Below are 144,179 nucleotides of genomic sequence, written 5' to 3' on the forward strand. Positions count from 1 at the left end.
CTGGCGAGCCTGGCCCAGCCAATCAGAATGAGTTTTTCCCCACAAAAGGGCTTCGTAAGAGTGGCCTTTTATTGTCCCCAGCGCAAGGTGCACCTGTGTAATGATCATGCAGTTTCAATCAGCTTCTTGATATGCCACACCTGTCAGGTGGGTGGATTATCTTGGTAAATGAGAAATGCTCACTAGCAGGGATGTAAACAAATGTCTGTACACGACCTTGCGCGGTTCTGATAAAAATCTGTTTCTATGTATCTTCAAGCGTGCTCCCGTTGAGCGGTTTTAGACGCTGCACCATTGACAGTTATTTTCGTATATTTTTTTCTCATTAAAATCATTGTTTACTGAAATAACTAATAACTATACACATACCAATTACCCAATGTTTGTAACTGGACCGATTTACACATACTTTTTGTTATCATCTTTGTACTGTTGGACCATCCAGGTCAATAACTTTAGATCCAGGCACACTGGTCCACTAAACTGTGACAATCGACCAACTGTCATCATCACCGGCCACTTTTTCAGTTTGACCTGACTGATGGTGGGTGATGGGCATGGTGCTCAGTGCAACATGTCTAACACATTGAATTTGTATTTAATTACCAATGTTAAGATCTTGAAATGCATACAAAAAGGAAAATTCACCAATATGTGAATTGTTGAAGTTGTGATGGCTTGAATGTCTTGAATTTAGCCATGGCCACCTTGTTTTTGCATTTACTAGGGATGCACGATATATCGGTGAACATATTGGAATCAGAAAAATGCCAATATTGATATTGGCCCGATGTCAAGTTTAACGGTGATGTGAAAAAACTATGTCAAAGCTTGACGTGCATACCAATATAACGCACACTGCCGTTCAAAAGTTTGGGGTCACTTAGAAAGGTCCTTGTTTTTGAAAGAAAAGCACATTTTATGTCCATTAAAATAATATAAAATTGATCAGAAATACCGTGTAGACATTGTTAATGTTGTAAAATACACATAGGGTGACAATAAATGTGGCTCAATTCACAGTTGTTTCAGAGTCCCGCAATAAGAGCTACGACACTAATGTTCTCTGACTGTCACTGAGTAGACTGATACCCCATGTCATTGATCCACAATCCATAGGTAAGGCTGTACAGTGAAATAAGTATGCTCCCAATGCAATTCTAAAGTATAATACATTCAGTGTGATTTCAACAGTTTTGTCAAATTAACAAATGATTGTCTTTTGTTGATTTTATTTAACAACATTCCAACCTCGTTTAGCATGATCTATTCAATTATGGTATAATTCTACTACTTGTATTCATTGCGTCACTGTCAATGACATACGTTTATTTTGAGGGCTAACCGCAAAGTCCACTATTGTGCCTAATCCTTATTGTGGCTAGCTTCACATAGATGGGTCCGACCACCATTAATTAAATAACAACTGTTTTATAAATTAGGGTCATTTTAGATGATGACACCTAGCTATATAGTTAGCTAGATAATGATTGCTACTGAAACAGATTATGTAGTTTTGCAGTGTTTTTGGAGAAGAACATTGTTTGCATCCATGAGCTAGCTAGCTTTTTTTATGACCAGCACTGTAGGTGCGCAAGACTTTACCAGCATCATAGCATACGTATCGATGAATCGTTGTGACACATGAAATACAAGTGATAGCGTAATCAATGTGTAATAACTACGCAAAAAAAAGTATGGACGCATTAAATTATTATTTGACGTGCAGTCACATTCAAGTCCTGATTGGTCAACAAGCTTTTTGACACGTCAAATAGTGTTATGTGACGTGCATCTTTTTTGACATGCAAAAATACCCAAACGGCGTTCCATAGAAATCCTGGTTGAGAATGAAACGACTGAACAAATGAACAATGAAAAAGCACAACAAGTAAGTGAAATAAATATGTTTTGTTTATGTTTTACTGGTAATGGGGACATACGTAAATACCAACAAAATAACTTTTGGGGCAGTGTGGTGTGTGTGTAACCTTTATTTAACTAGGCAAATCAGTTAAGAACAAATTCTTATTTACAATGAAGGCCTACCCTGGTCAAACCCGGACGACGCTGGGCCAATTGTGCGCAGCCCTATTGGACTCCCAAGCATGGCCGGCTGTGATACAGACTGGATTCGAACCAGGGACTGTAGTGATGCCTTTTGCACTGTGCTGCAGTGCCTTAGACTGATGCGTCCATACTGTATGTGTGTGTTGACTATGTAACTGTACTAGAATGCTTTAAAGGCTGCAAACATTTTAAATATTGGTTATCAGTAACAAGTTTTTTTGGCAAGGAAAATATTGGATATCGGTATCTGCCAAAAATGCTATATCGGTGCATCCCTAGCATTTACCCATACCCAGAGCTTGGTTCCTTGGATGTGGGTGTTGCCAATCCATACACACTTTCCTCCTGAAACAGACAACAAAAATAAGAATACATCAGAGATTATTAATTTGTGTATGCTTTCACTCAATATACAGTATAATACAATGAATTAGTGCAGCTGAATTGGTAGTGATCAGGACACTGAGTTTGCCCTCCTCGATACATTAGTATAGTACTACCGAAGTTCAAATTCAGGTATTTCGTTTTACTGCTCCGTACTGGTAGGTCTGTTACAGCCCTGTCTTCCCAAAGCACTGCCTCACCCCATTCTCGGATGTCTTACCTCCTCGTCACCTCTTTCTGGGAGGGGTGGGAGGGACAGGGTCAGTGAAGGGTAGTCAAGGCAGTCATTAGAGGTATTCTGGCAGGTAGACGGCCCATCTCTCATATTGGCTGGATCTTCCATCAATGTCAAAGGCTAACATTAGCATAGAAAGAAACACACGTAGACATATAGATAGACCAAAGAGCACAACTTCCACACCCTTCCACACAGACTGTATATCTAAGTCTCTAATAACGTTCTCCAAGTCGCTGACAGAAAATTTATCCATGAAATTAAGTTGGTAGCTAAATCGTGATTGAGGGGATGAGGGTTCATTGTTTGCTTGTATTCCAAGACCTCTGATTCCAAGAGTACATGAGTTGAAATTACTTGTAAGTCAAACTAATAGTGCCCTCATAATGGTGAAATTAAATAATGCAGACAGTAGTGCTTGTAGACAGCAAGTAGAGGGCATTAAAAACACTACTTCATTCACCTATAATGATTCTACTATGGTATACTGTAACAGTGGTGTAAAGTACTTATATTGGTTCTGTACTCTAGCACTTTGAGTTTGAAATGATACAATAAGGGTGAAGTGCAGACTGTCAGCTTTAATTTTAGGGTATTTTCATACATATCGGATGAACCGTTCAGAAATTATAGAAGCTTTTGTACATAGTCCCTCCCATTTTCGGGCATCAAAAACATTGGACAGTTTAACAATGCAGAAAAAAGTAATCATTGTTAATATTTGGTTGCATATCCTTTTCATGCAATGACTGCTTGAAGTCTGCGATGCATCGACATCACCAGACGCTGGGTATCTTCCCTGGTGATGCTATGCCAGGCATGTACTGCAACCATCTTCAGTTCCTGCTTGTTTCGGGGACTTATTGCCTTCAGTGTCCTCTTCAGCATGTAAAATGCATGTTCAATTGGATTCAGATGTGGTGAGTGACTCGGCCAGTCAAGGATTTTCCACTTTTTGGCCATCAAAAACCCCTTCGTTGCTCTAGCAGTATGTTTAGGGTAATTGTCTTTTTGTATGATGAAGTGCCATCCAATGAGTTTGGAGGCATTTGGTTTTATCTGAGCAGATAAAATATTTCTGTAGACTTCAAAATTCATTGTTCTACTTCTGTCTGCAGTCACATCATCGATGAAGACAAGTGAGCTTGTTCCCCTGGCAGCCATACAGTCCCAAGCCATAACACCCCCTCCACCATGTTTCACGGATGAGGTGGTATGCTTTGGATCACGGGCATGTATTTTTTCTCTCCACACTTTCCTCTTTCCATCACTCTGGTACATGTTCATCTTTGTCTCATCTGTCCACAATACTTTTTTCCAGAACTCTTGGGGCTCTTTTAGGTGCTTTTTAGCAAACTGTAATCTGGCCTTTCTGTTCTTCAGGCGTATCAGTGGTTTGCATCTTGTAGTGTATCCTCTGTAGTCCTGCTGGTGTAGTCTTCTACGTATGGTTGACTTTGACACATCTACACCTGCATCCAGGAGAGTATTTTTATCTGTTGGGCTGTTGTCAGGCGTGTTTTCTTCACCATAGAGAGTATTCTCCGGTCATCCACTACAGTGATCTTCCTCAGTCTACCGGGTCTTTTGACATAATTGAGTTCACCGGTTGTTTTTTTCTTGTTGAGGACCAACCAAACAGTTGACTTGGGCATGCCCAGGGTTTTTGCAATGTTCCTGATTGATTGATTTTCATTTCTGAGCCTTATGACGGCCAGCTTCATTTGCATCAACACTGCGGTCTTCCTCATGTTCTCACACCCCAACAACAACCTCCAAAGGCAATAGCAAAGTCTAGAATCAATACTATTCATCAACAGCTCTCCTGCATTCACTAACGACACAAATGAATACACCTGCCTAACGACACACATCTGTGAAGCCAATTCATTAAATACTTGCAGTAACTTAAAATGGGGGGGACCATGTACGGTGCTGTCATTTCTAAACGGTTCATCCTATATGTATGAAAATACCCTCAAATTAAAGCGGACAGTCTGCACTTCACGATCATTGTCATTGTACCCTTTCAAACTTAAATTGCTAGAGTACAGAACCAATATAACAAAAAAATGTCACTGTCCAGGTGAATGATGGTGCTCACTGTAAGTATAATACTTTAAAGTAATACTTATGTCGTTTTTGGGGGTATCTGTACTTTACTATTTATATTTTTGACAACTTTTACCTTACTACAGAAAACAATGTACTTTTTACTCCATACATTTTCCCTGACACCCAAAAGTACTAGTTATATTTTGAAAGCTTAGCAGGACAGGACAATGGTCAAATTCATACACTTAAGTATACTTTAGCAATTACATTTACTTCTGATACCTAAGTACAGTATATTTAAAACCAAATACTTTGTCTTTTACTCAAGTATTATTTTACTGGGTGACTTTCAACTTTGTCATTTTTTATTAAGGTATTTTTTACTTAAGTATGACAATTGTGTAATTTTTCCATCACTGTACAGAACAATGCTTTTAAGCTTAAGTATATGCATACCACAATAAAATTACTAAACTAAAGTATAAGGCCTACCACAAAAAACAATGGCTTAAACTGAAGTCATATGAATCTTATTTGCACTCACTGTATATAGACTTTAATTTCATTTTTTCTACTGTGTTTGTTTATTCCATGTGTAACTCTGTGTTGTTGTATGTGTCGAACTGCTATGCTTTATCTTGGCCAGGTCGCAGTTGCAAATGAGAACTTGTTCTCAACTAGCTTACCTGGTTAAATATATATATATTTTTTAAATGGAGCAATTTTGCATGAAAAACAGAGTATATCAGATGCTGCTACCAATAAATTGGTTTATAGCCTTTAGTGTGAATATCTATACTGTGCCTACAGGTACACACAATGTAATCATATGTGTTATGCTGAAAATAGTGATATGTTCTGTATGCTGTACGGTCACTGTGTAGATAATTCCATGGTCAGTGTGATTTACCTGGAAATTGAAATGTAGTTGACAAGATTACCTTTTTAAAGCACATTTATTTACATTAAAGTGTTATCATCAAAACATACACCAGATTCCACTCACCATGTCACTCAACACAAAAATGTGTTAAAATGAGCAAAACCAACCAGTTAGTTTTGATTAAATATCTTGTTACCATTTAAATCTGCATTTAACAAAACAAGTTTTGCAGAGCAGATTCATGTCCTATTCTCTTCTTCTTACAATAATTTTTTCCCCCAAAAAATATTTATTACCAAGTTAATAAAACATGCAAAGCAAAAATGTATTATATAAGATATGAAAAATATGATGAAAAATGAAAACGAAGATTTACAGAAGTAAAACACTTCCTAGAAGCAGAACCGAAAACAAACATACTTGGTATGGAAAACATACCAATACTGGTTGAAAAGCGACATATGACAAAGCTTCAAAATCATTTTTGCAAAGGAAATATGTAAAATGTCAGAAAATGTCTTGAAATGTATTCATCCTATAAAATATGTACATTCATTCAATGTATTGTCGTATCAGATCAGATATTGCAATGTCATCTCAGCAACTATTTACTTTGGTTCTGACTGATGTTACATTGATGTTGCTTACAGAAAATTAAGATTACATTGCATTTCATCTTCATGGCGCTGACAATGTGAAAGCCCATAAACATAGTCATGTGTAAGAGGTGTAATCCAAAATAGGGGGATTATGATCAATATTCAAGTACGAACGTTGGACAAAACAAAAAATTCATGGAGTTTGTTCCTAGTATGGTATCCCAGGGAGACTTCAGGGGTCACAAGCCTCAACTGTCTTCAAAAATGAGGGAGGTGCAATGGAAGCAAGGTACTCAATGGCAGATCTAAAAACAAAACAAAAATTATAATTTGAGACAACAAAACCAACAGTAAAAAAATATATTTAAAAAATCTGAAAAAATTGCAATGCAAACAAATAAATACATTCCAAATGTATTTGATGATGTAATGCTTTACATGGTGGATGATGAATTTACCTGAATTTCTGGATGGTGAAGCTGTTGAATTGGGATATCGTCCCTGTTAAGAGACTCATCAGCCATGCCCATCTGAGTATCTGCAAATCCCCATCGAATTCTGATGGAATGAGACATCTGCCAAAAAAAAGGGAATCAATCATCTTAAAATACTGAGGTGAAAAAGGCATGATCATAATCATCCAACTGATAAAAATGTTTGATAGCGCTTTCTTCCAAACTAGAATTGAAATGCTAGCGATAAAGGGGGAAGAGAAAAAACAGAATCAGAGGAGAGTAGAGAAGGTGTATGGCTGTGATGAAAGGGATAAAAGGAAAGTATATTACAAAACTACATTACTAAAATGACAAAATCAGTAAACTGATTTCAACTTACAAGAACCAAAGCAACATCCAGGATGCAGATCTTTGCCTCTAATGTCAGAGGAAGCATGGTGAAGCCTGACATCTTCTGAGGACAGTCTACCAGGAACACTTGACAAGAGGTACATGGTGGGTATAGTAGTCCGTAATGATGGGTATAATAGTTTATAACTTTGGAGTGGGCGATTAAAGAATAAGGTGATGACTTGGTACATGGGCCTGTCCACTGAGCAGAAAGGGCAATGTTGTCTGGGATGTAGGACACGGAAGCAGTTCATTAAACTTTGAATGTTGCAGTCGTCGTCCACTGTTTAAGTAGTGTTTTTTAAATTCTGCTCTGCGACTATTTGTTTTACTGTGCCAGATTACTAATTTCACTTAAAATGTTAAAAAAAAACTTGGGGTCAAACTCTACAGACATTCAGAACTATGAAGACATCTAAAAGTGTCACTATAATATCTATGTTGGCATATTTCATAGGATATTGGCAAACAGATAAAAGAAAGAGGAGTTCAAGTTCAAAAAGAAAAAGAAAACTGGAAAAATATATCTGTTCGAAGTACATATATTCGTTTCGGAAAGCTTAAGTATACAAGTTGTGTTAACGCGAACTATAAAATCAGTTGTGATCACTTTATATGAAGTAAAAACTAAATCCGATACTTTGCACTTAAAATATAAATTGACTTACTAATCAATAAAAATTGCAATAAAATGGAACAAAACATTAAATGTATCTGATAGTTATAAGAAATTAAGGCTGGAGAGATAAGGCATTGTTTTGGACATATATATGAGGACCTGCATTTAATTACTTCCAGCCATTTCCGAATGTGACCACATGAGCAGAATAAATTAATTATTTGTTTTTCAAATGTCAATTTCTTTTCCTATAAATTATGCGACTGTGGTATGCATTGGTATCATCATTGGGAAGGCTCGTTGTTCTTCTGAGCTGCATGGCCTGATCATTGTTAGAGCCATAAGGGCTTGGGCTAGCTCATCCATGTTGAGCCCATTATGAGGTCCTGCATCATATCTGCGGCCACCGTAATTGCTGGAGCTGGTGAAGGAGGAGGATGAGAAGTTCATACTGAAACCGGAACCTGTGGCATCAAAGCTGCCTCTTCTGGATCCTGTTCTGGATCCAGTCCTGGACCCGGACCGGGAGCCAGCGGCAGACCCGGAATTGCTGGCATTGTATGGGCTATACAGCCCTTTGCTTGACTGTGAGGAGGCCTCCAGCAGTCGCAGGCCAGATCCTTCCTCAACCATGCTTCTGTCCATGGCATCTTTGTAAGAGATTTTTAGTTTGGTTTTGGGACATGTCAGGTATTTGGAGTAAGCGCTCACATCTCTCAGCTTCTGAGCAGTGCGAGCATCAATTGTGCCCTTTCTGATGGATTCGTCCAGTGAGACTCTACCCTCAACATCCGGTTCAATCAGCCCCCCCGTAAGGTATTGGACTTCCAGAAAACGTTGCCCAGCTTCATAATACAGCCAGCCTTTCTTTAGAGCTTGGGAGGCAGACATCTTCACTTTGGTTCTTGGGTCCTCAAATCCATTGAAAGCTTTGTGAGCCAGGGTGATACGGTCCACCATCACCTTGTCCACAAGCCCTTTCTCGGTTGCCTCAGTAACAGCGAATCGTTCACCAGTAGTTGGGTCAATTATGCCCCCTGTGCAGGCTTGTGCCTCAAGTAGTCTTTGGCCTGTTATATTGTCCACAAGGTTCCTGTGCATGGCCTCTGTGACTGACACCTTCTCCAAAGTGTCTGTATCCAGGATTCCGGCTACAGGGCCAGTCTCCTCCGTGGGGTCATTCCACATGATTGCAGGGGGTCTAATGGAGGGTATGGGGCTCATGGGATTGTATGATGATGAGGTGGAACCAGAGGTGGAACCAAAAGAGGATGACCGGGAGCGGAAGCCGCCCATGTTTCCAGACAGCATGTCAGCAAACTCAGTGATGGACAGGTTTCCGGAGCGGTAGGTACTAAGTGAAGTCTGGTCGATGAGGCCTCGTGCGAGGGCGTCATCAATGTCATACTGTCTTCCTGACCGTCTGTCGATGATCATTGACTTGACAACGCCATCAGAGGATGTCTGTGTGATCTCTTCCCACTCACACTCCTGCTCAGAAAGCTCCAGGTAGGTCTGATGGTCAATGAGCTGCTTTCTAAATGCCTCATAGACAGTCATCTCTTTGCCTGACTCTGGGTCCACGATGACCACTCGGCGTTTGCGGACAGAGGATTTGGAGGAGGTTTTTCTCTCGCGCTTCTTCTCCTTCAGGAGCAGGAGGACAAGTCCAGTAGCTGGGTCAGTGATGCACCTCTCCATTAGCCCGAGGTAGGTCAGGTTCTCCTCAGTGTTGGGATCGAAGAAACCCTTGGTGTCATCTGATGGATCTGTGAGAATCTCATTCATCTCCTCGTCGAAGAGGCCACGGTTGTAGGCCACCTCCACTGGCAAGCGATGACTCTCCTCTGGGTCAATGATTCCGCCAGTGGCAATCTGAGCCTCAAGGAGACGTATTCCATGGTCTTTTAAGATGAGCCCCTTCTTCATGGCCTGGAACAGAGAGATTGTCTTTCCGGAATAGGGGTCTCTGTAACCTGTCACAGCACGCTCAGCAGAGAGAAGCTTGTCTTTGAATTCTGGCCCCACTATTCCCATCTTGATAGATTCATTGACAGTAAGTTTGAGATTTTTGATTGGGTCAATTACATAGCCTGTGGCAGCCTGAGCCTCCAGCAGTTCAAAGGCAGTTCCTGGCCTGATCATGTTCTTTTTCATGGCTTGGTAGACTGATAGACGGTCATTAGTTCCCTCTACATAAACACCAGCGATACAGCTTGTGCCCTCAAGGTATTTTTGGAGTCTACGGCTAACCTCTTCCACTGAAATCAGACCTTCATTCAGCTCATTGACCGTCTGTTGGTCGATGATCTGAGAGCGTAACATCTCCTCTATGGTGATCTGTTTTCTAAGACCTTTGAACGTCAGTCTCTTGTCTCCCAGTGACAGCAAGCGCATCCCATTGGTAGGGTCAATCTTGCATCTCCTGAGTAATTGGGCATAAGAAAGTTTCTCCTCAGTGACAGGGTCAACAAATCCCTTTACGTCATCAGCAAGCCTTTCATTTGTTTCCTTGTTGATGTATCCTCTCTGTGTGGCAATGTCTGCTGGGAGGTGGAAGTAGAATTCAGGATCCATAATGCCTCCTGTGGCAGTCTGAGCCTCCAACATTTTCAGAGCATAATCCTCCAGAACAAGGTCCTTTTTCATTGCTTGGAAGAGAGATATTATTTTGCCACTGTAAGGGTCCTTGTAGCCTGTGACTGCTCTCTCAGCTGACAGAAGTCTGTCATGGATCTCAGGGCCGACCACACCCTTGCGGACAGCCTCATCAACAGTGAGTGTCTCGTTTCTCACAGGATCAATTATGAATCCTGTTGCTGCTTGTGCTTCCAAGAGACTAAGGGCAATTTCAGGCTTCAAGAACCCTCTCTTCATCGCTGAATAAATGCTCATCCTGGAAGTGGAGTCAGATATGACACCAGCAACGCAGCCCGTGCCAAAGAGATACTGCTTCACACTCTGCATCTCCATAATGTCACGGATGTTTCTTTTGTCTTGCTTCAGCAGGTTGAATGTCTCCAGGTCAATGATACGGGAATTGTAGAGCTCCTCGATAGTGACCCTACGTCTGATTGTGTTACAGGACTTAACAGTTTCACCTCGGATGATCTCTCTCTGCTCCATAATCTCAATAATGATGATGATCATGCGCTCTTTCGTGATACTGCCAGAACGATACTCCTCCATCAGCTTCTTCCTCTCTTGCTCAGGAAGTAGATTTGAGTTCATGATGTCCCAGAGACTTTTTGACCCTCCAGCAAGGGACTCAAGTGAACTGGGGAGGTCAATTTGTGTTGTGGCCAGGTCATTCTGCGTCTGTTCCTCCGTGTAGAGGTATGTCTTCTCCACCACAATAGGGGCCTGTGGCTTGGAAAGTGGTAGAAGGTTCATGCCTGAATCAGGATCTCTAGTGCACTTCTCTTTCAGCTGTTTGTATGTTACTTTATCATCTGAATTGGGGTCTGAGAAAGCTTTGTTATCGTCAGATGGATTAGAGAAGCTGTGTGTCATTTCTTTGCTGAAAAAGCTCTTCTGATAGGCAACGTCAATAGGAACGCGGTGGCTGTTCACAGGATCAATGATTCCTCCTGAACTCAGTTGGGCCTCCAAGAGTGGCATGACATGCTCTTTAATGATTAGATCTTTTTCCATTGCTTGGAAGAGAGAGATTGTTTTGCCCGTGAAGGGATCTTTGTAACCAGTGACTGCTTTTTCAGCAGCAAGCAGTTTCTCATGTAGCTCAGGGCCGACAATGCCTGCTTTAACTGCATCATCCACTGACAGGTACTGGTTCTTCACTGGATCTATAATGAACCCTGTGGCAGCTTGGGCCTCTAGAAGTGACAGGCCTGTGTTGTGTCTCAGAAGATTTTTCTTCATAGCTTGATAGATGCTGATCTTCTCCTTTGTCGGTTCAAGGTAGACACCAGCAATACTGTCAGAGCCCTGCAGGTACTTGCTTACATTGACATTTTCGCTGACCTGTGTAGGTGTCTTTTTGCCTTGTTGGAGCATGTCAAACGTAGCTTTGTCAATGATTTTGGAATCAAACAGTGACTTGGCAGAGACAGGTGCTCTAAGCCCTTTGAAGCTGTCTTGCTCTTGTTTCTTAGCCTCTTTCTCGTTTACAATGGTGATCACAATCGTGACGATCTTTTCTATTGTAATCTTTCCAGACCTATACTGCCTCATCAGGTCAATTCTCTGTTCCTCTGTAATATATTCAGAGTGGATCATTTCCCAGATAGTGAGTTTCTTCCCTTTGAATGGACCAGACTGCAGCTCCATTGTTGCTTGGCTCATGGCCTCTTTGGTTTGGATGTCTGTGTATGTATGCTCTTCCTTTGCATTGATTGCTTTCTCAGACAGAGGAAGAAGCTGAAGGCCAGATTTATTGTCAGTGACACATCTCTTGTATAGCTGTGAGTATGTGACATTTTCCTGTGTGTTGGGGTCAAAGTAGCCTTTAACATCATCAGTTGGATTATTCAGAATACGCTTCATTTCATCATCAAAGAAGCCTCGTTTACAGGCAACATCATGTGGGATGCGGTGGCTTTTCACTGGATCAATGATGCCTCCTGTTGCAAGCTGCGCATCTAGGAGTCTGATGCCCTGATCTTTTGGAATGAGTTCTTTCTTCATTGCTTCGAACAAAGACACAGTCTTTCCTGTGTAAGGATCTTTGTAGCCTGTAACACCTCTTTCAGCTGACAGTAGTTTTTCATGCAGCTCGGGACCAATGACAGTTGCTTTCACAGCTTCATCGACAGTGAACTTCTGATTCTTTATAGGATCAACCACAAATCCTGTTCCAGCTTGTGCTTCCAGCAGAGTTAAAGCAGGCCCTACCCTCATCATATCCTTCTTCATGGCTTGATAGAAAGACATAGTCTCCTTAGTTGAGTCAATAACTACACCTGCAATGCAGTTTGTACCCTTCAAGGATTTGTGAACAGGCTCCATTTCAGACACCTCTTTGATTGTTTTATTGCCTGTGTGCAGCTTGTTGTAGAGGTCTTTGTCGATTATCTTGGACTCCAGTAGTTCAGTAGCAAGGACAGGTCCCCTCAGACCCTCAAAAGCGATTTCATTCTTTTTTTCCTTTTCCTCTGCCATGGTGATAACAATCTTGATGATTTTTTCCACTGTGATCTTTCCTGTCTTGTACTGACGAATAAGATCCTTTCTCTGGTCCTCGGTAAAGTACTCCGAATTGATGATTTCCCAGATAGTTACAGTCTTTCCTTTGAATTTTCCGAATGGCACAGAGACGGTCGTCTTGCTGAACACATCCTTGGTCTCCTCCTCTGTGTAGGTTGACGTGCTCAGAGCAGCCTTGTCAGTGATGGGCAGGAGCAGCAGTCCTGTCTCCGGATCTGTGCTGCATCTCTGCATTAGCTGATGGTATGTTAAGTTCTCCTGGGTGTTAGGATCAAAGAATCCCTTGGTGTCATCCGAAGGGTCCTCCAGTATCTTGTTCATCTCAGCATCAAACTGCCCCTGTTTGTATGCAGTCTCGATGGGCACACGGTGGCTGTTTATGGGATCAATGAGTCCACCAGTAGCTATCTGAGCCTCAAGCTGCCTAATGGCATGGTCTCTGTCAATCAAGCCCTTCTTCATAGCTTCAAAGAGTGAGATCTTGTTACTGGTGTAAGGGTCTTTGTAACCAATGACAGCTCTCTCAGCAGACAGCATTTTGTTGTGCAGCTCAGGTCCGATCAGGCCTTCCTTCACAGCCTCACTGACAGAGAGTTTCTTGTTTCTAACTGGGTCGACTACATAGCCAGAGGCTGCCTGTGCCTCCAGGAGGATCAAAGCACAACCAGGAGTCAGTTTCTTTTCTTTCATAGCTTGATATATTGCCATTTTCTGATTAGACTGTGTCAAGACACCCCCTATACAGTTCTTGCCCTGCAGAATTGTTCTTAACTTATCAGTCTGGCTGAGGTCTTGCACGGTAGCTTTGCCATTCTTCAGCTTATCAAACTCCTTTTTCGTCAAAAGGCCAACTTCATAAAGTCTGCTTGCAGGTACTTTCTCGCGGATGCCATCAAAAGACAATGTATCCTTCTTACTGTCAACCTCATCCCCAACACTTTGGCCATTGATAACCTGCTTTGATGTCTCCACCATGGTCATATGGATCAGTTCATCCTCAGGCACATTGTCAGTCTGGATATCGATTTCTCTGGTGTGGGAGATTGGCTCTTTATGGGCGACCTCGAGCTGCTGCAGTTTCTCGCGAAGTTTCTTGTTCTCCTCGCCAAGCAGCTTTTCCTGTTCAAGTCGTTTCCTTTCAAGCTCCTGCATCTCTTTTTGCTTGTTGAGCATTTCTTTCTCAGCCTCTTTTTGTTTGTTGAGGGCAGCATCCATGGTAGCCTGAAGTTGATTCTTCTCCTCCTCCATTTGCTTCCTTTGCCGTTCCTGTTCTTCTTTGAGGGCCTTGGCCTTCTTGACCTCTTCCTCAAACTGGTTCTCCAGCTTCTTCTTCTCCTCTTCAATTTGTTTTTCTTTCTTCAACAGCGCCGCCTTCTCTGTGGTGAATGTCTGCTGGAGTACTGTCTTCTCGTGTTGGATTTGTTTCTGCTGAGCATTGACCATCTAATTGAGAAAAAGGGAAAACAAGAACATAATTAGAACAATGAGTTTCATTTATTTAAAAAAATACTCCGTAAAAAACTCCATCAATCCACATACTGTGCAATATAGCAAAGGAATTACTACATTTTAGTACAATACACTCCACTTATAAGAATCAGTCCCAAATAGTTAAAAAATATAGATATTAGATTGAATTATTCCTATGTTACATAATAGTATATACACTCTTCTCAGTAAGGGGAGAACATTATGGGGAACACCACCAATAATGAATCTACATTTTTGTCCTGGACAAACTGAAAATATCTGGAAGCGATATGATCTTTTTAAGCTTAGTGTACCGTAATATAAATATAACTCAAAACAATACAACTGTGTAAGTGGTTATTTTTAGGAAAGGAATAGATAAAGAAATGTAATTAAATCATTTAAGATTGCTCATTTTCAGAGAGAGGGTTAACAATGACATAAGCTGCACTACTATGCCATCTCTAACAATACCTCTTTAGAGTTATTCTGTAGGTCTTCGGCCTCCTTTTTCAGTTTGTCCTTCTCCTTTTCTAGATCAGCGATGGCTTTGCGTAACTCATCAGCCTCTTTGTTGCTGCTCAGTCGCTGCACTTCAAGTTTCTCTACAACAGTCAATTTCTCTTTAGTTGCTAGTTCTGTCTGATGAAGACGGGCACTGATCTCATCTGCTTGCTTCTTGAATTTCTTGGCCTCATTCTCTGCTTTGGACTGAGCATCACTTAGTTGGGACACTTTGACTTTGAGGTTTTCAGCTTCGGCGGTGATCTCCAGCTGTCTCCTGCGCTCAGCTTCCAAGGATTTCTGGAAGCCCTCAGTCTCTTCATCAAGACGCTGCTGCATCAGTTGTTTATCCTCAAGCAGCTTCTGGGCCTGCTCTTGAGCCAGGTCCTTCTGTCTTTGAAGCATCTCAGCCTCTGCTTTCAGTTTACATGCTTCCTGAATGGCAAGCATCTTCTCCTTTAGCATCTTCTCTGCAAGTGCCCTCTGTTGGGAGAGGTCAGATTCAGCGATCTGTCTCATGTGTGCAGCCTCCTGGGCTTCCACACTGAGTCTGGCAGCTTCTTCTGCGAGCTTCTTCATGTTCTCAGCTTCCTCGGCCAGGAATTTCTGAGTGTTATCCTTGTCCTTTTTGATAAGACGCTGGTTCTCCTGCTCAATTCTGAGTTTCAGTTTGACCAGCTCCTCCATCTGAATCTTGACTTTGAATAACTCCTCTTCCACCTGGGCCTTCTGCTTGACCGCATCACCGACTTCGTCCTTTAAACGCTGCAGCTCCTCATCTAAGACAGATTTTTGCTTGTCAGTTTCATCCAGCTGAAGCCTGACCTTTGTTAGCTCTTTCTCTACCTGAGACTTTTGACTCACTGTTTTCTCTGCAAGCTTTTTGTGCTTTTCCATCTCAGCATCTGCTTGTTGTTTCTGTTTGATTGCATCAGCCTCAGCCTGCGCTCGCTTGGCAGCTTCGAACTCTGCCTCCTTTCTCAATTTCACGGCTTCCTCTTGAGCTTTGGCTTGGTTGGAAGCTTCGAGTTCAGCGACCTGTTTTTGGCGTTCTGCATCCTCAGCTTGTTGCCGGAGAAGAGCAGCCTCCTTCTCTGCCTTTTCCTTGGCAAGCTCCGCCTGTTTCGCAAGCATCTTGGCTTTCTCATACTCTTCCTTGAGCTGTTTCTGCGTGAGGTTGTCCTCCTTCTGTTGGACAAGGACACTCTGAACTTGCTGTTCTGCTGCATTGCATTTTTGTGCTGCTTGTTTGGCTACGAGGATCTGTCTTTCTGCTTCCTTGTCAGCATCCTCTTTCTGCTTTTTGGCTTCATCTGCTTTCTTTTTGAGGCGCTCCACTTCCTCCTGCGCATTTCTGCACTGTCTGCCTGCTTCTTCCTCTGCAGCAGTGATCTTTTTGACCTTTTCCTCTGCTTCGCGCCTGCGTTTCTCCTCCTCCAGGGCAAGTTTCCTGTGTTTCTCAGCCTCTTTTTCAGCTTGGAGTTTACTCTGTTGTGTTTCCTCTGCAATGTTTTTCAGTTTATTCAACTCCAGCTCCAAATCAAGCTTGCCAGATGAGGCTTTCTCAAAGTTTAGCTTGAGAATGCGAATTTCCTCCTCAACCACTCGTCTCTGCTTGAGAGTTTCATCTACAAGTGTCTTTTGTCTTCCCAACTCATTCTCAGATGACTTCTTGAGTTGATTGATCTTTTCCTCAATATCTTGCTTGTGCTGGCTGGCTTGGTCCTCCAGAGCTTTCCTCTGGTAAGCTTCATCCTCAGCTTGTCGTCTGAGTCGCTCATTCTCAGCCTCTTTTTCTTTGAGGGCAATCTCTGCTTCAGTCTTCATGCGAGTTGCCTCGTTAATGGCAGCAAGCTTCTCTTTGAGGATCCTTTCAGCTTCAACTCTTTGACGAGCTGCTTCTTGCTCAGCAACTTGCCTTTGTCGCTTGGCTTCCTCAGCGATGGATCTAAGTTTGCCGGCCTCCTCAGCAAGGTCCCTCATTTTTGCAGCTTCAGATTCAAGGAGCTGTTTGCTCTTCTCAGTGTTGGACATGCTCTCCTTTTCTGCCTTGGACTTTAGCTGCAGGAGTATATTCATTTCACTCCTCACTTTGGCCAGTTCATCTTCGAGCTGTTTCCTTTGCTGCTCAGCTGCACTGACTTCATTCTTCAGGCGGTACAGTTCGTCATCAAGCAGGGATCTCTGTTGCTCAGCATGGTCAAAGTCTGCCCTTAGCCGGATTAACTCCTGTTCTGCTGAGAGTTTCTGTTGAGCAGTTCCCTCAGCTATCCTCCTCTGCCTCTCCAGCTCTTGCTCTGCCATATCTTTCTGTTTGAGTGCCGACTCCTCAGCTTTAGCCCTCTTCCTGGCCTCACGCTCAGCATCCTCCTTCTGTTTCTCGGCATCCTCCTGGGCACGACTCTTTTTGTGAGCTTCTTCCTCAGCCTGGAGTCTTAAGCGAAGTGCCTCATTGGCCTTCTGCCTCCATTTCTCTAACTCCTTCTCCGCCTCCTCCCTGGCCATATCAGCCTCTTCCTGTTGCTTCTTGAGACGAGCTGCCTCCTCCTGCAGCTGGATGACGGTGACATGCTCTAGTTTGAGTGATTCCTCCAGCTTTGATGTCTTTTCAACATAGGACATGCGTTTGCTCTGGAGTTCGGTGGCAGCACTCTTCTGTGCCACCTCCTGGGCCACCTTGATCTGCCTCTCCTTCTCCACTTCAGCTTGCTTCATGCGTCTCTCCGCCTCCTCCGCCTGCATCTTCAGCTTCTCAAGGTCTTCCAGAGCCTTCTGCTTCTGCTTGGCTGCCTCCTTCTCAGCCTCAGACTTTAACTTGAGCTCTTCCTCTGCCTTGCGTTTTTTCTGGGTCTCCTCGTTGACCTGTTTGCGGAGCTTCTCAGCCTCCTCCTGTGCAAGCTTCCTCAGCCTCTCGGCTTCAGACGCTTTTTCCCGGAGCTGCTTGAGCTCATCCTCAGCTGTAAACTTCTGTTTGACAGTGGTCTCCAGCTGGATCCTGATGATACGGATTTCCTCCTCAATCTTGACTCTGCTCTGATTGGCTTCTTCTACCTGTTGACTCTTGGACTTGATCTGCTGCTCGGAGAGATTTTTGAGCTCATGCAGTTCCAGCTGGATATTGTGCTTTTGCTTTTCTGCATCTACAGACACAACTTGTCTCCTGCTGACTTCCTCCTGCATCATGAGCTTCAGCTCTTGAGCTTCCTGCTCGGCCTTGGCAATGGCCTTTGCATGAGATTCAGCTAGCTGCTTCTGTTTGTTTAACTCAGCCTGCATCTCTGCCATTTTTTTCCTGTCTTCCGCTTTCATTTTCTCAGCAGCTTTCTGTATTAGTGGAAGCAAATGGTAAAGAAAATATTAAAAATTAAGCATGACAGGTTAAATGTTAATAGGTAGCTTAAAGAGAGATATATGTTCAGATGTAAATTCATTCAGGAGGATGCTGTTAAAGCAAGATATCTTTGACAAAGACAATTCAAGGTAGAAACAAGTAAGATGGAAAATGGTTATGTAACAATTAATGTATGGAGACAAGACATCACAACACAACAAAGTGAGGAACTCATGTGGCATGCAACTGTATCTTTTTCAATATCGGCGTCCTTAAGGCAATTATTTTGTGATAAACCATTTTGCATAAGTGAAATATTAAAGTGAATCTTTTTTTAAAAAATAATCTATTTTCAGCTTGAAATTACTCAAAGTTGTTATTCAAAAATGACATCACAATCAACCAGCAACTAGTTAGTTGACATGAATCTATTCACACGGTTAAACAACCTGTTATGATTTCTTGCACAACAATGCAATGTATTCCTTAGATCCCTATTATCAAGGAACTGGGCAGAATATGTGCAAAGGGGAAAGCAGGGATAGTACAAGGATTGTCTGAAAATGTAATAAAGAACATAGCACCTAAAGCCCATGCGAACACAGAATAAACGAGACACGGACGTAAGTGAATGTAAGGTAAATATGAAAATGTTTGACAGTTTAGGTGATGCATTGAAGCCTGAGGGCATGGAAGGTAAGGCACATAATGAGAGAATAGTGACTGGAGCGTAGTGGATTATTTACCTCTTTTAGCGCCCAAACAAGATAAGCATTCATCATGACAAAGCACTGGCAAGCAGTTAAGAGAAGCAAAGAAACAAACAAAACATTAGGGTTAGAAAAGAACGGGAGACGGGAAAGTGTGTGTTCATCTGAAAAAAGGAAAGTTGAAGGACATGGCAGTCGGCCTGAAGCATACAGTGGGAGAGCTTAGATTGACATCTAAGAAAGAGTGGCCAATGAGAAAAATAGACATAGTGAAAGAAAGAACGCCCTTTAAAAGAAATATATTACGGCACAACTCATTAAATGACATGAAAATGAATAGGCCAGAATACAAAATGTGTAAACCCCTATGAGTTGCTTCTCCTAACCCACTGGAATTTCCTCTCGTGGTCTCGTAATCGTTTGAGGATGCTCTTTTTCTTTTGCTTCAGACTGAACATAAACGTTTCATCAATTCATTGAATTTTGTGACAAGGCCACTACTGCTTATCAAAACAGTATGCAATTGTCATTGGTGTTCATATAATAGATCAGTATCTACTTGGCCCTGGATATTTTAAGGCACCATAAGAAATGAATATGACACTCTAGCCATATTCTAATTGATAGTCCCTGTTTCCCATCTGAGAACCATGACACTTAGCACTAGGCTGATTTTTGGTAGAGCGTTCGCATATTTGCCGAATAGCACCGCATGGCCATCATTCTAAGAGATAGGACTTCCTGTCTGCTAGGTGCCCTAACATCCTGCGGCTACAGCACAGCATGCCAATGCCAACGTTCCAAACCATACATTACCTCAAAATGAAAGAATATCATCCATACATTAATGTGTGTGTATGCATTTGTGCTTGCAAAAGAGTGGTCATGCATTTGTTTTTCATTGGTTGTCAATGGGTTAGGGTTCGGATTTCCCAGTGTGTTGTCACGCACCTCCTCGTCCTCCAGGCGGCGCTGTGTGTCGGTGATAAACTTGATGTACTGACTGGTCAGAGTCATCAGCTCGCTGTAGCGGGTTCTTAGCGTCACGTACTGATGGAGAAGAAATGAAACAGGAAACCTTTGATTAGGTGCGGGGTTTTGTCTTAAACTACTGATCTAAACTTATCTCCTAGCATTGCAAATGGATGTCAGAGAATGACAATCTGCGCTCAGATTACACAAGTGGCACAGACCTCTTGAATGATGTTATCTGAGGCCGAATCCATTTTGGTTTTCTTCAGGGGTGAGAGAGGGTCCACCTGTGCTTTGTAGGCCACCAACTGGAGTTCATAATCCTAATAAAAAGAAACAGGATCTTTCAACACTAAACCTTTTATGAAATGAAGACATTTAAATAAAGCTGGATATGAATGTATTAATATGCTTTCCTCACTAATGTTGTGCATGCTTACCTTGATAGTGTCGATATATGCCTTAGCATATTTCTGACACTCGTCAACTTTCTCTTTGTTTTGCTCAATCTCTTCCAGAAGTTTCTATGTTGGGGGAAATAATCAGAATTAGTCTGGATGGGATTTCACGGTGTGCCTTTATAACATTCATCGTCTCAGAAGTAGCATACAAAATAAGTCGAAAAAAAGGTGTCAATGATTTATTTTCACAAAGTTCCAGAATGTTCAGTTGATCAGCTAAGCACCCGGAGCAATGCAGTGATGTAACGGACCCCTAATATTCCCCCATCAGTACCTTCTCCTGGGCCAGTTGCTCCTTCAGAGTCTTGCTGTCGCTGATGGACACGGCCTGGATCTTCTCCTGCCTCTGCTTGGCCTCACCGATCCACTGGATGAGCCAGTCGTAGCTCTCTCTGTAGTAACCCAGCTGGCGACCCAGCTGCTCCAGCTCCCGCTGGCGCAGGTCCATCTGGGAGAACACAGCCTGCCAGCGGTCCTGGAGACCGGACAGGAGATGACGGTAGTGGTCCAACTCAGCGTCACGCTCACTGTGCACACGAGACATCTTCTCGCTCACGGCTGCTGCCTTTCCGAGCTCGCCCTCCAGGGAATCGAATGCAGGCTTTTCACCCTCCGCTTCAGCGCGCATTTTCTACAGGGAAGGAGATGGCAGGGAAGAGCAACAGTTAGATTGTTAAATAAGCTGTCAATAAGTGCAGCTTACAACAAAAAATCTTTGAAAAAGTTCAATTTTTTCACAGAACAAGTTATGCATGTCTTGTTTCATCGAGTAAACAGTTTCTCTCTCTTTGTAAACCTGCCTTGTTTCCATGTTCATAATCCAATGATACATATATAAAACGCAAAAATACACGAGCGTTGGCTGTCAACAAACCCGTAATGAATCCCACACAGTTCATTAATGTCCCAAAGCGCATGTGTTTTTAATGTAATAAACATCACAACCTATCTACTGAGTAGCGTTTATGCAAAAGCCTCTCCAGCTCCCTGGCTTGGAAAAAGCGGACCAACTGTGTCATACAAAGAGGAGGTAAGTGTTCAGAGAACAGAGAACAAAAGCCTGGTTGTTCAGTGGAAACATAACACAAGAATAAAGGCTGAGGCTGTGCCCAGAGCTTCCCAGTCAGTTCACCTTGAGCTGGGTGCGGTACATTTCCACCTCCTTGACGTCATTGGGCACCGTTTGGACCTCGCGCAGTCGCTGCTCGTACTTCTTCAGAACGCCCTCGGCCCCCTGCGTGTTGCGGATGACCACGTCCACCGTCTTCAGCCTGAGGCAAGGAAGAGGAAATGTCAGTGGAGGAGGGATGGGGAGCGAAGTGGCGTGAGAGATTTAATGCTGCTTAAATAGAATGTTGTATTTTTCACTTGCTTGTTTGTTGCTTTTGTCAGGGCAATAAGAACCCCAAAAATGGAAACTGGCTACAGAAAGAAAACCGACAAGTCAACTCACTTCTCTAGATAGACAGAGGAGAGGATGTAGGCGTGGTCCATCTTCTTCAGGGTGAAGTCCAGTTCAGAGCGCAGGACAGGGGCAGTGCTGGACTGCTGAGGAGTGGTACTCAGGACCTCCTCGGTCTTCACGGCCACCTGGTCCAGGTTCTTCTTGATCCCCTCAAGCTCCACTTGGACTTTCTGAAACAGGAGAGAAACAAGTGCATGACGATTAAGATAAAGAACAGGACAAATAGCAAAACAAAGAGAGAAAATCTCCAATTACAAACTTCCACCGAGTGTCATAATGCTGAACGAGTCCCTCCTATCAGGACCAAGGAAGCAGTGTGTTCCTGAGCCTGACCTGTGTGTGGACTCTCCGGGGGATGAGCTGCCAGGGGTCTTGGTGGAGTAGCATAGAAAGGATCCCCACTAGGCCCAGAGCCAGCAGGGTCCAGAGGAGCTGGATCAGCAGGCTGGGCAGTGGGCCTTCCAGCCAGTCACCCTCAGTCTCCATAGAGAAACACAGTCCAGGGACTGAACACACTGAGCATATACACTACTCTATTTTCCCTTTCCTTCTCTCTCTCTTGCGCTCTCCGTCTTACTCTCATGACTCGCCTTCTCCTCTCTCCCTCTTCCCCCCTGAGAGGCAGCGCAGAAGGCGGCAACCATGCCATTCCGCTCCCTCCCTCTCTATCTACCTCTGCCCCGCCTATCCTCCCGTCTCCCATCGTTCCTCTCTTTCCCGCTGCACTTGGCTCCCGTACAGTATGTATATCTCCTTTCTCAAGCCCCCTTCTTTCTCACATTTCTCTCCCCCACCGCAGAAAGCCCTATCCATAGCTGCAATCTGCTGAAATTAGGGCTCGCCGTCTCCTCTCTCGGTATTTCATTCCCTCTCTTTCTACCCCTCCCTCATTCTCTCTCTCTCTCCTTTTCTGTGTAGTGCTTTGTCCTGATTCTGGTGCCAGTCTGTAGCTTGGTATCAGGGTTGGGGAGTGACGGATTCCCCCCCAAAAAATAGCTGTACGTTACGTTACCAGCTAAAATATTGTGATCCGATTACAGACACTTTCGGAAAAATAGATTATTCTCAATGACATTCAAATCAGCATTGAAAAAAGGAACAAGTTCATGTTTGTTCCGCCTGAGCGAATCTGACCACAAGGCAGAGACAACTACGATGACACACCAAATGCATGTGAAGGATCGCAGGGAAACAGCAGGAATAGGCTTCTGTAGTAGGCTACAGTTCAAGCTACAGTACGTCTTCCAATGGTGCGAGTGCTGTCGGCATCCAAAGATGATCCAACTTGGGAGAAAAAAAACGCTTGGACGTTAAGGACAGCAGATACCACTTCCTATTGGTGTCTACATGGCGCACTGATTTGAATCACACCGGTGCTCTCTCATTTAGCTATGTGCACCTTACGGATTGTGGTGGTTGTGGATGGCTGTTCACAAATGGACATGTGTATTTGAACACAATAATGGTTGAATGAAATAAGTTTAAGCTGCCAATCAAATCATTGTTTTTTGTGACCAGTAGACAGCCAGTGGAAACGTTGATCTTGCAAACAGCTGCAGAGTGCAGATCCCAGCCTTTTGGGGGAAAAAAAGTTGGAGGGAGTTCCTTCCTTCCCAACTCCTCTGTGATATCGTGTTGTCAAAAACAAGAAGACCACAAGCGGGGCTTTTATTGCTGGATCTAATGTGTGCTGATTCAGGAAAATGCCCATAGGCCTAATGGACACATGGCTCAAACTCGCACACTTTTGATCGGCTTAAACCTCTGCAAATTATAGAGGTATCAGGGTGTCACCAAAGAAAAATTGAAAACAATAAGCCTATAGCAAATACAGAATATGGTATACATTTTTCATATGCAAGGTTGCACTTTTCAGTAGTGCTCATAGAATGCCATTCAACGAGAGCAGGATTTATTTTTAACTCAAAGCAATGAGCCTGCATGACAACAAAACCATAAACAACAGAGTAGGCTAGTAAGTCCTTTGTTTTTGGGTCATGCTCAGGTAAAACAATTTGGCTAATCTATATTTCCATATTTACAAGTCCTATTCTTGAAGATCAAGGGGTATTCAATTAATTGGAGTGACTGGAAATCTGACAGACTTGTGTTTTTAATGTAAAGACATAGCCTAATCAGATTATTATCTGTAGTAGAAAGCAATGGGTTAGATGAAGCCTACATAACCAACCCATAAAGTAAAATGCAACATCCATTTATGGCCAGCTATGTAAACGCTAATATTGATTTATCCTGTAATAGATGTTGGTAAATTGGTAATATAAAGGTTTGCCGACTTCTAACGCAATCTTAAGGGGAAAGTAATCTATTACAATTGTGGCCATGTAACTAACGGATTACATTTAGAAAGTAACCTACCAAACCCTGCTTGGCATCACATTTTAGGTGCTTCCCCCTCCGTAACAGTTTTATAGTAGCTCCTAAAAACACAGTCAGAGTTCTTTATGACGTTATTCCCAGTGTCCAAATAAAACGTCATTGTTTTTTGGTGATTCACTTCGGTATCTGTTGTCCCATGGACACGACCACTGAGGTGCCCCTCCCCCACCGCTACCTTCACCTGTACAGAGGTTATACTTTATTATCCTTTATTTATACAGGTTGATCCCACTGAGCGTCTTTTACAGAGGAGACCTGTTCAATAAATAGGTTAGACGCATTCTTTAGTTAGTACAGTCTAGGTACAGCACCTTTTGGTCGGTGGTCTTCTGGGCACAGTCCTGGATGGGGTCCTTGTCCACGGGCTTGCGGATGCGGGCCACGGTACGAGCCTCGCAGTCCTCTATCCGTAGACGCAGGTCCTTGATCTGGGTGATGTAGGTCACACACATCGACTCGTCCTGCTCACCTGTGTGCAGCGTGGACATTGTGGAGATCGGTTAGGGTGGTAAGAGTGTGGCACTAGTAGCTCCAAGGCTGTGGGTTCAATACCCACAGGGATCACATACTCAAAATGTATGCGCTCACTGTACTGTAAATCATTTCAGATAGAAGCGCCTGCAGAGTGGCAATAATAATACAATTATTCTATTATCATGGTGAGGAGCTTAGGGCAGGATGGGTGTGTGGTAAGATAGAGGGTTAACTGTAAGTGTGGTGAAACCTTTCCCATGTTTTCTTCCATGTACGCTCTTTACCTTGCAATACCTCAGTAATTTGAATGGAATTACAATTGCTGATTATATAAATAAATAAATACATACACACACACACACACACACACACACACACACACACACACACACACACACACACACACTTGAAGTCGGAAGTTTACCTACACTTAGGTCCACAAATTTCTTGTAAAAAACTATGGTTTTGGCAAGTCGGTTAAGACATCTACTTTCTGCATGACAAGTAATTTATTTATTTCACTTACAGATTATTTCACTTATAATTCACTGTATCACAATTCCAGTCGGTCAGAAGTTTACATGCACTAAGTTGACTGTGCCTTTAAACAGCTTGGAAAATTCCAGAAAATTATGTCAAGGCTTTAGAAGCTTCTGATAGGCTAATTGACATAATTTGAGTCAATTGGAGGTGTACCTGTGGATGTATTTCAAGGCCAACCTTCAAAAAAAGTAGAATCTCAATTCAACGGCTCAGACACAAGAGGTATGTGGCAGGGTCTACAGTCAATCACGGACTACAGGAAGAAACCCAGCCCAGTCACGGACCAGGATGTCTTGCTCCCAGGCAGACTAAATAACTTTTTTGCCCGCTTTGAGGACAATACAGTGCCACTGACACGGCCTGCAACGGAAACATGCGGTCTCTCCTTCACTGCAGCCGAAGTGAGTAAGACATTTAAACGTGTTAACCGCAAGGCTGCAGGCCCAGACGGCATCCCCAGCCGCGCCCTCAGAGCATGCGCAGACCAGCTGGCCGGTGTGTTTACGGACATATTCAATCAATCCCTATACCAGTCTGCTGTTCCCACATGCTTCAAGAGGGCCACCATTGTTCCTGTTCCCAAGAAAGCTAAGGTAACTGAGCTAAACGACTACCGCCCGTAGCACTCACATCCGTCATCATGAAGTGCTTTGAGAGACTAGTCAAGGACCATATCACCTCCACCCTACCTGACACCCTTGACCCACTCCAATTTGCTTACCGCCCAAATAGGTCCACAGACGATGCAATCTCAACCACACTGCACACTGCCCTAACCCATCTGGACAAGAGGAATACCTATGTGAGAATGCTGTTCATCGACTACAGCTCGGGATTCAACACCATAGTACCCTCCAAGCTCGTCATCAAGCTCGAGACCCTGGGTCTCGACCCCGCCCTGTGCAACTGGGTACTGGACTTCCTGACGGGCCGCCCCCAGGTGGTGAGGGTAGGCAACAACATCTCCTCCCCGCTGATCCTCAACACTGGGGCCCCACAAGGGTGCGTTCTGAGCCCTCTCCTGTACTCCCTGTTCACCCACGACTGCGTGGCCATGCACGCCTCCAACTCAATCATCAAGTTTGCGGACGACACAACAGTGGTAGGCTTGATTACCAACAACGACGAGACGGCCTACAGGGAGGAGGTGAGGGCCCTCGGAGTGTGGTGTCAGGAAAATAACCTCACACTCAACGTCAACAAAACTAAGGAGATGATTGTGGACTTCAGGAAACAGCAGAGGGAACACCCCCATCCACATCGATGGAACAGTAGTGGAGAGGGTAGCAAGTTTTAAGTTCCTCGGCATACACATCACAGACAAACTGAATTGGTCCACTCACACAGACAGCATCGTGAGGAAGGCGCAGCAGCGCCTCTTCAACCTCAGGAGGCTGAAGAAATTCGGCTTGTCACCAAAAGCACTCACAAACTTCTACAGATGCACAATCGAGAGCATCCTGGCGGGCTGTATCACCGCCTGGTATGGCAACTGCACCGCCCTCAACCGTAAGGCTCTCCAGAGGGTAGTGAGGTCTGCACAACGCATCACCGGGGGCAAACTACCTGCCCTCCAGGACACCTACACCACCCGATGCTACAGGAAGGCCATAAAGATCATCAAGGACATCAACCACCCGAGCCACTGCCTGTTCACCCCGCTGCCATCCAGAAGGCGAGGTCAGTACAGGTGCATCAAAGCTGGGACCGAGAGACTGAAAAACAGCTTCTATCTCAAGGCCATCAGACTGTTAAACAGCCACCACTAACATTGAGTGGCTACTGCCAACACACTGTCAATGACACTGACTCTACTCCAGCCACTTTAATCATGGGAATCGATGGGAAATGATGTAAATATATCACTAGCCACTTTAAACAATGCTACCTTATATAATGTTACTTACCCTACATTGTTCATCTCATATGCATACGTTGATACTGTACTCTATATCATCGACTGCATCCTTATGTAATACATGTATCACTAGCCACTTTAACTATGCCACTTGGTTTACATACTTATCTCATATGTATATACTGTACTCGATATCATCTACTGTATCTTGCCTATGCTGCTCTGTACCATCACTCATTCATATATCCTTATGTACATATTCTTTATCCCCTTACACTGTGTATGACAGTAGTTTTTTTTGGAATTGTTAGTTAGATTACTTGCTCGTTATTACTGCATTGTCGGAACTAGAAGCACAAGCATTTCGCTACACTCGCATTAACATCTGCTAACCATGTGTATGTGACAAATAAAATTTGATTTGATTTGATTTGAACTCAGTGCCTCTTTGTTTGACATCATGGGAAAATCAAAAGACCTCAGAAAAAAAATTGTCCTCCACAAGTCTGGTTCAATCCTTGGGAGCAATTTCCAAACGCCTGAAGGCACCACCTTCATCTGTACAAATAATAATACGCAGGTATAAACACCATGGGACCACAAAGCCGTCATACCACTCCGGAAGGAGACGCGCTCTGTCTCCTAGAGATGAACGTACTTTGGTGCAAAAGGTGCAAATCAATCCCAGATCAACAGCAAAGGACCTTGTGAAGATGCTGGAGGAACCAGGTACAAAAGTATCTATATCCACAGTAAAACAAGTCCTATATTGACATAACCTGAAAGGCCGCTCAGCAAAGAAGAAGCCACTACTACAAAACTGCCATAAAAAAGCCAGACTATGATTTGCAACTGCACATGGGGACAAAGATCATACTTTTTGGAGAAATGTCCTCTGGTCTGATCAAACAAAAATATAACTGTTTGGCCATAATGACCATTGTTATGTTTGGAGGATAAAGGGGGAGGCTTGCAAGCCGAAGAACACTATCCCAACCGTGAAGCACAGGGGTGGCAGCATCATGTTGTGGGGGTGCTTTGCTGCAGGAGGGACTCGTGCACTTCACAAAATAAATGGCATCATGAGGAAGGAAAATTATGTGGATATATTGAAGCAACATCTCAAGACATCAGTCAGGAAGTTAACGTTTGGTCGCAAATGGGTCTTCCAAATGGACAATGACCCCAAGCATACTTCCAAAGTTGTGGCAAAATGGCTTAAGGACAACAAAGTCAAGGTATTGGAGTGGCCATCACAAAGCCCTGACCTCAATCCCATAGAAAACTTGTGGGCAGAACTGAAAAAGTGTGTGCGAGCAAGGAGGCCTACAAACCTGACTCAGTTACACCAGCTCTGTCAGGAGAAATGGGCCAAAATTCACCCAACTTATTGTGGGAAGCTTGTGGAAGGCTACCCGAAACGTTTGACCAAAGTTAAACAATTTAAAGGCAATGCTACCAAATACTAATTGATTGTATGTAAACTTCTGACTCACTGGGTATGTGATGAAAGAAATAAAAGCTGAAATAAATCATTCTCTCTACTATTATTCTGACATTTCACATTCTTAAAATAAAGTGGTGATCTAACTGACCTAAGGCAGGATCCTAACTGACCTTACTAGGATTAAATGTCAGGAATTGTGAAAACTGAGTTTAAATGTATTTGGATAAGGTGTATGTAAACTTCCGACTTCAACTGTACACACACACACACACACACACTAGTGCAGTGTATTCATATGGTTCATGATCAGACATGCATGTGTTCACATGTAGTGTGTCACAAACACACACACACACACACACACACACACACACACACACACACACACACACACACACACACACACACACACGTTGATATGCATTCAAACAAAGCATATTACCCACTGTGCAGTGGTATCTCTACACACAGCAAAACACAGCTTGACCACTACCTGAATGTGTTTTTCGAAAGCACTATATTGCATAACAAAACAACAAACCAAGCCACATTGGAAATTGACAAAAAAAAGACAAAATATCATGCACTCAATCAAAAGCTGTAAGAGCTAGCGAAAGCATTGCTATCAATGTGAACACTAAGTTGATGGGGTTGGAGTGACGGAAACAACAAATTGTTAATTTTTGAACGTGCCAACCATCCATAGTTCAAAAGCAAGTTCACTGTTCACACTCACCTTTGGTTTTAACCACTGGTCCTGAAAGTTGAATTTGACAGTTACCCAATGTTTCTGAACTGGTGTACAGTAACACGCCTTTCACCCCTGACTACACACATCCACTGTATAAAAAAACTGTTTGCTAGTGGTACTCAGAGAAGGAGAGTAGATGCCACCCTTACCGAGATCAAAAACTTTATTTTACAGCCCGCTGTTTATTAGGTCATTACTTGTACATTATTTGTCAAACCAGGTAGTCGCCAAAACAGAAAAGTACCCACTAATACCCCATTCGTTTCTTAGTTAACACCAGGTAAACACCAGGTAAGTCCCAGGCTGTAAACATAAAGGCTTACAGAGGTTTGTTGTGTTTGTTCATGAGCATGTAGGTGGAACTGACCTTTTTCCACAGAGCGTAGAAGGTTGTCGTAGTACTGTGTGGTCTTCGAGTAGTCGCCCTCGATCTGCATGCGGTCGTGCGGCCCAAACAGCTGGGAATCCTGACTGTCACGCATGAAGTCCTGATAGTGAAGCTCCAGGTTCCTCATAATCAGCCTGTACTCCTCCACCTTCATGGTCTTAAACTATAGAGGGAAGAGAGGGGAGGGGGAGAAAGGAGAGAGAGAGAGAGGAGAGAGGGAAGAAAATAGGGTGAAAAGGAGAGAAGGAAGACAAAGGGAGAAGAAGAGGCAGGAGAGAGGGGGCCAAAAAAGAGGGAGAGGTAGAATAAGGAGAGAGGTAAGTAAATAGTCAATCTAAAACATGTTCATCTTAAATCGTTACAATCTTTCAAAACCTCCTCCGTATGAGAGGAACTGATCCGAATTGCCTGTCAATTTGTCCCCGTCATTCTGTCCATGTGCCCTGCCTGCATCACAACCTGTTATAGGCGGTTAAAATTTTTTTTTTTTTTTAAATCTACTATACAATCAAGGCTTTTAGTTTGTTTGTCACGTAATACAAACAGGCTTTGGTAGACACTGCTCCTTACTGTGGTAACAGTATGAGAACTTCCCCCGCCGATAATTCAATTTGGAAACCCATGAGCTTTTCTAACTCAATAAAACACTCGCCCATGTTTACATGATCTGCTCTATAAATAACAGAGCTGGAGACTCAACCTCACCGTTAAAGCAACAAAGGCATGGGAAATCTCCCCGCTCCATTCAGTACACTTGCAGTGACCCAAACGGGGTGACCACTTGACTCCCTCTCACAGGGTCACTGATTGGCTGTCTGTGAGGATCACGTTTTATTTCAAATAGTCTAAGCGCCAAACAGTTAACTAATGCCAAACTATTTAAATTACTATAAATCTTTCTCCGTTGTTTTTGAAGATAATAAATTTAAAAAATCACAGATGACCAGCATTTACCATGGTGATGTTCCAGGTACGTATCTGTGTGATGTCTCTCGTCAGGTACTGCCAGGACAGCATGCTCTTCATGTCCACATGCATTCTCTGCCACAGGAGCAGCATCGACTGGTGACCAGAGTCCAGACTGGGGTAGGAGACAGAAGAAAGTGTTACTGTACTGTACAACAAATATAACTAGGGGCCAGAGTTTTTTTCTTCTGGCTAGGTCACGAAAAACCAGCCTGGTCCCAGATCTGTTTGTGTCATCTTGCCAACTCCTGGTCAGTGTCAGGGAAGACAGCGCAAACAGATGTGGGACGTGGCAACAAAAGAAAAACGGACTCCGCGTGATCCATTGATTTCTGAGCGCTGTGTAATGATGTAAGAGTCTCACCTGGACACACTGTCCATAGCCTCCTTGTTGACAGGTGGAACCAGGAGGCAGACTGAAGGCACCACCGCCTCAATGCCTGAGCGGTTCAGGATCTTCCACTTGTTGGGCTGTGGGGAGTTGTTGATGAGGGCACACTCCTCTCCCTTATGGACGGTGATCTGCACAGAGAGACGGAGTATATGAGACGTTACAGTCCATGGATGGATGGTGGATGGCTAGACCAGCATGAATGAACGAACCAGGAAGAATGAATGAATGAACGGGGGGGGGGAGTGATGAACGAACCAACAAATTAACCAACAATTAACAAACAAACAAAAAGTAAGTATCTATTTACTCTACATATGTAGAGCCGTTATTCCTACACCAGATACCTTCAAAAGGTGATAAGGATGATATGCTCACCTCCATCTGTTTGAAGTCGCACACGGCCTGGATGGGCAGTTTGCCCTTGATGGACTTCGTGGGGTTACGGGGCTTCAGCTGGATTATGGTCTTGGCCCTCTTGTTCAGGCCGGCCACGTGAGTCTTAAACTCGTTCAGCTGTTCCTTCTCCTCCTGGTGAAGAAGGGAAATAATTCAACATCAGGAACACAAAGATTGAAAAGATGGAACACAAAGATAAAGAGAGTTTCCTGGTTTGCTTTCTCTGCATTTGAGCAACTAAAGTCCTGCCTATGAGACGAGGGCCCATACTCATAAAGTATCTCAGAGTAAGAGTACTGATCTAGGATCGTGTACCCCCTTTCCATTCATCATATATTAAAAGCAGACCTGATACTAGATGCGCAGTCCTACTCTCACGATTTATGAATACGGGTCCAGAGCTAGGTGACCTCAGGTTTTATGTGAGCACAAGCACCCGTACACAGTCCAACTGTGTATTAGGCTACGTACCATAGCATCCTGCAGCAGGTCCTCCAGTCGCGTGGCCGTAGTGGTGCGATCGCAGCTGTACTTCTTCTTCATCGTCTCCTGCATCTTCTTCATCGTCTCCTCAGCTTCTTTCACGTCCGAAAAGAACTGCGAAGAATTACAAGACGATAAGGGCATGTGTATTGAACAATAACACGAGAACGTCAACAATTGGGTTTGGAACTATCACTTATGGAACCGTGCAGGTTTATGAGCCATTCTCTATTTAGAAAATGATTTGGAGCATACAAACCTGGTAGTACGCTGTGTTCTCTTTGAGGTGAGCCTCGATGCAACAACACAGCTGCAGGATCCAGCTCCACTGAGTCTGCAGGGCTGCTGTGAAGGCCTGGAAATTAAAGGGGAACATGAAGAGTTGGGCAAAACAGGGTGGTGTTCATTAGGCACCAAGCGGAGGAATACTGCCTGAAACAGAGAGGGACTACCTGAACTTGTCCAATAAGACATGCTTGTTTGCAAAATAATCTACTACGGTATGCAGTTCTGTGTACTAACGCATACATCTAGGTTTACCCTGCTATTGCTCATGGAGACCACTAGGAGGTAGTGTAGTGCTCACCTCCACTGTTTTCTTGCCAGGGTGGCCCTCCTTCAGCATCTTGTCTCCTGTGCCCTGGATGTCGTTGACCTTTTTCTCTCTCAGCTCCAGCTCACGCATCAGACCCTTCAGAATGAAGATGAGCTATCATTGAGCTATCAACAGGCTTACATTCAGCTGAGCACTACTCCAGAGTTTGGAAATACTGTATGATCTATTCAATCTTTTTCTAGGCTTCAGAAAATGTGCACTTGAACAACCAAGCTGTCTTAACAGCATTTCTGATATATTTTTCAAGTGATGTATATGGTTTTCTGGGTGGGCGGTTGGACCTACCGAGTAGTTGTCTTTCTTGGCGGTCATGTTGGTGTTGCGGTCGCTCCAGTCGTAGTTGACCTCCTCCTCCTCTTTGTCGTTGAGCCACATCAGCTCCTTGGTTGCCGCGCTGACAAACACATAGAGCGAGTCCAGGTTACGCAGACGAGACTTGGAGGAGTTCTGGGAGAGAGTGGTGAAAGAGGGAAGATATAGATTAGATGACACACTGCATGTGTGCATTTATGAGAATACAATTATTACTAATCCTGGTGGTTGTTGACTAGAACAGCATCTTTACCCAAAAATATTACATTTAACACTAAATAACGCTTCTTAATAAAAGATCTTACCAGCAGCTTGGCATACTGAAGGTCCAGTTTGCCCAGGTATTGACTGTACATCCCCTTACTGACTGGGGATAGCTGGCTCTGAGGGACACAAGAGACACACGGGCAACATCAATGTAATGTCACAGTCAGAGAGGATCTAGCACTTGACGATGGTAATGAACGTGTATCATGTCTCCATTCCCTTGGATCGAATACAAAGTACATGATATAAACTTGTTCAAAGTGTAATGGAAATACTGTATATGGAGATATATAGAGTCTATGAAACAAAGTTATTATAACACCCCACTAAAACATATTTCACCTTTGCCCCTTTAAGGTCTAGTACCTCGTCAGCCTTGGCCCGTTCGATCTTGGCGCGGAAGTCCTCCACGGTCTGGTGCAGGCCCCGGTGGCTGCCCAGCTGAGACTCCACGGTGGGCAGGTCCGAGCCCCACTCGGCCTCGTCAATCCGCCTCTGACTCTCCTCCACCCAGGTCAGCAGGTCCTGGGCGTAACGCAGGGTCACCTCGTCCAGCTCAGGACGCATCCTGGAGGACGACTGCTGGATGGTCTGGGTCTGGATCATCTGGGTGGTCGTCACCTGCGACTTGAGACGCAGGTTGTAATCGGTGCGCAGGTTCACAAGACGCTCGTGAAGGCGGTACACCCTGTGGGAACGACACGCATTTGACAGGTAAGTGTTCTGTCCTGCAACACATTTCTTCAATTAAATGACTATGGTTATGCAACAAGCTTAGGTCTCAATCAGCGTTCATGACTACAGGGGGAGGGGATATCATTTATAATTTAGAGAAAATTGTTACCCTAACAAAGCAAATCGCTGTAATCGATCAATGTATATAATATAATCGAATAGAAAATAGAAACTTTATCATCCATTTTGTGAGAAACTGAAACGGCCAACTCACCTGCGGTACATCTGCTCGGCCTGCAGGTGGCGCCCATCTTTGAGCAGCTGCACGTCGTTGAAGAGCAGACGTATCATGCCGTCTGCCTTGTCCAGGTCCCGCGCCACCTCGGCAGTGTGCTGAGCCGGCTTCCCTGCACTCAGGAGACGGATGTCCTAGAGGGAGGAGGCCATACCAATATTAAATGTCATTAACCTATGAGCGTTCGAAAGAGAGAAGGTAAAGGGTTTCTATGGTTGACAGACAAGTAATGCATCCTCCACTTTAAGGATTCCATGGCTTTGCAAACTGTTGGGAGATCAGTTCAGATCTTCATTTTGTTATGTGAGACTGTATCCAGCCCACCTCACGCTGTTGTATGACAGAAGAGGGAATACCATTCTGATTGGAGCATTTTCACTGGTGATGACTGGACACATTGTTTACTACCTCATTCAAAACCAGACAGCTAATGATTTTCTAACTGGAGCATATGACTTACCCGGTATGAGTCATTTGACCCAATCACTGGCCTATAGCAACTTCACATAATTGAGGACAATGACTGTCCTTAGTTTCCCCCAGCTCTAGCCACAGCCTGTCCCGGCTCCAGCCTCATTCCCAGCCCTAATCCCAGCTCAAACCTCAGCCCCAGTCCCAGCCTCAGCCTCAGTCTCATTCTCAGGCTCATTCCCAGGTCCAGTCCCAGCCTCGGGCCTCACTGTACAGTCAGAGTGTTAGTGGTCCAAGACTCACCGTCTGCAGCAGGGTCTCCAGCTGATTGAGCTGCTCCTCACACACACCGGACTCCATCTGGACTTTACTGACGATCCTCTGGAGTCTCTCTAGCCTGAGGGAAGAGAAGAGGAGCGTTAACACTGATCTGGTCAAAACATTTTTGTTTTCAAATGGTTTTTAGCAAACATACCCGGTCAGGGTCAACACGGGCCTGGGTATAGGATTTCACTTCTGTACCATGCTAAAAGTGAATGAATCAATAGAAAAACAAACAAACCAAAAATGTTTTATGTCACGATTAAGAATATCAAGTATCAAATATAACATATTCCTTGCTTGGCCACAGCTAAAAAAAGTCATAACATCGTAACACAATAACCACGACAGCACAATCGCTGAAAGTCCGGAACAAGACACTTACGGCCTCTTCGAATGCAGAAGGTACTCTACTCTATAAGGGTCGGTCACAAATGCCATACTCCTTGTCCCTATGCCCCCCTTTTAAATTCCCAGGTAGAGCGGTGGCTCTTCTTAACATAGTCCCGTCGTGTCATGGGAATTCTCTCCCAACCTTGGCAGAGACCACAAGTGTCTGCTGCGTTGTGTAAGGCAAAATTCTGCTGAGCTTGTCCAGCCATTCCTCCTCCCAGTTCATGAATAAGGCTGCCCAGACAGAGCGCTGTCCAGTCTGATGAACTTCGTCGAAACTAGCAAACGATGACTGCCCATTACACTGAACACGGACCAGGCAAACAAGGCTGTCTCATGACAGTGGACCAGCCCATTTGAAGACCACTTGCAGCGCAACACCCCTCCAGCTACCTAGGCCTTATGATATTGATAACATTGGCATTTGATGTCTTCTGACAGATAATCACATCTGATTAAGTTGACAAGAAGACATTTTGTAAAAAAAATAAAATCAAAAAAATCGCTCCACGTGTACAGAGGATGTCTTTCTTCGCAATCCCTTCATAGCAAAGGGAAAACCTGATTCAATCGTAACTTCTGGATATGGAGTCTCCAAATGAGGGGAGATGGGTAATAGAATTACTGTGCATCACTAGGCTTCAGAGGTTATTCTTGCAGCTGTTGAAAACGGCACATGTAACCACAAGGAAATGGTTCGGTGAATAGAATCGGCTTGATAAGAATCCATCTGTCACTCTCTGTGGTTTTAATATGAACCATGATTCATTCGCTGTAAGTAAATTGTAAGTAAATTGTAAGTAAATTGCACTCGTCAACGGTCTGATATTCTAACCTACGCTTTGTGGCGCTACTCAATACAAAAAAAAACTAGTGGAAACGTCCATCTAAAGTCAAGAAGTCATCCCTGAAGACCTTAGAGAAACCAGTCAGGACAGTGTCCAAGCTCCTTACGGCATCCTAGATAGCGAACCTCGGGCGTGCCAATGGTATTACTGTTCAAGAGGAGCTGGCTCGAGACAAACCACAGCCTAAACACGGTCCCAGAGCAGTGCAACTAAGGTAAAACTGGGTTTAATAGACTAATGGAGTTAGTTATCCAGGATGCTCTCACACAGACCAACGAATCAATGACCGGTCTTGTGTCAAAACAACAACATATTCTTCCCATTTTGTAAAATGAAGGATTTCTTTCTAACAAAACAGGCAGAAACTAACAAGGTCACTTGAAGAGAGTAGATATATAGTAAACAAAAATATAAACACAAACAAGGAACAATTTAATTCATTTTGCTGAGTTCCCATGAGGAAATCAGTCAATTGAAATAATAAATTCATTCGGTCCTAATATATAGATTTCACATGACTGGGAGTAGAGATACGTATCTGTTGGTCATAGATACCTTTATAAAATGGACCTTACAATGGGCCTTAGTATCTCTTCATGATATTTTTGTGCATTCAAACTGCCATCGATAAAATGCAATTGTGTTCGTTGTCCGTAGCTTATGCCTGCCCATACCATAACCCCACTTTGGGACACTCTGTTCACAACGTTGACATCAGCAAATCGCTATCCCACACGGCGGCATACACGTGGTCTGTGGTTGTGAGGCCGGTTGGGCGCACTGCCAAATTCTCTAAAACGACGTTGGAGGCGGCTTATAAAGAAATTAACATTCAATTCTCTGGCAACAGCTCTGGTGGACATTCCTGAAGTCAGCATGCCAATTGCACGCTCCCTCAAAACTTTAGACATCTGTGGTATTGAGATTTGTGACAAAACTGCACATTTTAGAGTGGCCTTTTATTGTCCACAGCACAAGGTGCACCTGTGTAATGATCATGGTGTTTAACCAGATTATTAATATGCCACACCTGTCAAGTGGATGGATTATCTTGGCAACTCATTTGTGCACAGAATTTGAGAGAAATACGCTTTTTTGTGCATATGGAACATTTCTGGGATCTTTTATTTCAGCTCACGAAACATGGGACCAAGACTTTACATGTTGCGTTGGTATTTTTGATCAGTGTAGATCCAGATGAGGATTGATGGAATCATGGAATAATACGGCCAGACATTGATATCCACCACACAGCTTCACTCACACACCTCTCAAACTCTGTCCTGAGCAGTCGTTCTCTCTCAAGGATGGACACGTGCAGACGGCCCCATTCCTTCTCCACATCAATGGGATGGTAGCCTGGAGGAACCTTGACCTGACCAGCATGCACTGCACTCTGTAGAGGGAGTGATGTAAAATAATAGGTGTCAGACCTCTAGCCACAAATCAGACAACCACTTTTATCTATCTATATCAATCTATCAAAAAATAGAGTATAGTAGAGTATATTGGAATGGGATACAATAGAGTAGAGTAGAACATAATAAAATAGAATCGAATAGACTAGAATGCAAATAGAATAGAAAATAACAGAATAGAAGCTCTGTGCGCATGGCTAACCTCAAAGGACTGGTAGATGAGTTTGGAACGGTGCTTGTCGGCCTCCTTTGCAGGCAGTTCTGTCTCTTTGAACTTCAAGAACTGACGCCACAGGATCTGAAAGAGAGAGAGAGACAGGATGAAGGAGACATTTTTTTACCGTTCTTGAACGGTCACAAAGGGGAAATTGACGTAGGAAAAAAAATCTATGTGTGGTGAAGTGTTGTATCCTTGCTCAGAGATACATCGGCAGATTTTTCACATTGTCGGCTCAGGTATGCGAACCAGCGACATTTCGGTTCCTGGCCCAAAACTCTAACCGCTAGGCTACCTACCTTATTATCTTGTGACTCAATCCATCCTACTCTTGCTTCCTTTTTAAAATGCTACATGACACTGAACAGGGTTGATGACAATTCTATTTCAAGACAGTCAATTCAGAAAGTAAACTGAAATTCCATTTGAAATGGAATTGACCCCAACCACAACAGCAGTACTTATTCCAACTGCTTCCATTGACTCTAGTCTAGGAGATGATTCTGCTTCCATTGACTCTAGTCTAGGAGATGATTCTGCTTCCATGTTTACATTGACATGTTTACATTCTCACAGTGGGCGTTACTTGAGAAAGGATTGCAACCTTGTAGGTTTATAACATGTTCCCATGTCCTTAATTCACATACATACACACAGAGCTTGACCTTTTCAAATGGCCATTAAACATGGGATTACCTAAATCCAACATGGTAACCAGATCAATAATGTGGCTAACCCGATTATTCAGACACCGCCCCAAATAAAAACTCAAGCTAACAAAGATTAAGGGGCGTTGAAAAGTATTACATAGAAAAGTCAGATGCCTTATTAGAAGACGCAGACGGTGTATCGACACAAATAGAAACAAATAGAGACTATCGACACGGCTTTTGTCTGTATTTGGGAAACATTTTCTAGGAAAAGAGTTCTTGGAACGAGACTACCTTGAAGCACAATATCCCCAGCATTGTACTGCTCATTCTGATAATGCCATTTTAAGCCACATAATAGGTGTTCCAGTTGATAAAGGAAATTTGACACAGAGGTGCGCCCTCCTCTATTTTACTGTACAATTCCTTTGACTCTACTGTACAAGATTTGGAAACTGATTACAGCAACTGATAGGGTTAATGAATGTTTTATACATTATCCAATAGGAGGAGAACTTAGCTGACCTAGCCTTTTGTCTGACAGTCCCCTTTGTTTCCACAGAGAAAGTTGCAGGCACGCTAGCCAGGGAATGGGGAGGGGCAGTACGGAAGATTCCACCGAGGATTAGGTAGAATAATGTGTGGCTTCAGGTCTGCTTTTCTCAGCTCCAGTGCCACCCAGCCAGATGCCACACAATGCAACCACACGAGACAATGCAATCTCAAGACTGTAATTGCTCTGTTTGATGTGGGATCGAATGGCAGAGCTAGCTGCTTGTTCATATTTGTTTGTTTTTTTACCTTGATTTAACTAGGCAAGTCAGTTAAGAACAAATTCTTATTTTCAATGACAGCCTACCAGGGAACAGTGGTTTAACTGCCTTGTTCAGGGGCAGAACGACAGATTTTTTTTACCTCGTCAGCTCGGGGATTCAATCTTGCAACCTTTCAACTAGCCCAACACTCTAACCACTAGGCTACTCTGCCGCCCGATAACGACTTCACTATTTAACGACCATGCGACTCACGAGCGCTGACGATGTACGTACGCATCCATATCAGTAAGAGCTCAGAGAAATGCATTTCCAGAACAATTTGATCATGTCCGGCATCTCTGAATAGGCTTAGTGATGGCAACAGAAAATGTGAGTGGAGAAATGTTAGAATCATAATTCACAGCCCCCCAAAAATGCCTTAGCTACAGACACGATATATAGACACAGAAACACATATAGTATTTTCATTATCCAAGTTACAGTATACACGCTCCCATTTCAAACAATAATGCATTACGTGACCAGCCACAGATAGCATTCCAATCCCACTCACAACAGCCCTACTAGTAACTGTCCAGGTAGGAGACTCACCTCTATCTCCTCATAGCTGCCTGGGAACCTCCTCTCCCCGAAGATAACGACATGGTGGCTTATCCACTGCCGAATGATAGTGACCAGCTCATAGTACTCTGTCCAGCGCAGCTCCAACTCCTGTGGCGCAGAGAACACAGCAGACAACGACGGGGTTTAACGACAGACAGCCAAGAGCCTTCTCCTGGAGAGCCACGATGACTCGCCTGCTCACACACCACCCTCACTCAATTAAAGTGTCAACAGGCCCAGCCTTGTGTGGCTGGACAGGGAGCAGAGTGTGAGTGAGTGAATGTTGTTACTGATTGTCCCGTTGACAATATTGATTATTATTACGCTTTGGCAATATGTACAGTACATTGTTACATCAAGCCAATAAAAGCAGGTAAAATTGAAAGAGAGAGAGAGCGAGAATGATAATGTAGTGTGTGTGTACGTGCATTAGTACACACGTGTGCAATGAACAAAAGTTCCCTCCTTTACAAAAGTCCCCTACTTTACCTTTACCCAGTACATCTTTAGTTAGCATTGGAGTACAAATGGCACTCTAAAATCTGTTTTGGAAATACAATACAGTACACCATTCTGCTTTTCCAGCAGCTCTCTTCTGTGTGCTGTGATCATGCTGTGGTGTGAGAGGGGTGTTTATTGGGTAGAAAGTCCTTCGAGGTAAACACAGACGCTTGCTAATTTCCTGATTTTCCTTCTACTGTAGTTCCAAACTGAAGCGGCTCTTGCTGTCAGTGTCATAAATTAAGCAATTACATGTTCTGACTGTCACAAGCCATAATCCAGGAGTTTCCCTGAATGAACTCTCCTTGAAAGTAGGTGTTTGAATGCAATAACAGTGGCTTTATATGTCCTTTTTTAAATGGATCAATTTGAGTCTCGGGACATGAGGTGTCCAGTTTGTGAGTATATCAGGTGTAGGGACAATCTTGTAAAAAAAAACAATATGAAGTGATCAGAGATCAGTGGTGGTCAGAAGTGCACTCACGTTAGCCTGGATTCCATCCTGGACATCCCGGGGCATGGCGTCATACAGGGATGACACGTAGGTGATGATGGACTTCTCATCGGGGTGTGGCACGTCAACATCTGGGGAAATCATTTGTTTGTTTATAGATGGGGGTTTTTTCACAGCGAAAGAGGAATGGAGATGCCGCAAATACCAAAAAACGGGATTAAGTACTTTGAGGTGTTATTAGTTTACTTTGTACATTTTTTTAGGATGAGGACCTTTCATTGTATAACAAAAAGTGAAGTGCACCCAATCATTGGTTGGTATGTGAAGACGTGTGTAAACATTAGTTATACACCTAGATCATGTTCTTGGTGGATTTGGAGAAGGGAGTAAGCTATCAAAATATTTGATTGGACACGGCTCATACAGTACATCAGCACTGAAGGGTATGGGTGGGGTAGTGGGGCGGAGTCTCTCACCCCTGACTCTCCTTCCATTAAATAGCAAGAGTACAAAGTTAGGTGGGACGTGGTTGGAGAACCTGGGGTGCATTCACTAAGAACAAAACAGAAGCAAACAACAAAATGGGGAGGGAATTTGCCAAATAGAAGCTATTGTTTTCGTTGGAAAAAAATGTTTTCCGTTTGCAAAACATTTTGCAACTCTTTGCTACAGTGTGCACTTATGATTCCACCCCTGGTGTTGAGGTCAGCCATCATCACATGTGCATGCACTGGAGGATCTCCGTGCAGTCTTACCCTCTGGATCCAACAGGCGTGTCACGCCCAGGTCCGTCTCGGCCACGTTGAAGGCGTACTCAAGGTTCTGCACGTTGGTCTGGCGGTACACCTTACTCATGTCAATGAGTCTAGGCCTGAGGAGACAGAACCATGGGACATCAGTCACGATTGGTGTAAAGGCAGTGTAGACAGATGAGGGTATAAGGACTGGCCGGGCAGACACGGATAATTCCTACCTACATATCGCTTGTCCTAAATAAAAATGCCACGTCTGTATGTCAGAAATCTGTAAGTGAACACCTGCCTTCCCTGGGGTGCTTGGCATCTATATATGAACGGAATGTTACATGGGGCTGCAGCAGACAACAAGGGCAGCCATGTTTCAAATTGGATAAGCACCTAGACTCGCTCCCCGTTACCATCCTCTCCGTGGTGCAGATGAGTGGAAGTGAACAGAAAATAACCATAGGGAAACATTCAAAGCATGCTGTTACTAAAATTCAATTCTTGACCAATGTAAACATTACAACAACAAAAAATCTGTTCCCTCTCGATTTCATTTTTCATTGCATCCATTGAGAACCAAAAGACACTGTTTAGAACTGATTCTATTTTTTTAATGGCACAGTGTACTCATTCTCTCTTTACAATACATTCACATTATTCTGATATACTCCCAAAGTAAAGCCCAAGACAAATAAGAGAGAAGCTTAGAGCAGACCCGTACAGCGATTTGACGTGAAGGGTGGAGCGAACAGTGTAGTAGTCCCCAGGGCTTGGGTCCGATTCCAGGCACTGCACCTCCCTAAAAGAGAGCTGCTTCCGTGGCCTGGGGGGCCTCCCTTCTACCCTACTGGGGCTGACTAGCCTCCCCTCCCCTCCCTGGAGGCTGTGGGGGCTGCAGTCATGTCCCAGCCCTGTCCCCTGGCCCAGTTCCTGGTCCCCTGAGTGGGAGTCGCAGCTGGAGTGGGCTACTGAGCCGTGGGATCCCTGGCCCAAGTCCCAGGAGGAGCCTTCTGAGGGGATATTGTCACACTGCATGACCACGCGGTCTTCCAATGAGCTGACCAAGCCTGTGCCCCTGCTGGACGAGCGGCCAGTCCTCTTCTTGGACTTTGTGGACAGCTTCCTCTTCAGACTCGATATCATGGTGCCTTCTGGGAGTTGTAGTCTCCCCAAAACAGAGAGCTAGCTGGCTCGATGTTTCATACTCATCCCGTGGCAAGTGAAAACGTTGCACTTAACGGTGAAATTCCAATTCCAAAAGGCGTGCTGCTCCAACCATTTTAACAAGGTGATGGTTTGGTGTTTGTTCGAGAAACAATCGGGTCCATGTCTGCAGAATGTGCAGGTAAATCCCACCCGAGCATTTACGTCTTCAATAGGACGTCTTCACAATCTTCACGTCGAGGTTACAAAGAGTGCTCAACCCTCTCCGTGAGAGAAGAAACATCTCTGTACCACTAGGAGGCTAACTGCTGTCATCCCCTCTGACCTGACCTCCCAACCTCAGCCCGGTCTATCCAAAACAGCTCCCCCGATATCAACTGTAACTTTCACCAGTTAGGTCCTTAGTTCCCAGGGTGACAACAACATTCAAACCTCCAAATAAGCTGTTAAAAAAAAGGGCCGCAAATTGGCGGATAGTGCAGACTGCAGGCTGTGCAAAAAGTAACTGCAGTGTTCGTCGTTTTAGTAGGAGTGTTACAGTGACACACCTCTCGCTTTATGAAAATAAGCTACTAAATAGACTGCCTTAGGTGACACTCAAAACCGTAAAAAAAAAAAAAAGTGTTCTCTCTCTCGCTCTGTTAGAGGGAGCAGGGTGTAGCTGAACTTTGCAGGTACACGCACAGCTTTGATTGAACCTGCCCCGTGGGCCTCTCTTTCTTTCTTCCTTTTGTGCCACGCCTGGCTGGGTATTCACCCAAGTTTCCCCTCACCACATGGCCCTCTTTTTCAGTCGCTCTCATGTTTCATTCAGACTCCCTGGGGATGTGCAGGGTGCTGCTTTCATTACATGTTAGGTGCTGGAAGACCCCTATTATTTACAGATAATGAGCCCTGTCTCTGTGGCTTTTTAGGACTCCGCCTCCCACTTTGAGAGACCACAGACATGTCTCCACTCGCAGGGCAGCTCTCATATTCATGTCTATATACGTAACTGTATATGCTTCAGCAGAGACTAAAGCAGCTCTAAGGCCATTGTAGTATTTAACAGAAGGAGTGATTCACTGAGAACTCAACTGGTCACTCCTCTAGTCCAAGGCTCCCAAGGAAAAATAGATTCTTATGAAAGGACAAGTAATCAAACCCCATCTTTCCCAATTCTACACCACCCATGTGCCTCAGACAGCACCATCTCCATCTGAATGGGCATTAGTGAGTCTAATAACGTAATAATAACAGCATATACAGTAAGTGTTCAAACCAGTGCCAGTACCTGTATCCATCTGAGACAACACCCACCTGTGGTATTCCAAGCCCAGGGCAATGACAGGTTCAAATAAATGTCTTATTAGAGCTGCCTGAAACCTGTACGATCAAGTACGGCCAGGAGAGGAGATTGAACAACTACAGAGTTAGATGTAAAAACGTAATTTACCTCAGGACAAGTCAGAATTGAGAAATAAAACACGAAGTGGATACACAACCTTATTTTATAAGACATGGAAAACGTCTCTCACGCTTGTCAAAACTGAAAGCCGTGTCTGATTGATTATGTGCCTGATAGTCTGCATTTGTATTCATATACATGACTAAAATGATGTGGACACCTGCTTGTTGGACAGCTCATTCCAAAATCATGGACATTAATATGGAGTTGGTCCCCCCTTTGCTGCTATAACAGCCTCCACTCTTCTGGGAAGGCTTTCCACTAGATTTTGGAACGTTGGTGCAGGGACTTGCTTCCATCCAGCCACAAGAGCATTAGTGAGGTCGGGCACTGATGTTGGGCGATTAGGCCTGGCTCACAGTCGGCGCTCCAATTCATTCCAAAGGTGTTCAATTGGGTTGAGGTCATGGCTCTGTGTAGGCCAGTCAAGTTCTTCCATACCGATCTCAACGAACCAATTCTGTATGGACCTCGCTTTGTGCACCGGGGAATTGTCATGCTGAAACAAGAAAGGGCCCCAAACTGTTGCCACAAAGTTGGAAGCTGTAGCCTTAAGATTTCCCTTCACTGGAACTAAGGGGACTAGCCGATGAAAAACAGCCCCAGAATATTATTCCTCCTCCACCAAACTTTACAGTTGGCACTATGCATTGGGGCAGGTAGCATTCTCCTGGCATCCGCCAAACTCAGATTCGTCCCCCGGACTGCCAGATGGTGAAGCGTGATTCATCACTCCAAAGAACGTGTTTCCACTGCTCCAGAGTTCAATGGCGGTGAGCTTTACACCACTTTAGCTGTGTAAAGCTTTACACCACTCCAGCCGATGCTTGGCATCGTACATGGTGATCTTAGGCTTGTGTGCGGCTGCTTGGCCATGGAAACCCATTTCATGATGGTCCCGACAAACAGTTCTTGTGCTGACGCTGCTTCCAGAGGCAGTTTAGAACTTCGTAGATAGTGCTGAAACTGAGGACAGGCAATTTTTACATGCTACACGTTTTAGCACCCCCCGCGGTCCTGTTCTGTGAGCTTATGTGACCTACCACTTTACGGCTGAGCCGTTGTTGCTCCTAGAAGTTTCTACTTCACAATTAAAGCACTTACAATTGACCGCGGCAACTCTAGCAGGGCAGAAATTTGATGAACTGACCTGTTGGAGTACCAGGTTAAAAGTCACTGAACTCTTCAGTAAGGCCATTCTACTGCCAATGTTTGTCTATGGAGTTTGCATGGGTGTGCGAGTGATTTTACACACCTGTCAGCAACGGGTATGGTTGAAATAGCCGAATCCACTAATTTGACGAGGTGTCCACATACTTTTGTATATATGGTGTATATTATATATGATGTGAGCATCAACACGAGGATGCAAAGGAAATAAATAAATAAAATAAATATTGCCTGGGGTGGATGGGGAGGGATTTGGACACATGGTGTAAAAGAGAAAAATACTACAATGAATTACTTGGTAATTTAGATACGAATGGTCAAACAGCTAGCTATATATATTGTACATTTAAAGCAGCTCTTCTACCAAGCATACCTACCAATGATTGTACCTATATATGACCTAATGTATGACCTTGTGATAAAATAATAATAATAATAATAATCATTTGAAGGACTAGTCAGAACCAGCATGGCACACACTACAATTTGACATTTGACAATATGTTCCATTCCTGCTCCATCTGCTTCACATCGAATAAAACGAATGTGCGGTGATGTGTCACGACAACCCCATTGCATACAGCTTAGCACTCCCGGAGACGCTAGGACAAGACATATTAACACCTATCAGTGTCACTTACTGTGGGTAAGAGCATGAGTGGGTACAGTCTACTGAGGGGTACATTTGGGGTACTATTTTTGGAGTTAATCTCACCTTTAAAGAATGGCTGGAGGTGAGTTTACATTTTGGGGGCGACAGCGGGGCTTGCGTGTAACATTCTGAGGCTAAAATCCAAAGATGTTGGCCAGTATCTGAACATTAGTTGCAGTATATAGTCTCTTGTTTGGTTCTGGGTACAGAGATGAAATACTGTAAATGTTACACTACGTATTGTGGCTTGAGGTGTCGACCGCCAAAGTAATATACTAAAAATAATAAAAAATATATGCCATTTAGCAGACCCTTTTTCCAATCATACATTTTCCGTACAGGTGGTCCCGGGAATCGAACCCAGTATCCTGGCATTACAAGCAGCATGTTTCTACCAACTGAGCTACAGAGGACCACGTACTGGTGTTTGTGGATGACGGCGCTGAAGAGCTTGCCGTCCCTCCAGCTGGTGGTGAAGTTGTCACAGCGGATGCCCTGGTAGCCATCCACCATGCGCTGGGACCACATCAGCAGCTTCTCCTTGGCCGACATGTCGTCTGATTGGCCATTCACCTGGATGTCCGAGATCTAACAGGGGAGGACAGATACCGGGGGTTAGACAGGGGAGGAGGCCACACGCCACCAGGGTTGGGGTCAATTCCATTTACATTTTGTTCAATGCAGAAAGTTAACTAAAATTGGATGAAAATGCCTTCTCAAGTGACGAGATTTGGAATAGAAAACGGAAGTTCAGTTCACTTCCTGGATAGACTGAATTGATATGGAATTGACCCCAAACCCTGCTTGTCATGGTGGCAGAGGGAGATAGTTGGAAACAATAAAGATATAATCTATTTGAGAAAAATCGATGATGCATTGTAAGGATGGGGTTTGATTCAATCATATGATATTCTGGCTCAATCTGAATCAGGTTTGTACCCCTCAATTATCTGTGGTGGAAAACAAGAAAAAAACAGTGTTTTTCAGCCAGGGGAGGCAACTCCTGTCATCAATAGTACATATGTGACATCAAAGGGAACCGCCAACTAGATCTCAATTCCTAGATCATTGGGTAGGTGGGAGGGATGTCCAGTGGAGACTGCTCCTGCTTTGGGTCTCCAGACACAACTTAAGCACTATCTGGTCCATTGGCTAATGTGGCAGGACTATTTTAATTTTTTTTAAATTTTATTTGGGCCGGAAGGGAAATGAAATGAGTCACAGTCACCAGAGGCTCAGAGGGTACTCTCTGTACTTGCCAAAAAGACAGCTCAATTACCAAAATCTCTGCCTACTGGTCTCTTTCTGTAGTCTGTGTGTGTGGGTATACTGTAAGTGTGTGTGTCTGTGTGTTCTCCTCGGGATCCAATCCACCCCTCGATGGCCCCACCCTAAACCTCTCCCCTCTAAAGAAGAGTAGAATGCCTATGATGACTCACCAGGCTTCGGCCCTGCTGTTTTCCCCCTCCTTCTGGGAAATGAGAGATACGCCTCTCTAGCCAACGCAGTACACGGAGTGCAGTAAACCAATGAAAATGTAAATTAAACTAGAAGTTGAACTGATGTCTGTGCCCAGTGGGTACCAGTCTTACTGCAGAACCAACATCTCTTCCTGTGCCCTGCTCAACCATGGCTGCCACTTGGGCTTACTGCTCCATCTTAACTGGCAGTGCCACGCATTCTTTAATCAAATAATGTAGTGTTATAGAAAGCCCATGTGTTATTTCACAAAGGTTTTACAGCATAACATAGCAAGTAAGGGAGGTATCAGACCTGGTTTCAAATTCTATTTGACATCTTTCAAATACTTTTCATGTTTACTTAAGCCCACCTGGGGTGCCGGATGGGCAGGGTTTGACTATTGTATTGGTTCCTTTAAGCCAGGCAAATTCGATCAAGTCTAGCTAAAGTATTTGAAATTATTATTGAAATTGTTGAGTAAGACTGGGCACAGAGGTCAGTTCAATGTCTAGTGTTGATTTACAATTGTTGTCAACTAACGTGAAATCAACAAAAAATGTCACCACGTCATTCGATTTTGGTTCAAAGTTGTGTGAAAAAAAGCAGTGGTGTAAAGTACTTAAGTAAAAATACTTAAGTCGTTTTTTGGGGTATCTGTACTTTACTATTTATATTTTTGACAACTTTTACTTCACTACATTCCTATCAAAAAATATTGTACTTTTTACTTTATACATTTTCCCTGACAACAAAAAGTACTAGTTACATTATGAATGCTTAGTTAGCAGGACAGGAAAATGGTCCAATTCAAGCACCTGGTCATCCCTTCTGCCTCTGATCTGGCAGACTCACTAAACACAAATGCATCTTTTGTAAATAATGTCTGAGTGTGGGAGTGAGCCCCTGGCTATCCATACATTTTAAAAACAAGAAAATGGTGCCGTCTGCTTTGCTTAATATAAGGAATTTTATATGACTTCTACTTTTGATACTTAAGTATATTTTAGCAATTACATTTACTATTGATACTTAAGTATATTTAAAACTAAATACTTTTGGACTTTTACTAAAGTTGTATTTTACCGGATGACTTCCACTTTTACTTGAGTAACTTTCTATTAAGGTGTCTATACTTTTACTCAAGTATGACAATTGGGTACTTTTTCCACCTCGGAAAAAAAGACTAAATTCCCTTACGTTGATGACTTTCTGCAAATCCAATTCAGTTTTCCACGTTGATTCAACGTCATAACAGATTTTTGGGGGTTGAAAATATGTGGAAAAAACGTTGATTCAACCAGTTTTTGTCCAGTGGGTCAAAGTTATCCTTTCCCTTGGGAAGCATGGGGAGAGTGATTCACACACACACACTGATGCTATTGTATTGTAACACTTCATCAGTATGTTAAGGCTATTTAAGTGGCATGGAAAGCTACATCATAAGATCACTTCCTTATTCTTTCCATGTTTCAAAATAACTAAATTAAAGCATAATCATTAATTATCAGGAAGGGTTAGCATGGCCTACAGTACATTAGCCTACTATGAAGAGGCTGGAGTTTAATCTGCTATAATAATTATAATTATTCAACTGTAATAATACTACGATTGAAATATATTTGAGAATAATTTGATAACAGATTTGATAGCAATGTGATTTTATGAAAGCGATGTGGTAACATCTCGAATGATTGAGATAATGGATTACAGGTGATTGGATTGAGTTCAATTTGTGATTGTTACTGATTGGCTTGGATCAGAGCCAAGGAGATAGGAGGATGAGGAGCTATATGGTAATGGAACACAACACTGACAGAGTAGGACACCTGGAAGTGAAGGATGATGGTCCATATCAGCCCAAGGGTCAGCTTGGGGTTGCCATCCGCGATGTCATCGTTTCTGATGTTCACCAGCTTGACCTGTGATTGGACGACAGAGAAGAGCGAGACTTAACAATTATAGTAGTTCACATCATAGTAGATACATTATTACCCTGTTCCAATGCATTGAGATAGTCCTCAGTCATGTCACTTACAGTAAGTCATCTTAATACAGTACAAGAGGGTAAATCATTTGTTACATCATCTCCATTATTACATTTCCATTGCTGTTTCTCTTACCTGTCGGTGTTTGAGGAAGTCCAGTGCAATCTGTACATTCTGCAGCTTGTGGAATCTCATGCGGCCTTTCTCTCTGGGCTAGAGAGAGAGAGCGAGAGCGAGAGCGAGAGCGAGAGCGAGAGCGAGAGCGAGAGCGAGAGCGAGAGCGAGAGAGAGAGAGAGAGAGAGAGAGAGAGAGAGAGGTTAGAAACAGACTGGACAGGAGTTAATGCTACCTTCGAAGAGGCTTTCGAGAAATGCGAATGAGACTATGTCGGAAGAGAAAAATGTGATGCAGCTACGACAATATCCAACAAAACGGGAAAAGGGAAATTGGGAACTAAAATTGTAGACTCAATGACAAGAGTACACATGGTTTTCCTCCAAAAGAAAAAGATGAATGACAAAGAATACGACGAATAACTGATGCATCTCACAGATCTCCAAGTGCAACTTCCCTCATTGTAAAACCACATTAATGACATCATTCATTAGTGTACCTACCTGTTCTTCACCTTCGAAAGACAAACACAGAGGTAAATAAGAAATATATTTGGAGTGAAAGAGGCTGAGCCAATACCATGATTAGCTATTAGGTACAGGAATCTTTGGTTGGTTTTGAATTGTGTCACCACTTCGGTCATGTGTTCTGACGGGAGAACAATGAATCGGAGACTTCCACTTCCAAAGAATACTGTATTTGTGCTATGCAATAAGCATTAGTAATTGAGATAAACAGAAACAATAAAGCTATTTTCAAATGGATCATTTCCAATGCTTAAGTAGTGTTATAGGGTCAATGACTAGAGTCAATGAAGTAGTTAGACAATCATGTCCTTCCTTCCTTCAGCCATGACACCTATCAATATAGGAGGGTTTTTTGTTTATAGCCAGCAGCGAAATGGTTAATGCACCTCAGTCTTTGCAAGCTTGTCAATGATAAATAAGTGACGGCCAAAGGAAAAATAATTAATGGAATCATAAGCACAGGAAGTGACATCATGCACAGCTGAGCCACTGGGTAATGGATGACTCAAGCCACATGAAGTAGAAGAAGAAAATGGCGGCCGAGTTATAGAAAACCCCACTCACCAACCGCAAGTTCCTGACCACATCTCTCTCCCTTGCCTAGCCCCAGCAATGAGCAGTGCAAAGAGAGGAGGCATCGGCCAGAGGGCAAAGGTCAGCATACAGGAAAGGGGGAAAGTGTAGGGGGGTAAAGAGGGGGACATGAGGAGAGGGGGGGGGGGCAGAAGAAGAGAACCAGAGAAAGGTCAGACAGGAGCACACAGTACAAAAAGAGAAGCCAAAGTGGGGTTATTGTGTTAGGACCATGGAGGCGTCTGGTAGATGAGCAGAGACCAGCAGAGCGATGGGCTACTGTAGCAGGGACAGAGTGCAAGGCTTCCCGAGAGATCTGCAGTAACTTAGAACGCATCATCATAATGTGCAAGCGTCCAGTGTTGACTTACTGACTTGTTTTAAAAAATCTAAACAACTACAAATAGTTCATATTTCCAGCGACTGGAATGAGAGGGAGGTATAAATAAGGGCTAGACTTTTGTTACTTAGGGTCAGGCCTTGGTTCAGCATGGGGGGGGTTTGGATCGAAGTCCGTTACAGATGCAGAGGTCAGTCCATTTGCCAATCAGAAGTCAGGATCAGAGGTACAGGCCAGTCCATTCGCCAATCAGAAGTCAGCAGTACTTACCAGTGTCTCCCCAGAGAGGACCTCCAGGAGGGAGATCAGGTTGTGTCCATCTCTCAGGTCTTCATACAGATCAGTCACCTGACTCTGTGACTGTGGAACAGAAAGAGAAGGTTGTCATCGCAATGCCTTTTCTTTGTGCAACACCTAAGACAAAATACCTACAAACTATTGTATTGTATTGCATTGTATTTGTGTAATAACATTTTAATATTCCGGATCTGGTTATGAGTCTGAGTTGACAGGGCACCTAGACATGGGGGATCATCCTCTTACAGTAAACCTTGGAAAGAATAACCAATCTTTCCTGTATAAAATTATACAAAATGTTCAAGCTCCTCTCAATCAGTCTACACAGCTCAGGCTAGGAGCCTGCAGCTCTCGCTCTCCGCCAGTACATCTGTACAAAGGACAGGAATGCACGGCTGCAGGCAACCAATCGGCCTGCGTTGGACACCCAAGACACCTGTGGCAGCTGCCAGATCTACTGAGCGATGATGGATGGAAGTCAGGGGGTCTTCATAAAATAAAATAAAATGACAGTCAAAAACAACTAAGTAAACATTACGAACGTAGGCAAACGGATACGTGCAAATGGAGACAGATAGTCCAGTGAGTCTTGGGACTGGGCGCATGCTATAATCAATTCCAGTAAGAAAGATAAACGGTCATCGTGAGCAGAAGAGGGTGAAAGCTTACGGAGCGTAGGGAACGACTGAAACTGAAGGATTTAAAAGTCATTTTCATCCAAAATGCGACGGGACTGCATGCCTCAAAAGTATGTACTTCATTGTGCAACACATAGTCCTAACACTTGAGGTCTGTGCACGTAACCTGGACAAATCTCCCATTGGCATAAGCGCGTGATTTACGTGACCACGCCCTATATCTCAAGTTAGGGTTTGGCCCACGGTCCACAAGGCATAGGCCTATTTCTGTGTGACAGCGTCAGCGTAAATACTTTCACAGTGATGGCAAAGGTGTGGGGAGGGGATAGTGTTCAGGTGCGCTACATGCTCATCAGAATCAGTCCCACATACAGTGCCCTCCTGTTGGGGCTTGCCGGCACCTACCTCTGCTGCCCCATGCTGGACGGAGGAGAAAGCGCGGACGAGGGATGAGATGGAGAGAACAAGGAAATAGAGAGGGAGAATGACAGAAAGAGGAAGAGAATATGATCATGAGTCACGTTCCGTTAAAGGTCCCCAAAGCACACACATCCCCGGGTCGCTCGTCTTTTCAGTTCGCTGCAGCTGGCGACGAACGAGGGGCAACAAAACACTGAAACTGGACAGTTTTCTCTCAATCTCTTCATTCAAAGACTCAATCGTGGACACTCTTACTGGCAGTTGTGGCTGCTTTGCGTGGTGTATTGTTGTCTCTAACTTCTTGCCCTTTGTGCTGTTGTCGGTGCCCAATAATGTTTGTACCCTCCTTTGTGCTGCTACCATGTTGTGTTGCTACCATGCTATGTCGTCATCTTAGGGCTCTATGTAGTGTTGTGTAGTCTTTCTTGCCGTGATGTGTGTTTTGTCCTATATTTTTATAAAATGTTTATGAAATCTTTAATCCCAGCCCCCGTCCTCGCAGGAGTCCTTTTGCCTTTTGGTAGGCCGTCATTGTAAACAAGAATTTGCCTAGTTAAATAAAGGTTAAATCAATAAAATAAAAAAATGAGCCTGAGATGACATAAAATGATTAAAAAGGATGAAAGAAAATGAAAAAAGTTAGATGAATAGAATAAAAGAGTGTGGTCAAAATAGTTCCTAATATCAGTGCTTAAACACATGGTTAATATTGGGAGATTGCATGTAATGCTGTTCTACTGTGTCAGTGTGTTTGATCTTGTGAAAAACATGTACTGGCCTCGCACAGGTATGTATGCAAGTCTCGTCCCTGCAAGTTGTAACACTCACTACCTTGGTTTATTACTGGCATCTGGTAAATGGTGAGTACTTATGTAATACTGTGTGTTATAAGTAGTTATATAACCCTGTGTGTGAACACAGTAACTCACTCCTGCCCACCTGTGGCGTACACACTCCATCCATGGAGGTTTGAAATGCAGTGAGGGTTGATGGCCACTAGGGACCACTGTTAACACATTAATCACGTAAGATTGTCCAACTTCAACAAAGAGTCTCCAACTTCAACAACATTATACAAGTTGTATGTCTGGAACTGATGGGACAAGATCGCATAACATTCAAGTGTTTCTATTCAGTTCAACTACTTGGGGCTACAATATGACAGTTTGTGACTAAAGGCCAAATTACCTCAAAATCAGTCAATATCCAACTTAAATTCTAAGGCATTCTACAGTCCCAGAATTATCGTTGGAAAAATTATTGTTGTCTATCAACATTGACAAGCCACCGGGGTCTGACAATCTGGATGGAAAATTAGTGAGGATAATAGGGGATGATATTGCCACATCTTTAATTTAAGCCTACTAGAAAGTGTGTGCACTCATGGCCTGGAGGGAAGCTAAAGTCATTCCGCTACCAAAAAATAGTAAAGCCCCCTTTACTGGCTCAAATAGTCGACCAATCAGTCTGTTACCAACCCGTAGTAAACTTCTAGAAAAAAATTGTGCTTGACCAGATACAATGCTATTTGACAGTAAACAAATTGACAACAGACTTTCAGCACGCATGTAGGGAAGGACACTCAACAAGCACGGCACTTACACAAACGACTGATGAGTGGCTGAAAGAAATGGATGATAAAATGATTGTATGGGCGGTCTTGTTAGACTTCAGTGCAGCTTTCGACATTATCGATCATAGTCTGCTGCTGGAAAAACTTGTGTGTTATGGCTTTATACCCCCTGCTATAATGTGGATAAATCGTTACTTGTCTAACAGAACACACAGGGTGTTCTTTAATGGAAGCCTCTCAAACATAATCCAGGTAGAAGCAGGAATTCCCCAGGGTAGCTGTTTAGGCCCCTTACTTTTTTCAATATTTACTAACGACATGCCACTGAGTTTGAGTAAGGCCAGTGTGTCTCTGTATGCGGATGACTCAACACTATACATGAGTGAGCTAATACAGCGACTGAAATGACTGAAACGCTTAACAAAGAGCTGCAGTTAGTTTCGGAATGGGTAGCAAGGAATAAGTTGGTACTAAATGTTTCCAAAACTAAAAGCATTGTATTTGGGACAAGTCATTCACTAAAACCTAAACCTCAACTACATCTCGTAATGAACAATGTGGAAATTGAGCTAGTTGAGGAGACGAAACTGCTTGGAGTAACCCTGGAATATAAACTGTCATGGTCAAAACATATTGATACAACAGTAGCTAAGATGGGGAGAAGTCTGTCCATAATAAAGTGATGCTCTGCCTTCTTAACATCACTATCAACAAGGCAGGTCCTACAGGCCCTGGTTTTGTCGCACCTGGACTACTGTTCATTCGTGTGGTCAGGTGCTACAAAGAGGGACTTGAGAAAATTGTGGTTGGCTCAGAACATGGCAGCACGGCTGGCCCTTAAAAGTACACAGAAAGCTAACATTAATGACATGCATGTCAATCTCTCACGGCTCAAAGTAGAGGAGAGATTGACTTCCTCATTACTTGTTTTTGTAAGAGGTGTTGATAAGCTGAAGGTACCGAGCTGTCTGTTTAAAATACTAGCACACAGCTCAGACACCCATGCATACCCCACAAGACATGCCACCAGAGGTCTCTTCACAGTCCCCAAGTCCAGAACATACTATGGGAGGCGGACAGTACTACATAGAGCCAAGAATACATGGAACTCTATTCCACATCAGGTAACTGATGCAAGCAGTAGAATAGGATTTAAAGATCAGGTAAAAATACACCATAAGGAACACCGGGGACTGTGAAGCAACACAAACATTAGGCACAGACACATGCATACACACACATGATAACATACGCACTATACACACACGTACACATGGATTTTGCATTGTAGATATGTGGCAGGGGAGTATGGGCCTGAGGGCACACAATGTTGTGAATTATGTAATTATTATACTGTAATGTTTTTAAAATTGTATAACTGCCTTAATTTTGCAGGACCCCAGGAAGAGTAGCTGCTGCCTTGGCAATGGGGCTCCATAATAAATACAGTATAATTGCAGTTGGTGTGAAATGCTTCACTCTCATTGGTTCCTCTATGGTAGCTACAACAGTCTCTCTCTGCAATCCTGCAGCATATGTTTAAACCCTGTCTGTCATCAAAACACAATAGCCCATGTTGAAGAAGCTCAGATTGAGTCAACGCGATATGCTGGTGTCATGGTACAAATTGTGCACTGCAGATTGTGAGGACATCAAGGTTAAAACCATTAGGCCAGTCAACACAGAACCTGACAACACCTCATCCGCCACGTCACTTTCCCATTACAAAACACCCTTTAGGTGATGTGTCCTTCAGTTAACTCAGGGTCACATGTGTTATTATAAAATGTTGAACGCCTAATAAAAAAAAATATCACACGTCATTGAATAAGCAAATAGTGATAGTGTCTGGTCTGTACACTTCATTAAAAGTGCCTGGGGCATTACATCGACAGAACGATGTCAGCTTACAGTGGATTCTCCTTTTACATAACACCGCAGAGGAATGGTTGAGAAACCCTCCATTCGGTCTTCCCACCCTTGTCGACACACAACAAGATTTATGCTCGAGTGGAAGTTATTCCTTCTCCCTTTTTACAAGCCCTCATGGCCCACCCCGGGACGTGCCCATTGGAAACGCATTAAAAACATTTAGTTCAACGTCGGCTTGCCATCACACGGGCGGACGAACCCTTTCGTTCTACCGCAAAATGCTATATTTAAAAATCTCCTGCATGATGTTTCCCAGTAGGTTTTTCAAGCCTGGCTCGGGTTGCTATTTCATTTGAATGACTCGGCTAGTTCTGTAACAATGCATTGCATAGCACATACTGTGTATGGTATGAAACGGTTTCTAAGAAGACAGTTCTCTCTAAGAAAGCGCTTAATTAAACATTTGTCTACTTCATGTCAATATATAGCCTACTTCATTTCAACTTTTTGTTTTTAAGGAAAAAATGTACAGTCATCCCAGTCCGTCGAACATTAAACGAGGTGCAAATCTTGTCATACCAATTTGTCGTAATGGCAGTGGGACGACAAGGGACACAGATTGATTCCTCTGATAGTACCTGTAAGGAGCACTTAAGGACCTTGCCTAGCAAAGAGCTAAGGGTGGGCAGTCAGCCACCCAGAACCAGCAGTCAGTCTGTGTAGCACATGTGCTACTGTTGGCCCAGCTAGCAGCCACCGGGCCTTGGGCCCAGAACAGAATGCGGTGCTTCAGAGGCAAAGAGCAAAACGTATCCAGATGTCTGGGACTCACATAAAACACTTAACGAAAAAGACTGCTCGCTTGTGTGTTATATCAGGAACAGAGTATGTTAGCACCGCATGGTTTTCAGCCCTAAGGGAAGGGGCAGTGGTGAGGTAGGTGAAACGAGAAGGGTGACAACAGCACAATTGACAAACTCACTCAGTCGAAGAGAGACTGGTCTTCGGGTAAACCTTCCCTCAAAACACCAAGCTAGAAACCAAACACTCATGATTTCCAGTAACCTTTCTCTCTCTCTCTGTGTGTGTGTGTGTGTGTGTGTGTGTGTGTGTGTGTGTGTGTGTATGACCAATGCATGTCACTTTCAATGAAGCCCTTCCAAAGGGGTTGGTCTGTCTGACTGTATTGATGTAGTAGGTTGAGATGGTGCTAAAAAAAACAACCACTTGATGGTTTGATATCTGTGGATATCTGTCTGGTGGGGGAATCAAAACTCGTTGTCATAATATTGTGTTGTCATGGATACTACCCAGCATGGGATCATGACTTCAATAGCACCTGCATGTTCAGCATGGCTGGACCAGAATGGACCCCAGCTCCACTCATAGTGATGCAGTAACGGTTAAATCAGACGTTCACATCTCATCTACTAACATACCAACACAGATATCCCCTACACCAAAATAATTATTGTAAACATAAAAGGTGAGAACATAGTTTCTGTATCAGAGGAAGACTATCTGGGCCTGTGTTCATAAAGTGTCCCAGAGTAGAAGTGCTGATCTGGGATCAGGTCACCCCATGGCCATTCATTACAATGTAAAAGGTCAAACAGATCCTAGACCAGCACTCCTACTCTGAGACACTTTATGAATGCGGGCCCTGGTGTTTGTTAAGATTCGTCCCCGTTTTAAAATTTGAGAAACGGAACTACACATCTAAAACACAGCAATAAGGTATCTGGCCGGTGTTGCTACGATTCAAACCAAAGATTCTAGCCTACTCCTGTCATTAGTGGCAAAATGACTTCTGAAGCAATAGATCCATTTTTTGCCGAGAGGCTAAATTGCAACCGTCAGAAAACACACAGCTCAGCCTCCATGTGGTTGGTTGGCCAATTATGAGGCATGATTCAATAAGGAAATATCTGCCATTTGCCTCATCACTTGTGGACCAGTTGTGATCCAACTCACCATAAATCCTACTTTGACAACTGCTGCGGTTGTTCTGCAAGTGTCCACTTCAGCCATTTTCATTCGTTTTATGACATTTGACTGATATTTGATGAAGGGGTGGCAGGTAGCCTAGTGGTTAGAGCATTGGGCCAGTAACCGAAAGGTTGCTAGATCGAATCCCCGAGCTGACAAGGTAAAAATCTGTTGTTCTGCCCCAGAACAAGGCAGTTAACCAACTGTTCCATCTTTGTAAATAAGAATTTGATCTTAACTGACTTGCCTAGTTATTAAGAAATACATGTTTTTTTAAATGGGTAATAACACAGGAATACTGATTTTGAAAATGTTGTACGAGTCATTGTGAGAACTCAAATAAAGCTCAGAAACAAAATTGAAACAAATCTATTGAAATCAAAAAAATAAGTCGGTGTGTGTGTGTGTGTGTGCATGTGATTGTCTTTGTGTATAAACTATTGATACCAGTGATGAGTGTATTAACTAACGTAAGTTAGACAGGGAGAGTGAGTTAGGTATTGAGTTATTGAGCACATTCAAAAACACTCTGGCAGTGTGTTACCATACCTTTATCAAGTGTTTGTTCACCCATTTTGTGAAGGTCTTTTTCTGTACCCGATCCCGTTCATCTGCAAGACACAACAAAGAGCAAACATCAGACATGGTTAAAAAGTAATAAAGTAATAAAGATTTGATACACCCTCTGAGTACATACAGTCATATTGAGGTGCTGAGGTATTTATCGGGGGTTGAGAAGACTCGGTCAAATTTAAAACATGTCGCAGGATATTCGGGATACGGAGAAGATCAAAGGATTTAAAATACATTTAACATGAACAACAAGAGCTGAAAAACGTACAAATATCCCAGGTGCCGCTGTCGTTTTGAACATCCCCGAGACAAAGAGTCATTGGATGGGGTTAGTCTTGCCTAGTGAGACATGATACCAGAGCGTCTGGACTAAACATGTCGGACTTACGAGAAATCATCAAAGCACAGTCGGTGCCTAAATATACACCGTCATCGTCTAGTTGTGTCTGCGAATGCGTTTCACTATGGTATGACTACAGGCAGGGCCTGAGGCTTAGTGGAAGGATTACACTGTGTACAGGTGTGCAGTGTCTCTATAGGCTACATACTGTAACGGGCCCGGTCGCGCATGTTGAACCTGCCAAGATACGGTAGCTCTCAGAGAGTAGAGACAACGGTGCCTTAACGGGCAGACAACCACATCTAGCAGATAGATACGGTTTCAGCCTCACCATACTGAGTGGAATGGACACACCCTCAGTCAAATACCTGGACACACCCCATTACCCTGGGGTGCTGGAAAACATACTGCAGAGCACAGATACAGACGTACCAACTGTAGACACTGACCCTCCCCGACCAAGAGGCATATCGCAAACTGTTATTCATCATGCCAGACCACTTCACTGAAAGATTGGTTAAATAACGGATACAAAAAAAATAAACAAAGAAGTCCCATTGAGATATAGTATTTGGGCTCACTTTTTCAAGTGGGCCCATCAGTTATATCACGTGAGATAGTACTGATGGCCAATCCAATAGCAATTCCAATTGGTCTGCTTTGAAAGTCATACGTCGCATTGTCGCATTGAAGATAGGCAATGCCTACTACTCATACTAGGTTAAAATCACACGATGCACACCAATGATGTCATTGGAAACACTTATCTTCCTCACATTTTTTTTTTTTTTTTTAATTGACCATTTTCACATATGTTGATGTTGGGTTGGTGCTGGAGATTATTAATTTGAAGTTGCATTTTGGGCGGAATTTTCCCTGAAAGTGGCAATACGTAACTTTTTGGCCGACCTGACCAAGTCACATAGAATTGTGAGTTATAGATCTATCATTCTACTTGAGAGCAAGTCTAAGAAACTGTATTTCTATGCTTCCCATTCTTAACTTTTGCTTTTGAGTCTTTTATTTTTGGTTTCCTACACCAGCTTCAAACAGCTGAAACGACAATATTCATGGTTATGGAAAATATATTTAACAGAAAGTTTAGATGGTACAATGATTCTCTACACTAAAAACTAGCTTATTTTGTCACATCAAGTGAAATTAGGTGAACTATTAGAGTTTTAGCAACCAGGAAATGGCAGAGTGTTTACTGCATAGTGCAACGCCCTGCCGAACCAAAGTACAACGTTGAAGGCAGTGCTGATTCCCTGCGACCGCAAACTGAACCCGCAGGCTACGTTTTAGTATTTTAAGGTGTGCCATGTTGCTATTGTGTTATGAAAACACGTTGCCGTGGCAACCGCAGGGTATTTGTGTGTGCCTGGAGACTGACGCAACTTTGACCTCTGTCATTCTCTGTCGTTCATCAATAAAGCGACAATACAAGGGCATTCATGATTGGTCGATTGCTGGCATAAATACTCATCAAATTTAGGACATTTTCCAAAGGTCCCATAATCCTGGACAAACCCCGCACCTTGACCTATGGTCAGTCAACTAATGTAAATTCCAAATACTGGTGTTAGCGCAGCAGTAGTGTCCAGCTTGCAATCAGCATACACACTGCCGCAGTCATGACTCAGGCTAAAAAAACTATTTAAACTCCATTGTACAATGCCAAAGATAAACACAGTGATCGCAAAGGTAAAGGGGGCGAAGGTCCTACCTCCTTTACCCTGAGCCATCTCCTTGATTCACCGCAGGACAAAGGAGTGTTTCAACCCATCGTAAAAAAGTGTTAAACTAATAGGTCCTCCCGAGTGAGTTACTCTCAGCACTTGATATATAAGTGACCATTAACCAATTTGCATATGACTATTACTCTACTGTTCTATAACATAACCAGAAGTGAATGAGCAAATAAGAAAATGTCATTCAATAAGAAAAAAGGTATATACCCAAACGTGTTTCAGCCCAGCTTAAACGAAAAAAGGGAGTCAGGTGCTCGACTGAGGGGCTTGAAATTCCCCCCAAAAAACTATCTTTACTCCAGGACATTTCAATGGGTGACTATCTAGGACAATAAAGAAAACAAAAAATATATACATTTAGGGGACACAAACAAGCTCCCGTTTCGGCGTAAAACACCTCCACTAGAGTCTTGAAGGCGGTTTACGCCGAAACGGAAGCGGTGTCCCGTAAATAAATATTTCAGATCTATGCAGAAACAGAGTGCTCCTTTTTCTTTGTTCAACCGTTGAAGTGTCCTGGGTTAAGGAATGTTTTTTGGTCCATTCTATAGGACTTGTATCCACAATGTATAGACATGCTGAGAGGTCATCCCCTCCATTTCTCCCCCACATTTTGTGAATGGGGTTCGCTGACCAATAGGGTGGGAGGGAGCGGCTGATGCGGTGGATTAGTGGGAGTGTCCACTCCTGGTCACAATGTGGACCACTGGAGAAACAGAAAACATTACAGCAACAACAACTTCCTTTTAAATCTAAATGTATCCTGACACTTAAGAGAAGGGGAATCTCCATAGACGAGGATTAGAGAAAGCTCAAACTGTAATTGAGAGTGCACTAAAGGGGCCTGAGGGCGCACGGTGTGTTGTGAAATCTGTGAATGTATTGTAATGTTTCTAAAAAAATTGTATGAACTGCCTTAATTTTGCTGGACCCCAGGAAGAGTCATCTTTCAATTTAAATTGACACTGACAGTTGGTATGCATCTTAGCATCATGAAGGGGCTCATTATTTCACAGACTAGCCAATCAGGCACCGACTTGAACCTCTGAATAGACTTGTCTGTGCAGGGATATGAAAATGGTCCAAACCTGTAACTACAGCAGTGAAACTCTTCCTTTCACAGGAAAAAAAACCACCCAGGATTTTAACTCTCCCCCTTACGCAAACATGAACCACAGTATCAGAGGCAAACTGTTCATATGAACCTATTTGACACAGAAAGTCTAGGTGTCTATGACACACTGTCTAAGTGACCACTGTCATCCTCGTACATATAGAACCAAACGTTTCATGTACTGTTATTAACGTCTATGACACACAGCTTCCTATGTGAACGCTGTCGTACTGGTACCTTTCCTGTCGTCCGTAGACTTCAGCATCCCCTGGTAGTAGCTTTCGTCTGAGGGCACCCTGTCCCTTCCATCCCTGCCACCACTGTTATCTGTCGAGAAGTTCCTGTATCTCTGTTGCTGACCGCTCATGATGCCACTCAACTCCGAATGAATGAAGAAAACGTGCCCTCTAACGCGCTCTGTGGCTGCTTTTTGTCGTCAAACGGTTTCCGTCGGTAGCTTATAACGCTTCTCTCTCCTGCTCTTGTTCCTCTTAAAAATTCCTCAGTGCTCCTTTCACTCGTGCAGTCGGGTGGCTAAGATCCAGTCCTACGATTTGTTCCTCTCGCTCTATCACCGTATGAGCTCTTATTTTCTTTCCTTCCTGTTGTGTTTTTTTCTTCCTCTCCTCCTTTCGCAATAAGTTATGCCTTTGGGGTACGGTGTCTGGGCCTGTCCTTGTGCTGATCTGCACACTATGATACCTGCCTGTGTGTTTGGAGGACATTGTGGTGGGTAAGGCTCGGCCACACCTCTTCCTCTGCCCCGTCATATTGGTGTGGCCTGGTGTGAGCAGGAAGGGTGGGCAGGGACAGAGTGAGTGATCGGACGAGGTGTGGTGGCCAGCAGGCCCGTTGTGCCATAAAACACACCACCTGCATACACTTTTACTCGTCATCAGACCTTGGTTTACACAAGAGTGCACAGTACACAGCCTGAATCGTTCCACTTCGTTGCGATGGCTGTATAAGCAATAACGAAGAATGGCACCGGAATAAATAACGCAACATTGTTTTACGGTTTGATATATTATTTTAGAACCCTGTTCAATGTCTCCATCGATTTCTAATTACTTTTTAACACACACACACCAATATGAATCATTGCCTACTCATGGCATTCCTGAGAGAGCTGTGGGTGTTACTCAGTGTGATGAGGAAGAGGGGGAGGCTGAAGGAAGGGCTACTTTGGCACCCACACACACAGAGAGATCAGCCATGACCCAACCCTCAACAAGACTATACAGTACCAGCTATGCCCTCGTCTAAGGACATGTACATTCTCGAACTAGACAATTAGTGAAGGAGTACTTATTCCTTCTGCTCTGCTGAAGACCTAACGGTGTGTGTGTGTGTGTGTGTGTGTGTGTGTGTGTGTGTGTGTGTGTGTGTGTGCGCGCATGTGTGTGTGTGTGTGCGCGCATGTGTGTGTGTGTGTGTGTGTGTGTGCGCGCATGTGTGTGTGTGTGCGCGCGTTTTTTGTTTTCCCTTTAACTACACCAGCATGACCACTCATGTACGCTCACAGACCTGATTTCCTCAAACTCTACACTCACATGTAAAGACGTTACAGAAACATTCCAGCACAACTCCACGACAACCAGCTAGCATCCTTAAGCCAGCGGTTGATGATGATGATGATGAGTCCTTTATCAGCCTCTAACCCAGAGATGACCATTCAGAGAACTGGTAAGACACCATATCAGTGAAGACATCAGTGCGGACTTGTTTTGGTGTCTATTTCCCTCGTAATAACATGGGAAGACACCAAATACACTGAAGACAGACCCAGATAAGAACACGGGGGTTATACTACGAAGTAGGATCAAGGAGTTAGACAGCTGACTTTGATGAACAAAGTAAGCTGGCTTCATTAAAAACGCTCAACTAAAATATGCATTTTTGATTATTGAATCAGTTAGAGTAGACCATTCCAAGATCTTTCAATTTTTTTTATTTTGACTTCTATGACAATATAGAACTAGCTCCTTGAGTCTGCTTCGTAGAATACCCATCAGAGTTCCTAGTCCTGTTTATTTTGGGGCTTCACTAAGGTCCCCTTCACTGAAGTCTAACCCCCTATAAGAACTGTAGGGTGCTGACACCCAAACCAATGCCACAGGGTGTGAGCAACAGGCCCTGGTAAATCCTAGCCCTCTAACAAATGAAGAGGGTAGAAGGTAATGCATCTCATTTCCACACCCTGTCTGACATAACGTTAAGAAGGATATACAAAAAATTATAATAACTTTTCTTTCCAATGTGAGGTTATTAAGGTTATTAAGGCATCTTGTTTGAACATGAAGCAGTTGATTTGTCAGGATGTGTGTGTTTGTTTTATTTAAACACTAAGTTCACAAAATTAGCAAATTGTGGAGAGGCACACCTTAAATAGTAGCTTTGTGTACTTCCACACGTCTAGGCAAGAACAGGAATTAAGGAGGGCAAGCAAATACCATGATACTGTACAGTCCACGACACAGAAGGGAAGAGAACAGTAATAACAACACACACATAATCACACACTCGACAGTGCTGGAGGCTAAACATTAAAAACATTGAGGATTCATATGATCACCTCTCACAGGGGAGTTTGGATAGTGTAGCATGTGAAATAAAGGATTAATATATGACGTCATTGATTTATATGTGCTTAGCACAGAAAAAAAAGAAGAAGGAACCCGCACACTGCTCTTGATAGTATCACTGATCTTTAATAAGCTTTACGTATTGGCCTCACGGCATTTGTAAAAGGTTTTCTGAGTAAAAAAAAAAAAAATAGCACCCAAAGCTAGACCCAGCCCCACCCACAACCGTTAGATGCATCGAATGGGGTTGGAGGCGAAGGAAAAACAAATAAGTGCTCCAAATATAACAATATGCATTTCTTAAATATTTGAATAAAGTGTGTACATGAAACGTATTAAACACGTCTGTAAAACCACAATGAGGACATCGACCTACCAAGCAAGTTTTCATGAATCATTGGATACAGCGTAAGAAAACCATCTGAGTAATCTGAAATAGGGGCATAATTCATGTTCACATTTACAACATAACATACATAGGCATTTCATCATTAAGACCTTTAGGAAATAATGTCTGGAGGGTGAAAATCCCAAAACATTCCATTTTACTTTGAGTATTATTTATATCTTTACCTTCCCTATGCCACAAAATCAAAAAAAAAAAAAAGGTAGACATGTCATGTTTTAGGTCATTAAAATGTTCTGTGACTGGATAATCCCTGTCATTTCTCCTGATTGAACTTTTATGTTCACTGGTTCTCTGTTTGAGAGAACGAGAGGTTTTACCGGAGGTTAAAGCGTGGTCGCAAATGGGTCTCCAAATGGACAATGACCCCAAGGATACTTCCAAAGTTGTGGCAAAATGGCTTAAGGACAACAAAGTCAAGGTACTGGAGTGGCCATCAAAAGCCCTGACCTCAATCCCGGAGCAAATTTGTGGGCAGAACTGAAAAAGTGTGTGCGAGCAAGGAGGCCTACAAACCTGACTTAGTTACACCAGCTCAGTCAGGAGAAATGGGTCAAAATGTGGGAAGCTTGAGGAAGGCTACCTAAAACGTTTTACCCAAGTTAAACAATTTAAAGGCAATGCTACCAAATACTAATTGAGTGTATGTAAACTTCTGACCCACTGGGAATGTGATGAAAGAAATAAAAGGTGAAATAAATAATTCTCTCTACTATTATTCTGACATTTCAGATTCTTAAAATAAAGTGGTGATCCTAACTGACCTAAAACAGGGAATTTGTACTCGGATTAAATGTCAGGAATTGTGAAAAACTGAGTATACATGTATTTGGCTAAGGTGTATGTAAACTTCCGACTTCAACTGTAGCTACCATTTGGAAGAGGGCGTAAAAGAGACTGGCTGATTTTCTTTTGTGGCTGGCCGTTGGCATGGACAAATTTATCGCGGCAATTGCGACCTCTCATATATACAATAAGTGGTGGATTCTTAAATTCAGCAGGCGAAGCTGGCTCCGACGATAAAACATGCCAGTGTTTCTTGACCTCATCTCCCACTTTTCGCAAGTTCAAAGTATATGTAGTTGTGAACATTACAGAGTGTTCTTTAGCTCTAGAGGGTCTTTTTTGTGGCAGTTCGTCTCGTGTTTTCCCCAATGCCAAATTAGAGCTTCATCCACACATTGTGGAGAATACATCCTCTTCTCAGAAACCTATTGCGCATCTCTGCTGCTTTTTCTAGCTAGTCCTCTTCTAACTAGTCCTCTTCTAACTAGTCCTCTTCTAACTAGTCCTCTTCTAACTAGTCCTCTTCTAACTAGTCCTCTTCTAACTAGTCCTCGGCGCAGTCTGAAAAACAGGCTTCTTGGAAGTCCTCTTTTTAGCGGCTCAAGGTGGAAGCTGTCCCCCTGTAATAGAGTATTTCTGTCCATTCCTTTTCTATACAGAGTTGTAAACAGTGTTCCATTTGATTTCTCAATCCACATATCGAGGTCATGAACATATTTAGTGTCACATTCAATAGAAAAAGTCAGCTCCAGAATAAAGTTAGTTGGTGGATATTCGTCAGTATCTCTGTCTCTCAAATAGTGAACTATGACCGCAAGCTCCCACATATGGGGAAGACCGGTATATAGACTCTCAACATCTAATGTAACCCAAAACACAGTCTTCTGTTAAACCCGTTATAGATGAGACCACAACACGTTAACTGCTATGGATATCTTAAAACAGGTTGGGAGTTTTCTGGAACAGAGTGAGTTTATGGAATCAAATGTCAATGTGCGTGGGGTGGGGTGGGGTGGAAAGAAAGCTAGAAAAGAGGTGAAGTGAAAGGTATTTGATCATGGACTACTGCTTACACAGCTGATAGGTTGCCGACTGAGAGCAGGGCATGTGATGAGCTGTTGGAATGTGTCTGCGATCTCCTCTCTGCTGGCTGGTGCACTGTGCCAAAGTCCTAACCTAAATATCCTAACCCACCACACCAAACAAACACACCCCTCATCACTCTACATACAATACCCCATAATGACAAAGCAAAAAAAGGTTTTTAGAAATGTTTGCTAATTTTTATTTAAAAAAAAATGAAATATCACATTTACAAAAGTATTCAGACCCTTTACTCAATACTTTGTTGAAGCACCTTTCAGCAGCGATTACAGCCTCAAGTCTTGTTGGGTATGACGCTACAAGCTTGGCACACCTGTATTTGGGGAGTTTCTCCCATTCTTCTCTGCAGATCCTCTCAAGTTCTGTCAGGTTGGATGGGGAGCGTTGCTGCACAGCTATTTTCAGGTCTCCCCAGAAATGTTAGATCGGGCTCTGGTTGGGCCATTCAAGGACATTCAGACACTTGTCCTGAAGCCACTCCTGCATTGTCTTGGCTGTGTGCTTAGGGTCGTTGTCCTGTTTTAAGGTGAACCTTCACCACAGTCTGGAGGTCCTGAGCACTCTGGAGCAGATTTTCATCAAGGATCTCTCTGTACTTTGCTCCATTCATCTTTGCCTCGATCCTGACTAGTCTCCCTTTCCCTGAAAAACATCCCCACAACATGATGCTGCCACCACCATGCTTCACCGTAGGGATGGTGTCAGGTTTCCTCCAGACATGATGCTTGGAATTCAGGCCAAAGAGTTCAATCTTGGTTTCATCAGTCCAGAGAATCTTGTTTCTCATGGTCTAAGAGTCCTTTAGGTGCCTTTTGGCAAACTCCAAACGGGCTGTCATGTGCCTTTTATTGAAGAGTGGCTTCCGTCTGGCCACACTACCATAAAGAGCTGATTGGTGGAGTGATGGAGAGATGGTTGTCCTTCTGGAAGGTTCTCCCATCCCAACAGGAACCCTAGAGCTCTGTCAGAGTGACCATAGGGTTATTGGTCACCTCCCTGACCAAAGCCCTTCTCCCCCGATTGTTCAGTTTGGCCGGGCGGCCAGCTCTGGGAAGAGTCTTGGTGTTTCCAAACTTCTTCCATTTAAGAAGGATGGAAACCACTGTGTTCTTGGGGACCTTCAATGCTGTAGAAATGTTTACCCTTCCACAGATCTGTGCCCCGACACAATCTTATCTCAGAGCTTTACAGACAATTCCTTCGACCTCATGGCTTGGTTTTTGCTCTGACATGCACTGCCAACTGTGGGACCTTATATAGACAGGTGTGCACCTTTTCAAATCATGCCCAATCAATTGAATGTACCACAGGTGGACTCCAATCAAGTTGTAGAAACAGCTCAAGGATGACCAATGGAAACAGGATTCACCTGAGCTCAATTTCGAGTCTCATAGCAAAAGGTCTGAATACTTACAATATGTAAATAAGATATGTTTTGTATCTTTAATAAATCGCAAAGATTTCTTAAAACCTGGTTTCGCTTTAACATGATGGGTTATTGTGTATAGATTGCCGAGGATTTTTTTCTATTTAATCCATTTTAGAATAAGGTTAACGTAACAAAAAGTGGAAAAGGTCAAGGGGTCTGAATATTTCCCGAAGGCACTGTACCAACACCAGGGTGTTTGGTACTTCACACATAACAATACAAAGCCCAGGGGGGCATAACAACGGGAAATGTGGAATGTCACAGGAAGGCCCAAACTGAAAAGAGCAGCCAACGTCAGAGATACCGTGGAAAATCTTACTCATGAAACTGTATTCGCCAACGACGCTCCAAAGAAAGGATGTATCATTAAGGTCTATACATGCTTATAACCCTGCTCCCTCATTTGCCATCATCTAAACCAGATGGAACGCTTGGCCTTTTAAAAACAAGACTGTTGAAAACATGAAGAGATTTTGTTTCTCTCTCTCGAAATGACATGGTTGAGGTTCTCTCATTGCTAGAACGGGACATATTAAAGCAGAGTGTCTTGGGGGTTCTCCTCAATGTTTCTCACACAGACTGGGCTTCATATGTGGACACCCTTAGCAGAGTTCCCAACAACCAGATGCATCCAGTCTTCAGGGATAAAGCTACTTCAACCAAGCCAGAGGTGGAAACTCCGCTCAGGTGTTTCTTTTACACCTACTACGTTAGGTTATATGTGGATGATGTGGATGGATCATTCTGGTGGAGGGAAGAGGGGGAAACCCCCGGGATCCACCCCTCTAATTTGTATGCCCAATGTTTAGTTTCAAGGCTCATGTATATTCAAAGAACTTAGAGACTCTATAAAGCCAAACTTTGTCAGATGTTTGTCCGATGTTGAAACGAGTCAGCATCCCACACGATCAGTAGTGTATTCATCTCCATACTAGATAGAAAATAATATGCCCGCAAGCCTACACATCAGTAGAAAGTCCCAGATGAAAACACCAAACACGTCTATATCACTGTGAATCCTCTGAACAGTTCCATTAATACTACATCCTTGTTTCTGAAAGATCTACCAAATTGGGTTGACGGATATTGTGATTTTTATCCAAAATCAACAGTGGTACAGTAGTTGTTTTCCATTTCAAATAGAAAACAACTAGGTTCCATTTCAAATAGAAAACAACTAGGTTCCATTTCAAATAGAAAACAACTAGGTTCCATTTCAAATAGAAAACAACTAGGTTCCATTTCAAATAGAAAACAACTAGGTTATATTTCAAATAGAAAACAACTAGGTTCCATTTCAAATAGAAAACAACTAGGTTATATTTCAAATAGAAAACAACTAGGTTCCATTTCAAATAGAAAACAACTAGGTTCCATTTCAAATAGAAAACAACTAGGTTCCATTTCAAATAGAAAACAACTAGGTTCCATTTCAAATAGAAAACAACTAGGTTCCATTTCAAATAGAAAACAACTAGGTTCCATTTCAAATAGAAAACAACTAGGTTCCATTTCAAATAGAAAACAACTAGGTTCCATTTCAAATAGAAAACAACTAGGTTATATTTCAAATAGAAAACAACTAGGTTCCATTTCAAATAGAAAACAACTAGGTTCCATTTCAAATAGCTTCTCATGGTACTCAACCCTACTCACTCAACTCACTCCGCTATCTCAACTCAGCAGAGAGAAGCATCACAGTCATAACCAACCAGGGTCGTGTTCATCAGGAACAAAAGGACTGAAATATGGAGTGACCTTCTGAACTTATCCATTTAAGAAAGGTTTGTTTCCGTTTTCCATTGCAAAAAGCTCCGGAGAGTTAGGCCTACTCCTGCAGTGATAGAAAAGAGTCCCCTGCAGACACTCTAACCCAGAGTTCAAGAGGAGAGGAATGGAGAACCATCCGAAGATAACAGAAGACAACGTAAGATAATCACAGCACTATTCCGGCCACACCCTTTCTGTTTGTACTCGTTCACAACTGTAAACGGTCACATAAATGCAATGCTATTGCCTGACCCTTCAAAGTTGGAATGTCAAAGCCATTATGCTCTCCATATGAACAATTGTACAGTATATGGCTCATGTCAAGTACATCTGTAAAAATCATCAGGTCAGGCATCGTTGACTGAGACAATTGGACTTGTAGTCACAGGGAACGTTAGGAAAACAGAGATTAAACAAAACAGCAATCCGCCATCATTACTTAAAAAGTCTTGAGCTCACAGAGAGAGAAAAGTTGAAAAGAGGGGAGGAAGAGGAGGGTAGGGTTTAACGCCCCTCATTCCAGAGAAGGGAACAGCCTCACCCCTCCCTTAGAGGGACATCCACCTCCCTCAGGATGCCTAGCGCTCACCGACTCTCCCTCCCACTGTCCTGTCATTCCAGCCCAATGCAAGTGGGAGCGTGTACTCGGAATGTTAATAAAATAAAACCAAGAGGAACAAGTGGGATACACCTTGTTCCTGACTGTGTGTGTGTGCGCATGTGTGTGTGTGTGTGAGCACACCCGGTTTGGGTCAGCTGTGTCTCACAAAGAAATAGAAATCAAAGGCACTACAGCACAGTGTACCTTTGAAATATTCATAAAGATCAACAGACATATTGTCCAGTCTTTGTTGCACTTTTATTGTCTGTATAACAGGGCAAGAGGGGATTGCTGCCGCTGCTATGGAATGACTCACTCGCTGTCCGACATTATCTTCACAGATCTAAATCCCTGTAGCAGGATGAGATGTCACAGTCAGAACTAGATCGAAAGATGAAGCTGTAAGGCCAATTTAACTCCGACTCAGCACCGAATGGATTAGCCTTGACAGCTGAGGTTAAAAATGGCTAATTAGTCTACCGCTCCTGGAGCCATGGTGGAAAGCCCCACATCTGTGAATTAACGCTCACTCTTTATGGACTTTCCTTGAGTAAACTTACACAAAGAGAAAAGTGAGTCTGTTTAATCAAGGTGTAGGTACGGTACCTGTACAATACAACACCCAGTCTCCCTCTATTGGAGATGGTATCATACTACACCAGCCGATGCACTCATTACAAACAATACTTTTCGACTGAGGGCAACAGAGCTTTATTTAAAGTATGCAAAAATGGAAATTACATATTGCTACTGAGAAATACCTGTCAAAACATCACTCTCACTTCATTCCCTAATTCCTTCAAAAATCATTATTACTGGTTTCCATATTTGATTAACATTAGTGGAGGGCTGAATCGAGAATCTGACCAACGGTACATTTGAATGTGGAAAAAGGGGAACCTGAGAGGGGTTGCTGTGGCAACATCTCCAAACATACGGTAGCTTTTTCCGCCTGTGGCTGGGTTATTTTTTACTTATATTACTCATGGCTATATTTTTAGACGGGGAGCTGTGTCTTCCATGATTGACTAACTTCAGAGAGAAAGGAAAACAGTGGTACTCTGGAGGGAGAAAAGAATAGAAAGTTCACAGAGTGAACACTAGATGGCAACAAAGCACAATGAGAACAGACAGACTTTTCCTGGCCTTGTTATTACGTTGCTATACTTTTTTTTCTGTGGCCATGACCTAACCAGGAGAATTATAGTCAAGTTACATGGTGAGAAGAAAAACTCCTGGATCTAGTTATTATGAAAAATGAACAACAACAAAAAAAGTATTGAAAACCTGCCAATCCTGCATACAGTAGACATTTCAAATCACACAAAAGGAAATGTATGAAAAAGCAAATATAATGATGGTGCTATTCAGACCCTCTTAGAGTTCATTTATGGACTAGACTCCATACACACTGAATACTCTAAAACTGGGTTATAGATAGTTACATGGAACTGGAAGTGTTTCTTAAGACACGACTCGTCATCAGTGTCTCTAAAACAGTCATATTTATAATAGCTGAATGACACCCTTGATCCTAACTGTCGGGACATTGCTTAATTCAGTCAGGGTGAGTAATCCACAGCGCACTATCCCTACCCAATGAAACCCCTCCCTCAGTCACTCAATCTGCATATTACCCAGCTGCCATGTCACACCCGGAGCGCAATAACAACCTGTGAACTTTGTTACAGAGGAATAAAAAGTGTGTTGTTATTTGTACACTTATATGGAGTAGTTATTAATTACTATAGACTAATACTAAACTGTTAACAGTTTGACCTGTAGGCAGTTCCCATGCATAGAGAACAAATAGTTGGTCGCCTAATTCATGTGTATATTCGTGTGGGATTCTGAGTCAAGAAGACCCACCCCATTGGAAAGGCTTGCCAAAGCCCATGATGGTAGTCATTTGTGATTTGAGTGAGAGCTGGGGAGTAAGAGCTCCTTCAGTGTTCTACTTTAAACACATATGGAAGTGAGTTGGACATGAGACAGCTGGAGGCAATCAGCAAAACATCCACCATTATATAACTGGAATCCAGGACTAGTTTAACTATAACACTAAAAAGAGACAGCTAATCAAGTCTTGTGCACTTTCTCCCCCATTCACAAATCTCACATGCTAATATGTATCTAATATGTATTTACGAATATGTATTTATTTGAGAATTATACCATACATTCTGAATCCATTCAGTTGCCCAAGATTGAAATGGCCATTCATTGAAAGAAAGAGTAGCCTAATCAACAACACACTTGAGGTATCAACATTCTCACTTGGAAATGGAAACTATATCAAGTGAAAATAATACTATATTAACTATCATGTTCTAGGGCCCTGTGTTTTGCTCTATCATGTTACATGCCTGGTTTTTAACACTTTTTTATATGATGGTCCAGCACCATCCTTAGACAATTGTTTGCATTTTTTGGTGTATTTCTCATTTCTGGATTAGGTTTAAAATACAGGAACAAATCTTGCTATGTCAAATGATTGCGCAAAACACAGGGCCCTATACCATAGATTTAATATCAACTATAAACTTCAATTATTACCAGAAACTACATTTGTATTACATGTGATCATATTTACTACTGTAGGACTAGAACCAGCGTGGGGAACGCCTACTTTGCCCCTTCCCCGCGTCATAATTTCTATTTCTGCCACTCACCTACACAACACATTTTGCTGTACAAATATCTGCTTCTTTCTGCATACCTCATCTCGGGCAGGTGATCTTCCCGTTCATAAACTATTCCCAGATGAAATAACGACATTGCTCCAGTTAGAACTTTGGGGCTCCCCTGCGTCGCTATAACTTCAAAAGAGTTCTCAAGAAGCGCTCACCGACGTTCCGGAGCGCAAGAATGCAAACACACTCGCTTTTCATGGTGCGACAGTCGAAGGAGAGAAAAAATGCTTTCTAATGGATGGGTGAAAGTTTCAGTTTCACAACAGCCCTGCCCATCTCATGTGGGTCCTTTTATTTCCTAAAGGTATATGGATTTCTACTCTGTTCTATATCAATTGATATATACAGTATATAGGTCTATCCATCCAAAATAGAAGTGAAATGTAAAAAAAATAAAAAATAAAATAAAAATTATGAAATGTTACACTTTGTTTGAAATTATTTTAATATTCTTGGGATAAAGTTAAATTACAATTGCAATATTTATATGTGAGAATTAAAGCAAATATTTAGTTAATTTGATATTGGATAAATGTTTAATTTGATAAAACTGTCATCAGGTCACCTATGAGGCTCCCTTGGTATTGCATTCCACCTTGGAACTCACAGTACTTCAAGTCTACAACCCTTCTACCACTGTTTGGGCTGAATTCTCATTATGAAAGTAAAAGGGGGAAAAGCAGACGACTTTCTTTCTAACAGGACTGTACATTTACGACAGGTCACAACTGACCTGATCCTAGGTCAGATTAAAGAGTGGGCAGATGGCCTGAATATGAAACTTCTCTTACAGACGACTGACCTCTGCTCCACAAAACTGCACTTGTCTTCAGGCACTAAGGACTGGTTTCCCGCACCCGCACTAAACAATCCTACTTCTGGACTAAAACGCATAAGGTCAACGGAGAATCTTCATTGAAAGTGATTTTTAGCCCATGGATAAGCGTAATCTTTGTCTGGGAAACTGGACCTAGGTGTTACGGTTTTCTTCTATCTCCTCCTCTGACGAAGAGGTGTAGCAAGGATCGGACCAAAATGCAGCGTGGTATTCTTGATACATGTTTAATGACGATGAAAAAACGAACAATACAAAACCAACAACCGTGAAAACCTATACAGCCTATCTGGTGCAAACAAACACAGAGACGGGAACAATCACCCACGACACACTCAAAGAATATGGCTGCCTAAATATGGTTCCCAATCAGAGACAACGATAATCACCTGCCTCTGATTGAGAACCACTTCAGGCAACCATAGACTTTTCTAGATAACCCTACTAAGCCACAATCCCGATACCTACTAAAACCCCAAGACAAAACACACCACATAATAAACCCATGTCACACCCTGGCCTGACCAAAATAATAAAGAAAACACAAAATACTAAGACCAGGGCGTGACACTAGGATTCTAACTTCTAACCTTTAAGCAATATTATGTGAGCCGTTTCAGGAAGTTAGGCGTATGTTGCTACTTCACAGGAGAGGCATGTGTGTCTTTTGGCAGAAATGCCTTCTAAACAAACTTGTATGCCGTCTGTAAATAGGAATACAGTGGTTAAAACTTTGAGCCGAGTTGGTTCGGCCATGGAAAAAGCTGAGATGATGGATGAGCTGGACATGCCGAGAGATGAGTTCGGATTGGTCTGCCATGTAGCACACATCTGTCTATAACATGAGCTGCTCAGTATGTGTAGATAATCCTTGCTACTGCAGCTTTTTTGAAAGATGTAACGTTGGCCATGGAGAACTGCAAAAGTGTTCCACATTGCTGCCAAAATTTATCAGGCGCTATTGACAAAGATCAGTGGGGAAAAGTTGTGATGGACTACTTTCTGAACATGGTCAGTGTGAACCGGAGTGACTTGACAAACAAGCTGTACAAACAAAACAGAGTTAAAAGGGGTTCCAGTCTGCCGTGAAGCCTTCATCTATGTATACGGGTAAGAGTCTAGCTACATTTTCAGATATTATACGTTTCTAATTTCAGAAAGTCATTTTCATTGTAAGTTGGATCGCTAGCTAACGTCACGTGTATGATCTGTGTAGTAATATTATTAGCATCTCAGAAAGCTATTTGCATTGCTAGTTACCAGTACATAGCCTCGCTACTGTTATTTTATTGTTGCTCTTTAATTATTAGTTATTTTTCTATTTTCTTCTTTATGTAAAATGTATTCTTTACTTCAGTTTATTTTAGTAAATACTTTAACACTTATTTATCTTAAAACTGCATTGTTGGTTAAGGGCTTGTAAGTAAGCATTTCACTGTAAGGTCTACACCTGTTGTATTCGGCGCATGTGACAAATACAATTTTATTTGATTTAGTTGTAGCTTAGTTTTAGCGAGCTAGCTAACATTGAACCTAGTTGGCTAGTTTTAGCTACCTGGCTAGCTATGACAATCTGTTTGCATTGCTAGTAGTATGGGGGTTAGGATTATGGTTCATTGTTTAGCTCGCTAGCTACATGTCTAAACAAAATGCTTCACTTCACCAGATAATTACATGACTCATCAAGTTAGCTAGGTGTGTCTGGGGGTGATTAAGGCAATCTATTGTATTTCATGAACATGTGTACATGTCTAGACAATAGTGACCCATCCACTTCGCTAGATGTGGCTAGGGGGGTGGTGGTTATAGCATTTCCTTTCACAGGACCCATACATTTAGAGAAGTGTGTCTGGGTAAGCATCATCTAATAATTAGAAATATTTATCAAATGTTTTTTTATCCGGACACAATTTTTTTATATTGCTGCTATGCAAATACGCAAGTAACCATTTCACTGTACAGTTTCCACCTTCTATATCCTGTGCATGTGTCAAATAAACATACATTTTATTTGAGAGAGTGTGTGTTTACAAGAGACGAACAACATGACCTGAACCAAAGTCAGATTAGGATATAGGCCAAGGATCAGATAGTGTATTTTTACCTGGAGTTTTTCCTTATTGTAGTCTATTATACTTTCACCACTTTTAGTCTGTTTATCCTTACTCCCTCTGTTTAGCACATGGCCTCACATGTGAATCCTTAAAGATATGGGTGGGGCTAAGGCTTAAGAGGGTTTGCACTATGCTGAATAGGTGGAGACAAAGAAGAGCTCTCCAGTAGTTGTACCGAAACATTCAAGGGCCACGTTTATCAACTTTTCAAAGTTGAATTACTTACCCATTGTTCCCCAACTGCAGTACATTATATACCGTTTTGTAGCTCCCTACTTTAGACCGAATCGATGGGGTCGGTCACATATCCTAATCGAATTCTAATTCCTAACTCTATGATCCTACTAACCAATTAATTTCCCGCAGTACAAGCGAAAAACTAAAAAGAGATCTTCTGGGTGGCAGGTAAGCTAGCGGTTAAGAGTGTTGGGCCAGTAATCAAAAGGTTGCTGGTTTGAATCCCAGAGCCGACTAGGTGAAAATAAGAGTGTCTGCTTAATGACTAAAATGTAAATGGTAATACCAAAGCATCACTGTTGTGTCATGAATAACCAGCCTCAACAGACAACAACTGACAACATTGTTACATCCATTTAGCAAGTAAACCGATATTCGTTAAAAAGGGCTATGGCTTTATTATTCACACAGGTGAAGAGGTGTGTGTGTGTGTGTGTGCATGTCTAGGGTTAAGCGGGTGTCTCAGTGTGAATGTACTGTACAATCGGGATTCATCAGGTCTTTCTTCTCAACCAGACGCGGATATCACATTGTCAAGAGAGAAGACTAATTTGTATTTGATTGGCTTTGAACGTCATAGGTAGTTCTGATGATGGTAACCTAAGAGGTGAAGTGAAGGGCTGTTAGAATAGGTCAATTTAAATACAAATCCCATTTAATCCCACACTCACTGAACTACATACAATAAAAAGCCAACATTAATTTCCCCATGAAAAAATAAACTGAATGGAGAGAAAACCATATGAGGAATTTTCTGGAATAAGGGTCAGAGCTCAGACTACCCACAGGGGGATCTCCAACCCTCGCATGTCTATCAATGAGCGTAGCAACACAGTGGTGAGCTACACTCACTGGCCAGTTCATTAGGTACACCCATCTAGTACTGGCTAGTACCCCCTTTCCTTCCAAAACAGCTTGAATTCGTTGGGGCACTCTATGAGGTATCGGAAACGTTCCACAGGGATGTTGATCCATGCTGACGTGATGGCATCACGCAGTTGCTTGAGATTGGACAGCGCGTTCCATTGCACCCCAAAGATGCTCTATCGGGTTGAGGTCAGGTGACTGACCAGGCCACTCAGGTAAACTGAACTCACTGTCATGTTCCAAGTGATGTTTCTCCACTCCTCAATTGTCCAGAGTTGGTGATCACGTGCCAACTGGAACCGCTTGTTCTTGGTTTTAGCTGATAGGAGTGGAACCGGTGTTGTCGTCTGCTGCAATAGCCCACTCGTGACAAGGCACGATGAGTTGTGCGTTCCGAGATGCCATTCTGCACACCACTGTTGTACTGGGCTGTTACTTGTCTGTTTGTGGCCTGCCATTCTCCTTCGAATCGCTCTAATCAACGAGCTGTTTTCGACCACAGGACTACCACTGACTGTATGTCGCATCCTTCTCGCGTGAAAAGCACAGGAGGGCGGCCGTTTCTGAGACACTGGATCTGGCGTGCCTGGCACCGACAATCACACCACACTCAAAGTCACTTAAGTCACTGGTTTTTCCCATTCTAATGTGTATACACAGAAAAATCACTACCGTTTACTGCTGATGTGTATTGAGGGAAACGGAGAGGTTTGGGAAGGTTTAGGAATGTGCCCTGAGGAGAGATAAAAGTATGGTTTTCCAATGCCTTGCAAAGAAGGGCACCTATTGGTAGATGTGTAAAAAATAAATAATATGCAGACATTGAATATCCCTTTGAGCATGGTGAAGTTATTAATAACACTTTGGATGGTGTATCAATACACCCAGTCACTACAAAGGTACAGACGTCCTTCTTAACTCAGTATCCTGGAGAGGAATTAAACCGCTCAGGGATTTCACCATGAGGCCAATGGTGACATTAAAACAGTTACAGAGTTTAATGGCTGTGATAGCAGAAAACTGAGGATGGATCAACATTGACAGAGTGAAAATAAGGAATTCTGTACAGAAACATAAATCCTGTTTGCAACAAGGCACTAAAGTAATAATGCAAAAAGTGCGGCAAAGCAATTTACTTTTTTTCTTGAATACAAAATGTTATCTTTGGGGCAAATTCAATACAACACATTACTGAGTCCACTCTGTATTTTCAAGCATAGTGGTGGCTGCATCATGTTATGGATATGCTTGTCATCATTAAGGACTAGGAAGTTTTTTAGGATAAAAAAGAAAAGGAATTGCCCTAAGCACAGGCAAAAACCTAGAGGACAACCTGGTTCAGTCTGCTTTCTAACAGACACTGGGAGATGAATTCACATTTCAGCAGGACAATAACCTAAAACACAAGGCCAAATCTACACTGGAGCTGCTTAACAAGAAGACAGTGAATGTTCCTGTATTGCCGAGTTACAGTTTTGGCTTAAATCGGCTTGAAAATCTATAGCAAGACTTGAAAATGGTTGTCGAGCAATGATCAACAACCAATTTGACAGAGATTGAAGAATTTTGAAAATAATAGACGGGCAAATGTGAAACAATCCTGGTGTGCAAATCTCTTAGAGACTTACCCAGAAATACTCACAGCTGTAATCACTGCCAAGATGATTATAACATGGTATTGACTCAGGGGTGTGAATACTTATGTAAATGAGATATTCATTTTCAATACATCTGTAAAAATGTCTAAAACATTTTTTTAACTGCATCATTATTGGCTGTTGTGTGTAGATAGGTTAGAGAAAAAAGAAAATATTAATCCATTTTGAATTCAGGCTGTAACACAACAAATGTGGAATAAGTCCATGGGTTTGAATACTTTGTGTAGATGTAGTGTGTAAAATACCCCTAAAAGAGTATAGAGGCCTATACAACAAGATATTCGTTTTATACAAGAAAGAGACCAGGGTCCAGGTGTCCAATAAATTCATAGAATTGTTATATTGACACATCTTCAGGTATCTGGGAAGATTAGGGGGAAGGGATAGTAAAAAGGGGTCCCATATTGTATAGAAATCACCTTCCTTGTTCCTAAATATAGCACTCATTTTCACACTTTAAAGATCTCACAGTACCCCTAAATTATTGTTGGTGGCTCGTCTTTCATCCGGTTAAGGAAAATGCAGTTGCAGGCCACAAAGAGTCATTTCTGAAAAAGATTGAGCTGTGCTAATGTAAGTGAGGGCCTATTCCCGACGGAACCTAGTCCAAATAGCCACGGGTCCATTCTTATAGGACATATGAACATGCTCCACAGCTTCGTTTTGAAATTTTCCCCGAAAATTCTAAATCATGGGCAAGTCCAAAAAAAGATGGCCATGAGTGCCTTTTTCCTTCTTATACTTACAACAGGTGTCAGAGAATTCTGCTTTAATTTATAACATAAAATAGGAGTCCTATGAACCGCTTGCATAAACTTGTATGGGATCTTGCACCTTGTTGCAGGTGAACAGTTGTCTTGTGTGTTTAGGTCTTTCAGCTTTCAACAGGAGATTGTCCACTGGGGGTAACCAGTATTCTTTAGTGGGAAGTCCCATAGCTTTGATAAGGGTTTAAGGGCTTCACAGATAATGGGAGATACTTCCCCTAGATTAAATATCACATAGAAAGAAATTCTCTGGATATACAGTATGATGCTTATGTATACTAACTAGTGTGTGCTGTTGAGAAATCCCCTGATGAGGGCAGTGAGGTATAAATAAACTCTTAGCCTAGGACCGGATGTGTTTCCATGGTCCCAGAGCAACTCATAAATACAGCCTCAATGACTGGGACTCATGAGGTCCACATGAGGTCTGTACGTTGTTCCTCTGTGTTTTGGCAGGGTCAATTGCTCTGCCCTCTCCCCTCCTCTCAGAGGACAATGAACAGCATCCAAAGGCAACAATCTGAACCAAACTACATGTCTGACTTATAACTCTGCTCCCCATGTGTCCCCTGTTGCACATGTTGCATATGTCCACTGTTTATCTTGAAATTCTGGAACCTTCTGTTATGAATACCGTACCACACCAACACAGCTTTACAGGCAGAGTGTTGGTGTTGGGGGGGATATGTGTTATTTCGGACACACTCATGGTTCCTGGAATGATAAAAAGCACACAAGTGAATCAAATTGAATCACTCCCTCCCTCCCGGCCGGAATGTCGGTAGCAGCCTCCAGAGTAGGGGTGGGAGTTGTGATTGTTTCCAGGAAACACTGTGGAGCTTTCCTCCACACCAGAGACTCGGTGCCAAGCCAATCACCCCAGTCCTTTTATAGCATCAGCCTACTACAGAATTATGAGTGTTTGTGTCATCTCTTGGACAACAGAGAATGATTTGTGTGTGTACAAATGTAAGAAAAGATCCATTCAAATAAAAATGTAGCAACTCTTGAGTTACTGTAAAAGTATGGTGACAGATAGGGCAGATGGCGCCGACATGTAGGGCAGCCGTGCTTCTAGTTCCTAGGCAACTTTTCAGTATTTTGTTTTTTTATGTGTTATTTCTTAAATTATTACTATATACAGCTGGGAAGAACTAGAGAGGACTTCTAGTCCGACTCAGGAGGCGTGCACACCACCCACCACCTCCGAGTATATTACTCGCTAATGTTCAGTCTCTGCATAATAAAGTTGACGAGCTCAGGGCGAGGATTTCCTTCCAGAGAGACATCGGGGATTGGTACGTACTCTGTTTCACGGAGACATGGCTCTCTCGGGATATACTGTCTGAGTCCGTACAGCCAGTTGGCTTCTCAGTTCATCGCTCAGACCGGAATAAATATCTCTCTGGTGGGGGTGTATGTTTCAAGATTAACTACTCAAGGTGTGATTGTGATAGCATACAGGAACTCAAGTCCTTTTGTTCAACCGACTGAGAATACCTCACAATCAAATTGCCGATCGTATTACCTCCCAAGAGAATTCTCTTCGGTTATAGGCACAGCCGTGTATATTCCCCCTCAAGCCGATACCACGACGGCCCTCAAATAACTTGACTGGACTTTATGCAAACTGGAAACCATATATCCTGAGGCCACATTTATTGTAGCTGGGGATTTTAACAAAGCAAATTTGAGGAAAACGCTGCCGAAGTTCCATCAACATACTGACAGCCGTACTCACGCTGCTAAAACACTTGACCACTGCTCCAACTTCCGGGATGACTAAAAGGCCCTCCCCTGCCCTCCCTTTGGCAAATCTGATCACGACTCCATTTTGCTCCTCCCTTCCTATATGCAGAAACTCAAACAGAACTGTTCAACGCTGGTCTTACCAATCGGAATCCACATTTCAAGATTTTTTTGATTACACGGACTGGGATATGCCTCCGAGAAAAACATTGACGAATACACTGATACGATGACTGAGTTTATCAGGAAGTGTATAGCAGATGTTGTACCCACTGTGGCTATTAAAACCTACCTTAACCAGAAATCGTGGCAGCATTCGCGAAAACTGAAAGCGCAAAGAATCGCATTTAACCATGGCATTCCCTCCATAAGTCAATCAAACAGTAAAAACGTTAGTAGAGAGACAAAGTGGAGTTGCAATTCAACGGCTCAGAAACGAGACGTATGTGGCAAGGTCGACAGACAATCATGGACTACAAAGGGAAAACCAGCCACGTCGGAGACACTGACATCTTGCATCCGAACAAGCTTAATACCTTCATCGCCCGCTTTGAGGATAACACAGTGCAACCGACATGGCCCACTGTTTAAGCGTGTTAACCCTCGCAAGGCTGCTGGCTCAGAGCATGTGCAGACCAGCTGGCTGGAGTGTTTACGGACATATTCAATCTCTCCCTATCCCAGTCTGCTGTCCCCAATTGCTTCAAGATGTCCACCATTGTTCCTGTACCCAAGAAAGCAAAGGTAACTGAACAAAATGACTCTCACCCCGTAGCACTCAACTTCTGTCATCATGAAGTGCTTTGAGAAACTAGTCAAGGACCTCCACCTTACCTGACACCCTAGACCCACATCAATTTGCCTACCGCCCCAATAGATCCACAGACTATGCAATCGCCATCGCACTGCACTAGCCCATCTGGACAAAAGGAATACATATGTAAGAATTATGTTAATTGACTATAGCTCAGCATTCAACACCATAGTACCCTTCAAGCTCATCATTAAGCTTGAGGCACTGGGTCTGAACCCCGTCCTGTGCAACTGGGTCCTGGACATCCTGACGGGCCGCCCCCAGGTGGTGAAGGTAGGAAACAACACCTCCACTTCGCTGATCCTCAACACTGGGGCCCCACAAGGGTGCGCGCTCAGCCCCCTCCTGTACTCCCTGTTCACCCATGACTGCGTGACCATGCACGCCTCCAACTCAATCATCAAGTTTGCAGTGACAACAGTAGTAGGCCTGATTACCAACAATGACAATACAGCCTACAGAGAGGAGGTGAGAGCCCTGGGTGTGTGGTGACAGGAAAATAACCTCTCACTCAATGTCAACAAAACAAAAGGAGCTGATCGTGGAAAAAGCGGAGGGAGCACCCCGTATCCACATCGACGGGACCGCAGTGGAGTTGGTGGAAAGCTTCAAGTTCCTCGGCATACACATCACTGACAAACTGAAATGGTCCACCCACACAGACAGTGTGGTGAAGAACAGCACCTCTTCAAACTCAGGAGGATGAAGAAAGGTGGCTTGGCACATAAAACCCTCAAACTTTTACAGACGCACAATTGATGGCAACCTGTCATGCTGTATCATTGCCTGGTACGGCAACTGCACCACCCACTACCGCAGGGCTCTCCAGAGGGTTCCCAACGCATAAACAGCAAACTACCTGCTCTCCAGGACACCTACAGAACTTGATGTCACAGGAAGGCCAAAAAAATCATCACGGACAACAACCAATCGGGCCACTGCCTGTTCACCCTGCTATCATCCAGAAGGCAAGGTCAGTACAGGTGCATCAAAGCTGGGACCGAGAGACTGAAAAACAGCTTCTATCTCAAGGTCATCAGACTGTTAAAAAGCCATCACTAGCACATTAGAGGCTGCTGCTCTATATACATAGACTTGAAATCACTGGTCACTTTAATAATGGAACACTAGTCACTTTAATAATGTTTACATATTTTGCATTACTCATCTCATATGTATATACTGTATTATACTCTATTCTACTGCATCTTAGTCTATGCCGCTCTGATGTTACTCGTCCCAAAATGTATATATTCTTAATTCCATTCCTTTACTTTAGATTTCTGTGTATTGTGTCTATTGTTGTGAAATTGTTAGATATTGCTTGTTAGATATTACTGCACTGTTGGAGCTAGAGACAAGCATTTCGCTACAGACCACAATAACATCTGCTAAACACATGTTTATGACCAATAACATTTGATTTGATTGGATTATCTTTGTTGTATTTGCAACCTCTATATCTATCTACATGAGAAAGGATTGCCATAAGCCTGGATTAAACTGTAAACCACCTGTAAAACATGTTCTGCCTGAGAACTAGACTGATGAAGTCAGTATGTACCAATTATGCAAAACACTTCCAACACTTTCAACCGTCTGGGAAACACCCTCTCAAAACTAACCAGCCTCTGAATATCACACACCTACTAGATACACACGATGCATAATAGGTGTAGAAAGAAAGAAAAATCCTTCAAAAAAAGGTAGAACTTACATGAACAACAGTTTAAATATTTGCATGACCCCCGAAGGAAGGATTTGCTAGGTATGGTTGCCTGGGGCGATGGTAAACAAACACAAATGGAAAGGTTAAAGTTCAGAGAGAACGAAAGGTGATGCACCTTGTACGTGAAAGAGAGAGTTTTAATGGTTTTACTTAGCCACGCCCACTTACAATGACACTGACCCTGTGTATAGCTTCCACTCTTATTTTTTATTTCTCATGTTTTCTTTACTATACACTATACAGTATATATATATATGCCCAACCTGCAAGCTCCACCTAACAGTGCAGCAATCAACATAAAAATATTACAACCAATATTTGTTCAGATTTTTTATTATTGGTTGTGATATTTTTATGTTGATTGCTGCACTGTTGGGTTGAGCTTGCAGGTTGGGCATTTCACTGTACTTTAAACTTTAACTTTAAAATTAAACTTGAACTAGGTCAGGTCAGCAAATGATAGCCTCTTCCCGTTCCAGTGGAATCGTATTCATTACCTGTTTCAGTCCGTTTGGTGCCAAATTAATGTGACCCAGTACAACAGAGCCAAACTACCTATCCAATACAGAAGCAGGGGATTTGGCCACTGTATAATATACCTGCTATTATAAACTGGGTGGTTTGAGCCATGAATTCTGATTGGCTGAAAGCCATGGTATATCAGACAGTATACCACAGGTATGACAAAATGTTCAGTTTTACGTTGGTAACCAGTTAAATAGCAATAAGCCTCCTCTTGGGTTTGTGATATATAGCCAATATACCGTGGGTAAAGGTATGTGATCCTCACTACTCTCATCATCACTCTGTATATTAAGGATGGGATCCACCTAAGGAGCCATTGAGTGGGGTTGGGGGACAGACCTGTCATCATGCAGGCCGCTTACAGTGACAGAGGACAGTTGGAGACCAGATACCCTTGATACCACCTGGTCACTGTCACTGCACAGGAAGAGAATCAATCACCAAGAGTACCCACATGTACTTAACCCTTTTACTGACTCTGATGAGACTTCCTCCCGCTGCATTCCCCCAGCTACTTAAACCTTTTACTTCCTCCTGCTGCATTCCCCCAGCTACTTAACCCTTTTACTTCCTCCTGCTGCATTCCCCCAGCTACTTAACCTTTTTACTTCCTCCCGCTGCATTCCCCCAGCTACTTAACCTTTTTACTTCCTCCTGCTGCATTACCCCAGCTACTTAACACTTTTACTTCCTCCCGCTGCATTCCCCACCTACTTAACCCTTTTACTTCCTCCTGCTGCATTCCCCCAGCTACTTAACCCTTTTACTTCCTCCCGCTGCATTCCCCGCAGCTACTTAACCCTCTTACTTCCTCCTGCTGCATTCCCCCAGCTACTTAACCCTTTTACTTCCTCCCGCTGCATTCCCCAGCTACTTAAACCTTTTACTTCCTCCTGCTGCATTCCCCCAGCTACTTAAACATTTTACTTCCTCCCGCTGCATTCCCCCAGCTACTTAACCCTTTTACTTCCTCTCGCTTTTACTTCCTCCCGCTGCATTCCCCCAGCTACTTAACCCTTTTACTTCCTCCCGCTGCATTCCCCCAGCTACTTAACCCTTTTACTTCCTCCCGCTGCATTCCCCCAGCTACTTAACCCTTTTACTTCCTCCTGCTGCATTCCCCCAGCTACTTAACTATTTTACTTCCTCCCGCTGCATTCCCCCAGCTACTTAACCCTTTTACTTCCTCCCGCTGCATTCCCCCAGCTACTTAACCCTTTTACTTCCTCCCGCTGCATTCCCCCAGCTACTTAACCCTTTTACTTCCTCCTGCTTCATTCCCCCAGCTACTTAACTCTTGATGATGCTTCTCTGCTGTGTTCCACTTGCTGCATGTGTGTGTGTGTGTGTGTGTGCGTGCGTGCGTGCGTGTGTGTGTGTGTGTGTGTGTGTGTTCACAACATACATGACATAGTGGATGTTATTCTACCTAGATGCCAGGTCATGATATTATTGTGGAATGGTTTTTCTCTGTAGGAGCCAAACATTGATGCTCTTCCTGTTCAGTGACACTCACTTAGTGGAGCCCCCAGCTACGTAGACCTTTACCAACTCTGAAAGGTTAACAGAACATTATCATTTTGGGTGTAGTGGATGTTATTCTAGCTAATTACTGGGTCATATTCTAGCAGCCTGACATGTAGACAACAGTTAGCCTCCCCATGTGTGGGGTTACACAGAACCCTTCATGCGTTTAACCTATCGTCTGTGTCATTCCATATGACATTACCCATCACAGATCTGATGTTGATTCAGGCTAGCACCTTGAAGACATCAAAGTGTTCCTGTTGAATGGCTGGCCCTATGGATTTCTACATCTCTCTGTAACTCTATCTGTCTGTCCGCAGGGTGGGGACATCACTGCCCTGTCTCCAACCTGACAGGTGCATTTAACCATGACCCTAGTAACAGTGATTAATTCCACCTAAAAGGATACAAGGCAACTTTCAACTCTCACAGGTGGGCACACACACACACACCAGCCCGACACCGACGCAGACAGGCATAGCCTTATACATGACTGAAACAGGTTTGGGAGCTTACACATTGTTCACATCTGACAGGCCCTCATCAACTACCTTACAACAATAAGCATAGCTAAGTCTCACTGGGGTAGAGGTGGTGTGGTCAGGAGGAGCGCCTCAAACTTTCTCAGTGCTGTGACTTGTCAAGATGGCTCTGGTGGGTCTAACGGATCACAGGAAAACCTGCACCACGAGACAAGGTGATGGGCTTCCCATGTTACCATGCACTTACTGTGTAATGAGAGCTAAGCCCTTTGCTGCTGCAGTAAGGTCACTTCAATCACGTACCGGGTGCTGACGTGCTATCAGCACGGAAAGACCCCGCAACCTTCACGGCTTGCCACGGGTTATGCCCTCCGACCACAGAGGTCAAGCATGAAAGTGACCGCCTTAACACACAACCTTTTCATAAAGGTGAAGCTGGTGTAAGCATGCAGGCCGAAATTAGCATGTTGTAAGCCGATTCAATCACATCAAATCAATGTTGGAAGTACTGGAAGGCACTTATGACCCTCATATTAATTTCAATCATAATCTAACGGATAAACGGTCTGTTCTGTGCTAACGCCAAGATGAAAATGTGATAATACAAGCATTTCGCTACACTCGCATTAACATCTGCTAACCATGTGTATGTGACAAATAAATTTGATTTAATAATATAATATTGTAAATACTGTAGCTGCTATTTATTCAGAGAGGCTTGATAGATTTGCAATTCCTATATTTGTGATATAAGTAATGACCTTTCAAACCTTGGACACTGATTCAGATCCAAAGAATAACAACCCCCCCCCATGCCTCTCTTACCACATGCCACGACTGCTAACATGGCTAGGATAGTAGCCAGCATTTAGAGGGTTAACTTCCAACACAAGAGGGCTGAAGAGAGTAAAGCAAAAACGAGAGAGAGACAGAGAGTTACTGTAGGAAGAGAGAGGGCTGGTGAGAGAGAGAAGTAGAGGAAAAAGGAGACCTACTGAATGGTACAGCCGGCTACTCTATGACTTTGACTCTCCTTTACTTAAGGTTAGTGTGTCTTCTTAGTGGGAGACTACCACTGAAAAGCCCTTTCCACTTTTCTCCCTATCTCCTGAAGTTCTCTTACCTTGCCTCTTCAGTCTCGTCAATCGCCAGACTGCGATCAGGGTCACTATGTGCCCCAAAACCACCAGGGCAGGGAACATGGGTCCTGGGGGGCTCGCCACAGCCAGCAATAGGACAGAGATAAGCCCAGGACAACTTTGGCAGCACTGACAGACAGGTGGTAGGGCATGGAGTGGGAGGGGAGTCGGGCCGTGTGGGTGTGCCAGAGGAGAAGAGAAGGTGGGAGTGTGGTTTAAAAAATAATGACAGGCAGTTTCAACCTTTCCTGGCCAACACAGTGAACCCCTAGCTTTCTCTCACTCGCTGCTACGCCCTCAACACTTCTTCTGTCCCTCATCTAGGCTTCTCTCTGTTTACAACACACTCTCTCTCTCTTTCTCTTTTCTTCCTCTCTACATTCTGAACGTATGTTCCTATAATGTATGTGTCTGTTCTGTAATAACCAGTGCACTCTGTGTGTTTACAGTGTCTGCTTTCACTGCAAAGGGCTGTCTAAGCTAAAGTGGATCTAGTCACACTGGGCATTTAACTAGACTCTGTTCATTAAACGTACAGACACACACACACAGTCAAAAAAGGCAAGATAGACTACAAATGATTGAACAGTTTAAAAAAAACTACCACTGTAAAATGATGTCAAAATCCTATTGTCCCTCTTGAAACAATCTGATAATATAGTAATAATTTAAGTAAACGTTAACAGTAGGTGGACGTTTACATTGAGAGTATTGTGTTCTTACCACGTTGAATTGAACCCCCTCTCTGACTGATTCCATCCTAGAGTATCAATGTTAATTTTGTTCCCCTTTTCTCTCTCTCACTGCAGCCTAATCGCTCCCATATGTTCCCCAATGAATGCCCCCCCCCTATTTTCCAACCTCTACACATACAGTACATCGTAGTTCAACTGAACAAGGATTTAGTTCTACAATATTTCGCAAGGAAGTAGGTGATGCAAATCCCTTTGTTAGGTTAATTACAGCGGGACTGGCTGGTCTGGAAGCGTTATCTAAGTAGGTCCTGTCACGGAGCGATTCCAAAAGGAGAAAGCCCAGCCCGATTGGAAGAATGGTAATCACAAGTAAGGCCAGTCATCCCAGGGTAAAGGTCTCGCTGTGATTTCAACATCTAACAACGGCATGTTTACCATACTAGCCCATCAATCACGCCTTCACACACGCCCCATGTACAGTATCACCTCCATCTTGCAAAAAAAATGTCCTTCGAGAATAAGCGTGAACTAAGCGCAGACAATTTAAAGATTCATCAAATAATCCTGCCTTCTAAATCTTTACGAAAGAAACAGATAGACCACCAGTTAACTTGCTTACATACAACAACAACAATCCCAAATGGCCTGGCGACACAGGTGGCTTGAGCAAGGCTTGTGCAAGACACGAAAATAGATAGCCCAAACAGACACAGCGGAGTTTCAAATGGAGCAACACTATCCTTCTAGCCAGTCACAACACTCTTTTTCTGGACTCACGTCTGTCCAACTCAGAGGACCAGACAGTCCCCTTCGGGTGGCTTCTGTTGTCCTTTTTTTTAAACAGTTAGCAGACATGATTCACAATTGAAGTCTGCCATAGTGCCAACAGGTTTAAATATGGAATAAAATCCGTACTTTGGTAGCTGAAGGTTGCGGTTAAGCGGCCGTGAGTGTGTGCGTGTGTGTGTGGTGCATGTGCATCTGTGTGTAGTACGGATGTGCGTTCCCCCCCTCTCAGCAACACAACAACATTTCACACACCGCGTTTGCCAAAAACACACAGTAGGACAGCCGACAGAGAGACAGATGGACATCGACCCCAACAACAGTCACCCCAGTCGGTTGACCTACCAGGTATGATCTTCATCTATGTTGTCAGGAAAAGAGAGAGGAAGAGGAAGTAGGAGGAACAGAGAGAGCCGAATCAGGGAAATGAGGGGAAAGAGGAGGACTCCTGTTTGTTTGCTCTCCGCTGTCCGTTTCTCCACCTTCTTAATTTTGACAGCCCCGTGCCTGCTGCTAGGATTTGTCAGCCTGTTCTCTAGTGGCCTCACAATTAGAAGGGGGCAGGGGGAACCGACAGGGCCGGGGGGGGAGGAGTGGACGGTATTGAAGCTTACTGTTGGGCTATAAATACCAGACAGGGACAGATGATCACACCATCACAGTTTAGAAGCTGATGGAACCACCCTGGCGGCCATTTTTTTTTGCTGCAGTAGCCACTACGCCAGGCTACTTCCCTTCTCAGATGAGATCTTTATTCAGTGAGATTATGTCACAGGTTTCAGCCAGGCCAGGAAAGAGACCTAAACCCATTTAAGAGGAATCTGATGACGTATACAGTTTGCCTGAGCACATACTGTACCTACATACACGAAGTAAGTCCTTCAGCTAATACTGTCATCAAATAGCCTACTATATAGCCATCATCTAATACCACTACGGTCAGTTGAGCTTTCTGTCAAAAGCCTATCATCTATGTGGCATGAAGACACAAGTGAAGAATCAACAGGTGAAGCAGGACAAGTGGTTCTCAATTAAGCACCGTGTCAATTACAATGTACTCTAACATAAACCTGATTTCTCATATCCAGAACTGGAACTAATCTGGCTCAGGCTGGCTTGGTGGTCTTCTTTGGAATGTCAAACTTAACTGTCTAAATGCCAGTGAGTGAACACACTCCTATTTCGTGAGAGATAGATTGGCATGACCTAATCTCCAAGCCTCTCGAACGAATGATCCACAGTTGCTTTGGGGACCCCTGCAATGTATAACGTTAGCTAAATATAGCATTTATTTTCAATTGGTGGCTATGTATTGAAGTGTGCTTGTGGCATGGTGAATTACAGTACTGACAATGTATGTTCCATTCGCAACAATACCATACCTACTTTCTGAGACCGTTTGTCTTTGGTCCCCTATGTTTGAGGATGAAATAGGCCTTTCTAAACTCAGTATTATGTGTTCAACGTTAACTAGGCTTAGTCATTTGGAGCTCTGTGAAACTGAGAATCAGTTACAGAGATTGAAGATTTCAATATTTTGTCAGCTAGGAACTGATGTTCTTATAGGATTATCTATGGCCCAAACCCAGTTCCTAGTAAGATTGACATGGAATATTTCCACCAAATGAACCAATAAAGAGGTGCAGTCATTTCTGTAACAGAGCTATACTACGACACCCCTTGGAGGCTCAGAGTAGTCCATAGACATGACTTTGTAAGGATCTGGGTGTAGCTGGTGCAGAGGAGTCAGGCGCAGGACAGCAGAGATGAGTAACACAAGGAACTTTACTCAGAATGACAAAATACATGAAGTAGCACCAAGCCCACAAGCATCAGACCGAACGTACAATAAACAAACACGAACAAAACCATGGGGAAAACAGAGGGTTAAATAATGAACACGCAACCGAGGAATTGAAACCAGGCGTGTAAAACAAAGACAAAACAAATGGAAAATGAAAATTGGATCGGCGATGGCTAGAAGGCCGGTGACGTCGACCGCCGAACGCCGCCCGAACAAGGAGAGGGACTGACTTCGGCGGAAGTCGTGACGGACTTCCTGTTGGCATTTCTATATGTCAACAGATAGATAGTTCACCCCTATAGTTCACCCTTGTGGTATCCATACACACATCACTCACATTTCTGGAGTGATGAAAAGTGCTGGAAAAGTGCCTAAAAAGGCTTTGAACATTGAAGAACTGAGAAATAGTGCCATATTTATCTCCCTTAAACCTTTTTTAATTACATTTGTTCTACAGGATGTTTTTATTTATATTTGTTATGGCCATTCTTTCTGTTGAAAAAAATGTTTTTTTTCAACAGAAAGACTGGCCATAACAAATACAAGAACAAAGTCCAAGAAAGGCACAACATTGAAAAACACATAATTGTTCCATTTACAGTGCCTTGCGAAAGTATTCGGCCCCCCTGAACTTTGCGACCTTTTGCCACATTTCAGGCTTCAAACATAAAGATATAAAACTGTATTTTTTTGTGAAGAATCAACAACAAGTGGGACACAATCATGAAGTGGAACTACATTTATTGGATATTTCAAACTTTTTTAACAAATCAAAAACTGAAAAGTTGGGCGTGCAAAATTATTCAGCCCCCTTAAGTTAATACTTTGTAGCACCACCTTTTGCTGCGATTACAGCTGTAAGTCGCTTGGGGTATGTCTCTATCAGTTTTGCACATCGAGAGACTGAAATTTTTTCCCATTCCTCCTTGCAAAACAGCTCGAGCTCAGTGAGGTTGGATGGAGAGCATTTGTGAACAGCAGTTTTCAGTTCTTTCCACAGATTCTCGATTGGATTCAGGTCTGGACTTTGACTTGGCCATTCTAACACCTGGATATGTTTATTTTTGAACCATTCCATTGTAGATTTTGCTTTATGTTTTGGATCATTGTCTTGTTGGAAGACAAATCTCCGTCCCAGTCTCAGGTCTTTTGTCTCAGGTCTTTTTTCTTCCAGAATGGTCCTGTATTTGGCTCCATCCATCTTCCCATCAATTTTAACCATCTTCCCTGTCCCTGCTGAAGAAAAGCAGGCCCAAACCATGATGCTGCCACCACCATGTTTGACAGTGGGGATGGTGTGTTCAGGGTGTTGCTTTTACGCCAAACATAACGTTTTGTATTGTTGCCAAAAAGTTCAATTTTGGTTTCATCTGACCAGAGCACCTTCTTCCACATGTTTGGTGTGTCTCCCAGGTGGCTTGTGGCAAACTTTAAACAACACTTTTTATGGATATCTTTAAGAAATGGCTTTCTTCTTGCCACTCTTCCATAAAGGCCAGATTTGTGCAATATACGACTGATTGTTGTCCTATGGACAGAGTCTCCCACCTCAGCTGTAGATCTCTGCAGTTCATCCAGAGTGATCATGGGCCTCTTGGCTGCATCTCTGATCAGTCTTCTCCTTGTATGAGCTGAATGTTTAGAGGGACGGCCAGGTCTTGGTAGATTTGCAGTGGTCTGATACTCCTTCCATTTCAATATTATCGCTTGCACAGTGCTCCTTGGGATGTTTAAAGCTTGGGAAATCTTTTTGTATCCAAATCCGGCTTTAAACTTCTTCACAACAGTATCTCGGACCTGCCTGGTGTGTTCCTTGTTCTTCATGATACTCTCTGCGCTTTTAACGGACCTCTGAGACTATCACAGTGCAGGTGCATTTATACGGAGACTTGATTACACACAGGTGGATTGTATTTATCATCATTAGTCATTTAGGTCAACATTGGATCATTCAGAGATCCTCACTGAACTTCTGGAGAGAGTTTGCTGCACTGAAAGTAAAGGGGCTGAATAATTTTGCACACCCAATTTTTCAGTTTTTGATTTGTTAAAAAAGTTTGAAATATCCAATAAATGTCGTTCCACTTCATGATTGTGTCCCACTTGTTGTTGATTCTTGACAAAAAAATACAGTTTTATATCTTTATGTTTGAAGCCTGAAATGTGGCAAAAGGTCGCAAAGTTCAAGGGGGCCGAATACTTTCGCAAGGCACTGTAACTGACCATAAGTCCACGTCCATTTTCGACCAAGCCATAAAGGGGCCCCATATATATATATGTTCTATACATATGTATATGTACAGGTACATGTTCTATATATCTAGTGGAGAAAGCTCAGCTAATTATCTCTAAACCATAGAGTCCCTCTCTGCTCTAGTTAATGTTCCATCTCGACTCAGAGAACGTCAGGCGGGTAGCTGCTGAAAAACATACTGTTACAATTCGGGAGGTTCGTGTTGAAAGTCAGATGTTTCTGAGACCGTTGAAAGAGTAGAGAAGCCCTATAGTATTTTGTATATGGGTGGGTGTTGTGGGAGGTGGCTTTGTATGTGTGAGCGTGCATGTGTGCATGTGTGTGTACACGTCACAAAATCAACATTGACTTTTTAGAATCCATTCCCTTCCCTCCTCTCAACACCCAGGGGAGGATCGTCATACCTGAGCCACATACAGTGCCTTCGGAGATTATTCATACCCCTTCACTTACAGTATTCAACATGTGTGTTGTGTTACAGCCTGAATTCAACGTTGATTTCTCACCCATCTACACACAACACCCCATAATGACAAAGTGAAAAGATGTTTGTATATATTTTTGAAAATATATTGAAAATGAAATACAGATATATCGTATTTACATACGTATTCACACCCCTGAGTTAATACATGTTAGACTCACCTTTGGCAGTGATTACAACTGTGAGTCTTTCTGGGTTAGTCTCTAAGAGCTTTGCACACCTGGATTGTACAATACTTGCACATTATTTATTTTTTTAAATCTTCAAGCTCTGTCAAGTTGGTTGTTGATCATTGCTAGACAGCCATTTTCATGTCTTGCCATACATTTTCAAGCCGATTTAAGTCCAAACTGAGACTACGCCACTCAAAAACATTCAATGTTGTCTTGGTAAGCAACTCCGGTGTAGATTTGGCCTTGTGTTTTAGGTTAATGTCCTGATGAAAGGTGAATGTGTCTCCCAGTGTCTATTGGAAAGCAGACTGTACCAGGTTTTCTTCTAGGATTTTGCCTGTGGTTAGCTCTATTCCATTTGTCATTATCCTAAAAACTCCATATTCCTTGCCGATGACAAGCATAACCATAACATGATGCAGCCACCACCCATGCTTGAAAATATGAAGAGTAGTACTCAGTGATAGGTTGTGTTGGATTTGCCCCAAACATAACGCTTGATATTCAGGGAAAAAAGTGAAATTCTTTGCCACATATTTTGCAGTTTTACTTTAGTGCCTTATTGCAAACAGTATGCATGTTTTGGAATATTTTTTTTTCTGTACATGTTTTCTTCTGTAATTTAGGTTAGTATTAATGGAGTAACTACAATGTTGTTGATCCAATCTCAGTTTCCTATCACAGCCATTAAACTCTAACTGTTTTAAAGTCACCATTGTCCTCAAGGTAAAATCCCTGAGTGGTTTCCTTCCTCTCCGACAACTGAGATAGGAAGACGTCTGTATCTTTGTAGTGACTGGGTGTATTGATCCACCATCCAAAGTGTTATTAATAACTTCACAATGATCAAAGGGATTATTCAATGTCTGCATTTTCTTTTTACCCATCAACCAATAGGTGCCCTTCTTCGCGAGACATTAGAAAAACTCTTTGGTCTTTGTGGTTGAAAATGTGTTTGAAATCCACTGCTCATGTTTTGATGATAATTGTATGTGTGGGGTACAAAGACGAGGTAGTCCTTCAAAAATCATGTTAAACATGCAACTTACAACGTGATTTGCGAAGCACATTTTTACTCCTAAACTTATTCAGGCTTGCCATAGCAAAGTGATTGAATACTCATTGACTCAAGACATTCCAGGTTTTCATTTTGGATTAATTTGTAAACATTTCTAAAAAGAGAATTCCACTTTGACATCATGGGGTATTACGTGTAGGCCAGTGACACAACATCTTATTTTAAATTCAGGCTGTAACACAACACAATTTAGAAAAAGTCAAGGGGTGTGAATACTCCCTGAAGGCACTGTAGCTTGTAATGTATGTTGTTGACCAAGGACCAAAATCCAGTATGTACCATGGGAAATACATAACATCAGCTCATCTTGGCCTACTACTCATTATAGGAACATATGCTATTGATTTGTGTGTTTGTTCCATAGTTTAGACTACAGTGAGTTAACTGTTATGTGGAGGCAGTAGATCTCCCAGTCACTCTGACATGAGCCAGCCAGGCTGCACTCATTACATTGTATTACAAACTATAATTAACGCTGGTTGTTCCAGCAGCCTTTTTCCTCCATGTGAGCCAGCTCTGCTCCAACTGGCAACCCCTCTGCCTGCCTACGCTGGGAGACAGTACCCTGCAGGCTCCTGTGAGAGGACTATGGTACACAACCTCGATATACTGCAGCGATACACTATACTATTATCTACATTGTTTCGTTGTTTGATACACGTTCCTACAATTGGATCAGACCCGTGTGACGTCAAGCATGTGACGGCAAATCAGAGAGATAAGATAAGAACATATCTCTCATTTCATCTCGTTATTTCAGAAATATGGAGCGACGCGTGTTTGCCTCATCAGCCGGGCTGTAAACACACAGGTGCCGTCCCAGCCCAGGAGACATGCCTGGCGGTGTCAGTGGAAAGACATAGGAGCAGCTGAGCTACCCAACCTTGTTTTGAGCACAACAGCAAAGCCCAGATTCACAGGCTTACACTGTACTCAATATGCGCATAGCTGCGATGTCACACCGCGGGCTACTGATAGCGTGACGGCTAACAGTGCTCGACCCCCATGTTTTTTCACTCACGGAAGGTTAGGCTCACACACTCACATACACCACAATCGTGAGCCATTTAGTATGAGAAGGGACAGAGGAAAATCCTGAGAGTTGCTGGTAATGTCATATATTACACAAATATGTGGGAATGCCGTGAACCAAAGTAGAGAGAAGCCTAGCAGAACAACATGGCCTGTCAAAAATATGAGTTGGGGTTGGGGTAATGGTCTGTTGTGTCCCACGTGTGGGCAGATTTTTGAATGGCGCCAGCAGGCAGCCCCACTTATCGAAAACTGCAGCTTTTGTTTGAACATGCAGTGCTATTCATTCATCACACACGATTGCAAATGTCACAGACACAGAGTAAGTGTTTTCCTGGGATTTCCCAGATCAAGAGTCACTGTCGGCTTGGCCTGATGTATAAAGAGCGATAAAGTGACAAGATCTAAAGATCCCTGTTTTGATTTCCACACATGAACGTATTCTATTGATCTGTGTGTTTGTTCCATAGTTTAGACTACAGTGAGTTAACTGTTTTAATGGAGGCAGTAGATCTCCCAGTCACTCTGAGCCAGCTCCCGAGTGGCGCAGCGGTCTAAGGCACAGACCCTGGTTCGATTCCAGGCTGTATCATAACCGGCCGTGATTGGGAGTCCCAATGGGCGGTGCAACAATTAGCCCAGCGTCGCCCGGGTCAGGCCGTCATTGTGAATAAGAGTTTGTTCTTAACTGGCTTGCCTTTTTAAATCAGAACAGCCACATTGACAGAAGTCTAAGAAAGGGTTGAATGAGTCCTGAGAGTCTCAGACAGTGTTACAGTAGCAGGATAAAAGTAGGTGCAGTGTATCTGAGGGTATTACTAAATCCGACAGCGATACAATTAGATTGCATACCATGAATACTAGATGCTCTAGGATCTTCAGACATGAAGAGACACCCTCGTACCAATGTGGTGTCTGCTAAACATCTCCATTTGAAGTCATAATCACTGCCAGATGTATTCCTTCACATAGATACTGTTTCTAACGTATCTTACGGTATGATTGATAAAACTACATGATTGGTCACATGACATGCATTCAAAAATTCATTTAAAAAAATTCCCCATAGAAAGACACTACGCTTTTACAGTGGTATTTCTGGAGTAATGAGCGCATACACATGGCTATTATGGATCATCCACTGTAGGTGGCAGCAGTGAGTTAGCAAACATTGGTGTTATCTGCGGTTAGGATGGCACTGAAGCATGATGGGCTTCCCTGCCAGATCAGTTATACAGTTTTTATTATCCCATGACATTCACATAAAGACCAAGGAACCTTATTTCTTTACATTTCACACTGATGACAAAACAGAAATGGAATGTAATGCCCTAACATACAGTATAACAATATGCCACTGGACATTTTGAAGAAGATTTTGCCTCCAGATTTGTTATTCGATCCACATCTCAAACGCTTTAAACGCTGTTGACTAGGTGATCTGTTCACACACACTAACTTTAAATTGCTGAAAGTGGAGTCATTCCCCTGATGACAAACACAGCTTGACCACTGCCTGTCATGTGAGCAACACTGCTAATTGACTCGAGACCTGCAGAAAGCAGTGTGACGTGCGGCACCGAGGAAACACACCCAGAATAGTACGGCTATGGTATGAGCAAACTATTCCAATTTCCTGTCCGTTCTGTCGGCTCACACAACAGCACAGACAACGCCCATGTGTGCTGCTCTCTCACCACTCTGTGCGAGGGTTATATTCTACAGTATATACTCATCAACACCCACGTAATACATCTCAAAACCCACAATCCATAAATCTCAAAACCAAATTGTCACCAACGTGCATCTTGCTCTAATAACAATAAACAACAGCAGAGAAACAGAGATTTATACTTTTAGTTTAGTTCAGTCAAAGCCAACAACATGGGATAGCATTTAGCAACATTTTTACGCACATTCCAGCAATTTCCGTGAGCCAATGTGGGGTGGAGAGCTGGGAGCTGCCAGCAGGTATGATAACATACTGTTCACAAGCCTCATATCGCTAGCCTGTTGTTTGATAACACACACAAAGGCATACTATTATCACACCCGAGAGGGGAAAGCAGAGGAACCAGAGACCACCGTTCAAAAATCACAGTGCCAAGAACACAACCTTCCTGACAACAACAAAAAACACAGAGAGAGTGAGAGAGAGATTCTCAAAAGCACCACACCCCCTTCTCTCATTCATTCTCTTCCTCACTTTATAGCGCAGGTCATCTCCACAGAGAAAAGACAAGAGGGGAGTAAGCTAGGCGTTGCACATAGCCACACCACAGGAATTACTGCAGGTCTGAATCATTTCTGGCAGGGAGACAGTGAGTGTGCATTGCTTAAGTCCGCATTGCTTAAGTCTAAACTCAAGGTCAGGTGGCTCTGCTGTTTGTACGGCAAAAAGACACGTTTCAACATGCATTGTATGCTACAATATGCTGTTATGCATAAACATCTATCACATTTTTGACTTTGTGGTGTGTATAGGATTGAGTTATCTTCCCTGCCAGTGAAACAGATAGGATATGAATATACATTAGGGTGTGAACTACTATAGAGGCATGCGCTCTCATAGATAAATCACAGCTTCATGGTAGTTGTTGGTTTGTACTCATTCATCATCTCACTGAAACTATTCTTAAAGCGCAACCGGCTTTATAATAGAATATAAATCAAAACACTGAAACTAAGGCCCGGGACTATAATACAGATTGTTGCTGACCAAACTAATACCATCGTTTGAACTTCAAAGGATATACTCTGAAGGGAAAGATGCATAAACCAACAAGTATAATAACCTAAACACTGTTTATACCACTATGCAACTAGAACATAATAGCACATGGTAAAAGACATGGTAGTGCCATCACCACAACGCCCACCTAAGATTTCCCACAGTACATACAAGGGAGGAAACCTCAGCAACAGTGACATCACAAACACACAGGACAGGAAGTAAATAGGGGGAAACAAGAAATTCTCGCAAACCTTCTATGAAGTTGGGGAAGGTCTTCTCCTCGGGTACGTCCAGAGAGTGGTCCCAGTCATCGTCGGAGATGGTGCTCTGGGCGGACTCGACCACCGCTCCCCCGGCCAGGAGAGCCCGTTCGATGGCCAGTGCGTGCAGGACATCAAAGTCCAGTTCTTGCCCTGCTATCTCAGGTACAACAGGAGGAGGAACCTCTCCTCCAGCCACTGCCTGTGGGCTATTTATGTGCTGCACCTCAATCACCTCCTCCACCACTACTATCTTCTTCCTCATGTTGGCCTCGTCTACAGACTGGTCACTGGTGTCCTCCAGGTGAGGCTGTGCTGGCAGAGGGGCTGTGGCTGCAGTGGTAGCAGGGGTCTGTGGGGGTTCCTTGTCCTTCTCCAAGGCCTTGGGAGGAACAGATAGACTTTTCTTCTTCTCCTCCTCTGTGCTCTGTGCTGCTGCTAGAGCGGCTGAGTGTTGTGCAACAACTCTGGGAAGCTCCCCCTGCTCAGTGTGGAGGCTGGCCCGTGCCTCGGCTCTGGCTGACGCTGTCTCTCGGGCTGCAACGGGTGCTTCCCTCGCAGAGGAGGTTTTTGGTTTCGGGTCCTCCCGTTTGATTTTTTCAGCAGAGAGCTGGGCAGGCTCCGCCTCCCCTTTGTCTAAAGCAGGGGACCCAGCCTGCACAGCTGCTGCCACGCTGGTTTCCTCAGACCACATTCTTTCCGGAGGCATCTTTGGACAGCAGTCCATTACTTTTGCCCCGGGGGTGTTTGGGAGGTCACCCTTGACGGTGGCCCTGGTCAGCGGCACCTCTGTTGCTGATAACGTTTCAGCTGCAGGTGGGGATAATGGTTTTGTGGTTTCAAGGTCTGGGGAAGAAACCTGCTTTTTCTTTTTAGCTTTTTTTGCCTTTGATGAATCAACCACAGTTGTTTCTATAGGGGCTTTAGCCTCCGGCACTATGGCAGGTTGAGGTGGTTGCAGTGGCAGTGTAAAAGTCATCTCCACAGGTTTGAGGGCTTCCTGTGTCATCTCCATCTTTATGGTCTTCGGCACTGTCACCATTTCCACTTTAGTGACACTCATCTTTGACCTGTGGGATATTTTTCCAGATGAGCCTGAGGTCACTTTATTGGTTGTCTCAGCCTTCTCATGCACTTGGACAGTGATTGGAGGCTCAGCTGGAGGGGCTGCAATGGGATGGGGTGCATCTTGTAATACTACAGATTTCGTGTTGCTCTGTTCCACTACTGGTTTGGAGGTCTGACGATCAGCCTCATTTGATTTTTGAACCTCAGCCTTAGTTTCTCTTCGAACCTCAGCCTTAGTTTCTTTCGTGGATTCTGGTCCCTTGGGCTTTATTGACGATGTCATAGCTGGTGGGGGTTTGGCAGGCTCCTGTGTCTCTTCCTCTGGGGTCTTCGGTCCTTTTTCTGGGGACACCTTTGTGACAGGTGGTTCAGCAATTACAGCATTCGCTGTTGCTTTTTTCTTCTTTGATTTGGAGCCATCTTCAATCATCACTTTCTTAGTTTCGATAACCTTCTCAACAACAACACCGTCATTGCCATTGACCACTGGTAAGTGAGCAGTGATGTCAACTTTGAATGATTTGGTGGGTTCGGCTGAGAGCTTCGGGGTCTCTTGGGGGACAGTCATTTCTGATGCTTTCTTGGGTTCTGGAATTACCTTCACTTCTGTTTTTTTCTCCTCCTTAACCTTTTTAGTAGGGGGCAGGGGTGCTGGGATGGCTGGCTTACTGGGGAAAGGTTCAGCAGAGACTTTGGGGGTCTCCTCAGGGACGGTCGCTGCTGCAGCTTTCTTGGGCTTCTCTTCACCCGCTTCATTGAAAGAGGATTCAGCTGAGACCTTCACTGCTGCAGCCCCAGCTACTGCAGCACTAGTCATTGCAGTAACAGCTAATGGGAGGGCTGTTTTGGAGGAGACTGACTTGATGCTGACCTGTGATTCATGTGTTGAAGTAGAATTTTTCTGAACCGGAAACACCTGGGGCCTTTCTGCATGGACCTTAGTGATGATCTTCTCCTGGGGGGACATCACTGCTTTTCTGCTACTAGCCTCAGGGGTCTGAGAGAAGGTAACCGTGGATGCCCTCTTCCCCTGGCTTTCCTCCATCATTGAAGCCTCAGTGTGGAAGCCCTGTGCCTTCCTCAGGGGAGGCTGGGCCTGGGCCTCAGATACCCATGGTGCTCTTGGTCTGACCGGCTCGGTGGCCATGGGGCGACCTCTGAACCTTGGCGTTCGGTCTGAGGGGCCTTCCTCCTCAGCTGCGTCCAGCCTCCTGTGTCGGTAGACCTGGCGCTCAGCCATCGCCTCCTGACTCTCTTCCCTGCCAGGTTTGGGGACATAAGATGTGGGGCCGTCCACTGACTGGACCCCACGCGCTGCCCTTTGGGCAACGGCCAAGGTGGCTGTTGGACGGCGAACCCTTTGCAGGGAAGAGGGGACGATCTCAGCAGGCAGACGGAGGTAGTCGCGCAGGTAAACAATGCCCTCGTTGGTCAGGTACCAATAGAAGTGCCTCCAGGCGAACGTCTCCCTCAAGTAGCCCCTGGACTTGAGGGAGGCCATGGCGCGGATCACCTGCAGGTTTCCCACGCTGGGGATCTCTGGGTGCTTGGTCTGGGGCCGCTTGTCCTTCTTGGCCACCATGACGCCATCGCGAAACAGGAGCTCGTAGATGACCCTCAAGTCCACCAAGGGCATCACCATTCCGGCCACCATTGTTGCTCTGTGTGTGTGTGTGTGTGTGTGTGTATTTGTGTGTGAGTGTGTGTGTGTGTGTGGGTTTGTCCCTTCAAAGTATGACTAACAAAGCTGGAGCCACTCCGCCAAGGGAGAATGAATTTCAGGATGACCTCACTTCTCAGTCTGTGAAAGGGTCCAGTGGCTAAAACCGTGTGCCAAGTGCTTTTCAATCCAATCACAAAAAGTATGAATAAATCCTCTTATTCTCTCTTATTGCTTCTTCACTCTCTTCTTGTTGCCTTTGAGCGCGTGAGGAAACAGAGGAAACTTAAAGAAAACTCCAAAAACTAAGTCAAAAGAGTACTGTTCCACCCTTTAGTCAGACTTGCTTGGAAGTGAACAGACTCCGGTCTGACGCATGTAGCGGCAGTGTCAGAAGGAGAGAGAGAGAGAGAGTGTGTGTGTGCGTGTGTGTGTGTGTGTGTGAGAGAGAAAGAGAGAGAGAGGCACACTGCTCCAAACGGCTCCTCCTACCTTCTCTCTACAGTTGAGGAAAAGTTGGCATGGAAAAAAAAAACTTCAGAGTAAACAAACTTAAACAATGGCAGAAGGCCGAAAATGACTGACGAGCGGGTGAATAAACGTGCGCAATCGAGAATAGACTAGGATATGCGAGTGAAAGAAAGAAAAGTCAAATGAATGGAAGCTACTAACAGACCTCTGTAGTACTTGAGCACATGCAGGGCTGTTGCTAAAAGAAGACGCCCACCCACACACGTGTGCTCACAGTCACACACTGTGGGTTGGACCAGGAGAGATTGGCTAGCGGCAGTAAAGGGAGACAACCTTTAGGCATGCTATCCTACACTGCAGAGACACACTAGACATTTACTTACGGGAGGCTTGTTACCCCCCAACCACCCTGGTTTACACATTTCAGATCCAGTATCACTGGCTACCTGACTTTTGCCCTACACACAGAGGATTTGCCTGAAAACTGCATGTCTCCAGACCCCATGCCTAAGAGAGTAAACACACTTTCTCCTTGTATATAGTATGACACATACAGATCATGTGAGAGATAAAAGAGAGATAGGCTATAGCCACAGCTACGGTGACATGGACAGAGGCTTTGATGTGACCGACTAAAATTAGAATGCTGTAACTTGATAGTTAGACAAGTCAGGGTGGAAAGCACAAATAGCCTTATGGGACTGAACTTATTTCACTAATCCATCTTGTTCACAAGCCAAAGAGGTATAGCCAGATCGCACGCATATAACTAATCAAACCATCGATTTCATTCAACTCTATTCATGTCAGTGTTTCGTTAGGGCACCAGGTGAAGAGGGAATAAAAGAATCTCACCAACTTCTCCCAATGTAACCCATTAAAGTGATGCAACAGGCTGTAAGAACCACTATTCCCACTGTCCAAACGGCTCACATGGAGGCTTCATGCCCTGACATAGCCAGTGAACTTGTATTGCCTGACTCAACTATATAAAGAGCCTGTACATTATAGCTAACCTTTCACAGCACCCAGGAACATGATATCAGATATTTCTCTCTCTCTCTCTCTCTCTCTCTCTCTCTCTCTCTCTCTCTCTCTCTCTCTCTCTCTCTCTCTCTCTCTCTCTCTCTCTCTCTCTCTCTCTCTCTCTCTCTCAGAGGGAGTCTCCAGTGCATTCATGTGCGTAAGAGAGGAAAACTAGAAAGTGCCCTTAGGGGAAGAGAGATCGAGGCAGAACATTTCATTAGTCTGAATTATATTCCGTTCACACACTTATCAGGTACAACAAACACGTGGGTCTGAAACTCACTGATAGATAGATGTAAGTAATGCCTGTGGCGACAACGCAAAGAATGCCATGAGGAAACGCATAGGCTACTATTTCCAACCACAAAAAAAAAAGGTTTTCTTTTTCATCGCCATGGCGACAGACATACAAGACAGTGTTCCAGTTCAGAGCAAGTCAAATAGAGCTCACCAGCTTGTAGTCCTAAAACCCGGAAATGAGTTACCTCTGGTTCGTTCAGCCATTCCTATGGGGGAAATTAAAGGGGAAAGAATGGGGTTTTGGGATAAATGGCAAAAATAAGGTCTGAGGTTAACACAGGCTTAGGAAATCTTAGGAAATACGTTTTGTTCTATGAGATAATATCAGTCAGTTAACCTGACCTTTATGAATTATTAAGCCTTTATGTGCCATGTGCATTTTAGGATTACATAAACGCTATAGAAATTCACAAAAAGTGACATGAGCTGTCGAAGATTATCTCATAGAACAAAACATATAAGATCTCCTAAGCCTGTATTTACCACAAACCTTATTTTCGTCGTTTATCCAGAAACCCTACAAAAATACCATTAATTTCCCCATAGGCCTTGTCCAAGGAACCATGGCGGAGTTAGTGTCTACAAAAAGACACTGTTACTATTTCTCTCTATATCCTCTTTCAGGGCTGCAGTGGGCCATAAATATGTTGTTCAGGGCAGCTTGACTCCACTGTCACTTCACAGACAGCTGTCTGCAACAGTTAGCATTGCGCTCTCAGCCAAACTATACAATATGCGCAAGTCGGCGTTCAATCACCAATCAAGCCATCCTAAATAATCACCTGATGTAATTGCACTCTTTAGGTCTATATTTTAGAATACAGACAGCTCCTTAAAACCAACTGCATGCAATTAGATCTAAGACGTTCATTTCAAAAAGTACATACTGCCACAATAATAGCCTCGTTCATGAACACTGAAGACTTGTTTTTATGCATTATATAGCGACAAATGTAAATAATTCCAACAGAGGAATTATAAAAAGCATATGCATGACCAGGGTAACAATTGAATGAAAAGACTTTGGAAATGATGGGGAAATTGTCAGACCTGACACAAGACTGAATCCAAACATTACAATGTTGATTTTTATGTGCATTTTACTTTGACCATACTTTTCACAGCATTTGTCAATGACAACATCTGAAAATACTCTGGATACATTCAAGAGAATACGAATATTCACTGTAATTTTGGAGTAGGGGCAAGATAAGAAGAAAAAAAAACAATTACGGGTTTGAGTGAGAGGACTAACTGGTGTTTCCAAGTGGCTTCACACCTGTCCACACGTGAAGGTAGTTTCAATGCACTTCAATGACTCATGAAAAGAGCTGTCAACAGCACGGTGCTTTGTTTTCATTTGATTTTTTTTTTAGCTCTCCTAGCTTTGCCACTGAGGAACTGAAGCAAGCGCACTTGCACAGGCCTGTGTCCCCACCATCACACAATTACTGTTGTTGTTTACGTAATCCAAAAAACATTCCATTATAAATCACAATCTGGGTCAGGTGGGTAACATTTGAAAGCTTGTTCTATTGCCAACATGATAACTAAATGGTAAAACACCATTCACCTTTGAACCTAACATGACCTTCCACACTCAAGACTAGCAACTCTTTCAGAAGAAGGGTCAGTGGCCACATTTAATAGCGTAAAAGCACAAGGAATGCTGAAGGCAATGTACTGCAAACACATTCCTTGCAACTATGAAATAAATGGATTATCATTGGCATGCTACAGTCTGCCTAATCACAGAAAGGAAGGTTGTGCAGGTGTGCGTTTGTACTCCTACACGATTCATATTAAGTTGCAATATGCATAAATTGCTCCGCCATTTCCTGGTTGCTGAAAATGCGAATAGTTTGTGACAAAACAACTGTAGAGAATCATTGTACAATCTAAACCGCTGTGAAATATATTTTCAATAACCAAAAAGATTGGATTTTCAGCTGTTTGAAGCTGGTGTACAAAACCGAAAATAAAAGAAGAAAAAAAATAAACTTAAGCAAGGGAAGCATAGAAATAGAGCACATAGAACAGATCTCCCGCTGCTTAGACTTGCTTTCAGTGACAGCTCTATAACTCACTATAAATCACTATTTTATCTTTTGCTTTAAAATTAAATGTCTCCAATTAATCATCCATTTCAAAAGGACCATGATCTAGCAGTTTATAATGACAAGAGATGACCCTATTACTTCCTTAAGAAAATGTGCTCCTGGTTAAAAACTATAAACTGGCAATAGGCACCTTAATACCATCCCCCAATTTCACTCTGCCATGCCATGTCCCCTAGTTGTGCCTTCTGCCCATGCCAGCACTCCTCATTAGGGATAATTTGCATCCACATGCCCAGTACCCTCCTCTTAGAACTGCCCATCAGTGGGATTTCATGCGCTGTTTGTGCATAAAGTGCTAACTGAACAACCCATTGTCTCACAATGACCTATGAACTGGTTAAATGCCCAGACCCACTTATAACCCCTTCTTCCAAACCATGACACTCTATAACACAGCTGACCATCGATTCAGTGTTTCAACAGGTCGTAATGGTTGCAATTGCTTTATGATTGCTGATACTGTATGTTTGCATTATCAGCCAAATTAATGGTCAGAAATAGAAGTCTAAGAGAGAGGGAATTGTTTCCACTGTACTGAATAAGCTGTTCATTATCTCTGGACTGCTGAAGTTGGCAATGGGACGTCGGGCCAGGGAATGGAAGTCGACATTGATAAAAGATAGAGGGAGATGAAGAACGAGATAATCAGAAACGAGAGAGAGAGAAAGAGAGAGAGACAGGCGAGATCGTAGGAGAGTCCACTCCAGCCAGATCCTGTTCCTGGTAAGTCTGCTTAGATGTGTCAGAAAACCCACTCTGCCCAGAATAGACATGTCAGCACCCACACCAGGGACGCTGACTGGGCTCCATGCCCACTGTAAAGGCTCTGTGCTCTGGGGCTCAATGGTCCGTCCAAGACACGTGCCTACGGCCTGCCCACTCTGATATCAGACCCCAAGCCATTCCAGCCACTCCCAGGGAAAAACAAAGGTCATCAGGATATGTCTTAGAGACCAGTTGTGTGTATCTGTTGCGTTGAGAGTAATATGTCCAGGAATCAAATGAAGCTCAAATTCATGTGGCTGGTAGATGTAATTACAGCTGCTAATAAATGACTGAGACCCCCACAATCTGTCTCTGGGAGGAAGAACGTAAGAGAGAAAATAAAGAGAGCAAGTCAACAGGATGCTTGACAGCTGAGTTTGCCAGCAAAACATTCAAGTGCTCTCCTACGGATAATGGCACAAACCACATCCAGGTAGTAAGTTCCCAACAGTACTGCAGGTAGTCTAACTGACTTATGATAGGTCTTTAGATGACTAAACACACCACAGATCATTACGAGCCCACCTTCTCTGAGTGTCACGTCCTGACCATAGAGAGCTGTTTATTTTCTATGTTGGTTGGGGCGTGACAGTGACTAGGGTGGGTTATCTAGGTGATTAATGATTTATGTTGGCCTGGTATGGGTCCCAATCAGAGGCAGCTGTTTATCGTTGTCTCTGATTGGGGATCATATTTAGGCAGCCATTTCCCCATTGTGCTTGGTGGGATCTTGACTATGGATAGTTGCCTGTTAGCACTATTGTTTAGCTTCACATTTCATTTGAGATTTATTGTTTTGTTTTGTTTTGCTGTGAGTTTCACTTAGTAATTAAAACATGTGGAACCCAGATCTCGCTGCGCTTTGGTCCACTTATTATGATGAGCGTGACACTGAGTTAAAGCTAAGACTTACAACTATTGCTGCGGGGACTTGCTTCCATTCAGCCACAATCGCATTAGTGAGGTCGGGCACTGATGTTGGGCGATTAGGCCTGGCTCGCAGTCTGCGTTCCAATTCAATTCAAGGTGTTCGATGGGGTCAGGGCTCTGTGCAGGCCAGTCAAATTCTTCCACACGTATCTCAACAAACCATTTCTGTATCACCTTGTGGGCCTTCCACAACTATTGCCACAAAGTTGGAAGCACAGAACTGTCTACAATGTCATTGTTTGCTGTAGCCTTAAGATTTCCCTAGCCCGGACCATGAAAAACAGCCCCAGACCAATAGTCCTCCTCCATCAAACTTTACAGTTGGCACTACACATTGGGGCAGGTAGCGTTCTCCTGGCATCCACCAAACCCAGATTTGTCCGCCAGACTGCCAGATGGAAGTGTGATTCATCACTCCAGAGAATACGTTTACACTGCTCTGAAATCCAATGGTGGCGAACTTTACAGCGCTGCAGCCAACGCTTGGCATTGCGCATGGTGATCTTAGGCTTGAAGCTCCCAAAGAACAGTTTGTGATGACGTTGTTTCCAGAGACACTTTGGAACTCAGTAGTGAGTGTTGCAACCGAGGACAGACGATTTTTATGCGCTACATGCTTTAGCACTCGACGGTCTCATTCTGTGAGCTGTGTGGCCTACCACTTCGTGGCTGAGCCTTTGTTGCTTCGAGACGTTTCCACTTCACAATATCAGTTCGAGCCACGAATGCTGATTGGCTGACAGCCGTGATATATTACACCGCATACCATGGCTATGACAAAACATGTATTTTTATAATTACGTTGGTAACCAGTTTATAATAGCAATAAGGCATCTCAGGGGTTTATGGTATATGGCCAATATACCAATGGCTGCATCCAGGCACTCCACCTTGCGTTGTGTATAAGAACAGCCCTTAGCCATGGTATATTCGCCATACCACACCCCCTCAGGCCTTATTTCTTAAGTAACTTACTTGAACTCCGTTACAGTATGCTTCCCTCCACTAGATCAGCCAATGCTGGGGAGGCTATGGAGCTTTCTAATGTTGAAGAATGAACTGCAATGAATTACAGTGCATTCGGAAAGTATTCAGGCCCCTTGACTTTTTCCACATTTCGTTACGTTACAGCCTTATTTTAACATTTATTTAAATTTTTTAATCCCTCTTCAATCTACACACAATACCCCATAATGATAAAGCAAAAACTGTTTTTTAGACTTTTTGCCAAATTTATTAAAAACAAAACACTGAAATATCACATTTACATAGGCACTCAGACCCTTTACTCAGTACTTTGTTGAAGCACCTTTGGCAGCAATTACAGCATCAAATCTTCTTAGGTAAGACGCTACAAGCTTGGCACAACTGTATTTGGGAAGTTTCTCCCATTCTTCTCTGCAGATCCTCTCAAGCTCTGTCAGGTTGGATGGGGACCGTCGATGCACAGCTATTTTCAGGACTCTCTAGAGATATGCGATCGGGTTCAAGTCTGGGCCAGTCACGGACATTCAGAGACTTGTCCCGAAGCCATTCCTGTGTTGTCTTGGCTGTGTTTTTAGTCCTTTTGGAAGGTGAACCTTCACCCCAGTCTGAGGTCCTGAGCGCTCTGCAGCAGGTTTTCAACTTTCATCTTTCCCTCAATCCTGACTAGTTTCCCAGTTTCCCAGAAACTGGGAAGGGTATCTGTGCAATTATACATTTACAACCCCTATTGTTTTTGTGCTTACTTGATCTGGTTTTGAGGATGACCCCATCAGATTGGGACAAGGTGACTAGCATGTCACCTCGCCCCTCTGGAATCTCTCGACCGGGGGAGGACTGCAACCAGCTGGAGGGGCGCTTTTAACCCGATAACACCTCTTAAAATGGGCTACTTATAGAGAGAAAATCACAAACGTATCAGTTGGGGTAACAAGGCAACCGTGGACATGGAGATTAATGTTGATTGTCAATATGACTTTTTTTTTTTTTTTAATTTTCAGAGGCTGGAAGTGTCCACTTATTGGTTATACATTCGTGACATCTGTGTTTGGTGTCTTTTGAGAGAATTTACCAACAAAATATGTTTTTTTCCCCCAGTCAGCGACGGTTGGTCAATTCCCTGCATACTGGGTCACCAATTAGGGTAACAGGGTTTTGGGAGCTTCAGCAACTTGACAGATGTGACCTAGTTTTAGGAAGCACCTCTTTGGACCCCTTCTCTGTACGGTAACGGTTAAAAGTGCCATCCAGGTGACTGACAGCTTTCAACATAGCAAAGGTCAACAGGTTGACTGGTCACTTGTTATAAAATGGTTCATGACCCGAGTGGCAACAAGCAGCATCAAGCAACATTAAGGGCCAGAAAGCTCATTCACTGAGGTGACCTTAATCTACAGTGTGTCTTGCTTCACGGGCCGTGCCAATCAGCACCTTGGCCAGCCTTGAGTGGCACCTTTGAAATGCAAGAGGGCCAGAGCAGCATAGATTAACCCCTGGCACGAAGCGGGCGACTAAATTGGGATGATTTAGTGAGATCCAAAATGGAGGGCTTCAGCGTCCCTGGTGTGACTTGTCATGAAATTCTAAACCAGAGGAAAAGAAAAGAGAGGTGTGGTGGGTGAGTTGGCATCGCAATGGACAGCCTCTGTCGGTAAACCACCAAAGGCCACCATAAGGAAAGACTGGAAAACCACAAAGGACTGTTGCAGACAAAAGAGCAGTGTTTTCTTCATGAGCTGGCTGAAAGAGGGAAGGAGAGAAAAAGAGGTGCCATTGGCATTCCACATATTGAGAGGAAAATAAACAAGTTGACTGTTCTCGGCTAATTGAAATTAAACATCAACTTCGACTGCAAGGGGAGAAAGTTATGGCATGTTGACACAGAGGGTGTTGAGTCCATGAGAGGTGAAAACACAGACAGACAGACAGACAGACAGACAGACAGACAGACAGACAGACAGACAGACAGACAGACAGACAGACAGACAGACAGACAGACAGACAGACAGACAGACAGACAGACAGACAGACAGACAGACAGACAGACAGACAGACAGAGAGAGAGAGAGAGAGAGAGAGAGAGAGAGAGAGAGAGAAACACACATATTGTGCAGAGATCAATAGCAAACTCCAGGAGCTGTTCTGTAAACTCGGCCAAGCTAGAACTGTCTCCAGATGCTGCCTAATAAATTAAATAGTTTTGGAATCAAGTAAAGCAGGTCCGAATGATTAAGTGGTAAAAACTAAGCTTTTACATAAGATGTGGGTGTGCCATGACCTTTTCTCTTGGGCAGAGTTCACCTATATAAAAAAATGATGCTGATGTCACATCTGAAGAACAGGCTATTGTGTGTGTTACGCAAGAGGAAGTTTCAAGTTGTATTTGTCACATGCGCAAGGACAGTGAAATACTTAACTTGCGAGCCCTTTCAATCAGCGCAGTATTCAATATCAACCTAGTATGACAATACATTTAAATGAAATAAATAGGAGAATGTAAGCTACATACAGGGTCAGTGCCAGTGTAATGTGCAGGCATACTGGAGTAGTTGAGGTAGATATGTGCATGTGGGCACGGCTTAGGAGAAAGTGACTGGTAGCAAGATAAATTATAAGAACATGAATAACAGTAAACAGCACGTCAGCAGAATAAGTGGTGGGTGGGTGTGTGCGTGCGTGATGGTGAACGTGTGTATAGGTGTTAGTGTGTGTGCGCAAGACTGTCAGTGTAGGCGTGACAGGTGGATATACATGTTAACAGGGCTGAAAAGTGACTCGTAGCAAGAATATACGTAGAAATACTTATGGTAATATGCTACCAGTAATATAAACAGGAGTAAGTGACCAGTAGCAGGATAAATGGATACTAATAATGGCAATCAATAATCAATGAACAGCAGCGTAGTGGTAGTAATAAAAATCAAATCAATAATCCTTTTAGCAGCAGCGTAGGTGTTAAGGGAGAGCAGCTTGGCTGAGTTCTCAGAAGCACGAAACACACATGGAAAACCTATAAATTGGGTGCAGAGCTTGAGGTGAAAAATATCAACTCCATGAGTCATGGATCACAACGACTTCTCCTTTCCCAGAGTGGAAAGAAATATGAAGTCAGAGATTACCGCTCACCCGTCGAAAATAAGCACCTCTCCCACTTCCAGTGTTGCTACTTGTCTAATCTAATGAGCCGAGATTCGGCGGGGGACAGTGGTGCGCTCCCTGACCAACCAAACTGTAACTGTGCCCCCTGCAGATCCTGGCGGAGGAGCCCAGTGGGACTCACTATGGGCGAGGGCTGAAATCGTGGGCCTGTAACGGAGTCTGACAGATTTACAGTGTATTACATTAAGGTGTAATGTTTATCAACTCCAACATTATTACTGTAAAACCTGTCAGACTATCTAGCAATGCTTCATTTCACGTCAATGTTTCAATTCTGAAGAGAAAAAGTAAGATGTATGCCAAAAATCCCACTTTGCATTTCGTAATGAAAATCAGGTTTGAAAGTTGTGGTGGTACATTGTGTTCACCAAGGCTTTGTGTACGGTAAACAAGTTCCAGCAGACTCGGGGATCTGATGTCCGCAGGGGATGTGAAACAGTCCTCCTCATTCCCAGATCCCCTGTGGGAGCCATAGATTTCCACACAGCACAGCTCTGCAGCAGCCAAAACATCAGGATGATTACCTCACTTTTGCACCAGTCAGGATTAACCATTGACGGGCAGACCGTGGTGGTCCGATAATCTCTCATATCAATCCCTCAATCTCGCCACTCCAGCCCCTCTGGATGACAGACTACGTAGAATGGAAAGCAGGGCATGTCATATTTCAGTCACACTTGGAACGTAAAAGAAAGTAGCCACAAACTCTGTCGTATTTATAATTGAACCAAAATAAATACACCTCAGTCGCACACCTGGCTGGTGGCAGTACCTGCGGAACTTATGCCCCCAAAACGTATGCAAATGCGCAATAGAAGGTATGTGGGAAACTCAAAGGCAACTGGAAAAAAATAATGTGGGAGAGGGAGGAATGCTCTGACCAAGACCTCAAGGCATGCACCTCAACCATCCACCTGTCCAAAGGAAAGATAAACAGCTAGCTGGCTTCCATCCACGCACCCACCATATCAGTCTGGTTTGTCTCCTACCTTTCTTAGGAATGTCGTATCAGTCTGTTTTGTCTCCTACCTTTCTTAGGAATGTCTTGTCAGTCTGGTTTGTCTCCTACCTTTCTTAGGAATATCTTGTCAGTCTGGTTTGTCTCCGACCTTTCTTAGGAATGTCTTGTCAGTCTGGTTTGTCTCCGACCTTTCTTAGGAATGTTGCATCAGTCTGGTTTGTCTCCTATCTGTCTTAGAAATGTCGCGTCAGTCTAGTTTGTCACCTACCATTCCTAGGAATGTCTTGTCAGTCTGGTTTGTCACCTACCTTTCTTAGTGCCGCGCCAGAAGCGATCTCCCAGTGGGTCGCCCATTGAACACTCAGCCATGTCCATGGCGCTTTGACCTCTCAGTGTCACCTCATGTTCTCCTGGGTCCATCCACTCTAACCCTCTAGACCATATAGACTATACTAAACCTTCCACCACCTCCACTGCCTTAGGCCAGAATTGAACCACTCCTCTCCCCCATGTGAAACATATTGCCCGTCTTGTCTTGTAGATCCACACTGCATGCAAGATGTGACAAGGAAGAGAAGGAGGGGGTCAATGGAACAAGAGCTTCTTTTCATCTTACGTCCAATGTGCCCATAAAGACAAAGCAACATCTGAGTAGGCCTACACCATAAATCTAAGGCCTTGCCAGGAATCAATGTGTCCTCCTCCGGCTCCTGCCCACCCGCACCTCTCTCTCTCTCTCTCTCTCTGTCTCTCTCGTTACCCTGTACCCCATACATCTAAAAGCACCCACAGATTGTTCCAGAACCTCTCTGTCAGGCCAGACACACAAACACACGCACACACAGGGCTCCTTGTCCCTGGAGGCCTCACAAATTGCAGCCTTGCTGACTAAGACGAAGGTCGGACATTGCCATGGAGCGATAGTGAGGCAAAGAGAAAACTAGAGGAGGGACAAAAGCAAGGAGTGAATCTGGCCTTCTTCTCTTATACCCAGTCTCATTCGATAAAAGCTGCAATTCAGTACTGCATTGTTACCCAAGTTCACCCCACAGTCAATCTTCGCCTCTCTTCTACTCTCTCCTACTCATCCCTGAGTTCATGGAGGTGAGCGGTTAGGCCTTGTCCAGGTTGTTAAAGGAAACATTCCGTTCTTCTGCAGACAGTTGGAGGCGTGTTGAGGCCCAGGGAGAAAGTGACAAGAGATCCAGATATCCTCCCTTACTCAAGCCTCCATAACAGTTCAAACCTGTATTAATAATCAATACTTTCTTTGTTTTGAGTGGCTGAGGAAGGATCACCCAAATTGTTAAAATTTTTGAAGGGGACATGGGCTGGAAGATAACATTTTGATACCATATTACCGTGTAAAGGAATAAAGTCCTTGTAAACGGTACCACATTCTGCTTGTTGTCATTTGAGACACACAGACACACAGATATGAGTCAGCGCATTTGGCTAGATGCCTTCATAGTGGATTTAACAACGCACTTTGAAGGATACGATCAAGATAGGAAAGATAACAGTAAAACACCATTGTGCAAATTTCAACAATAAAATAATTGTGCAGGCATCAGTCCTGTCTCTACTTGCTTTCCCAGACAGCACTGGTGATGACTCTCTTATAAGGTTTTCCAACTCCGGGTCTCATTTGAACATGTAGAAGCACCTGTAGCATTATTGCCATTTTTTAATCACAAGAGCAGTGTGGAATTGCTGAAGATAACACGAAAACTGTTCACTAAGAGCTGCATCAACATTGTCTGCATAGGACACACTACAACCAATACCTTATCATGAACTTCTTCTTACACTATTCACAAGGCCGTTTCTGGAGTGATAACTGTTGTTGATCTTTTCTCCCTGCGCTTCCTGTTGGAGTTTGAATTGGAACTAAGATGGAGGAGCAGGGAGGAAATGTCCGTCGGGCCCGGGAGTGCCAGCCAACACCGGGCTCGGCCCGTTTGCGCCACCCAGAGCCCGGCGGCTGCTCCAGACCAGAGGGAAGCATTCATTCCACAGTGTCGATATGATTAATGAAGTTAAACTACACAGCGGGGGAAAGCCACAGTAGAGGACTAAGTCTCACACTCAAACGTGTCCCACAGTAAAACGAAAGGGCAGCTGCTAAGTCGGTGTTGAGGAAGCAAAAGCACAATAAAAACCTTGGGAATGTTTGTGCTATGACTCAGCGACGTTCAGTGACTACAAAACCACACATGGGAGTGGTCATGCTGATCCACGCGTTGCCATAGAGACGCCGCCTGTAAATGGGACACAGACTAGGCAAATGCAGTACTGTCTGTGGCTGAGGTCGAAAGAACGTGGCTGTTTCCCCAGCAACCGTCACCGAAACAAAACTGACACAAGATACCCTTCCTTACTGGCAGTGACTTGGGCAGAATTTGCATTGCGACCTGAAGAGGCTTGGTTGTATTATATTTTTAGCCAGGCATCCTAAAAATCAACTTAGTCAACATTTAAACCAGCAAACACACACACGCAAAATGATGCACACAGGCACAGCGGGCACCGCACAAATGAACACACACAATAAGGTGATTTATTATCCACATTTTGCCCATAAAAACCTCTCCATCTGGAGAGAATAAATCAGTCGCATTCTTTCCTCTGAGCGGAACAGGGGGATTCCTGGAAGAACTGCCATTCGTAAAAGCAGCCTGCTGTAATTTATTTAGTTTGTTTGTGGCTGAGAAAAGAAAGGGTCCTTTCTCTAACAGCTCTGGACATCAACATCAGCAGTAACTTTCCAACATTGTCGTTCCTCTCTAGCTATCATCAAATGGACCGTCTCTGAGCTGATCTCGCCACAAGGGAGCTCTTTGTGATTCCAGGGACACGGTAGTCAGAGACAGCAACATAGCAGGGTCTGTCCATTCCGCAGGCTTTAGCTGGAGAACCAGAAAGGGAACTATCCCTAAGCTCTTTAACTGAATCCGTATACCAACTATCATGTGTGTAGTACCCCTCTTAATGACCTACTATAACCTACAGTACATCTCTCCCAGCTGTCCATGTATGTTGTTAGGTTTGAGCAGATGTGTGAATAGCAGCCTATTAGAGAATATATAAAGATATATTCAAGAGTTTAAACATTTTGAAAAGTGAGGTTAGCGGGCAAATAAAAGCCATAAAGTAGACCCTCTGGTTAAAACACTATAGCAACCCTAGTTCAATAGCAACCCTAGTTCAATAGCAACCCTATAGCAACCCTAGTTCAATAGCAACCCTATAGCAACCCTAGTTCAATAGCAACCCTATAGCAACCCTAGTTCAATAGCAACCCTATGGCAACCCTAGTTCAATAGCACCCATACAGCAAAATTATAGCAACCCTATAGCAACCCTAGTTCAATAGCAACACCATAGCAACCCTAGTTCAATAGCAACCCTATAGCAACCATAGTTCAATAGCAACTCTATAGCAACCCTATAGCAACCCTAGTTCAATAGCAACCCTAGTTCAATAGCAACCCTATAGCAACCCTAGTTCAATAGCAACCCTATAGCAACCCTAGTTCAATAGCAACCCTATAGCAACCCTAGTTCAATAGTAACCCTATAGCAACCCTAGTTCAATAGCAACCCTATGGCAACCCTAGTTCAATAGCACCCATACAGCAAAATTATAGCAACCCTATAGCAACCCTAGTTCAATAGCAACACCATAGCAACCCTAGTTCAATAGCAACCCTATAGCAACCATAGTTCAATAGCAACTCTATAGCAACCCTATAGCAACCCTAGTTCAATAGCAACCCTAGTTCAATAGCAACCCTATAGCAACCCTAGTTCAATAGCAACCCTATAGCAACCCTAGTTCAATAGTAACCCTATAGCAACCCTAGTTCAATAGCAACCCTATGGCAACCCTAGTTCAATAGCAACCATACAGCAAAATTATAGCAACCCTATAGCAACCCTAGTTCAATAGCAACACCATAGCAACCCTAGTTCAATAGCAATCCTATAGCAACCATAGTTCAATAGCAACTCTATAGCAACCCTAGTTCAATAGCAACCCTATAGCAACTCTATAGCAACCCTAGGTCAATAGCAACCCTATAGCAACCCTACAGCAACCCTAGTTCAATAGCAACCCTATAGCAACCTTAGTTCAATAGTAACCCGATGGTATAGTAGTAAACCTAGTTCAAGAGCAACCCTATAGCAACCCTAGTTTAATAGCAACCCTATAGCAACCCTAGTTCAATAGCAACCCTATAGCAGCCCTAGTTCAATAGCAACCCTATAGCAACCCTATAGCAACCCTATAGCAACCATAGTTCAATAGCAACCCTATAGCAACCCTAGTTCAATAGCAATCCTATAGCAACTCTATAGCAACCCTAGTTCAATAGCAACCCTATAGCAACCCTAGTTCAAGAGCAACCCTATAGCAACCCTAGTTTAATAGCAACCCTATAGCAACCCTAGTTCAATAGCAACCCTATAGCAGCCCTAGTTCAATAGCAACCCTATAGCAACCCTATAGCAACCCTATAGCAACCATAGTTCAATAGCAACCCTATAGCAACCCTAGTTCAATAGCAATCCTATAGCAACTCTATAGCAACCCTAGTTCAATAGCAACCCTATAGCAACCCTAGTTCAATAGCAACCCTATAGCAGCCCTAGTTCAATAGCAACCCTATAGCAACCCTATAGCAACCCTATAGCAACCATAGTTCAATAGCAACCCTATAGCAACCCTAGTTCAATAGCAATCCTATAGCAACTCTATAGCAACCCTAGTTCAATAGCAACCCTATAGCAACCCTAGTTCAATAGCAACCCTATAGCAACCCTAGTTCATATTCCGAATGGAAGTAGTGTATCTCTTAACTGGAAGTGTGAGAACATTCTTTTTGCTCTACGACTGCAATATTTCAGCACAATTCTTGTATATTTTTCAGATTTTTATTTTATTTTTGAGGAAAGTAGAGGGCCATTCCTTAAACATTGAATAACGTGTATTCTAAGTGTATGCTCTGAGGGAGGTTAAATTAGCACTTCCTGAAATCCTCTCATACCATCCTTATGGAGGAGAGAAGGGCGACGCCCAATGGCAGTGACTGACAGCTATGAAGTCAACCTTGAAGTGAAGTCAAACCACCTATACAGATGTGCTGGAGGGAGAGATTAATGGTAAAGGTGTACATTTATGAATGCAAAGGCTGAACGCAAGGACACTATAGGAAGTTACAATGCCAAGAAAAATCACCAGAAACTCAAATGAAGCAATATAAATTAGTGGATTCGGCTATTTCAGCCACACCTGTTGCTGACAAGTGTATAAAATCGAGCCACAGCCATGCAATCTCCATAGACAAACACGGGCATTAAAATGGCCTTACCGAAGAGCTCAGTGACTTTCAACGTGGCACCGTCATAGGACGCCACCTTTCCAACAAGTCAGTTTGTCAAATTTCTGCCCTGCTAGAGCTGCCCCGGTCAACTGTAAGTGCTCTTATTGTGAAGTGGAAATGTTTAGGCGCAACAACCACTCAGCCACAAAGTGGTAGGCCACACAAGCTCAAAGAACGGGACCGCCTAGTGCTGAAGCGCGGGTTTGGCAGATGCCAGGAGAATGCTACCTGCCCCAATGCATAGTCCCAACTGTAACGTTTGGTGGAGGCTGTTTTTCGGGCGAGGCCCCTTAGTTCCAGTGAAGGGAAATCTTAACACAACAGCATACAATGACATTTTAGACAATTCTGTGCTTCCAACTTTATGGCAACAGTTTGGTGAAGGCCCGTTCCTGTTTCAGCATGACAATGCCACCATGCAAAGTCCATACAGAAATGGTTTGTCGAGAGTGGGGAAGAACTTGACTGGCCTGCACAGAGCCCTTAACCTCAACCCCATCAAACACCTTTGGGATGAATTGGAAAGCCGTCAGGCCTAATTGGCCAACATCAGTGCCCGACCTCACTAACACTCATGGCTGAATGGAATCCCTGCAGCAATGTTCCCGCAGCAATGTTCCAACATCTAGTGGAAAGCCTTCCCTGAAAAAAGTGGAGGCTGTAACAAAAGCTAAGGGGGGGACCAACTCCATATTATTGCCCATGATTTTGGAAAGAGATGTTGGACAAGCAGGTGTTCGCGTACTTCTGGTCATGTAGTGTATTTGCAGAGACGAAGAAACTTCCGAGACCTTTCTCATGACCTAACTAGTCTTTTATATAGCGTAAGTTGAGCCCTTAGAAATAGAATTACTGGAATTCTATTTCTACAGTTCAGCTCCTTCTCTGCCATGTTTCCTCTTATGAGAAGAGCAGGTGGGACCTCCACTAGCAGTCTATAAATGTTGGAGTCCTAAATGTAGGACTCCTACATTTAGGACTCATTTCCTACCACATTTAGGACTCATTTCCTACACATTTAGGACTCATTTCCTACCACATTTAGGACTCATTTCCTACACATTTAGGACTCATTTCCTACCACATTTAGGACTCATTTCCTACACATTTAGGACTCATTTCCTACCACATTTAGGACTCATTTCCTACACATTTAGGACTCATTTCCTACCACATTTAGGCTCGCAAGAGATTTACATGTATAGTTTGGTCTTTAAATGTAGCAGTCTCTAACTTCTGTCCGCAACACAGTTGAACTGATTTATTACACAACATAAACTCAAGACAACATGCCAAATAGATAGAGGTGGCTATTAGAACTCATATTACTCTCGTAAAAAACATTCATCATCACAATCATTTGGTGTCATTGGCTGTTGTATGTCCAGGATCCGTCACAAAGATAATCGTGCGTCGATTAGGAAGATATTGATCAAATGCTACGCAATAATCCAAGAGCACCATCTGATAGCGCGTGTTTGTTTTCATTTTGTCACGTGGCGTCTTCGAAGTAACAGCGCAGCGGAGCAATTACAATATCACACGGCGGTTATGGTTGGGAATGATCGCAGAGGGGAGCGGTTCAGTGGTGGTTGAGATGCTAAGCCTTTAGCCCACATCAACTCAATAGCATTAGGATTCACTGCGTGAGAAAAGGTTTGAGTCCTCCTGCATTAGGCTACTTCTATAACCAAACATATCATGAACAAAATGATCGAGCCTCAACCTGCGCACCAATTCGTTTTAATGCAGTACCTGACAATTTCTTGGCTCGTAATATCTAGCATCTTCTAATGTCACCAGTCACCATCGCTGCAAGAGGTGACATTTACTTTGCCTTTGCTTATCAGCACAGCTGGACTGGGTCTCGCCCATCCTGTTTTGCACTATGAGTACCTAGCAAAGCAAACACACTCACTCTAACAGAGAAAGAGCCAGTTCAAACAACAGGCAGATGATACTTGCTCTTCACTCCTTCATTTCAGCGCTGGTCATATAAAAAAAAGCCTACAGTATGTGGGCCTCTCAGACCACCTCCCAGAAGAGGCTAAGGGCAACAGTGTGAGGGGGGGGATAGAAAAAGAGTGTGTGAGAGAGAGAGAGAGAGAGAGAGATAAGCATGGTATAGTATATCTATGGCCAGCAGCCTATCATGTTTCTCCCCTGACAACTCTGAGCTCCCCAGAGAGTAGTGGTACAGTAACCTATCAGGGCCACCGGAGACAACACATCAAAGTCAACAAACATACTTTGATCTCACGGAGGATTTCATTTGTGATTAGAAACAGACTAAAAATATGTAATATAATCCTGTGGCTCTGCGTTCACATAGACATTTATACTATATGGGCAAATGTTATCCTGTGGTGGAAGGTGGAGGTAGTCTCTCCCAGAGAGATTCATAGCTCGCTTAAGATTTGATAATGGCTCGCAAGAATAAAGACGAGCGGACATACTGTCATAACACTGGTGGATGGAAAGTGATACCACCCTCCCTAGAGAGGAATTGAATGCCAACCAGGTGGATTTTCTTTCAAAATAACCTCCCTTCCATTGTCTCGCAGAAAGAGGACACATGCATGGTGTGCCCAGGTTGTTGCATGATGAATTGCATGCCCTAAGGTGCTAAAATGACACCGACACACTCTGTGTGCTTTCTAGAATCTAAAAGGGTTCGTCGACTGTTCCCACAGCAGAACCCTTTTTGGGTTCTCCTTTTGGGTTCTCCTTTTTGGGTTCTCCTTTGGACTACCTCCTTTGGTTCCAGGTAGAATCCTTTTTGGGTTCTCCTTTGGGTTCTCCTTTTTGGGTTCTCCTTTGGACTACCTCCTTTTGGTTCCAGGTAGAATCCTTTTGGGTTCCACGTAGAACCTTTACCACAGAGGGTTCTACATAAAACCCTTAAAAGGGTTTTTACCTGGAACCAAAAACGGTTCTCCCAACGGCGACAGCCGAAGAACCCTTTTGGAACCATTCTTTCTAACAGTGTACTCTAGCCTAGCTAGCAAGAGGGCTGCAGTCCTTGGCCTGCTCAACGATGCACCTCAACTGCTACTTTATCAGCATGCTGTCTCTGACTATACTTTCATTCCACATGTTTTTGTAGACCGCCTGCTGCTTTCTGGAGGTCTGCAAAAGACATGTAAACACATGTACAGTCATGAGTCTGTTGACTCTAGATACTCGAAAGTAAATTGCTAAACACACACGCATTCTTCACATACTGATTTCACAAAACTGGTTGCTCTACCAATACTGCACCATGGTGGTGACCTCTCCCAGTCTCCCGTTTTGGACAAGTCCTCTCACTCAGGTGTTGCTCATCTACAGTAGGTGTTACAGCACCTACACAGGTCAGAAGAGGGCGTGAAGCATTCCAGCCAGTTTTAAGATGCTAGTATAAGTGGTCTGGGAAACAGGGCAAGTCACAACAAAGCCCTTCAACTTCACTGGAGGGGCCTCTTTTTCAAGACAGCATTTTTTTTTCTTAAACACGGTTACAGGGACGTTTCAGTATGATTAACACATGTTGTGTGTGCGTGCATGTTCCTGCATGCGCATGTAAGGAATTTCATATCTACATGCCAGTGATTCCATTTCCCAAAATGAGCCACCTTGGAGACAATTGTTATTCCCGCACTGTCCATCGCAGTTCACCTTGAAACACTCGATTATCCCCTAACTATTTGATTCAAGGCAGCTCCCTGCACAACTACACTGGCCTGAAACTCAATGCATCATTGTGATGGATTTGGCAAAGAAATTGAAAGGCTACACACCTACATCTGTACACATTGTCCTGTCATCTCATATACAAATCCCAGCAAATGCAAATGCAAATGCAAAACAGCACCACCGCTAAACCTGCCTGAGAACACCTATGGCAAACATCGTTTCCAACATGATCTGTCCCACATTTTCTCCGACATTTACCTACGCCTTTATGTGGATTCCTTTTGTCCCTTATGGTATGATATAATATAATGGTATGTTCATGTTATTAGAGTATTGTTCTTCTACTGAGACAGCTGGCAGCAGACCCCTGTGTCCCACCCTTTCTTCTGATGAGTCAAACAACGGAAGAAGAACTCATTAGTTCATTGCATATTATTTGAACACATTTTTTTTTGTACTAATTAGGTGTAGGCAATGTAAATCTTCAATATGTTCCCGTATGAACCCATCCCTGTGAGAGGCTGGCGAACTTCCCGTGCTTAGCAGGAGTAAACCTCCGGGGTAAATCTTGAGCCTTTCTTCCTCCCGTTAAAAGAGAACAATGGGATCAGCCAACAACTGAACTTGTTTCAATGTTTCGTTCACATCTGAGTTTTGCAAACACAATAATTGAATAGTAGAGTAAGCAAGAAGCATTGAGCTTTCGGAGGGGATTTGTGATACTGAGGAGTCCAGGCTATAGCTTAGTAGTAGATGCTTCAGTGATAGGTTTATGGTCGCTGTAGGAGTGTGCACTGTATATAATCCTCCTTGACACATCAACCTAGTTTGCACTGAGAGACCTCACACCATGGAAAGGCCTGGATGACTTGCCAACATTGCCACCTGCTGGGATTAAAGAGTAGAGCCATGTGTTCAAAATGTGACATTATGCTTTGGCCATAAATCAAAAAGCTTACTTTTCACCCCCCCACCCCCAAATGGAAGTATAATTATACTGGTATAATCTAATACTAACTGTATATCAATGTAGAAATGATCTACTAATGCAAGTTTAATATAACTTCCCTACTAGACACAAAGGCTACTAGGTCTACTTCAAATACTGACACCTAGCCTTTTACTGACATGACACTGTCTATTTACCTGGGCATCTACCTTTTAAAACGCAGCCAGTGCCCATACACCATATTGTTGTCTACTTCAGCCTTTAAACCTAGAAAAGTAACGCCTTTGTAGCTTGTCATAACGCAATGCGTTTATTTGGGAATTTGTTCCTCAACGAGATAGTGGCTTTATTAACTTCAACTCCAACTAGGCTACTATGAAATAATATCCACTACAGCCGGCCTGAAACTGAGGTCGCTCCAACCTGCCCGGTGTATTTACCAGCCACGAAGCCCTGCTGCCATTTCCAGTGCATAACCATCACTACGTTAAATCACCACCTTGGTGACGCCTCTGAACCAGAGGACCTCTATAGAGTAGCCTTAAAATAGGCCTCGTCTAAAAGAGGCAACGGTTTACAAGAGCCGGCATCTTTGAATAACTGGTGATTTACGGACTCATCTACTCATCAGTTATCTATTAGGAGGGTGGTATCTTCAGGGGAACTAACACCCAAGATTCCATGATTCAAGATGTTTAACACGGATGTAGGCCTTGTCCCAGAGCTGTTTGTGCCGTCTTGCCAGCTCCTATAGGAGTTGACAAGACAGAACAGACAGATCTGGGAACAGGCAAGTGAGTGATGATTGTGTGGGTGGGCGGGGAAAAAACGGGCTGTTCTGTGCACTTTGGAGATGGACAACAATCAGAGAGCACAATGAGAATCTGGGAGGGAAACAATCTGAACTCTTAACTACTTCTACTCTCTGAACTCTTAACTACTCCTACTCTGGAACATTCCAGGATAGTCACATCTCCTGGTAGGACGCAAACCAGCTGCACAAGGGCCAGAAAGACTCAAGTCTGTCAAACCTCAAGGAAGCATGTCAAAAACACACAAAAAAACATTGTAATTCTGTTTTACTGTAATCGGCTATATTCAAGGTTGACACCATGACTTAAATATACCCTACTTTATTTGGGAAAGGTTCTTCTCTGGGGACTCTGGAGGGACTTGGTGGAGAAAAACACACCCTTGGCCATTGTCATCCAACAATGCCCAAACGCAACACACACACGCACACGCATGCAAACACACACACACACACACACACATACACACACACACACACACACACACACACCGAGCACTCAACTCTCTCCCTTTGTCCCTCTCTCTGAATACAGGCCAATGCATTCTGCCTCAACCAGCCAAACTGCAACCTCAGTCAGAGTGCAGTTTCAGGCTTTTCCTAAACTCAACTGGCATTCACAGCCACAAAAGAAAATCACAGACAGACTCGCTCCTCATTCCATTCCCATGGGAGGTCTCGATGGAGACACGTCTCGATGGAGACACGTCTCGATGGACACAGAGGGACCTTTCACCCTTAGACAGACGCACACAGACACACTCTCCATTAAAATACTCTTCATAAGAAGGAGCCTTGCCAGTGGCCACTAGACTAGGAATCAGCTGCAGCCTCAGATTCAGTAGGGCAGACAGACGGGCTGATCTGGAGAGGTCACTGTGCTGCTTAGTGTTTAGAAGAGGAGCCAGTAATGGTGGTCTAAATAGCTCACTTAACCTCCACAGTACAGAACTGATGCCAGCTGTTCCCGTAAGGCACTGGTCTGGTCTGGATTAGTTTGAAGCGAATATCAAGTCTTTCATCTTTTTCATCCTGGTCTCCCCCCCAGGACCTTTTCATACAATGAGTTGAGAGGGAGGGCTATTGACAAAAGAGTTTTAATGATGGGAGTGTTATTGAGAAAGGCAGAGGGTGAGAGGGAGAAGAGTATAGAGAAAGCAGTATGTGTCCGTGTGTTACTGTAGGCCATGTTCGGACAAACTTTATATTCGTCAAAAAACAGATTGAAACAACAGGTGGCTATCTGTCATTTATTGTACCTTTGACAGTCAAGCGGGTGTGTATGTGTGCACAGTGTAGTGCATCCATCTGTCTGTATTGTCCTCATTGCATTCTGTGTGTGTATGTGTGTAAGTAATATATATATATATATATCTATATATAATATCGTTCAAAAGAACATTACAGTGTCTAGTTTGAGAAACATACACCTCAGAAGTCCTCAAATGGCAGCTTCATTAAATAGTACCGGTAAAACACCAGTCTCAACGTCAACAGTGAAGAGATGACTCCGGGATGCTGGCCTTCTAGGCAGAGTTCCTCTGTCCAGTGTCTTATGTTCTTTTGCACATCTTAATATTTTATTGTTATTGGCCAGTCTGAGATACGGCTTTGTCTTTGCAACTCTGCCTAGAAGGTCAGCATCCCGGAGTCGCCTCTTCACTGTTGACGTTGAGACTGGTGTTTTGTACGAGAGCTTCAGTTTCTTGGCAATTTCTCACATGGAATAGCCTTAATCTCAGAACAAGAATAGACTGACGAGTTTCATTCGAAAGTACTTTGTTTCTGTCCATTTTGAGCCTGTAATCGAACCCACAAATGCTGATGCTCCAGATACTCAACTAGTCTAAAGAAGGACAGTTTTATTGCTTCTTTAATCAGACAACAGTTTTCAGCTGTGCTAACATAATTGCAAAAGGGTTTTGTGATGATCAATTAGCCTTTTAAAAGGATAAACTTGGATTAGCTAACACAACGTGCCATTGGAACACAGGAGTGATGGTTGCTGATAATGATCCTATGTAGATATTCCATTACAAATCTGACGTTTCCAGCTACAATAGTAATTTACAACATTAACAATGTTATTTTAATGGACAAAAAATGTGCTTTTCCTTAAAAACAAGGACATTTCTACGTGGCCCCAAACTTTTGAACAGTAGTGTATATACAATTGAAGTTGGAAGCTGACATACACTTAGGTTGGAGTCATTAAAACTCGTTTTTCAACCACTCCACAAATTTCTTGTTAACAAACTATAGTTTTGGCAAGTCGTTTAGGACTAACTGACCTAAAACAGGGAATTTTTACTAGGATTAAATGTCAGGAATTGTGAAAAACTGAGTTTAAATGTATTTGGCAAAGGTGCATGTAAACTTCCGACTTCAACTGTATGTGTGTGTTTGAGGTAGACAGATTAGTATGTAGTAGAGGGAAAACAGAGGGCAGGTGGGTACTGTTGCTTAATCCTGCAAAACAGCAAACAGAGTCACTCACATCAACGATTAGGCTCGGGATTCTTATGACATTTAAACAACCCTTTTTAGCTTGTTGGGGCAGTCAAGAAATAGAACATCAATCATCACATCATACCATTTGACTAGGCTACACATACAGGACCAAGGCAGAGGTATAAGGACAACAAAAACAAGACCCCTAATTACTAAAAGGTATACACAACCATTAGTACTACTCAAGCTTGCGGTCTCGTCTACCCTGCAAGCACAGACACAAGGAGCACACAGTAAACTAGCTGTCCTGTAGCGTACACGGCCCATTGGGAGTCAGCCAGGCTGAACATTAAGAACCAGGCTCAATACATTATGTGTGTTGATGTCATCAAGTTTTATGCACTAATCCCTGTAGATGTGCCGAGAGACCACACACGCATCTCCCCATATCTCATTCCCATACACGTGGGCGCACACACACATACACACACACACACCCACACACACCTTATGCCTTTGTAACCGTGAAGTAAATACGGTGCAGAAGGATCTGAATTCCCCTGGACAACAGTATGCAGCCCCTGGATACAGACAGACAGACACCGGTTGTGTGTTGGCTGTAGTCTGCTATTGGTGTCTATACTCCCCGGCTAGTCCAGAGGGTCTGTCATGCATACTCTGCACCTGCGTTTGTTTCCTCCACCACTCTTTGGTTTCTTCAATTTCAGCGTTCCACATTTGTACCCGCTAACGCAATCCGCCGTCTTACCTTTGGTCGAGGAGTAGGGAGAAGACATGCCTTAGCAGCTACTGAGACCTTTGGAACTGCTGAAGCTACGTCCCTTGAGATTCCTTGCTGAACCCTTTTTCTTTTCTCCCCGTCTCTTGATCTCAGTTTGTGCAGCCTGGTCTCTGTCTTTCTCGGTCTGTCGTCCTCTTCCCTTTTCTAACACGTAACGCCTCGTAGTTCCACGGAACAGGAGTCCCCCTCCCCCTTCACAGGTTGGAGCCTCCCTCAATCATAAGGCCCATGTAAAGCACCGCTTGTGTGAGAGTGTGTGTGTGTGTGAGAGAGTGTGTGTGTGTGTGTGAGTGTCAACGCAGCGCTCAAGTGCTTTGAGAGAGTCGAGGTATTCACATCAGCAACAAAGGCCAGCGGGGAATAAAACAACTTCAAAAGAACAGGACAAGAATGCAGAATGAGGAAATAGTTCTGCATTTGATTCGGTGACAAATGCAAACCAGCCAACCACTGACACTGTGCACTTGAGACGTGAGACGCAGGCTCATGATTCATTATAAGGAGACAAGTGCAATGCTTTGATGACATCCCCAGCTGCCACCCTCTACTGCACGGTTCATAGCTTAGCTAGCAGTGTTAAAACAGTTTGCACCTCCTGAGAGATCCTGTGGTAGAGTGAAGTATATATCCTGACTGACAGCCAGACGGACAGATAGCCAGACATGCAGAGAGAGATACAGACGGATGGACAGACAGAGGACGCCTTGATGAAAGCAGCATTGGTGGGGGGTGGACTATCACCACAGAGTTCCATGGAGGCGGGGGGTCGAGGTGGTTAAGTGTTCTGGCACAGTGACAGAGTGGTTCAGTGGCATGGCCCTCTGCCAGCCCTACTGAGGGAGCGGGGGGGGGGGTACAGTCAGTTTGAGCATGCAGTAGAATACATAATGTGTCCTATGTAGAAACAATCCACTAGCCCCTTAACCTAAACACTGCATGTAGATGTGAAAGAATTAGACAGGTACAAGGAATATGGTTAATAGCTCCACCTTGCCCTCGAGTAAAACTAAAAGGATACTTTACCCCATATTGCTTGTGCCCACCCAATTATTTAGGTATCTATACAAGTCTACGTAAGTCCAAGGGGTTAGGGCTAGACCTTGTTTCTTGACCTTTGTGCAGCGTTTATATTGAGTAAGTACAAAGCAGAGAGGTGTAGTGCACGTCAGCATCAGCATTGATTCGTCGCTGTAACACTAAAGAACGTGTGGCCTTACGTGGCGCAGGTGTGCCGTGTGTGTGTGCGCCTTGCGTTGCTACACGTGTAGCTTATCGGTGGTGTAGTTCAAAAAGGTGCAGTGTTGAGCAGCTAGAGACTGACGACGCTATGTGCACACAGTTAACCATTTACAGTTATCATGGCCTAATGGTACACTGTATGTATGCACAACACAAGCTAAGTATGACTGCAGCCGTACGCAAACGCTGACCTCAAAAGAGGCCCCACCGTGACTATCGAGCTGAGTGAAACTGTATCTCCACACCAATACAACGGAGACACATCTTTTTTACAAATCTTAGTAACACCAGCTGGGAGTGGGGGGGTTAACGGAGGCGAGGGATGTGATTGTTACGGAGGTGAGGGACGTGACTGTTTGTTTTGTGGGCGATTAAAAAAGAAAAGCGCGGAGAATGTTTGTCGTTTTTGTCCAAATCCATTTATTGTAATCTCCCATTAAAAAAAAAATGTTTTTGCGAAATACCAAAGAAATCTCTCCCTTTTCCATGGCAAAACATGTGCACTAATGAGTAAAACCCAGCTGCACCCTGTTTCTGCTTCTGTCCTGATCACATATTAATCACCAGCAGAGGGACACTTCACCCAGTGAAAGCAGCTGTGGAGGGACATGCCTTATGTTTATCTACTGTACTGTCTACTGCTCCCCTGGGCCTCACAATCACTGTGAGTAGCTGGACAACAGAGGTGGAAACGAGTCCTGTGATGCATTTCCTACCAGTGATGACCATGTTAAAGGAATGTCCTGCTTTGAGGAAGCTTGTAGCGCTGGTGTGGCAGAGTGGTTGTGGGAAATTGGAAATTGACGTGAAACCACAGGAATACAGGTCTGAATCCCATGTGGGGACATTTTGGAAATGTTGAGTTGAACTAATAAAGCTCTATGAGTGCATGAGTCAGCATTGTTTGTTCAACAGTAATAGGATATTGCTGACAATGGCTATATTCACTTAACAGTTTGTTATTACTAACTAGTTCAAGGGTTCTCAACCTTATCTGTTCAGGCCAACTGAAATGCTTTTAAAATCCCCCTACATAAGAGATCATTCAATAGAAGCTATCCTTGAGAGGTTATCCAGGGACAGTGTTATGATATCTAAGGCAGTATTTCCATATCCCACCCACACACACACACACACACACACACACACACACACATCAACATCGCCCTCGGAATCAAGGCCAGAGTGTTTGATGTGATCCCCAGATGAAGTAACTGGGATAAACTGGGAAGGACAACCGTCGGATGGGAAATCCCATTCCCTGCCCCACCAAAATAAGCAGACGTAAACAATACCAGACAATGGGAACAGCAGCCACCCAGCCATCGTTCCACACACCAAAACAAAACACTGTAGCCACCTCCGCTAGTATACAGTAGCCAGCCGACTAGAGTATGATAGCAATCATCAGTGATAAATCACAGGGTGACTGTCGTGGTTCCAGGACTCTCAGACTAGACATAGGAATGGATCAGATAAAACTGAACAGGGCGTTCTGGTTCCCCCTGATAGAGCAGGCAGTGACACATCCCCCCTCCTGTCACTGACAGCTGAGCGGAGGAATCGATAGGCTCTTCTGTCTGTCTGTCTGCTCACTGATTATTAACCATTCCCAGTGAGTCAAGCATCTACCAAAGCGCTATTGTTACATTCTGCCACCACACCATCAGTGATCAATGGGAAAGCCAAACACTTGGGTAAATAACTTAAGAGTAATGAGATGTCGATCAGGGCCACTGCCCTGCAAAGGGTGTTGCCTTCGGATAGAACATTACAGAAAATCAATGTCCTGTTCATGAGCTGTTAATCCCGAGCTGTCCTGGCTCAAAAAACAAACTTGGCCCCCTCATACTGTACTAACCTGACCACCTAGTCCTAGGCTAATCTCCCCTTCCAGTTGGCTCATTTGAACCCTCTGCTCTCCAATGCAACTCTTCCCCAATCCCCATCTTATTTAGAGCGATATATCGGTTCACCTATATTATTGGCCGATATTGGCCTTTTACCGAGATATCTGTATCGGCTAATAATAACTGATAATCAATAAATAGGAATTGAAACTATAGTAGGAAATGGATGTCCTCAAATTAACAGTAGAGGGCAGAAAAACGGTACAAGCAACAGACTGAGTGATGACAAGTAAGCCAGATATAGCCTAGTGCAGGGGGATTTTTGAGGTCGGTTCAATTTACGTTAGGTTTAAAAAAATATATATATAATTATCAAATAATGACATTAAAATGATTTTATTACTTTTTATTGGAAATTACAAAGCTCAATATAATGAACAATCAATTGCCAAAACATTGAAAACATTTCATTCTCTCTGTCAGGTCCACTGTCACGCCCTGACCGTAGAGAGCGTTTTATGTCTCTATTTTGGTTTGGTCATGTTATATGTTCTATGATTTTCTATTTCTATGTGTTTGGCCGGGTGTGGTTCTCAATCAGAGGCGTGACAGTGGACCTGACAGAAGCCTTTTGAAACCTTGAATACACTACACGTTTGCATTTCTTGCAACACCAAGATGATCAAATTAAGATACAGCATCTGTAAATCTCTAGTTCAAGGAGTAAGCTCCAGACTATCCATGTCTTCCTGTAGAATTCCTTTTATTCTGCCCAGACTGAGGCAGGCTCATATCAATCAAGCAAACAGCCACTTCACACATAAGGGGGCATGGCTTTACAGTAGCTCCCATGTACAGAATACTTCCCTTTCATCTGATATCACATTTCATAAAAGCAGCTACAATTTCCAATTTCTTCAACAACAAAAAACTCTTGCGGCTTTTCCTTCCTGTCTTTGTTGTCTCTCCTCCTTCAAAACTCTCACCAGAATCTGATTCACTGAGTCCCTGAACACACACACACACACACACACACACACACACACACACACACACACACACACACACACACACACACACAGAGTGCCTTTAGGAAGTATTGACAAACCTTGTCTTTTTCCACATTTTGTTGCATTACCGTTTGAATATAAAATGGATTAAATTCAAATGTTGTGTCACTGGCCTACACACACATACACACACAATACCCATTATGTTTTAAGACATTTTTACAAATGAAAAAAATAAAATAAAATGCTGAAATGTCTTGAGTCAATAAGTATTCGACCCCTTTGTAATGACAAGCCTAAATAAGTTCAGGAGTGAAATGTTACTTAACAAGTCACATAATAAGTTGCATGGACTCACTCTGTGTGCAATAATAGTTCTTTTTTTTAATGTCTACCTCATCTCTGTACCCCACGCATACAATTACCTGTAAGGTCCCTCAGTCGAGTAATGAATTTCAAACACAGATTCAACCACAAAGATCAGGGAGGTTTTCCAATGCCTCGCAAAGACATAGAATATCTCTTTGAGCATGGTCAAGTTATTAATTACACCCTGGATGGTGTATCAATACACCCAGTCACTACAAAATATACAGGTGTCCTTCCTAACTCAGTGGCTGGAGAGGAAGGAAACTGCTAAGGGATTTCACTATTAGGCCAATGGTGACTTTAAAACAGTTACAGAGTTTAATGGCTGTAAAAACTTAGGATGGATTAACAGCATTGTAGTTATTCAGAGGTTTAAGGCACTGCATCTCAGTGCTTGAGGCGTCACTATAGACACCCTGGTACGATTCCAGGCTGTATCACAACCGGCCGTGATTGGGAGTCTCATAGGGCGGCGCACAATTGGTCCAGCGTCGTCCGTGTTTGGCCAGGGTAGGCCGTCATTGTAAATAACAATTTGTTCTTAACTGACTTTCCTATTTAAATAAATGTTTAAAAAAATCAAAAGAAGGAAGCCTGTACATAACAAAAAATATTCCAAAACATGCATCCTGTTTGCAATAAAGGTACTAAAATAAAACTGCAAAGAAATTGGGGGAAAAATCAACTTTATGTTCTGAATGTTTGGGGCAAATCCAACACAACACAGTACCACTCTTCATATTTTCAAGCATGGTGGTGGCTGCATCATGTTATGGTTATGCTTGTCATTGGCAAGGACTAGGGAGTTTTTGGGGGGATAAAAAAAACTGAATAGAGCTAAGCACAGGCAATATCCTAGAGGAAAACCTGGTTCAGTCTGCTTTCCAACAGACACTGAAGGACAAATTCACAATTTAAGCAAGACAATGAACTAAAACACAAGGCCAAATATACACAGGAGTTGCTGACCAAGACAACATTGAATGTTCATGAGTGGCCTAGTTACAGTTTTGACTTAAATCAGCTTGAAAATCTATGGCAAGAACTGAAAATGGCTGTCTACAGCATGAATAATAAAAATAATTTTAAAAATGTGCACATATTGTACAATCCAGGTGTGGAAAGCTCTTAGAGTGACTTACCAAGAAAGATTCAGCTATAGTCACTGCCAAAGGTGACTCTAACATATATTGATTGACTCAGGGGTGTGAATACTTATGTAAATTAGACATTTATGTATTTAATTTTCACTAAATTTGCATACAATAACAAAACAAATGTTTTCACTTCGTCATTATGGGATATTGTGTGTGAGAAAGAAAATTGATTTGAATCCATTTTGAATTCAGGCTGTAACAACAAAATATAGAACAGATCAAGTGGTAAGAATACTTTCTGATGGCACTGCACATGTATATACACAGACACATAGTAAACACAGCATAGTACTGTATTCACAGCAGCACACACACAGGCGCATCCCCACCACGTTTAGCAAGCTAGCTGCTCCACTAACTTCCACTAATTGTGTCAAAACAGCTGATTCCTCAATTACAGCAACGAGTGAGATCAGTGACGTCAAGTTAATCTGTACTTTGCATTCCTGAGTATGAAGAATGTTGCAGGAGGAGTCCTACAGCATCTCAACACTGATGAAACTGAAGAAGATACAGGGAAATCAAGAAAGAAGACTTATTGAGGAGATATAACAGACAATTGGAACAAACAAACAAACTATGCGGTCAGCATGGACCACCAGTAAGGTCATGTGAACCCCAGTCCCCTGGCCAAAGGCCAAGCCTTGCTGGGAAGCTGTCTGTCCTCACACCTTTGTGTCTTTCCTAATGAGTCAGGAGGTGTGTGGAGGAGACAGCTGACTCATCTGTAAAATAACACTGTCAAACATAGTCAGTCACACACACACACACACACACACACACACACACACACACACACACACACACACACACACACACACACACACACACACACACACACACACACACACACACACACACACACACACACCTCTCTCACTCTATTGTCAGAGTGGCACAGTGGTCTAAGGCATAGCATCTCAGTGCTAGAGGTGTCACTACAGACCCTGGATCGATTCCAGGCTGTATCACATCTGGCTGTGATTAGGGGTGGCAGGTAGCCTAGTTGTTATGAGTGTTGGGCCAGTGACCAGAAGGTTGCTAGATCAAATCCCTGAGCTGACAAGGAAAACATCTGTTGTTCTGCCCCAAAACAAGGCAGTTAACCCACTGTTCCTAGGCCGTCGTTGTAAATAATAATTTGTTCTTAACTGACTTGCCTAGTTAAATAAAGATTAAGTAAATAAATTCGAGGAGTCTGATAGGGCGGGGCACAATTGGCCCAGTGTTGTTAGGGTTTGGCTGGGGTCGGCCATCATTGTAAATAAAAACGTGTTCTTAACTGACTTGCCTAGTTAATTAAGGTTAAATAAAAATACAAAAATGAGCCAACATTCCTCAAATATCCTACTGTGGTGCCTCTTGAAGTCTGACTGAAAAGTCAAACTTGTAGTGTAAGACCGATGTCTAACACTGCCCTGTAATCATCATCATCAGACTGGTGGTAATTTGACCAGGGTCAGTTTGTTATTGACATGGCACTCTGTTCACATGGTCTCTGATGAAGTTTGACACATTAAAGATCATAGGCTACACTCAACTCTACTGAAGTTGAATAACATCTGTGAGGGGAAAATAACCATCCCAAACTCCTTGCATATTGATACTTGTCTGTACATTTTGTTATGGCTTTACACATAGCCTAAGTAACACCCAAGAAAATACTATTTCATTTGACATTCAAGGCCTATGCTCAGTAAAGTATATGACTTCAACTAACTCAAACATATTGTTTCAACCAATGTGTTTGATTGATTTTAAAAGTCTAGTCAAATGGCATTATGAGTAGTTTAGACTCATACAATAGCGAGAGGGGGTTAGGCACGCCAACATCTTTCAGCAAAACTAGGTCAAGTCTCAGCACTTGGATTCTGAAAGAGGCTGAGGTATTTGATGCCACCCTGCTTGCCATTCAGGGACTAGTCCAGCACAGTGAGAGGGCACAACCCAGCGCAAACACTCTCCACAATCACATGGAGCTAACAGTACTGTTACTGACTGTGGGCCTGTGTGGCTCAGTTGGTAATAGTGTGGCACTAGCAACACCAGGGTTGTTGGTTCAATTCCCACTGGGACCGTAACATGTATAGTCTCACTGCACTGTACTTTGGACAAAAGTGTCTGCTAAATAGCATATATTATTATGAGGGCAGTTAGAGCTTCATGGCTAACAAGAAAAATCATTTCAAAATAGCTAATCAAAGAGCTTAACCTTTACCATTACAATGACCAATTAGGGGAATGTCGAATAATCTCTGACAAGGGGGTATGGGGAGGTAAGGGGGAGGCCCTCCAGCAGGGTCTCCCCAACTCCTCCTTGTATCACACCTGGCGGGGTTGGGTCAAACTGTCTTTGGCAGGTTAGTGCGAGGAGGTAAGGGAGGGGCCCTCTAGTAGGGCCTCTTCAGCCCCTCCTGGTAGGATGCCTGGTAAGGACTCATTGCGCCATCTCGAGCAGGCTAGTGTGGGGAGGTAGAGAGGGGACCCTCTAGTAGGACCTCCGTTCAATTCTTTTATAAAATCTGGTTGAGGCAAATTGGAATATATCAAATCATAAACAATAACATCCAGACTTATCAGGCATGGGCACACGTACTGTACCTACATGATAGTGTATACACTAGGTAAGTACAAGCGAAATAACACACTTGTTGTTTATGTTTTCTGTTGTTACCAGGAGTTCAGCATTTCAGTTCTTGGTTCTCGGCGCCAAGGAAATGAGAGTGCAGGAACTTCAGGAAGACAGGGTATGTGGAATACCTCCCTGCATGCCACTCACGCAAGACCCAGGGATTCCCCCTTACATAAGGGTTGCAAAGCTACCAGTAATTTACCAAAAATCCAGCAGTGTCATTAGGTCTGGGCTTCAGGGGCCTCAGTCTTGGATGTTTTTGGTCCAGCCCCAAACCTTTAAAAAAAATACATGCAGTATTTAAAACAAAATGTTTAATTGATAAAAAATAAACGGACAAAAAAATAAACAATACAATATACTGCGTAAGGCAGTAGCAGGCACTGCAAGAAACCTCTTGTGTGTGACGCCATGGCCCCTTGAGTTGTGCCCTCGAGCTGAATATAATAATTATAATTCCCTTCTCCTGGCTGCCAATCACCATGCTCCAAAGCACCTCTCACTCACGTGGCTCTCTCAGATATCTCAATTGTTATTCGTCAATGCCCGTCAAGTAGGGGTGAAACGGTTCACAAAATTCACGGTTCGGTACGATACGGTACAGTGGTGTCACGGTTCAGTACGGTTTCGATACATCGACAAAATAAATGCCTGAGAAATATGACATTTGTATTTAGATTTTCCATTTATTATAATAGTAAACATGGGTAGCTTGAGTTCCCAGGAGCATATGGAAACAAAGGGACATCAAAAACAGCAGTGCCTGCCTTATAACATGAAATAAAATAGTCATTTAAAACAGAACTTCAACAAGAGTGCATAGTCCAGCAGCATATATCAAAATTAAGTCACATAGCAGTGTCTTAAACAAAGATAATATGTACTTGAGAAAATGTATTTTCTATTTCCCATCTATAACAATAAATAACATTGGTTGGCTTGGTTTTTAGCAGCATAGGGAAACATACAAAAAACAGCAGTGCCTGCCTTATAACATAAAACAATACAATTGTAATTTAAAAAACAACAAAAGAGTGTTTAGTCCAGCAACATATTGAAAAATTGATTCACATAGCAGTGCCCTAAACAAAATAGGACCACTTGAGACTGGTTAATTATAATAATTTTAAAAAATTAAATCAGATTTTCAAGTTTTTCTTGAAGATGAGTCTATCCACATTATCTGCAGTGAGCACAGATAATGCTTGCTGTAACAATGTCAGCCGCTGTGGAGGAAACCCTCTCGCTAGGGACAGAGGTCCCAGTCACAGCCAGGTAGCGCCTTACTCACATGGCAACATGAGGGTATACTAACCCTTTAGTCTTCCACCATGTAAGTGGATCAGCATCCTGGGGAATACAGTCCACTTCCCTGTATGAGGTCACCTCCTCCTCTATGACCTTGACCTTTGACTTGGTTCCCTGACGCTGGGTCGTGAACAACTCCCCAAAAAAGCTCAGCTATGGCAGACTTCTTTTCAGGAGGAGAACCCCTGTCATCTATCATCTCTGGAGAGGGGTTGGCTCCTGCGGTATCTGTGGCTTGCTTGACCCAGCATAATTAAATTAGATGAAAATTACTATCTCTGAAGTGGCTTTAAAAATATGATTTGTTGTTTGAAATATATAATCAGACACTATTATGACAATTACAATTATTACTTTATAATTAATTGTTAAATCACTCATTAACAAAATAAATACAATACCTGTTGTATATTGGTCACTATCTCCTCTGTGAGTTCATTGTAGACTCTCAGACGAGCAGCAGCATCCAGGTGCAGCAGGGACTTGAACCGGGGGTCCATATCTAGGCTCCAGGTCAACTCTGATAGCAGTCTTCACACCCCTTACTGCGGGTTCATCTTCATCAGATGCCACCATTGATTTCAGGATCATTGTCTTTCATAGGCAGGACCATGGAAACTGATGGAACGCACACAGTGCATATCAGTGTTGACTGTTTTGAGAGGTTTCCACACTTTGATAACTTCCTCTGCTAGTCTTATGTCATCTTCAGACAAAGTCACAATATCTTTGACATTCTTCCTCACAGCTTGATCAGACAGTGTAGAATACACCGCGACTTTCTGCTCAAGGTATCTCTCAACCATGTCATGGCTTGAACTCCATCTAGCAGGGACATCTTGGATTAGTTTGTGGTTTGGCAGCTCCAGCATCTCCTGTTCTGTCTTGAAAACATGTGCAGCAGTTGTGCTTTTATGAAAGAAGGATACCACCTTCCTGATCTTTGCTTGGAGGCGAGAGATTGGAATCACTGACATTGCTTTTTGAGATGCTAGATTATTAACGTGAGCAAAGCATCCTATCTGTGGCCCCAATCCAGCTAGTGCAACTGCATTTACAATATTTCTAGCATTGTCAGTGGTCACAGGAATCGTTTCGTTATCCCCCTCCAAATTCCACACTGCAACTACTTCCCTTAACTCTTCCGCCAAGTTTACACTGGTTTTATGACTCTCAAGGGGACATGTTTGAAGAGCAACAGACCACGTTTCTGACAACTCGCTCTCAAGTTGTTCTTTTTTTTTGTATAAGGCAGGTATTAATGTCTGGGCCAAATGTGTACGCGAAGGAATAGTGAAGCGCGGCTCGACCACTTTAAACATGTTTCTGAACCCCTCATTCTCTACCACAGAGAAGGGTCTCATATCTGCTGCTATGAATTTTGCTATCGCTGCGTTGATTTCTTTAGCCCTATCGGAGTCAGACGCATGTTGTTGCCTGAAGGCTGTGTGGAGAAGTGGTTGCCTATTGGTTGTCATTTGGGGTGCGCAAATGAGTAGTCCTCTTACTCGTATAGGCTATCGGCAATGAACAGAGCCTACATGTTGTAGAGGTTTTATCCACCCCTCGTTGGCCATCCCCGTTATAGTTTACGGGGAAACCGAAATGTTCCCAGATGGCAGACCGGAATGATACTGGGGCTTCTAGTTCTGGCTCGCCAATGCCTGCCATGTTGCTCCTCTGCATTTAACTAACTGCTAATTCCTTCATAAGCTAATTGCTGCTAAGACGGTCTCTCAGCTCTGTTCTCGCTGGAGTGAAATAACTAAGGAGTGGAGCTGCATACAGCTACGAGACAATTATTATTTATTTTTTTACTTAATTACTATGTAGATATTTTTCTCACGTTAATTTGTACGCCATTGGTTTATGCAGTATAATATTTTTTTTTACAGTTAAATATATATTTTCCTAGCTATAATATATGATTAATGTATGTTCGGTTCGCAGTGTGTACCGAAATGTGCACCGTGGACCCTGTACCGAACCGTTTCACCCCTACCGTCATGTGATCGGATGCTTTTCACAGGCATTGCAGTTCCGAACTAGGCTACAAGTGAAGACAGACACACTGGGGATGCAATGGCATGTGTCCTTATCGAATTTGAAGACGCATATTGAAGATATTAAAAGAACTATGTCAATCTACTATCCCCATATGTTACGTTCCCCAGTTTCGGTGTTGTAGTTTGTGTATTTGAGTGTGTTTCAGGAGATGGCTTCCTGAAATCCCCCAGCAGCTGATTGGTCGACTCCACGATTAATTGGAGAGCTGACCCCGCCCCCTCGTCAGGACGCAGCTGTCTCCAATTTCCAATGCCTGCTGAAGCTATAAAAGCCAGTGTTCTGTTGTTCAGGGGAGAGATTGAATGTGATATAGATCATTGCTGAGAGAGGAGTGTGATGGCTGAGGGTCGTATAGCATGTTGGTGGTATAGCATGTTGGTGGTATAGCATGTTGGTGGTATAGCATGTTGGTGGTATAGCATGTTGGTGGTATAGCATGTTGGTGGTATAGCATGTTGGTGGTATAGCATGTTGGTGGTATAGCATGTTGGTGGTATAGCATGTTGGTGGTATAGCATGTTGGTGGTATAGCATGTTGGTGGTATAGCATGTTGGTGGTATAGCATGTTGGTGGTATAGCATGTTGGTGGTATAGCATGTTGGTGGTATAGCATGTTGGTATGTACTGTGTTGTTGGTGGTATAGCATGTTGGTATGTTCTGTGTGAGTTTGTTGCTCAGATAGCGCTTATTTGATGTCCTTTGTTTCTTAGTTTGTTTGAGAAATTGTTTGTTCTCCTGTTTCATTTGTTCCCAGGGGGGAAGGGGAAGGCACCTAGGGAGTGCTTAGGCAATAGGCCCGCGGGCATACATATACCCATAGTATATTCACTGTCTAGGCACACTAAGTAAGACCTGGACGGATCACCCCCTGTATTTTGGTTAGGGCACCAGGTGGTGCAAAATTAGCTAAGTAGTGGTTAGGCAGGTAAGGTAGGAGAGGGGGCTTTGATATATACTTTCTTTGCTTTGAGTAAAATTCATTATAAATCCTACAATGTGATTTTTCTGGATTTTTTTTTCTCATTTTGTCTGTCATAGTTGAAGTGTACCTATGATAAATTACAGGCCCCTCCTTTTTAAGTTTGAGAACTTGCACAATTGGTGGCTGACTAAATACTTTTTTGCCCCACTGTATTATATACAGTACCAGTCAAACGTTTGGACACCTACTCATTCAAGGGTTCTTTATTTTTACTATTTTCTACATTGTAGAATGATAGTGAAGACATCAAAATTATGAAATAACATGGAATCATGTAATATGTATCTTGAGCTTGATTTTATATATATATATATATATATATATATATGAGCAAGTTTGCGTATCACTGTGTGTATGTATATATCTCGAAAGGTTGCTGGATAGAATGCCCGAGCTGACAATGATGGTAAATAAGAATTTGTTCTTAACTGACTTGCCTAGCTAAATAAATGTTTAATATATATTTTACACAGGGGGGCCAAAGATAATTACAAACACCTGTGATAATCTGAAGTACCCAAAAAGGTAATTAAATATTTGATAAAATTGCATAAAAGTTACAAAAATGCTGGTAGTTTACTGGTAAAAAAATTCCAGTAATACACCCCCCCCTATGCAACCTTTACCCATACACTAATTACAGCTTGTGTGTAGTGTGAGAGGTTCAGTGTGCCAAGGCTACTTGGAGGCAATGCAGAGATGCCATTTTGCTTAACTTAGGGTAAAGGCAAGAGTTTATACATTTTTTATTTATGATTCCTAATACTCCCATTAGATCCAAAAAGGACTGTTTGCCTCAGGCACAGAGGAAATCTCAGTTCATTTATGGTACGACATAAATAAAAACGCTTGTTAGGCAGAAATCGGAGGGATTCCAGGATATTTCCCGGAGTCAAACCTGATTTACTGTAGTTCTCTCTCTAATAGACCTAATCTTTGAGAGGCATATTAACCTTGTTTTTTTTTAAAACCTCTTAACGGTATTCTTCTCCATTACTTCTTGACACACACAGTAGATGGGAGGTAAAGTACACACGCATGCAGTTGGAACATTTCCTGTGTAATCAGAGGTGTTTCCTTTAGACAGCAACACCCTTTGTTCAGTGTGTGTGCGAGTGCGTTCATTCATTTCGGTTGTGTTTGGGTCTCACCAGCTCTTTGCTCAGCTGCATTGCAGTGGCTTAATGGACTGAGTTTGGACAGTTTAAATCAAAATCTATCCCATACCGCTGAAGGCTTTTATTTCAGAATTTCACAGCCTATCAAATAGTGGAGTGGCTCATCCAGCACATGAGCTGATCATCCTTCCTCAAGCAAATGCTTTACCTTGCAGTCTGCTGCTCACTTGGTATTGACCCAGAAATGTGGGGAGTTTTTTTTTTAGATAGTCCAAAGCATCAATACACTATTTTAGGTTCCAAGATACCCTGGCATTTTTACACTCAAACACACAATGGCATCATCCCTCGTGGGGAGAGTCTATATATTCTACAAGATACTATGACAGCATCAGATTAAGACCAGAGGGAGAATCTGTATATTCTCTCCCTCTTCCCCAGGCCAACCATAAAGCTCCTATTCATCATACGGTACAGCGCAGGGCTATATATTTAGATGGCTCTAGTACAGTGGTGTGGTTCACCGTGCAGCAGGGCTACAATATCAAGGATTGGAAAACTGCCGCAGTCATCAACCTCTTCAAAGGGGGAGACCACCCTGGACCCAAACTGTTACAGACCTATATCCATCCTGCCCTGCCTATCTAAGGTCTTCGAAAGCCAAGTCTACAAACAGGTCACTGACCATCTCGAATCCCACCGTACCTTCTCCGCTGTGCAATCTGGTTTCCGAGCCGTCACGGGTGCACCTCAGCCACGCTCAAGGTACTAAACGATATCATAACCACCATCGATAAAAGACAGTACTGTGCAGCCGTCTTCATCGACCTGGCCAAGGCTTTCGACTCTGTCAATCACCATATTCTTATCGGCAGACTCAGTAGCCTCGGTTTTTCTAATGACTGCCTTGCCTGGTTCATCAACTACTTTGCAGACAGAGTTCAGTGTGTCAAATCGGAGGGCATGTTGTCCGGTCCTCTGGCAGTCTATGGGGGTGCCACAGGGTTAAATTCTCGGGCCGACTCTTTTCTCTGTATATATCAATGATGTTGCTCTTGCTGCGGGCGATTCCCTGATCCACCTCTACACAGACGACACCATTCTGTATACTTCCGGCCCTTCCTTGGACACTGTGCTATCTAACCTCCAAACGAGCTTCAACGCCATACAACACTCCTTCCGTGGCCTCCAACTGCTCTTAAACGCTAGTAAAACCAAATGCATGCTTTTCAAACGTTCGCTGCCTGCACCCGCACGCCCGACTAGCATCACCACCCTGGATGGTTCCAACCTAGAACATGTAGACATCTATAAGTACCTAGGTGTCTGGCTAGACTGTAAACTCTCCTTCCAGACTCATATCAAACATCTCCAATCTAAAATCAAATCTAGAGTCGGCTTTCTATTCCGCAACCAAGCCTCCTTCACTCACGCCGCCAAACTTACCCTAGTAAAACTGACTATCCTACCGATCCTCGACTTCGGCGATGTCATCTACAAAATAGCTTCCAACACTCTACTCAGCAAACTGGATGCAGTTTATCACAGTGCCACCCGTTTTGTTACTAAAGCACCTTATACCACCCACCACTGCGACCTGTATGCTCTAGTCGGCTGGCCCTCGCTACATATTCGTCGCCAGACCCACTGGCTCCAGGTCATCTACAAGTCCATGCTAGGTAAAGCTCCGCCTTATCTCAGTTCACTGGTCATGATGGCAACACCCACCCGTAGCACGCGCTCCAGCAGGTATATCTCACTGATCATCCCTAAAGCCAACACCTCATTTGGCCGCCTTTCGTTCCAGTTCTCTGCTGCCTGTAACTGGAACGAATTGCAAAAATCGCTGAAGTTGGAGACTTTTATCTCCCTCACCAACTTCAAACATCTGCTATCTGAGCAGCTAACCGATCGCTGCAGCTGTACATAGTCTATCGGTAAATAGCCCACCCAATTTACCTACCTCATCCCCATACTGTTTATATTTATTTACTTTTCTGCTCTTTTGCACACCAGTATCTCTACCTGTACATGACCATCTGATCATTTATCACTCCTGTGTTAATCTGCAAAATTGTAATTATTCGCCTACCTCATGTCTTTTGCACACAATGTATATAGACTCTTTTTTTTTCTTTTTTTTCCTACTGTGTTATTGACTTGTTAATTGTTTACTCCATATGTTTACTCCATATGTAACTCTGTGTTGTCTGTTCACACTGCTATGCTTTATCTTGGCCAGGTCGCAGTTGTAAATGAGAACTTGTTCTCAACTAGCCTACCTGGTTAAATAAAGGTGAAAATTTAAAATAAAAAAATAAACAGTCGGTTTATATGGCTGTAGATCTCCACCAGGAAGTCCAGCTCAGACTGAAATCGATCGGAGGTCTGGAGACCTGATATACGAGAGGCTGCTGGGTTGGTGATCAAGGGGGAGATGAGATGAATCCCCCGTCTAGGAGCCACTTCCTGGCAACGCACCCTCTTCCAGCACTCACTGATGCAAATGTTATATACAATGTAACATACACATGCACACAAACGCAGTAAACGCACACAAACACACAAGTAAGGATATAGGCTCAAGACTGATCAAGATTGCGTATCACTAACTCGTCCTGGATCTCTATCCCAGTGCTGAACGAGAACTAGCCACTCCTCCCTGCTTCTTCGCCATGACTGCGAATTCCTCCATCTGACTGATGGGCATTGATGACAAGGTGTCATCTAAAATGTATCAGTAGGCCTTGTCCAAATGTAGCACCGCGGCGAGACACAATGTGTTCTATTAGCGCGTCAGTGTTAACAGGCTAGCCTAGGGATGGGGCGTCAGAGAGAGTGAGTGACATGTCTGGAATCATACAGAGTGATTGATCCGGGACTTCCGACGAACACAGTGGCTGAGAGGAGTGCTTACGCCAGACTAAGACGGGAGTCAAACGGTATTACCCCCTCGCGCCAATCATCCAATGGGTGTGGTAGAATTGCATTTGTGGTGTGCCAGCGTGAGGTTAGTGGATTTACTGTATCCTCACTCAATTCATTAAGATCACACGCACCGTGTGCACACACATACACAAACACCTTCTCTTTGCTCTCACACTCCCTGGTGATATGTCATCTCAGCTCTGCTGGCCGGGTAGCAGGGTCAAGGAGTGCCCGTCATGACATCATTAAGTCACACCACTGTCTGGTGCTCAACAGGATTATTACTGAATGACTTCATTTTTTTCACACACACGCACACACACTTCCGGCAAACAAGCAAGTAAGTATCGTGGACAACACCATCCTCATCGTCATCCTCATCAAAACAATCATAATTTAGGCTATGGTCATGCTAAATTCTTCCACAGTTTTCCCTGTTCAAAATATAAAAAATAAATGGTGGTAGATAGATGTTGGTCTACATGGTCGACAGCCTTAGCATTGTTTTGCTGATGAAATCACATGTCCGTCATTACATCATGACAGCAGAAACTGTAGTGGCATGATTTAGAAGCCAAAACTTGACTGGTTACTCCAGCATGTTTAGAAAAGACAATACCAATCTCTAAAATGCTTCATTCATAGGGTTTGAGTAGCTGTGGTAGTACTAACTGCTGGAAATGTGCAAGTCAGATTTGCCTGATGGGTGTGCATAGGAAATATGAAGTTGAGATGTTAGTGCTTTCATGGCACACGTCAGCACACTACTACATACTCTACACAACTCCTCTAGGACTGCAGCTGTCTGTCAGGTGACAGGTCAGTCGAAGCAAAGACATTGTAGCTTTCCTATGCAAACAATGCAGACAGACACTCTTGCCTTGAATCTTTTCTCGCACACGCACACACGCACGCACGCACAAACACACACTCTCTTTCTCTCTCTGAAACACACATGCAAGGACTCAGTGTAAATGTCTGAGCTGGGAGATATTCTTCCCCCACTGCTCTGAAAACAATGGCATTGCCGGACACACCTTCCTCACAGACAGCCTAAAAAACAAAAACAATGTTGCTTTAGGGCAATTCCACAGTAACAGAGTGACGGGCAATTGTGACAATTGTGACAGCTGGGACAACTGAGACAGATTTTTCACTTATAAAATGTATGTCAAACAAAAGACAAATGATTGTAAAGTTAAACAAACCATACAACTCCATGCAATGTCAAGAACAGTGCAGATGCAAAGTTTGGTAACAGATTGACGGTTTGTGCTGTTTGTGTCGTCATTCTGTTACCAAACTTTGTATCTCGAATGTACCTAAAATTTCTGTGGAAATTGTTAAAAGTAGTCCTTGTGCATGGAGTTTTATTGTCTGTCTGTCTGTCTGTCTGTCTCTGTCTGTCTGTCTGTCTGTCTGTCTGTCTGTCTGTCTGTCTGTCTGTCTGTCTGTCTGTCTGTCTGTCTGTCTGTCTGTCTGTCTGTCTGTCTGTCTGTCTGTCTGTCTGT

The 144,179-nt window shown here is 43.4% G+C and overlaps 1 protein-coding gene across 7 annotated transcripts; it reads right to left on the reverse strand.

Moving 5' to 3' along the window:
• Nucleotides 1-5,681: 5,681 nt before the first annotated feature.
• LOC112233084 (plectin) lies at nt 5,682-101,615 on the reverse strand. Of its 7 annotated transcripts, XM_042313373.1 has the most exons (37): nt 98,479-101,615; nt 58,142-58,203; nt 52,144-52,158; nt 51,074-51,163; nt 50,455-50,490; nt 49,384-49,461; nt 49,078-49,182; nt 46,224-46,390; nt 41,382-41,497; nt 40,657-40,757; nt 39,660-39,779; nt 37,628-37,723; nt 37,276-37,403; nt 34,749-34,842; nt 34,014-34,168; nt 33,431-33,752; nt 33,103-33,180; nt 32,771-32,932; nt 32,456-32,560; nt 32,129-32,224; nt 31,858-31,983; nt 31,366-31,518; nt 30,961-31,118; nt 30,585-30,711; nt 29,610-29,793; nt 29,228-29,248; nt 24,481-24,638; nt 21,758-21,939; nt 21,437-21,575; nt 20,579-20,935; nt 20,284-20,367; nt 20,065-20,166; nt 19,823-19,921; nt 14,801-18,154; nt 7,061-14,299; nt 6,685-6,801; nt 5,682-6,531 (listed from the first exon to the last, which is right to left on the reverse strand). In XM_042313373.1, exons 1-35 carry the CDS (start codon nt 101,207-101,209, stop codon nt 7,946-7,948), a joined length of 16,455 nt encoding a protein of 5,484 aa, XP_042169307.1. In that variant the 5' UTR covers nt 101,210-101,615; the 3' UTR covers nt 5,682-6,531; nt 6,685-6,801; nt 7,061-7,945. The 7 variants fall into 7 exon arrangements, with proteins under 7 accessions (XP_042169307.1, XP_042169311.1, XP_024256270.2 ...); XM_042313377.1 differs by lacking the exon at nt 50,455-50,490 and having other exon boundaries at nt 33,407-33,752; XM_024400502.2 differs by lacking the exon at nt 29,228-29,248 and having other exon boundaries at nt 49,090-49,182; nt 98,479-101,614.
• Nucleotides 101,616-144,179: the final 42,564 nt, after the last annotated feature.

Source organism: Oncorhynchus tshawytscha, linkage group LG03 (assembly GCF_018296145.1).
Source record: "Oncorhynchus tshawytscha isolate Ot180627B linkage group LG03, Otsh_v2.0, whole genome shotgun sequence".
In the NCBI taxonomy this organism is placed as follows: Eukaryota; Metazoa; Chordata; class Actinopteri; order Salmoniformes; family Salmonidae; genus Oncorhynchus; species Oncorhynchus tshawytscha.

Coding starts and splice junctions, on each gene's coding strand:
- LOC112233084 (XM_042313373.1), bottom strand. CDS start 101,209: ATGGTGGCCGGAATGGTGATGCCCTTGGTGGACTTGAGGGTCATCTAC. Junction 49,183..49,383: donor ACTTCCTCAAACACCGACAG/GTAAGAGAAACA, acceptor GTCCAATCACAG/GTCAAGCTGGTGAACATCAG. Junction 34,843..37,275: donor CTCAGGACAGAGTTTGAGAG/GTGTGTGAGTGA, acceptor CTCTTCCCTCAG/GCTAGAGAGACTCCAGAGGA.